Below are 134,969 nucleotides of genomic sequence, written 5' to 3'. Positions count from 1 at the left end.
GTGATACAGGTAAGTGCTGAGTGGGAGTGCTGTGACATTATACAAGGGGCAGCAGTGTAATATTGATGAGGGGAGTCTGTGATATGGGGGGGGGGAAGAGATCTGTGATATGGGGGAGTCTGTTATGGGGGAGTCTGTGATATGGGGGGGGGGGGATCTGCGATGGGGAGATCTGTGATATGGGGGGGGGATCTGCGATGGGGAGATCTGTGATATGGGGGGGGGATCTGCGATGGGGAGATCTGTGATGGGGGGATCTGTGATATGGGGGGGAATCTGCGATGGGGAGATCTGTGATATGGGGGGGGGGATCTGTGATATGGGGGGAGATCTGTGATATGGGGGGGGGATCTGCGATGGGGAGATCTGTGATATGGGGGGAGATCTGTGATATGGGGGGGGGATCTGTGATATGGGGGGGGGATCTGTGATATGGGGGGAGATCTGTGATATGGGGGGAGATCTGTGATATGGGGGGGGATCTGCGATGGGGAGATCTGTGATATGGGGGGGAATCTGCGATGGGGAGATCTGTGATATGGGGGGGGAATCTGTGATATGGGGGGAGATCTGTGATATGGGGGGGGGGGGGATCTGTGATATGGGGGGGGATCTGTGATATGGGGGGGAATCTGTGATATGGGGGGAGATCTGTGATATGGGGGGAGATCTGCGATGGGGAGATCTGTGATATGGGGGAGTCTGTGATGGGGGGAGTTTGTGTTGGGGGGCTTTGTGATGGGGGGGGGTCCGTGATTGGGAGTGGTTCTGTAATGAGGGGAGTCTGTGAAATACTGATAAGTTCATATTGATTACAATTGTTCTTTATTTTAAATATTGTACTGTTTTTTTCCTGTTTTTTTTTTTTGCACTACAAATAAGATGTGTGCATAGGAATTAGTTCATATTTTTTTAAACTATAGTGCGGCCCCCCAACACCCTGAGGGACCATCTAAAAAGTTTGAGGACCCCTGCTATAGAGGTTGGTGTCACTACTGGTAGCATGAGGCCATACCTGGACCCTATAGAGGTTGGTGTCACTACTGGTAGCATGAGGCCATACCTGGACCCTATAGAGGTTGGTGTCACTACTGGTAGCATGAGGCCATACCTGGACCCTATAGAGGTTGGTGTCACTACTGGTAGCATGAGGCCATACCTGGACCCTATAGAGGTTGGTGTCACTACTGGTAGCATGAGGCCATACCTGGACCCTATAGAGGTTGGTGTCACTACTGGTAGCATGAGGCCATACCTGGACCCTATAGAGGTTGGTGTCACTACTGGTAGCATGAGGCCATACCTGGACCCTATAGAGGTTGGTGTCACTACTGGTAGCATGAGGCCATACCTGGACCCTATAGAGGTTGGTGTCACTACTGGTAGCATGAGGTCATACCTGGACCCTATAGAGGTTGGTGTCACTACTGGGACCCTACGCTGGTTTCACCCCAATGAACTTAGTTGTAGAGAGGGGACGGAATCAACACTTATCAGACAGATATAAAACAAGAGAGACTCTAAAGTGTTTTTTTTTTTTTTTCTCTCTCTAAAAAGATGAACAAAAGGGGAAGAGAAGAGTTGCCCCTGTCGGTGATGAGCCATCGGTGCCCACACAGCCATCGCCTTATTCCGCGGATTTGAAACTCCGGCTGTTTTCCCTCTTTCTGCAGCGCTTCCAGGACAGATCAGAGCAAAGCTCAGCGTCGGCGCTGACCAATCAAAATTGCTCGGACCCGTCTACAGAAATAAGGGGGGGGGGGGGTACCGGCAGCTGATCACCCACAGAGGTAAGTATAGCAAGGGGGGGGGGGGGTGTGTACGTTGTTAGTATCATTTTTCTGAAAAGGTGAACTTATCCTTTGATAATTCAGAACAAAAAAAGGGAAGTTCATTAAAGTGAAACTCAACTGTATCCGAGCACCGCAAACTGACAATTGTATTTAATTTGCTTTTAATATTCAAAACAACCCAACCCCCCCGACCCAATCTATTCACCCATGTGTCTCCATGCTTTATTTTGATGAGAAGTCACTTAAAAGAAAAAAAAAATACATAAAAATAAATAAAAATGCAGCATCGGCCAACATTTCTAGCCATGGCCATCTTGAGTAAGGGCAGATAATTCACGTAGCGTTTACTTCCTGCAATCCCATCTGACCTTAGCTCAGGCATACAAGCATGAGGGTCTGTGTGTGTGTATATATAGTGTATATATAATATATATATATATATATATATATATATATATATATATATATATATATATATATATATATATATATATATATATATATATATATATATATATATATATATACATACATATACACACACACACACACACACACACACACACATCACACACACATATATAAATAATTGTGAGCATATGGAGCCTGTTTGATAAACTGAGAAATTGCGCAACATCTCTTCCACATCACGCCGGGGATATGAGGGCGCTCATTAGGCCTCCCGCTCAGCCTTCACCGCAAAGAGAGAAGAGATAGAGAAAAAAAAAAACAAAAAAAAAAGCAGGTCTTCAAGTTTCTCTGCTTACGTGAGAGACAAGGAGACAGATAATGGACAGTCATCCTTTCTTTCTGCATTACAATTAGGCGTGACTGCACTGAATCATTAGGATCAGGGTTTTGTTTTTTTGGCATTCTTTGTTAATTACAAGTTTCCTGATTAACTAAAAAGAGAATTTGATAACATAAAATATTAACCATCTTTATTTCCAGGAGAACCACATATGGGGCACCCCCCCAGATACAGATATTGGGGGGGTAATAGATCAGCTTCTCCCATGAACGGCTCCTCCTGATGAATTCATCTCCCACCTACATAAAAGGGCGAAACTTCCCACTAATACACCGAGGCGTCCAGTTTAACCTCTTCCAGACCAGACCCCATCTACCACTTCTACATGTAACAATCAGGATTTATTGGCTAGGAAATCACATAAAACCCCCAAACATTAGAAACACACTTTATTTTTAGCCCTGGAGAATAAAATGGCTGTTGCAATTTTTTTTTTTTTTTTTTTTAGGTCACATGGTATTCGCACAGCAGTTTTTCAAATGCAATTTTTTTTTGTGGGGGGAAAAAAAAAAAAAAAAAAAAAAAAAAAAAAACCACACCACACACACTTTAATACCGGGCACTTACACCCCCTTCCTGCCCAGGTGCCAATTTTCAGCTTTCAGCGCTCTCACACTTTGAATGACAATTGCGCGGTCATACTACACTGTACACATTTGTATCATTTTCTTCACAAAAAAAGGGAAACTATCTTTTGGTGGAATTTAATCACTTTTTTTTTTTTTTGAATTAAAAAAAAAGACTAAAACAATTTGAAAAGAAAATAAAGTTTTAGTTTGTCAGTAAATGGGCACCGATGAGGCAGCACCAAAGAGGCGGCACCCATGGGCACTGAGGCAGCACCAAAGAGACGGCACCCATGGGCACTGATGAGGCGGCACCAAAGAGGCAGCACCCATGGGCACTGATGAGGCAGCACCAAAGAGGCGGCACCCATGGGCACTGATGAGGCGGTACCAAAGAGGCAGCACCCATGGGCACCGATGAGGCAGCACCAAAGAGGCGGCACCCATGGGCACTGATGAGGCGGGTACCAAAGAGGCGGCACCCATGGGCACTGATGAGGCGGTACCAAAGAGGCGGCACCCATGGGCACTGATGAGGCGGTACCAAAGAGGCGGCACCCATGGGCACTGATGAGGCGGGTACCAAAGAGGCAGCACCCATGGGCACTGATGAGGCGGTACCAAAGAGGCGGCACCCATGGGCACTGATGAGGTGGTACCAAAGAGGCGGCACCCATGGGCACTGAATTGTGGCACTGATGGGGTCTTTATTGTAATACTGACACATAATCACACACATAGGTTGGACTTGAGTCTTTTTTCAACCTCGCTTACTATGCAACTATGTAATCAGAACACTCGAACCCGATTACATATCTAGAAGAACCCTATGAGGAGATGCCGCTGATCGACTCTCCTCACCACACACAGAGACAGAGACAGAGAGATTGCGCCGTGTCCTAGCAACACGGAGCAATTGCGCGAGAGCGGCCGTTCTGGGACACCATCATATGACTTCTGCCATTCTGGGACACCGCATAGAATGCATTAAGGTGAAAAAGGGGGCTTACAACCCCTTTAACGTGTTAAAAAAAAAAAAAAAAAAAAAACACCCTAGCACATAACCCAATGTACATTTGGGAAAATATAAAAGATGTTGTTATACCGGGTAAATAGATACCAAACATGTCTCACTTTAAAAACTGCGCACGTCCATGCAACGGCGACAAATGGCGTAAATTTTTCTATCCATAGGCGACACAAAGGAAATAAACTTCCATGTTTAAAAATTTTACCTGATTATAGGCTTACCCATTAGGTAGCGTAAATATCTCCTAAACGTGCACGCGCTCTGAAGGACCGGCCGCCAGTGCCGTGACCGGTGGCTGCCCATGCGCAGGAGTGACATCGCGTAGTCCACGAACCCGAAAGGAAGACTGGGTGAAGATGGACGCCGTCTTCAGTGATGACATAGCATCACTCCAAGGCTTTGTTTTGAGGTAAGTGTCACATAATGTGCTAGTAGGTGATGCATTCTAGCACATAATGCCTTTGCCTTGCAGGTAAGAGGGGAAAAAAAAAAAAAAATAAAAAGTGCAGCGGTTTACTAAAATCGCTTTAAAATAGACCTCTAGTAAAAGCTTAATGTTTCAAAAGCCTTTACAGCAGGGGTAGGAAACCTAGCTGATGCAGAACTACAAGTCCCATCATGCCTCTGGGAGTCATTGTAAGTGCCAGCCTTGCAATGCCTCATGGGAAATGTAGTTCCACAACAGCTGGAGGGCCGTAGGTTGCCTCCCCCCCTGCTTTACAGATTACCACTTTAGATGTATAGAGGAGGTCTGTGGCTAGAATTATCGCCCCTAATCTGACGTTCATGGAGATACCTCACACGTGTGGGACGATCACAGACTGCGTACACGCGGGACCGATGCATGCATTCATCTTTGTATGCGAGCGAGGGGGACAGAGGGGGGCAGGGGGGGGGGGCGGGCTCTTTTCATTTTTACACTGTTACTTTTAGATAAATTTATCACTGTCAAAAAAAAAGAAAAAAAAAAGAACGTAAACATTGCTTGTTACAGCAATGGGCCATGTGACAGGTACTCTTTATAGAGATATCCGGGGTCTACAAGACCCCCAAATCCCTCCTCTGCCCTTAAAAGCATTCACAACACTTTGGCCTCATGCACACGAGACGCTGTTAAACGCACGTTCAGAGGTTGGACACTTTTTTCAACTGCCCCTGAACCCATTCAATGTTATCCTAGGTGTCCATGTACACAGTCTCGTTTTTAGGCAGTTGCGTTTAACCTCGTTTTTCCAGAAGCAAAAAAGTTGGGTTCAGACGCAAAAGCTTTCCACGTTTCAGACGCCAAACGCGGCTAAACGCTGCTACCACGTTTAGCCGCGTTTGCGTTTTATAAGTGTTTTTAAAGGCACATTTTACAACCCGACTTTGGGGCCCCATATCTCGGGGCTACTTAGTGCTAGGAACCCCAAATTTGGTGTGCTATTACAGTTGGACGAACACTATAACATATCCAAATTTGGGGTTCCTAGTGCCAAGTGGCCCCGAAATACGGGGCCCCAAAGTCGGGTCACAAATTGTCATTCTCTGCTGCAGAAGTGCTTGACATTTTGCAACCCGACTTTGGAGCCCCGTATCTCGGGGCCACTTGGAGCTAGGAACCCTAAATTTGGGGTGCTATTACAGTGAAAATAGCACTACAACATATCCAAATTTGGGGTTCCTAGTGCCAAGTGGCCCCGAAATACGGGGCCCCAAAGGCGGGTCACAAATTGTCTTTCTCTGCTGCAGAAGCGCTTGACATTTTGTGACCCGACTTCGGGACCCCGTATCTCGGGACCACTTGGCGCTAGGAACCCTAAATTTGGGGTGCTATTACAGTGAAAATAGCACTACAACATATCCAAATTTGGGGTTCCTATTTGGATATGTTGTAGTGCTAATTTCACTGTGTTAGCACACCAAATTTGGGATTCCTAGCCCCAAGTGGCCCCAAGATACGGGGCCCCAAAGTTGGGTCGCAAAATGTCATTCTCTGCTGACGCTTCTAGGCACAAAACGCGGTAAAACGCGGCTAAAAATGCAGCAAAACAGGTGTTTGTAAACGCTGGTTTCAGCTTTTAAAAACATGTGTTCAGCAGTTTGCACCGGCGTCTCGTGTGCATGAGGCCTAAGATCTGTGTTTTTTTTGGATATTTTTGATTTTTTTTTTTTTTTTTTTAAATGGCGCTGTTGGCATCCAGGTAAACAGGAAGTGATGTCATCGCTTCCGGGATACCATAGCCAAGAGCCAATCAAAGCTCTATCCAATCCAGTGGATACTTAGCCGGTAGGATTGATTTTTGCTTTTACAAGAGAGCCGACCACCGGCTCTAAACAAGACGGTACCGGGAAGATGCCGGCAGCTGCCACTATAACCATTGTAAAGTTCAGCAATGTATGGGCAAGTCGCTGGTCCAGAAGTGGCGATATATAGGAGAAAATAATAAAATATATATTTATTATAAAAATAATAATAAAAAAAAATTATTTTTATTATTTTTTTTAAATAAAACTAAAAATAATGAAAATAAAAATAATAAAATCAATATATATATTTAATAAGATATTTTCTCATCACCCCATTTACATGCCTTTCATAAGGCATATTAAAAATACTAAAAGACTAAATTAGCCCAAGAGCAGAGAATCTATAGAGTTGTAGGATAGTCGCCGTGTTTTAAAGGTTAATCCCTAAAATGTATTTTATATTTGTTTGGTTTGTACTTTATTTTATTATTATGTGCAGTTAAAAAGAAACCACAGGAAAGGATTATAAATCAGAATGTCTCTCTGTCTTGGCTCTTGATGTGTGGATGGAGTTCCCTGTCTGTCCCCTTTCCTGCTACAGACAAAGGCCCTCCTCCCTTAGCAGCCATGACACACAATGTTAGGTAGCGCTCCATGGTGGCAGAGGGGGGGGGGGAGGGGTGGGGTTCGGCTTGTTTTACAAGCAGATCATCAAATTGCTGGTTCTTCCAGTGTCAAAGGGCAGAAAAAAAAAAAAAAAAAAAAAAAAGAAGGGTTGGAGAAATCCGGGCAGCAGAAAAAAAAACAAACAAAAAACGAAGCCACTTATTCACTACTACGGCTCTAATAATTGTAAATTGGGAAATTGTAAAGGATAAGTACAAGACATGGCGAGCTCATTCACATGCGCGGTGCATTGCATTTTTTTATAACATGTTGGCATGCATTTTACATGCATCAGGTTTGTTTTTAGTTTTTTTTTTTGTCTTATTTATGTTCATTTTGAATGCACTGGTAAAAAATGAATTAAAAAAAAAAAAAAAAAAAAGAAAATAAATAATAAATGTAATTAAATAAATAGTGCATGCCATACTCTTTTTTTCTTCTTCTCAGCACTGGGCGAATGCAACACACTGGTGTGAACTACGACATTCATAGTGAACCATTATTGTTTGGTCGCCATGCGTTGGGAGCTCACCAAAAAAAATAAATAAAAACGTTAAAAACGCATTGCAGCAAACCTGCTGTGAATGAACCCGAAAGCCGCATTCATACGGGGCGTACTAAACGAGTACACCCGAGGAGGGCCATGCTCACCTGTACAGGTACCCTCGTCATCCCCATAAACACAGCTGTACGCTCTAATATGCCACATGCAAATGACCTTCTATGCTTCTTATACCATTATCCTTACCTACACCCCCCCCCCCCCCCCCCCCCCGTACATGCATACTTACCTCAAATCAATGGCCACCGTTTACATACAGCGCCGCAAGTCTTCACTGTCCTGGCCGCACCTGCAGAATACCGTCCCATAGAAGTCTATAGGGCCGTGTCCTGAGGCCAGAGACCCTCCCATAGAAGTCTATAGGGTTGTGTCCTGAGGCTGGGGACGATCCCATAGAAGTCTATAGAGCCGTATCCTGAGGCCGGAGACCCTCCCATAGAAGTCTATAGGGCCCTGTCCTGAGGCCTTCCCATAGAAGTCTATAGGGCCCTGTCCTGAGGCCTTCCCATAGAAGTCTATAGGGTTGTGTCCTGAGGCCAGAGACCCTCCCATAGAAGTCTATAGGGTTATGTCCTGAGGCCTTCCCATAGAAGTCTATAGGGCCGTGTCCTGAGGCCTTCCCATAGAAGTCTATAGGGTTGTGTCCTGAGGCCAGAGACCCTCCCATAGAAGTCTATAGGGTTGTGTCCTGAGGCCAGAGACCCTCCCATAGAAGTCTATAGGGTTGTGTCCTGAGGCCAGAGACCCTCCCATAGAAGTCTATAGGGTTGTGTCCTGAGGCCAGAGACCCTCCCATAGAAGTCTATAGGGTTGTGTCCTGAGGACAGAGACCCTCTCATAGAAGTCTATAGGGTTGTGTCCTGAGGCCGGGGACGATCCCATAGAAGTCTATAGAGCCGTATCCTGAGGCCGGGGACCCTCCCATAGAAGTCTATAGGGCCCTGTCCTGAGGCCTTCCCATAGAAGTCTATAGGGCCCTGTCCTGAGGCCTTCCCATAGAAGTCTATAGGGCCCTGTCCTGAGGCCTTCCCATAGAAGTCTATAGGGCCCTGTCCTGAGGCCTTCCCATAGAAGTCTATAGGGCCCTGTCCTGAGGCCTTCCCATAGAAGTCTATAGGGCTGTGTCCTGAGTCCGGAGACAATCCCATAGAAATCTATGGGGCTGTAATGAATGGGTGCAGCCAGGATGTAAACAGCGGAGCCATCAGATAAAAGTATGCAACTGTTGAGGGGGAGGGTAGGACAGAGACAATGTTGCAAGAAAGACAAATGTAGTTTGTCTCAAAGTGCAATTACCCTTAAAAAAAAAAAAAAAAATAAATATTTTTATTTTACCAAAATTTAATCCTAATAACTTTTTTTTTTTTTTTTAAAAAGGAGAAGAAAAAAAAAAAAGGGCAGAAGAAAAGGCCAGTTCTGATCAGCCATCTTATTAGGAAGTTGTAGTATGTAGTAATAGTACTAGGAAGCTAGGTCACTGAAGGCCCTTCTAATTGAAAAGGCTTATATACTACATCATAAAAAACAACTAAAAATATATATCATATAAAAATAAGAGTTCCAATGGGGACTCTTGTTGCAGTGATTATCATAGTCGCACTATTGCCAGCTATGGAACGGTTCAAAACCAACATTTGCACAGACTTTGAAAAAAAAGGTGCCGCCACTTTTTTGGAGATTTCATGTGCCGCTTGCAATGAGATCTGTGCATGAAGTCGCACAGATGTTGGCAAGCTGCACATGAAGTCGCACAGAAGTAGCACGAGTTTGAAGCTGCATTTAGTGTGAACCAGGGTTTATTGCTAGTTCACATTAGTGATTTTGGGGGGGTAAAAAACTATACCAAATCACGCAATGTGTGTCGCAAAAAAATAAAAATCCGTCAAGCACGGAAGAATCGCACAGCATTTTTTGGTGCCATCGGCATAAATGTCACCTGAACACGCCGATATGCAATTTGGCATTTTAACAGCGCGTATTGAAATCGCGGAGAATCCGCCTGTGAATCAAAACGCCTGTGTGCGAACGGAGCCTTACAGAAAAATTGTTTCCAATCACCTAGCACCGGACCCCCTCCCCCCCTCAACGCCAGCGACCCTGAGCCGTCAGGGCTACACAGGTCACGTGGATGGCACCGACCAATTCGATTTCATCTGGTCCATCTTGGCAGTCACAGCTTTCTAATTTCCCCAGATGAGGATTACCGGCGGTTAAGTACAGTGGGGGGGGTGGGGTTGTAGGTCACCTTTACAGCGAGGCTCTGTTCCCACCAGTGCGACTCCAAAGTTGCCCGCGATTTAGGGTGCGAGTTTGATGCAACGTTACACTCTCTAGCACTCAAGCCGCATCAAAAGTAAGGCAGGAACCTTTCCAAAGTCGCATAGATCGGAACGGGGGGCCCCATTGGGCTGCGACTTGTCATGAGACTATGCATCCAAAGTCGCACTAGTGGGAACAGAGCCAAAAAAAAAAAAAAAATAAATATGAAGGAGCCCTCACTTCCTGTTGAGTGTCAAGGGCAGGACGTGAAAAGGAAATCTCTCCAACTGGCAGGATTCGATCATTCCTTGCTCCATCCAAAATGAAAAACACCAAAACATTCTGGTTGTAGACAGCAGAGAACTAAGAGCACAACAAGCCAATCCAGACGCTTTTAGGCAACTGACTGAGTGGTCTAAAATACTTTTAAACGATTCCTTAGGACAGAAAACTTTACTTACTACAGGCGGGCGGATTTTGCATATTCCCGACTTTTCCGCGATGGGTCTGATCCTGGCTATATAGCCCAGAGGGTCGGCAAACTCTTCCCAAGTCGGCTCGAAAACAGGGCACTCCGGGGGTGGGATGAACTCATCAGACTCCATGTTGGTGGGGGGGTGTGGGTCACCGATTGCAAGCTGAAGAAGGTTCAATCCAAAAAGAAGAGGGCGTGGAAGTGAATCACATAATCCTCAAGCTGAACAAATCCACCAATCTCCTCTGCGGATTGGTCGAACGTCTGGGATGCCACCAATCGATGTCCTCTCCACAGATCACAGCTGTGACTTCTCACCGGGAAGGTTCTTCCTGTTCAAGGGAGGAGAGAGGAAGGACGGTAAACAAGAGGTTGTATTTCCTGCTATTGAAGCAGCTAACTACCTCGGTGCTATTTATACACACACAACCATCACCAGGGGACCTAAGAGGGTCAGTAAACCACTAATAAAAACACTCGCAGATATTATTAATCCTAATCAATACCCATTCTGATGAACCTTTACCCCCCGGGTCCCTATTACCTGCTGATCCTACCAGCAGCTTCAGTTTCCTTTCCTATGACCATAACCAGATCAGGTGACTTCCTGGTTTTCTCTTTGTCAAGCCGTCCCATACACACCTTCTCTTTATCAAGCCGTCCCATACACGCCTTCTCTTTATCAAGCCGTCCCATACACGCCTTCAAAACATTCAGAAGACACGCCTCCCATCCCACTCCTAGCAGGATGGGAGGAGAAGCGTCCAAGTGCCACCCTGAGGCTCCGCCCACAGCCCTTGCAGCTTGAAGTGCAGACGTTGCGGTCACATGATCACTCATAATAAGTCAGTGACTTCCTGGTTTCTCATGGTCAAGCCATTCTGTACACGCCCACAAATATTCAGAAAACACGCCTCCCATCCCACTACTAGCAGGAGATTGGATGTACATACAGAGGAGAATCCAGGCTCCGCCCACAGCCCTTGCAGCTGGAAGCACCGACATAGCGGTCACATGATCACTTCTAATGATCAGGTGACTTCCCGGTTTCTCATTGTCAAGCCAGCCTGTACACGCCTACAAATATTCAGAAGACAGGCCTCCCGTCCCACCCCCTAGCAGGAGGATGGCGGTGCATTCAGAGAAGCATCCAAGTGCCGCTCTGAGGCTCCGCCCACAGCCCCTGCAGCTAGGAGAAAGGCAGACATGAAGGTCATATGATCACTCCTAATGATCAGGTGACTTCTTGGTTTCTCATTGTCAAGCCATCCTGTACAGGCCCACAAATATTCAGAAGACACGCCTCCCATCTCACCCCTAGCAGGATATTGGTGTGTACAGAGGAGAGGCGGCCAAGTGCCGCTCTGAAGCTCCACCCACAGCCGCTGCAGGCAGAAGCGCAGACATGGCGAGGTCACCAGATCGACATAATGATCAGATGACTTCCTGGTTTCTCTTTATTAAGCTGTCCTGTACACGCCCACAAATATTCAGAAGACACGCCTCCTGTCCCACCCCTGGCAGGAGGATGGTGGTGCTTACAGAGAAGCGTCCAAGTGAGGCCCCGCCCACAGCCCTTGCAGCTAGAAGTGCACACATGGCGGTCACATGACCACTCATAACGATCAGGTGACTTCCTGGTTTCTCATTGTCAAGCCATCCTGTACACGCCCACAAATATTCAGAAGACACGACTCCCTGTCCCACCCCTAGCAGGAGGAGATTGGAGGAGTGTACAGTGAAGAGGAATTGATATTTTTGGACCCGTTTGCTATATAGCATGCTGAGTCAATGGGGGTAAAAAGGAGCTCCAAACCCTCACCCCCCCCCCCCCACCCCGTGTGATTTCTAACCCCCCCCCCATTGCTCTGCTGCAATCCGCCCCAACCAATGACATTCACACGCCACATCAGGGGGGCAGCTACAAGAACCAGGAAGGGAGATAGCCAACCCCCTGATGATGCGTATCGGTGCATGCACTGTAAGAGTACCCTTAGGTATCCACGTGACTGGTTGTCAATAGTGGAGGATGGTAAAGCCAGTAAAGATGGGACTGGTTGCCGATGGCGGGTAAGATTTTTATAGAACAGACTGGTTGCCAATAGAGGGAAAGATCGGTGTAGATGAGACTGGTTGCCGACAGTAAAGACGGGACTGGTCATTGATGGAGAACGGTTTGGTCGGTATACACAGGACTAGTTGTCAATGGTAACCCATCTTGATCAGTCTTACTGACTATGCCGGAGGCAACAGAAAGGCTGGTATAGGCAGGACTGGTTATCAATAGGGGGGCGGCAAGGCCGGTTCCGATATAGATGAAACCGGTTACCAAGAGGGGACTGTAAAGTTGGTATAGGAGGAACTTGTAACCCACTCGATAAGGTCAGTGCAGATGGGACTGGCTACCAATAGGCAACGGTAAGACCGGTATAGACAAGACGGTTTGTGAATAAGGGACAGTAACATTGGGAATGGTCGTCGTTAGTCTTGGTAACACAGACTGGATGCCACTTGAGACAGTATGCCAATAATGATGGGAATAGTCACTAATATGAGACGGTAGGCCAGTAATGATGGCACTGGTTACCAATAGAGGACGTGAGAGCCAGAAATACACTGGTTACTGATAAAGATGGTAACAAAAGGAATGGTCACCGATAAGACTGTACACCGATAACGATGGGACTGGCTGGCAACACAGAAGGTAGGCTTGTAACAATAGGACTGATTGCTGAAAGATGGGACTGGTTACCAATAGACGACGACTGGTTGTTAAAGAGACGGTAACAATGGGACTGGATGCTGCTAGAGACTGTGGACTGTTGATGATGGAACTGGTAGCCAATTGAGACAGTAGGCCAAGAACGATGGGAATGATTCCCAATAGAAGCTAGTAACGATGGGACTGGTTTTCAACAGAGGAAATGAAGGTTGGTAATGACGGGATTGGTGGCCGATAGAGATGGTAAGCCAATAACGATGGCACTGGTTACCAATAGAGGACACGAAGACAGGTAATGGTGGGACTAGTTCTCGATGGAGATGGTAGGCCAATAACAATTCCCAATAGACGCCGGTAAATAATGGGCCTGGTCGCTGGTAGATGCTGGTAATGATGGGATTGGTTTCCAACGTAGGACATAAAGGCTGATAATGATGGGGCTGGTCGCCATTAGAGATGGTAAACCAATAAACAATGAGACTGGTTATCAATAGGAGGACAAAAATGCCAGCAATGACGGGACTGGTAATGATAGTTCTAGTCCCTGGTAGACGCCAGTATTGATAGAACTGGTTGACAACAGAGAACACAAAGGCTGGTAGTAATGGAACTGGATGCCGATTGAGACAGTAGGCCAATAACGATGGGAAGGATTCCCAATAGACGCGGTAATGACGGGACTGGTCGCCAGTAGAGGACACAAAGGCCAGTAATGACGGGATTGGTCGCCAGTAGAGGACACAAAGGCCAGTAATGAAACTGGTCGCTGGTAAAATAAAGGGACCGGTAGATGCCGGTAATGATGGGACTGGTCGCCAGTAGAGGACACGAAGGTCGATAATGACGGGACTGGTCACGGTAAAGGACACGAAGGCCAGTAACGACGGGACTGGTCGCCGGTAGGAGGACACGAAGGCCAATAACGACGGGACTGGTCGCCGGTAGGAGGACACGAAGGCCAATAACGACGGGACTGGTCGCCGGTAGGAGGACACGAAGGCCAATAACGACGGGACTGGTCGCCGGTAGGAGGACACGAAGGCCAATAACGACGGGACTGGTCGCCGGTAGGAGGACACGAAGGCCAATAACGACGGGACTGGTCGCCGGTAGGAGGACACGAAGGCCAATAACGACGGGACTGGTCGCCGGTAGGAGGACACGAAGGCCAATAACGACGGGACTGGTCGCCGGTAGGAGGACACGAAGGCCAATAACGACGGGACTGGTCGCCGGTAGGAGGACACGAAGGCCAATAACGACGGGACTGGTCGCCGGTAGGAGGACACGAAGGCCAATAACGACGGGACTGGTCGCCGGTAGGAGGACACGAAGGCCAATAACGACGGGACTGGTCGCCGGTAGGAGGACACGAAGGCCAATAACGACGGGACTGGTCGCCGGTAGGAGGACACGAAGGCCAATAACGACGGGACTGGTCGCCGGTAGGAGGACACGAAGGCCAATAACGACGGGACTGGTCGCCGGTAGGAGGACACGAAGGCCAATAACGACGGGACTGGTCGCCGGTAGGAGGACACGAAGGCCAATAACGACGGGACTGGTCGCCGGTAGGAGGACACGAAGGCCAATAACGACGGGACTGGTCGCCGGTAGGAGGACACGAAGGCCAATAACGACGGGACTGGTCGCCGGTAGGAGGACACGAAGGCCAATAACGACGGGACTGGTCGCCGGTAGGAGGACACGAAGGCCAATAACGACGGGACTGGTCGCCGGTAGGAGGACACGAAGGCCAATAACGACGGGACTGGTCGCCGGTAGGAGGACACGAAGGCCAATAACGACGGGACTGGTCGCCGGTAGGAGGACACGAAGGCCAATAACGACGGGACTGGTCGCCGGTAGGAGGACACGAAGGCCAATAACGACGGGACTGGTCGCCGGTAGGAGGACACGAAGGCCAATAACGACGGGACTGGTCGCCGGTAGGAGGACACGAAGGCCAATAACGACGGGACTGGTCGCCGGTAGGAGGACGCGAAGGCCAATAACGACGGGACTGGTCGCCGGTAGGAGGACGCGAAGGCCAATAACGACGGGACTGGTCGCCGGTAGGAGGACGCGAAGGCCAATAACGACGGGACTGGTCGCCGGTAGGAGGACGCGAAGGCCAATAACAACGGGACTGGTCGCCGGTAGGAGGACGCGAAGGCCAATAACGACGGGACTGGTCGCCGGTAGGAGGACGCGAAGGCCAATAACGACGGGACTGGTCGCCGGTAGGAGGACGCGAAGGCCAATAACGACGGGACTGGTCGCCGGTAGGAGGACGCGAAGGCCAATAACGACGGGACTGGTCGCCGGTAGGAGGACGCGAAGGCCAATAACGACGGGACTGGTCGCCGGTAGGAGGACGCGAAGGCCAATAACGACGGGACTGGTCGCCGGTAGGAGGACGCGAAGGCCAATAACGACGGGACTGGTCGCCGGTAGGAGGACGCGAAGGCCAATAACGACGGGACTGGTCGCCGGTAGGAGGACGCGAAGGCCAATAACGACGGGACTGGTCGCCGGTAGGAGGACGCGAAGGCCAATAACGACGGGACTGGTCGCCGGTAGGAGGACGCGAAGGCCAATAACGACGGGACTGGTCGCCGGTAGGAGGACGCGAAGGCCAATAACGACGGGACTGGTCGCCGGTAGGAGGACGCGAAGGCCAATAACGACGGGACTGGTCGCCGGTAGGAGGACGCGAAGGCCAATAACGAAGGGACTGGTCGCCAGTAGGACACGAAGGCCAATAATGATGGGACTGGTCGCTGGTAGAGGACACGAAGGCCAATAATGATGGGACTGGTCGCCGGTAGAGGACACGAAGGCCAATAATGATGGGACTGGTCGCCGGTAGAGGACACGAAGGCCAATAATGATGGGACTCGACGCTGGTAATGAAGGCACTGGTCGCCAGTAGAAGACACGAAGGTCGGTGGTGATGGGACTGGTTGCCGGTAACGATGGGACTGGTTGCTAATGGTGCCGTAATCTTACCCCGAATCGGTGACCCTATCTGGGGTAAAGCCAATAACAAACAGCCCTCCACCCCCAGATTTGGCCCCTAGGGGCAGTACATGGTCCCTGGCCTGGTGTGGCCCCTCACCCCCCCCCCCCCAGAAGTCAGCTCATCCCTGAGCTCCTCCCCACAGGGGCCCCAGTCAGGACCGGCAAGGACACCCAGGACTCCGGCCCCCCAGTCCCCCTCACCCTCCTCCGGACACACTCCACCTTCTTATTGTTGTTTTCCTCCTTCACAGTCGCTTCTCCCCCTCACTCTCCGCAGCCGCCATCTTGAAGACGCATCACCGGCCTCCTTCCGCGCCCCCTCCGGTGACCCCGCCCTTTATCGGGCCCCCAGCGGCTCCTCGGCACCCGCGGGCCCCACAGCGGGCAGTGAGAGGCGGAAGGGGAACGCCTTCCGCGGGGCTGAGAGGCGGTGAAGCGGCGGGGCGCGCTCCTCCGCGGCGTTCACGTCAATGAGTCCCCTTGGCGGAGGGATCTCTCAGCACACAGCGACCGGCCGGGAAGGGAGCCGGACTTGATATTCCCATCAACTCGCACGTTTAAAGGGCCAGTCTGCGCATGCGCGGCCACACAGGAAGCGGGGGGGGGGGGGGGGGGGGTGGTGGAGGGGAGGGGGGAATACCTCCTGCGTGACGTCGGCGACACCCGGAAGTGTCTGCGCACGTTGGAAAACAATGTTTAAAGGGACAGGGAGATGGGAATGAGTTCAGCTTTATATTCATAAAAGTACAACCAGAATAAAACCTTCAATTCCACCATTTCTTTACTCCAGGGTGATATTTTTTTATTTTTCTGCATTCTGGGGCAATTTTTAATTTGGGACCATTTTTTAAGTTTTTTTTTGCACACCGGGGATTTATTTTAATTTTTTTGCACACCAGGTTTTTTTTTTTCTATTCACACCGAAAAAATTTTTTTTCTTTTTGCAAGAAAGGTCAATGATATTTTTTTCTTTTTTTTTTTGTTTGTAAGTTTTTTTTCTTTTTGCACAACGGGGCGATTTTTTTACATTTTTGTTGCACTCTGGGACATTTTGTTTTAATTTTTTGCACACCAGGACAATTTTGTTTTGCCACCTTGAGGCAATTCTTTATTTTTTCTTGCGCACGAGGGCTTTTTTTTTTTTGGGCACACCGAGGCAATTTTTTATTTTTTTGCACACTGGGTGATTTTTTGCATTTTTTTTTTGCACTCTGGGGGATTTTGCTTTAATTCTTTGCACACCAGGGCAATTTTTTTCTTGGCACCATGAGGCAATGTTTTAATTTTTCTTGCACACCAGGGCATTTTTTTTGGGGGGGGAACGTCAAGGCAATTTTTTAATTTTTTGCACACCAGTGCGATTTTTTACATTTTTTTGCACTCTGGGGCATTTTGTTTTAATTTTTTTCCGCACCAGTGTAATTTTTTTTTGGGACCCTGAGGCAATTTTTTAATTTTTTGCACACCAGGGAAATTTTTAATTTTGTTTTACACTGGGGTATTTTTTTTTTTTTTTTAATTGGGGCATTTTGTTTCAATTTTTGCACACTCAGACATTTTTATTTTCATTTTTTTTGCATACCCAAGCAATTTAATTTGTTTGCACACCAGAACCATTTTTTTTTTTGTTTTGTGGACACTGGGCGGCACCACCTGTCAAACTTGCCTATTAAGATAACTTATAATTCAGTAAAAAAAAAAATATATATATATATCTATAATATATATAATTTTTAACTATATATATATATATATATATATATATATATATATATATATATACACACACACACAGTGGGGGAAATAATGATTTGATCCCCTGCAGATTGTGTAAGTTTTGCCCACTTACAAATAAATGAAGGGTCTATAATGTTTTATCATAGGTGTATTTTATATGATAGAGACTGAATATCAACCAAAAATTCAGAAAAAAACACATGATATAAATGCAGTTCAGTGAGTAAAATAATTATTTGATCCCCAAGCAAAACATGACTTAATAGTTGGTGGAGAAACCCTTGTTGGCAATCACAGAGGTCAGACGTTTCTTGTAGGTGGTGATCAGGTTTGCACACATCTCAGGAGGGGTTTTGGACCACTCTTCTTTACAGATCTTCTCTAAACCCTTAAGGTTTCTTGGCGACTCGAAATTTCAGCTCCCTTCATAAATTTTCTATAGGATTAAGGTCTGGAGACTGGCTAAGCCACACCATGACCTTGAGCCAATCCTTTGTTGGTTTGGCGGTATGTTTTGGGTCATTGTCATGCTGGAAGACCCATCCACAACCCATCTTCAGTGTTCTGGCTGAGGGAAGAAGGTTCTCCTCCAAGATTTTACAATACATGGCCCCCGTCCATTGGCCCCTCAATGCGGCAAAGTCGGCCTGTTCCTTTAGCAGAGAAACAGCCCCAAAGCATCAGGTTTCCACCACCGTGCTTGAATGTAGGGATGGTGTTCTTAGGGTTATAGTCAGCATTTTTCTTCCTCTAAACAGTCCCCCCTCCTGAAGAAGGCACATCTACAGTCTTGCCAATGAACATCTATGATTCAGAGAAGGATTGGGAGAAAGTGCTGAGGTCAGATTAGACCAAGATTGAGCTCTTTGGCATTAACTCGACTCGCCGTGTTTGGAGGAATAAAAAATGTTGACTATGACCCTAAGAACACCATCCCTACAGTCAAGCATGGAGGTGGAAACTTGATGCTTTGGGGCTGTTTCTCTGATAAAGGTACAGGCCAACTTTGCCGCATTATGTTTCCACCTCTTGACTGTAGGGATGGTGTTCTTAGAGTCAAAGTTCTTCCTCCAAACACGGCAAGTCGAGTTAATGCCAAAGAGCTCAATCTTGGTCTAATCTGACCTTCTCTGAATCGTAGATGTTCATTGGCAAGACTGTAGATGTGCCTTCTTCAGGAGGTGGACTGGACGTGTTTGGAGAAAGAAAAATGGTGACTATGACCCTAAAACCTACCTACAGTCAAGCAAGGAGGTGGAAACATGATGCTTTGGGGCTGTTTCTCTGCTAAAGGTACAGGCCGACTTTGCCGCATTGAGGGGCCAATGGGCGGGGCCACATATTGTAAAATCTTGGATGAGAACCTTCTTCCCTCAGCCAGAACACTGAAGATGGGTCGTGGATGGGTCTTCCAGCATGACAATGACCCAGAACATAACTTTAAGTCAACAAAGGAGTGGCTCAAGAGAAAGCACATTCAAGAGGACGTCCAGCTTGTATAAAACATTTTTAAAAGTCAGCAGCTACAAATCCTGTAGCTGCTGACTTTTATATATATGGACACTTACCTGTCAAGGTAGCCCGCAATGTCGGCACCCCAAGCCGATCTGTCCATCTGCTCAGGGTGCAGGCACTGGCATTGCTAGTAAGGGAAACCGGCAGTGAAGCCTTCAGGCTTCACAGCTTGTTTCCTACGGAGCATGCACGAGTCACGCTGCGCTTTCTGGATGGTCCTGCTGTCTTCTGGGACCTGTGTGCGTCTCCCAGAAGGCAGCAGGGGGAAGGCGGAGGGGGCTCAAATGACGTAGGTCGCTGCGGCGCCCTTACACTGAATTAGGAACAAGTACTTTTTTTTATGACAGGTATCCGCTCTCACCAAAAAAGTGCCAAATGCTGCACCGGAGGGGGGGGGGGGGGGGGCAGATAAGCGGAGCTTCCATTTTTCAGTGGAGCTCCGCTTGAAGGTTATGGAGTGGCCTAGTCAGTTTCCTGACCTTAATCCTACAGAAAATGTATGGAGGGAGCTGAATCTTCAGTGGAGCTCCGCTTGAAGGTTATGGAGTGGCCTAGTCAGTTTCCTGACCTTAATCCTACAGAAAATGTATGGAGGAAGCTGAATCTTCGAGTTGCCAAGAGACAGCCAAGAAACCTTAAGGATTTAGAGATGACCTGTCAAGAAGAGTGGAACAAAATCCCTCCTGAGATGTGTGCAAACCTGGTCACCACCTACAAGAAACGTCTGACCTCTGTGCTTGCCACCAAGGGTTTCTCCACCAACTACCAAGTCATGTTTGCTTGGGGATCAAATATTTATTTTACTCACTGAACTCCATTTATAACATTTGTATTGTGTGTTTTTTTCTGGATTTTTGGTTGATATTCTGTCTCTATCATATAAAATACACCTATGATAAAACATTATAGACCCTTCATTTCTTTCTAAGTGGGCAAACTTACACAATTTGCAGGGGATCAAATCATTATTTTCCCCAGTGTATATATACATAATCTAACAAAAGTAAGTACACCCCTCACATTTCTGTAAATCTTTTCTTCTATCTTTTCTTGTGACAACACTGAAGAAATGACACTTTGCTACAATGTAAAGTAGTGAGTGTACAGCTTGTATAACAGTGTAAATTTGCCGTCCCCTCAAAATAACTCAACACACAGCCATTAATGTCTAAACTGCTGGCAACAAAAGTCAGTACACCCCCTAAGTGAAAATGTCCAAATTGGGCCCAAAGTGTCAATATTTTGTGTGGCCTCCATTATTTTCCAGCATTGCCTTAACTCTCTTGGGCATGGAGTTCACCAGAGCTTCACAGGTCGTCACTGGAGTCCTCTTCCCCTCCTCCATGACGACATCACAGAGCTGGTGGATGTTAGAGACCTTGCGCTCCTCCACCTTCCGTTTGAGGATGTCCCACAGATGATCAATAGGGTTTAGGTCTGGAGACATGCTTGGCCAAGTCCATCACCTTTACCCTCAGCTTCTTTAGCAAGGCAGTGGTGGTCTTGGAGGTGTGTTTGGGGTGGTTATCATGTTGGAATACTGCCCTGCGGCCCAGTCTCTGAAGGGAGGGGATCATGCTCTGCTTCAGTATGTCACAGTACATGTTGGCATTCATGGTCCCCTCAATGAGCTGTAGCTCCCCATGTAGCTCCCGCTGCCGGCATGAGGCGTCTTCAAAAAGTTTCCGCAATTTTTTTAACTCTATTAAATATAAAAAAGTGCGGAAACTTTTTGAAGACCCCTCGTGTATATATAAATATATATATATTTTATTTATACTATATATATATATATATATATATATATATATATATATATATATATATATATATATATATATATAAAATTTATATTATATAAATATGTATATTGTATAATGTAATATTATGTAATAGGAGAGAACCATACACCTACCACCTTCTTATTCAGGCGTTAAAACAAAAGCAGAAAGTGCGGTGAAGCGTCACAAGCGATTCTCAATTCTCTTTTTAAAAATAGCTTTAATGTAGCTTTTTGTTTTGCAGATCAAAACATTAAAAAAAAAAAAAACCTCCCTCCAGTCCCACGGGGTCATTGTGTTCTCTCCATCGCAGTGTACTCGGCCCCCACTCACCTATTATAGTCGCTGCGTTAGAAGAAGAAAAAAAAAAATTCCCCAGAAACCCCTCCCGTGTTTTTCCGTCCATTGGGATGCAGAGGCAGGTAAACCAGATTTATTATAATTACCCATCATGCACTTCTTCTAACCAGCAATTAGGGAAAGGTCTCAGGTGACATTTCAGTAGGCTTCTCCATTGTCTCCTGTGTAATTTTTTGGCTGCGGAGAGTGAACAGTGGTGGGGGGGGGGATTTGCTTCCAAGAAGGAAGGGAAAAACTTCAAATGAGTTTCATCAGAGATGGTCGTTGGGGAAGAGGACCAGGAGGTAGTGGTGGTGGTGGAGTTGGTTGTAGTGGTGGTGGGGGTTGGTTGTAGTAGTGGTGGGGGTGGTGGGGGTTGGTTGTAGTAGTGGTGGGGGTGGTGGGGGTTGGATGGACGCTGGGCATTTTCTGACCTACAATTAAAAAAAAATGGGGAGATTCTCCTGGCCAGTTTGGCCTGGCTCTGTATGCTCTGGTAAGAGGCTCTGTATGCTCTGGTAAGAGGCTCTGTATGCTCTGGTAAGAGGCTCTGTATTCTCTGGTAAGAGGCTCTGTATTCTCTGGTAAGAGGCTCTGTATGCTCTGGTAAGAGGCTCGGTGTACTCACAATTGTGTGGGATGGATAACACTCACCTCTGTCTTTTTGGGGCGTTCATTATCTCCTTTTGGACTTTTTGCACTTAAAGTTCTTGTAAAAGGCATAAGGTTTTTTTTTAAAAATCTTAATGCATTCTATGCATTAACCCCTTACCGGCCGCGCTATTACCGAAAGACGGCTAGAGCGTGGGGCTTACAATGGGAGGGGTCCATGGACGCCTCTGGCTGCCCGCAGGCTGCGTGCTTTTCGATCAATGTGTCCTTTTGACTTGGCTGATCACAGATCGGGGTAAAGGGCCAATGATAGCTGATCGAAGAATGTAAACAGAAGCCGGTAATCGGCTTCTGTTACAGGGACATTGGTCCCAACATTGCCGACCAGTGCCACCTATCAGTGCCCACCAGTACTGCTAATCAGTGCCGCCTATCAGTGCCCATCAGTACTACTAATCAGTGCCCACCAGTGCCACCTATCAGTGCTGCCTATCAGTGCCCACCAGTGCTGCCTATCAGTGCCCACCAGTACTACTAATCAGTGCCGCCCATCAGTACTGCTAATCAGTACCCACCAGTGCCGCCTATCAGTGCCCATCAGTACTACTAATCAGTGCCCACCAGTGCCACCTATCAGTGCCCACCAGTGCTACTAATCAGTGTCCAGTGCCCACCAGTGCGGCTAATCAGTGCCCACCAGTCCAGTGTCATCTATCAGTGCCCACCAGTGCCGCCTATCAGTGCCCATCAGTACTACTAATCAGTGCCCACCAGTGCTACTAATCAGCGCCCACCAGTCCCGTGCCCATCAGTACTACTAATCAGTGCCCACCAGTCCAGTTCCACCTATCAGTGCCCACCAGTGTGGCTAATCAGTGCCCACCAGTATTACTACTCAGTGCCCACCAGTCCAGTGCCGTCTATCATTGCCCACCAGTGCCGCCTATCAGTGCCCATCAGTACTACTAATCAGTGCCCACCAGTGCCGCCTATCAGTGTCCATCAGTACTACTAATCAGTGCCCACCAGTGCCGCCTATCAGTGTCCATCAGTACTACTAATCAGTGCCCACCAGTGCTGCCTATCAGTGCCCACCAGTACTACTAATCAGTGCTCACCAGTCCAGTGCCACCTATCAGTGCCCACTTGTGCTGCCTATAAGTGCCCATCAGTGCAGCCTCATTAGCGCACATCAGTGAAGGAGAAAAATGACCTGTTTGCAAAGTTTTATAACAGTTTTTTTTTTTTTTTTTTCTTTTTTTGTTTAGCAAAAAATGAAAAAAAAAAAAAAAAAACCCCCCAGCGGTGATTAAATACCACCAAAAGAAATTTCTATTTGTGTGAAAAAAAAAATTATAAAAATGTCATATGTGTACAGTGTTGTATGACCGCGCGATTGTCATTTAAAGTGTGACGGCGCTGAAAGCTGAAAATTGGTGCCTGGGCAGGAAGGGGGTGAAAGTGCCCGGTAGGCAAGTGGTTAAGATAAAAAGCCTTCTGTGTGCAGCCCCCCCCCCCCCCCCCCCTAACCAATACTTACCTGTGCCCCCATCTCGATCCAGCGATGTTGAACAAGAGACTCGGCTGCCCGGGACTCTCCCTCCTCATTGGCCGAGACAGCAGCAAAGCGCCATTGGCTCCCACTGCTGTCAAACAAAGCCAGAGATTCCAATGAGGAGAGAAAGAAGGGGGCGGAGCAGAGAAGTGGCTCCGTGTCTGAATGGACACACATAACAGAGGCCCGGCTCGGCTCGGGTGCCCCCCCCCCCCCCGGGCAGGCCTGCCAATCTTCCAGCAACCAATCCACAAAAAGATAACCTCTGATTATTTTCACACACCTAGGATTGAGCTCACCACACCAGAACTGTGGTTGGGGGTAAAAGCCTGAAACAAGGGGAAGCGAGGACAGCTGTTGGCATTTAGGATAGTCTAACCACGCCGTATGGGGGGGGGGGGCTCTGACATTATCCCCCACTGACCTCCAATGAATTGGTTTAGCAGGGATTCCCACGAAACCTAAATATAATTTCAAAGGGGTAAAAAAGGTTTAGAAAAGTCTGACATAGTCCATGCAGATAGGAGGAGAGCAACATGAGCAGAAGGATGACTTCATCAATCTGCCGCTGCTCTCTCTCACTAGCATAGAACAGTTTAAATCAGTGGTCTCCAAACTGTGGCCCCTGGGGGGGGGGGCCAGATTCGGCCCTTTGCTTGCTTTTATCCAGGCCCTTTGGGGCACCATTTCATCCAATGATACCAACCATGGGGCATTGTTGGCAATTCTCCCCCACTGGCACCAATTAAGGGGGCACATTTCCTGCCATGACACCAACAATGGGGCAACATTCCTCCAACTGACACCAACAATATGCCACAAATCCTCCCACCGACGCCAACAAAATGCCACAATCCCCACTACCGACACCAACAAAATGCCACAATCCCCCCCTACCGACACCAACAATATGCCACAAATCCTCCCACCGACGCCAACAAAATGCCACAATCCCCACTACCGACACCAACAAAATGCCACAATCCCCACTACCGACACCAACAAAATGCCACAATCCCCACTACCGACACCAACAAAATGCCACAATCCCCCCCTACCGACACCAACAATATGCCACAAATCCCCCCCTACCGACACCAACAAAATGCCACAATCCTCCCCTACCGACACCAACAATATGCCACAATCCTCCCCTACCGACACCAACAAAATGCCACAATCCTCCCCTACCGACACCAACAAAATGCCACAAATCCCCCCCTACCGACACCAACAAAATGCCACAATCCCCCCCTACCGACACCAACAAAATGCCACAATCCCCCCCTACCGACACCAACAAAATGCCACAATCCCCCCCTACCGACACCAACAATATGCCACAATCCCCCCCTACCGACACCAACAATATGCCACAAATCCCCCCTACCGACACCAACAAAATGCCACAATCCTCCCCTACCGACACCAACAAAATGCCACAATCCCCCCCTACCGACACCAACAAAATGCCACAATCCCCCCCTACCGACACCAACAATATGCCACAAATCCCCCCTACCGACACCAACAATATGCCACAAATCCCCCCTACCGACACCAACAAAATGCCACAATCCTCCCCTACCAACACCAACAAAATGCCACAATCCCCCCCTACCGACACCAACAAAATGCCACAATCCCCCCCTACCGACACCAACAATATGCCACAAATCCCCCCTACCGACACCAACAAAATGCCACAATCCTCCCCTACCGACACCAACAAAATGCCACAATCCTCCCCTACCGACACCAACAAAATGCCACAATCCTCCCCTACCGACACCAACAAAATGCCACAATCCCCCCCTACCGACACCAACAAAATGCCACAATCCCCCCCTACCGACACCAACAATATGCCACAAATCCCCCCTACCGACACCAACAAAATGCCACAATCCTCCCCTACCGACACCAACAAAATGCCACAATCCCCCCCTACCGACACCAACAAAATGCCACAATCCCCCCCTACCGACACCAACAAAATGCCACAATCCCCCCCTACCGACACCAACAATATGCCACAATCCCCCCCTACCGACACCAACAATATGCCACAAATCCCCCCTACCGACACCAACAAAATGCCACAATCCTCCCCTACCGACACCAACAAAATGCCACAATCCTCCCCTACCGACACCAACAAAATGCCACAATCCCCCCCTACCGACACCAACAAAATGCCACAATCCCCCCCTACCGACACCAACAATATGCCACAAATCCCCCCTACCGACACCAACAATATGCCACAAATCCCCCCTACCGACACCAACAAAATGCCACAATCCTCCCCTACCGACACCAACAAAATGCCACAATCCCCCCCTACCGACACCAACAAAATGCCACAATCCCCCCCTACCGACACCAACAAAATGCCACAATCCCCCCCTACCGACACCAACAATATGCCACAAATCCCCCCTACCGACACCAACAATATGCCACAAATCCCCCCTACCGACACCAACAATATGCCACAAATCCCCCCTACCGACACCAACAATATGCCACAAATCCCCCCTACCGACACCAACAATATGCCACAAATCCCCCCTACCGACACCAACAAAATGCCACAATCCTCCCCTACCGACACCAACAATATGCCACAAATCCCCCCTACCGACACCAACAATATGCCACAAATCCCCCCCTACCGACACCAACAAAATGCCACAATCCCCCCCTACCGACACCAACAATATGCCACAAATCCCCCCTACCGACACCAACAATATGCCACAAATCCCCCCTACCGACACCAACAATATGCCACAAATCCCCCCTACCGACACCAACAATATGCCACAAATCCCCCCTACCGACACCAACAATATGCCACAAATCCCCCCTACCGACACCAACAATATGCCACAAATCCCCCCTACCGACACCAACAAAATGCCACAATCCCCCCCTACCGACACCAACAATATGGCCGGGACCTTTTCTACTCCCACTGGCCACAATCCGGCCCTCCTAAAGTCTGGTGGACTGTAAACTGGACCTTTTGTTTAGAAAGTTCGGAGATCCCCCTTGGTTTAAATAAAGAAACGGTGTAGATATGTTGCAAGAAAATTTTTATTTTATATAAAAGCTCAAAAAAAAAATTTTTTAAAAAATGAAGATATACGTCTGCAGAGATCCATAACCAGAGTCTATGAGGGTCTGAGAGGGTCGGTCCACCTCCGATTACACCAAGTCTGTCGGTGTGTAGGAACCTTCTCTCTCATTGTCCGGTCTTCATGAATCGGATAACGGCGGCCCGAATCGCTCCATGGTCTTCACCACCAGTGATAGATGTTCCAGGAAGGAGGTCACAGACACACGAAGGATCCGAGCTTCATCCGCCTGCCAACGCCTGCGAGTGGAGGAGAGACAAAGAGAATTGATCCCCTCCCGTACATGTCACATGGGATGTTTACATTCATTATAGACCCCCGATCTCTCCATAAAGAGGACCTGTCACCTCCTATTACTGTCACATGGGATGTTTACATTCATTATAGACCCCAGATCTCTCCATAAAGAGGACCTGTCACCTCCTATTACTGTCACATGGGATGTTTACATTCATTATAGACCCCAGATCTCTCCATAAAGAGGACCTGTCACCTCCTATTACTGTCACATGGGATGTTTACATTCATTATAGACCCCGATCTCTCCATAAAGAGGACCTGTCACCTCCTATTACTGTCACATGGGATGTTTACATTCATTATAGACCCCCGATCTCCCCATAAAGAGGACCTGTCACCTCCTATTACTGTCACATGGGATGTTTACATTCATTATAGACCCCAGATCTCTCCATAAAGAGGACCTGTCACCTCCTATTACTGTCACATGGGATGTTTACATTCATTATAGACCCCAGATCTCTCCATAAAGAGGACCCGTCACCACCTATTACTGTCACATGGGATGTTTACATTCATTATAGATCCCAGATCTCTCCATAAAGAGGACCTGTCACCGTCTATTACTGTCACATGGGATGTTTACATTCATTATAAACCCCAGATCTCTCCATAAAGAGGACCTGTCACCTCCTATTACTGTCACATGGGATGTTTACATTCATTATAGACCCCAGATCTCCCCATAAAGAGGACCTGTCACCTCCTATTACTGTCACATGGGATGTTTACATTCATTATAGACCCCAGATCTCTCCATAAAGAGGACCTGTCACCACCTATTACTGTCACATGGGACGTTTACATTCATTATAGACCCCAGATCTCTCCATAAAGAGGACCTGTCACCGTCTATTACTGTCACATGGGATGTTTACATTCATTATAGACTCCAGATCTCTCCATAAAGAGGACCTGTCACCACCTATTACTGTCACATGGGATGTTTACATTCATTATAGACCCCAGATCTCTCCATAAAGAGGACCTGTCACCTCCTATTACTGTCACATGGGATGTTTACATTCATTATAGACCCCAGATCTCTCCATAAAGAGGACCTGTCACCTCCTATTACTGTCACATGGGATGTTTACATTCATTATAGACCCCAGATCTCTCCATAAAGAGGACTTGTCACCACCTATTACTGTCACATGGGATGTTTACATTTATTATAGACCCCAGATCTCTCCATAAAGAGGACCTGTCACCTCCTATTACTGTCACATGGGATGTTTACATTCATTATAGACCCCAGATCTCTCCATTAAGAGGACCTGTCACCACCTATTACTGTCACATGGGATGTTTACATTCATTATAGACCCCAGAACTCTCCATAAAGAGGACCTGTCACCACCTATTACTGTCACATGGGATGTTTACATTCATTATAGACCCCAGATCTCTCCATAAAGAGGACCTGTCACCTCCTATTACTGTCACGTGGGATGTTTACATTCATTATAGACCTCAGATCTCTCCATAAAGAGGACCTGTCAACTCCTATTACTGTCACATGGGATGTTTACATTCATTATAGACCCCACATCTCTCCATAAAGAGGACCTGTCACCGCCTATTACTGTCACATGGGATGTTTACATTCATTATAGACCCCAGATCTCTCCATAAAGAGGACCTGTCACCTCCTATTACTGTCACATGGGATGTTTACATTCATTATAGACCCCAGATCTCTCCATAAAGAGGACCTGTCACCGCCTATTACTGTCACATGGGACGTTTACATTCCTTGTGGCAGCAATAAAAGTGTTACAAAAAAAGTAAAACAAAAAAAATGTTAAGTGCCCCTGTTCTCCCATGCAAAGGGGAACGTGTGTGTCGGTCCCACACGCATGCAAACAGCGATCGTACCACACATGTGAGTTATCAATGCGAACGTCGGATCATGGGCAGTAATTTCAGCACCAGACCTCCCATGTAAATCTAAAGTGGGATCCTGTAAAGGCTTTTAAAGCGTCGCCTATGGATAGTAAAATTGACATCATCTGACTTTCCCAACTGTGTGTAAGGACGGCTATTATGGAAGTACCAAGCCTCTGATGTCCTTTCTCATGCATAGGAAATCCCCTGTGCAGATGTGCCACAAGGCTTCGGATCCCGAGTGAGCCCTACATCTGTGTAGACATGTGCAGAACGAAAATTTTAAAAAATCATTTCATTTTGTTATTTACATAAATCCATTTAATTCATTTTTGGCAATTCGTTTTGTTTATTCGAATTCAAATCGATTCCAATTGCATTCGAATCGAATTCCATTTGAAATTGAATTTATTCTATTCAAAATTCGAATTTTGGAAGATGGTTATATTCTTTCTATTCTGTTCTTTTATTTTCTGTTCTATTCTATTCAAATTTTTATTCTACTCAACACTTTGAAGAGGTTATATTCTATTCTTTTTTTTATATTCTGTTCTATTTTTTTATTTTCTAGTCAATTCTTTTCTATTGTATTCAAATTTAGTCTATTTAAAATTCGAATTTCAGAAGATGGTCATATTCTTCAATTCTATTTTTTTATTCTATTCCTTTATTTTCTATTCTATTTCATTCTATTCTTTTATTTTCTGTTTTATTTTTTTCTATTCTTTTGTTTTCTATACTGTTCTATACTATTCTATTCTTTTATTTTCTATTCACTTTTCTATTTTCTTTCTATTCTCTTCTTTTCTATTCTACTCCTTTATTTTACATTCTATTTTGTTCTGTTTTACTCTATTCTTTTATTTTATATTCTATTTTTCTATTCTTTTATTTTATATTCTGTTCTGTTTTACTCTATTATATTCTATTCTTTTATTTTATATTCACTTTTCTGTTTTCTTTCTATTCTTTTCTATTCTACTCCTTTCTCTTATATTCTATTTTATTCTGTTATTTTACTCTATTCTTTTATTTTATATTCTATTTTTTCTATTCTTTTATTTTATATTCTACGCCATTATATTCTATTCTATTTTTTTTCTATTCTCCTCTTTTCTATTGTACTCCTTTATTTTATATTCTATTTTATTCTGTTATTTTACATTCTATTTTGTTCTGTTTTACTCTTCTAAACTAAACTATTCTTTTATTTTATATTCTTTTATTTTCTATTCTGTTCTACGCTATTATATTTTATTCTTTTATTTTATATTCTATTTTTTTCTATTCTCTTCTTTTCTATTCTACTCCTTTATTTTATATTCTATTTTGTTCTGTTTTACTCTATTCTTTTATTTTCTATTCTTTTATTGTCTATTCTGTTCTACGCTATTATATTCTATTTTCTTTCTATTCTCTTCTTTTCTATTCTATGCCTTTATTTTCTATTCTATTTCATTCCGTTATTTTACATTCTATTTTGTTCTGTTTTACTCTACTCTTTTATTTTCTATTCTATTTTTTTCTATTCTTTTATTTTCTATTCTGTTCTACTCTATTATATTCTATTCTTTTATTTTCTATTCACTTTTCTATTTTTTCTCTATTCTCTTTATTTTCTATTCTATTTTATTCTCTTTGGAAATTCGAATTTGATTTGAAAACTATTCGAATTTCGGCCCGAAAAATTTGTTTAGTTATTTCGGATTCGTTTAAATGTGTTACCAACGTAATTCGGATGCATCCGAACAACAACAAAATTTGTTTGAATTTCAATTTCAGAATGAAACGAACCGCATCGTGTCTACATCTGTGCACACGCAGGTTTCCCCCCGACCATCCCTGCATGTGTCGGTTTCCTGCGCATGCGCAAAGATGGCCATTATGAAAGTACCAAACCTCCGTCGCCCTTGCGCACGCGTGGAAAATCGCCTGCACAGATGTTAGGAGGGGGGGGGGGGGCGCTGCCAGGAACCAAAGGGCCGGGGCGGAGCCCTTCGGCACATCCGCACCATAATGGTGGCACCGAAAAGGGAAGGGGGTGGAGCCACTAAAGAGGAGACTGAAGTTGCTCTTTAAATGATCTCTTTTTATTGAGCATCAATACATTTTTTTTTTTTTTTTACAAATTTAGGAAAATATCTTCACTCCCATCCCCCCCCCCCATAAAAATGACAACAGTGTCACCAACAACCCCCCACCATGTCTATTACTCCCTATGACCACACATATCGGGGGTGGGGACATTCCCCGGTACTTACACCCGTAGGACGTTGTCTTGGACGCTCAGGGTCTTGCTCACGCCTCCTTTTCTCGGCTCGGCATCGGGGTTCAGGGAATCGTGGGCGATCTGAGCTTCGGAGGAGCGGGGGAAGGGCACGTCCAGCTGACTTCACCTTTGTTATGGAGAATAAAGTTGGGTTTGGCCGATTTGCTGGCATATGGATTACCAGCTTGTATTACCCCCTTTTCTTGGCTGGGCCAGGGGTGAAAGACGATCCCCGCTTACCTTGGGATCTGCTGATCTGGATCTAATGAGCCATTGATTAGTTCTGCCTTTCTCCATTGTAAGAGGAATGAGAGGGGGGTTGGGCTCGCCAATGTAAACAGTACACAAGGTACAGAGCCCATCAGATCAGCTCTATACACGGTGTCTGTGACCAAGCTGTCCTATAAAAGTTTATAAAAAGGCACTGTAGAGGGAAGTGTCCACCACTGACCATAAACAAGTGGCAGCCGGTAAAGCTGGACTAGTCAGAACACGTCATGCATGGTCATTAGAAGGGTCCAAGTCAACAGGGCTTGGGCTTGTGTTGGTGACTTCAGTACGATCGTTCAGAACTTTAGGTGTGAATGCGTGCCTTCTACCCACGCATTCCGTTTCTGACAGCCCATTCGTTTTTAAAAGAGCGAACATGCAAAAAAAAAAAAATAGCGCAAGCAGAACTTCTGCAAATCCCACCGCACCAAACTGCGGTTACCGTGCCATCTGGTGCCCGCAAAAAAAGGGGCAACATTTGCGAGATGCATTTTGGGTGCCATTAGCAATCGCCTAGAAACCGCGGGTATCTCGCGAAAGGGTTAGCCAGTCCATGTGCGGTGCGGGAAACCTTTAGTTCTAAATTGAACCTCTTCCCTCCCCCCCGGGGGGAGTCCTCACCTTGACCCGGGCTCACAGGAGAATACTGGAGGTCACCCCGAGGAGGTCCACGGACCCTGCCACAGGAAGAAGAAGAGGATGCCGCGACAATCGCATGACCGGCCACAAGATGCCATGAAAAAAGGGGACTTGTATATAAAAAAAAAAAAAAAAAAATATCTATAAAATTAACCCCTTCAATACCGGGCATTCCCCTCCCCCTCCCTGCCCAGGCCAATTTTCAGCGCCGTCACACTTTGAATGACAATTACGCGGTCATGTAACACTGTACACAGAGGACATTTTTATCATTTCTTTCACACAAATAGAACTTTCTTTTGGTGGGATTTAATCACAGCTGGGGTTTTTTGCTATATAAAACAAACAAAAAAAAAACATTTTGATTAAAAAAAAAAATTATTTTACATAATTTTAAGTAATTTTGGGCACTAATAGGCACTGATGAGGCTGCACTAATAGGCACTGATGAGGCTGCACTGATGGGCACTAATGAGGCTGCACTGATGGGCACTAATGAGGCTGCACTGATGGGCACTAATGAGGCTGCACTGATGGGCACTAATGAGGCTGCACTGATGGGCACTAATGAGGCTGCACTGATGGGCACTAATGAGGCTGCACTGATGGGCACTAATGAGGCTGCACTGATGGGCACTGATGAGGCTGCACTGATGGGCACTAATGAGGCTGCACTGATGGGCACTAATGAGGCTGCACTGATGGGCACTAATGAGGCTGCACTGATGGGCACTGATGAGGCTGCACTGATGAGGCACTGATTAGCAGTTTGTGCTGTCACAGGATAGCCAGTTATCGGCTTTCCTTCCGCTGTGGAGGGAAGTAAATGCCGATCACCGTCATTTGTTTACATGGAGATCAGCTGTGATTGGACACAGCTGATCACATGGTGAAGGGCTGCTATGATTGTCCCTTTACCTCAATCTTTGATCGCTGTGCCAAAGCACACAGCAATCACAGAGTGCACCCCCCCCCCCCCGGGGGAGGTGCAGGGGGTTCAATAGACGCCCTCCCAGAACCGGACGACCATGCCATAGCCGTCTTTCAGGTATATCACGGTCGGCAAGTGGTTAAAGCAGAACTAAAAAGGTAAATTTTTATTTTGGATAGAGTAAAGAAGGGATAACCCCCCCCCATCTGTGTCCCCCCCAGGGGAGATTTCCCTTCACTTCCTGTCACATAGCCAAAACAGGAAGTGAGGGACTCCCCGGCTGTCACCAGGACTAGTATCCAATTGAAAGATTTCCCCTCTGTTGCTGATCTGGGAACAACTCAAAATTTGGGATTTTCTTTCGCTCACCAGGAATAACGGTGGGGGGGGGCGGCGAATCGGTGCAAAGTGCGCAAGGTGCGTTTGGGTTTCTATTCATTCTAAACAGCACCGCAAACGTAGTGCGATTTCACACGACAAAATCACAGGCGGGGCGGGGACATGCCTTTAAAAAACAAAATTGCGTGAAGCTTGTCGCCCCCCCCCCCCCCCCCCCAAAAAAAAAAAAAAAAAAAAAAAAATCACATGCAGCTTGACACCCACCAAAAAAAAAAAAAAAAATTGCGTGAAGCTTCTCTTGGGCGACGAACGCAGGCGGGGCCGCCTATTCATTCTAAATGGCAGCCCCTCCCCCGGAACTGGGTGCAATCTTGCTGCGATTGCGCGACAAAAAAAAAGCAACTTTCGCCGTTTGGAATGGCGGGCAGAGCCGCCACCGTTCCGCCCAATTAATATGCAAATGGCGATCGCAATGGGGGAGGGGGAGCACGCTCCCGTAACTCGATGCAAACCTGCCAGATTTAAAGGCGCCCCCCCTCCCCCCCCCCACTGCCGCACGTGCGCTTTAGTCCTACACGTCGGTCTACCGCGCCTTCTGCAGGGGGGGGAGGACATAAGTTTTCTTTTGCCGCATTTCAATGAATGAGCTGCCAAACACAACGCGCGGCGTGTGAATGCCGTCGAAAAAAAAGGCGTAAACGTGGCGTAACCATAGGCAACGGCTGGAGTATCTCCTCCACCCCCCCCCCCTTCCCCATAGCAGGCAACCCAGGGCTCTCCGGCTGTTGTGGGAACTACATTTCCCATGAGGCATTGCAAGGCTGGCAGTTACAATGACTCCCAGAGGCATGATGGGACTTGTAGTTCCAGGTTGCCTCCCCCTGATTGTAAACCAACACTGAGCCCTCCATTATAGAGAAATATGAATGAAATGATATCAGAACCTTCTCTCCTCTCTCTCACATTCTCACGATTCCCGTCCAGATAAAAAAAAGGATACAAATACAGAGGAGCAGCCGCCATCTTTCCTGACATCATCACCACTCACCACCATAGAGACGTGATGCTGCTCCGGACCGGCCCGGCTCGTCTATCCCTCGGAGGACTGAGAGAGAAGAGAGCTGTTAGGCGCTCAGGCGCCACCTGCTGGACAGTATGAGGAATAACCATCAGCTGAATGTGTCCATGCTGGCTTCCTGTGCAGCTTATCAGTGAATTGTTGCATTTTTTTTTTTTTTTCATACATGTCTTAAAAAAAAAAAAAAAAAAAAAAAAATAGTTTTCGGTCTGGTAGCTCCAGTTTTTATATTAGTGCAACAATTTACTAAAAATGCAAACTGTCAGCAAAAAAAGACGACCGGGCCATTTTCTGACACTTTTTGTTGACAGGTACAAAAAAAAAAATAAAAAATCTGTATTTTTTGCTAGAAAACTACTTAGAAACCCCAAACATAAAAAAAAAAAAAAAAAAAAAAAAAAATTATATATATATATATAGCAGAGACCCTAGAGAATAAAATGGTGGGTTTTGCAATTTTTTTTTTGCATACATATCTTAAAAAAAAAAATGTTTTAGGTCTGGTAGCTCCAGTTTTTATATTAATACAACAATTTACAAAATGCAAACTGTCAGCAAAAAAAGAGGACCGGGCCATTTTCTGACACTTTTTGTTGACAGGTACAAAATAAAAAATCTGTATTTTTTGCTAGAAAACTACTTAGAAACCCCAAACATTAAATACATTTAAAAAATATAATATTATAATAATAATAATAACAATAAATATATGTATAAATATTTAGCAGAGACCCTAGAGAATAAAATGGTGGGTTTTGCAATTTTTTTTTTTTGCATACATATCTTAAAAAAAAAAAAAAAAATAGTTTTAGGTCTGGTAGCTCCAGTTTTTATATTAATACAACAATTTACAAAATGTAAACTGTCAGCAAAAAAGACAACCGGGCTATTTTCTTACACTTTTTGTTGACAAGTAAAAAAAAAAAAAAAAATCAGTATTTTTTGCTAGAAAACTATTTAGAAACCCCAAACATTAAATAAATAAAAAAAATATATATATATTTTTAGCAGAGACCATAGAGAATAAAATGGTGGGTTTTGCAAGATGACCGGGCGATTTTCTGACGTTTTTTGTTAACAGGTAAAAAAGAAATCTGTATTTTTTGCTAGAAAACTACTTAGAAACACTAAACATTAAATAAATATATATTTTTTTCTTTTTTTTTTTTTTAGCAGAAACCCTAGAGAATAAAATGTTCTCTGCCAGTTGGTTTTTCAAATGCAAATAAAAAAAAAATACACTTTAACCACTTCTGCCCTGGAAGGCTTCCCCCCCCCCCCCCCCCAATGACCAGGCCATTTTTTTTTTATACGACTGCGTCACTTTAACTGACAATTGCGCGGTCGAGCGAGGTTGTACCCAAATAAAATAGAGCTTTCTTTTGGTGGTATTTGATCAACCTCGGCGTTTTTTTTTTTTTGGTTTTTTTTTTTTTGCGCTATAAACCCAAAAAAGAGCGACAATTTTGAAAAAAAATAAACAATATTTTTTACTTTTTGCTATAATAAATATAAAAAAAAAAAAAAAAACAAATAAAAAAAAAAAATCTTCATCAGTTTAGGCCAATATGTATTCTTCTACATATTTTTGGTAGTAAAAAAAAAAAAAAAAAAAAAATCGCAATAAGCGTATATTGATTGGTTTGCGCAAAAGTTATCGCGTCTACAAAATAGGGGATAGATTTATGGACTTTTTATTATAATTTTTTTTTTTTTTTTTTACTAGTAATGGCGGTGATCAGCGATCAGATGTCTGCCTTCATTTTGTTAAGCGCTGTGCAAACTGTTGGCGCAATATAAATCCTGTATAATAATAATAATAATAATAATAATAATAGAATGCATGAAGGTGAAAAACCTTGAGACTTTACAATCCCCTTTAATCGTTTTTGAAGTGCTTTTGTATTAAAAAACAAAAAAAGCGCAAGAGAGGCTCAAGAAAAAAAAAACATCCCTTCAAAATTCTATGCATGTCTTGACTCGGGTCTGTTGTGGTGTGAAAAATCCCGCTTGCCGCATTTTTTTTTTTTTTTGGTTCATATTTGGTCAGTTACAAAAACGCACCTCCCTTTTTTTAAAATGCATTGAAAAGGCGGCAAAAACGCACCTGGGTTGTGTTTTCGATGCGGTTTTTGAGTCACGCGACCTATGAAAAAGCACCGTAAAACGCGGCAAAATCGTGCAGATTTTTTTTTAGAGGCCGTTATCGGCACCTCAGCAACATGGCGATAACCCTATTTTCGATCGTTTTTGGCGGCCGATATATCGGTGCATCCCGGCTGCTTTATAGCGGGGGGGACGGGGGCAAACTCCATCATTTCATTGCGGCCCGCATCAGCATCATGGTTGCCGTCAAAGGGCTAGTTGTATCTGTAAGTCTAGATGCACCCCATCCCCTCATTACATCAGAAGTCAAGAGTCCCCCACCCTCCCTTACAGTGCACCCCACCTCACACCATTTGTGCTGCTGAAGAAGCTTGGTGGCGGAAATGGGAAGCAGAAAGTACAGAGTCTGGAGAAGGACCAGAGGAGGGCTAAAATGCTGAGACCAGGGCAGGTGGAGGTGCTGCAGCTTGCACAGAGAGGCTCAAGATCTGCAGGAGGAGTTCTGTCCTCTGCTTTCGACTGCTGAGATGGGAGGGGGACAGAGGCGATCCTCAGAGAAGAGCAGGATCAGGTGGAGAAGTTCTGTCCTCCTCTCTGCTGCCAACTGCTGAGAAAAGGTGGGGGCAGAGATGGGGGGGGGGGGGGGTCCGCAGCTGCAGGACCAGTGTAAGGGCCACATAAAATGGCCTGGAGGGCCAGATTTTGACCTGTGGGCCTCGTGTTTGACACATGGGCTTTATAGAATACTAAAGAGACAACAACAGAAAATAAAATAGAATGGAATAAAAAACAGAATAGAAACTAAAGGAATAGAAAAGAAAAGAATAAAATAGCAAAAAAATAGAATAAAATAAAAGGAATCTTCCCAAATTCGATTGATTTGAAAAAAAATAATTGTACCAAATGAATCCAAATATATAAAAAAAAAGAAACAAAACATTCTAACATAATGAATCTAATGATGTTAGGCTTCTCCTCCCAACTAACCTGGTCCTCTTTAGATCCGCCTCCTGTCCCGATTGGCTGGGAGGAGAAGCTGGAAACCGATAGCGGATTTTGATTCGCTAGTGTCACAAGTGGGTGGGTTCGGGGCGCAGAGCCCAACCTTTTTCAAGCCAATCAGAGCCTCATAGAAAGCTATAAGTCCAGGGCTCCCGCATGCAAACTAGGGGGGCGGCACTCCTGCACCCATTAAGGACCGGCCGCATATTTCAGACATAGAAGGTTTCATCGTATTTCGCAATATGGGATGATTCCCCCCCAAGGGGTGTTTTTTAGCAGCAAAGTATTAAATCAAAAAAGCAGTGATTTAGTAAAAATCTTTTTATTTCACAAAATAGAATTCAAATTTATGAATGGTTTAAAATATGAGCTCTGGTTACAGACTTAAAAAAAACATGTTCCATCATACATAGCGAAAGTCACACAGTGGAGCAAATGAAACATTACATTACAAAATTGCCATCCACATGAATACTCCAACGCGTTTCGACCCATATAGCCGTGGTGTTCTTCAGGGGGATTTTTGTTCTAAGGAGATACATCAAAAAACTCATAATTCTGACACATCATAATGTACAAGCATCTATATCAGGGATCTTCAAACTACGGCCCTCCAGCTGTTGCGGAACTACACGTCCCATGAGGCGTTGTAAAACTCTGACATTCACAGACATGACTAGGCATGATGGGAATTGTAGTTCCTGAACAACTGGAGGGCCATAGTTTGAAGACCCCTGATCTATATACTTATTAGTGGTATATTTACCGCTCAAAAGATGGAATTGGGGAACTGTATCCTGTAACCAGAATTTAAGAAAAAAGAAGTTCAGCGATCCAAGGGTCTCCATAGGCCGTTCCCACCTCCTCGGGGCGAAATCCTACCTCCAAAGGGATTACAAGAAGCCACACACTTGGACCTCCAAAGAGGTGTGATGTATGCATTTCCCAAATAGTCTCAATGAATAATCAATAGGGAATACGTAAAGAATAATCATATTTTTTATGCTACTATCGGAGAACACCAGGCCAACGCGTTTTGACCCATATAGTCGTGGTCGTCTTCAGGGGGATTTTTAGTGTAAGGAGCCATATCAAAAAACTCATAATTCTGACACATCATAATGTATAAGGATCTATATACTTATTAGTGGTATATTTACTGCTCAAAAGATGGAATTGGGGAACCGTATCCTATAACCAGAATTTAAAAAAAAAAAGAAGTTCAGCGATCCAAGGGTCTCCATAGGCCGTTCCCACCTCCTCGGGGCGAAATCCAGCTCCAAAGGGATTACAGGGAGCCACACACTTGGACCTCCAAAGAGGTGTGATGTATGCATTTCCCAAATAGTCTCAATGAATAATCAATAGGGAATATGTAAAGAATAATCATATTTTTTACGGTACTATGAGAGAACACCAGGCCAACGCGTTTCTACCCATATAGTCATGTTCTTCTTCAGGGGGATTTTTGTTCTAAGGAGCTATATAAAAAAACTCATAATTCTGACACATCATAAGGATCTATATACTTATTAGTGGTATATTTACCGCTGAAAAGATGGAATTGGGGAACTGTATCCTATAACCAGAATTTAAATGCATTTCCCAAATAGTCTCAATGAATAATCAATAGGGAATATGTAAAGAATAATCATATTTTTTACGATACTTTCGGAGAACACCAGGCCAGCCAATCCCTATTTATATAAAATGTTAAATTTAAATTTTTATTTTAACTTTACCCATCGTATTTCTCTGACTGTATTCTGACCACCCTCCCAATGTTATGCCCTCCACCGTTAGTCTGTTATCCCAGAAGGGTACCTGGGTATACCTACCGGGTATAATTCCAATACCTGACTGTTATGACATACACCACCCATCTCAATACACAAACATAGTCCTGGCCAATGGGGAGATGGCACACAAGGGCAACACTATACAGCAAGATCTTCAACTTCAAGCATCGCTCCCCTTAATATACAGAGTTCTCCGACTTCAACATGTCCCCACCGATATAAGTATCATGAGAGCAAAATATTCCCATCCAAGTGCTTGTATAGCAAGACCAAACTTCCTGCATTGCTGCACAAAAAGGAATTTTTTTCCCCCCCTTTAAATTCCTGGAGAGAATTCTCCTATACATGGAGTTCAAGAAAAAGAGGTCCAAGAAATTATATATACATACATATATATATATATATATATATATATATATATATATATATATATATATATATATATATATGTGTCCCAGTATATATCCCATGGAGGGTAATGAAAGTCCCTCCCGGAGGGCCACTGCCGTCCCCTCCAGACCACTAAGGTTTACATTTATCAAAGACTCCACTAAGTTCAGCTCTGATCGGGGTGGAGCGATGTTCCCGATGATTCTTGAAGGGGGGGGGGGGCCACCCACATGTCCTCTTCTCATTGGGCAGGTTCTTCAGGGTTCTTCAGGCTTGGGGTGGAGCGATGTTCCCGATGATTCTTGAAGGGGGGGGACCCACATGTCCTCTTCTCATTGGGCAGGTTCATTCCGGGTTCTTCAGGCTTGGGGTGGAGCAATGTTCCCGATGATTCTTGAAGGGGGGGGGGGTGACCCACACGTCCTCTTCTCATTGGGCAGATTCTTCAGGCTTCTCTCCAGTAGACGGTGAGCTCTGGTGGCCAGTGTACTGTGTAGAACCTCCTCCAGAGACTTCCCAGGGAAGAAGGTCATTAGTGTGGGCGACACCTGCCAGGAAACAAAAACAGGAGATCTGTGTGAGGACAGCGCCCCCCATTTATTACAAGCAGAAAGGCAGCAAGCTGCCATCGCTGGATTGTTTTTTTATATATTCTACCATCTGGAAATGGTACAGGGTGCATCAAATCCAGTGTTCAGTTTAACAATGGCGGAGAGTTATATATGAGTGGGGACCAAAAGAAACATCCGGATATACTGGTATAGAACACAATGGAATCTTCTGAGATCATTAAAGAGGAACTGCAGTCTGCTCACATTTGTCATAAATACATCTTTGCCATTCTGAAGCTTCCCTCCAACCACTTTGCATATTATTTTATATATACTGCGATTTTGTACTTGCCAAATATGCTGCAGGAATCTCCCTCCACTGAGTCTGGCTGCAGCCATTTTAACTGTGGGCAGCTGAAGCTGCTGCCTGTCCACTTCCTGAAATTTACACAGACACACAGAGAGACACACCTCCGTCTCTGCAGCTTTCATTGGCCCTCTTATGACTCACCCCCCTCCCTTCCTGGCAAACTCTCACCAGAGTGAGAGAGAGTGAGCTGTGCATGATGTCATAAGCCTAGACCAGCAATGGCGAACCTTGGCATATACTGGAACTTTTGGAACTACATTTCCCATGATGCTCATGCACTCTGCATTGTAGTTGAGCATCATCGGAAATGTAGTTCCAAAACATCTGGGGGGTGCCAAGGTTCGCCATCACTGGACTAGGCTAATGACCAGACAAGAAACAGGAAGTGGGCTGTATAAGGGATTTACTGGCAGAAAAAAAAAGGGTTTTTGACTTACCGTAAAATCAGTTTCTCTGAGTTCATTGGCAGACACAGCGCTCCATTATTCAGAACCATAGGGTTATATCGCCCCCTACAGGAGTAGGACACTAGGCAGAAAAAAGACTTGGCTACGCCCATGGGCAGTCCTAGGTGATACACACACACACATACACCCCCCCCCCCCCCGCTATAGGCCTTAAGTTTAGTAACAAGCAGTGTTAGAAGCATTAAACACTCCTTAGAGGGGCGGGTGCTGTGTCTGACAATGAACTCAGAGAAACGGATTTTACGGCAAGTCAAAAATCCCATTCGTTCATTGATAGACACAGCACTCTATTATTCAGAACCATATGGACATGTCAGAAACCATGAAATCAGACCGAGACAGAAGTACAGTTAAATCACATGTGTTTAATAATAAAAGTAAAAAAGAACGAACGTAGTCAAAACACAGCCAAAGTTTAGTAACCGCAACGGATAGTCAGCCAAGCCAGAAGTCAGGGATCAAAGTAGTGGTACAGCATCAGGATCCGGAGCCAGAAGGGATGTCAGCAAAGCCAGTCTTAAAACAGGAACGCAGGAGATGTTTCTTGTGATGTTGACCAAGGCGAAGGCAGAGCTCCTCTGGACTGGACCGCTTAAGTAGGCAGGACTGATGAGCAGGATATCATCAACAGGTGAGTAACTGTGGAGAGAGATGGGAGCTGGCAATTAGCGGACAGTTGAGCGGCCAGCTCAGAGAAGGAAGGGCTGAGCCCAGCCCTGACAGGACGTCCCAAAGCAGTGCCAAACATGAGGGGTGGGGACAACGAAAAATCCCAAAGGCTAAACACGAGAGCCAATCAGGTAACAGGAGCTCAACACAGAAACAAACTGGAGCCCAACCTGAACAATACCCCTTCAAGAGGGAATTGACCCTCTAAACAGCAGCCCGCAATACCTTGCAGGCCAAAAGAAGCATCCTCAGATGCCAGCACAGCCACATTGTAGAAATTTGTGAAAGTGTACATCGACGACCAAGTGGCCGCCTTGGAAACCAGCGCAGCTGACGCCTGACGATGGAAGGCCCAAGAAGCAATAAGCAGCCAAGTAGAATGCACCGTAACAGGGAAAGGAGGAACCCAACCCCTGATAGAATAGACCACAGTCATCGTCTGTCTGAGCCATCTAGAAAAGGTCGCAGAAGAAGCAGACAGCCCCCTTTTTGGCCCGTCCGTGATCACAAACAGTGAGTCTGATCTCTGAAAAGGCCCCGTGACTGCCAAATATACCCAGATCGCCCAAACACATCCAGGGCATGCAAGGTAAATTCCTTAGGACATTTTGACCTTGGACACAGGGAAGGCAACACAATGTCCTTCATCAAAAGGAAGGAACCACGGACAAGGGTGAAGAACCACTTCATCTTTGTGGATCACCAGGTAAGGAGTATGACATGGTAATGCTTACAGTTCCGACACTCTGCGAGCAGAGGTGATAACAACCAAAAAAGCCACCTTCTGGAACAGAGCAAGCAGAAGAACCTCCCTCCAGAAGAACCGAACACACCAAGAGTAGATCACACGGTGGTAGAAGTGACTTCACCAGTGGAGGCAGATGTCGAACCCCTTGATTAAGAGTACGCACCAGGAAGTGCGAGACCAGGGGACGCTGAAGAAAACCGCCAAGGCCGACACCTGGCCCTTGATGGTACTCAAGGCCAAGTTCTGCTCAACCCCCCCTGTGAAGGAAGGTCAAATCCAAGCCACCGAAAAAGAACGAGGGTAAATGGCAAGCACCTCACACCAAGATACGTATGCTATCCATGTCCGGTGGTAAATCTTCCCAGAGGAAGGCTTCCTAGCCTTCAGCAGCATCGTAACTTCAGCACCTGGCTCATAACAGTCAGGCCTTCAAAAACCAGCAACTGAAACAGGATGGAAGATCGGCCCTTAGGACAGTAGAACCTCCCTGAGAGGTAGTAACCAAGGGACCTCTGCAACCAGGCGCACCAGGTCGGTGTACCAAGACCGACAAGACCATCCGGGCCCACTAGAATGACCGTAATCCCTTCGGCCTCGATCCTGCGCAAAAGCTGCGGAAGAATCTTGAGAGGAGGAGAGGCGTAGATCCTACTATACTGGCCCCACGGGGCCACCAGAGCGTCTGCAGTGTCCACCAGAGGAGCCCGTGACCTTGCCAAAAACTTCAGTACCGTTCCGTTAAGCCGGGACGCCAACAGGTCTACCTCGGGAGTGCCCCATCTGAGACATATCAGATGAAACATGTCCTGGTGAAGGGACCACCCTGTGGACTAACACTAGCCGACTGAGGTAATTGCCTGCCCTTTTTGCCATTTTTCCACTCCTAGAATGCATACAGTGGAGGGGGCCAGAACAAGGCGTTCTGCCCACTGGAAGATGCTGGCTACTGTCAGGGCTTCCAACACACTCTTCGTTCTGCCCTGGTGATTGACATAGACCACCGCCGTGGCATCTTCCGACTGAAAGACCACCGCCGTGGCATCTTCAGACTGGATCCGTACCCAGAGCCCCCACTGATCGCTCGAAGTCCCAGAATATCGATCAGCAGTCCGGATTCCTCCAGGGTCCAACGACCCGGTCCTAGGACACCTCCCTAACCGGACAGACTGGCATTGGTGGTGACCACTGTCCAATACAAGGGGAGAAAGGATGTGCCTGCCGAATTCCCGGAGAGTGAAGCCACCAGACCAGGGACCCCTGGTTTTCTGGTTCAGCCGAATCTGATAGCTCAGAGACCTCGGGCAATTTATGCCAGGATAATACTGAAGGGGCCTTGTACGTGGGTCTAGGGAGCCCCGCTCTCGGCTCGCCAGACCAGGTCCATTGTGTGCCGAGAAGAAGGACCTCATCTGCTACGAGGCCCTTTTCTCCATTTCAGACTGTGGAAGACATTTATACTTCCCTCCTGTGAGACTCGTAACAATGTCATCCAGGGTAGCCCCAGACAATTGCCTTGAAATGGTAACCCAGTCAGAGTTTTTTTTAGAAGCCCAGCCCGAAGACCAAACACTTAAGCCCCACCAAAAGGGGGTCGCCCACTCAACCATCAGGTGCCAAGGTGTACCCCCCCCCCATAGTGACAACCCTGGGGAAGGAGAGGAGGGGGCCCCTTACTTTCCGCTCCAGCGAGTGCGCGGGTAATGCTTCCAGACAGATCCTCCTCGCCACCGAAGTGGGGGGGCTGTCGGACATGAGGAATGCTGCGGCACACGCCGAGGCACAGTCGTATGCGACCTCGCGAGACGTTTAACTCGCAGGGCCAGCCCCCGTCCAGTGGGGCTATGTCGCGGCCGACCTAGCGTGTCGCTGCATTCTGCACGCGCTCGCTGGCCAGGCTGGGGAGACCACTGGATCTTAGTGTCAAGCCCGTCGCCCAGTCCGGCAGTTGATTGTAGATCTCACAGGAAAAAAATCCAAGAGAAAAAAAAGTAGCTCAAAAAGCAAAAACAAAAAATTGCCAGGACCAGAGATCCCAGTACGGAACTAGGTCCTTACTCCTGACTAGGCAGAAAAAAAACGAAAGGCCTATAGCAGAGAGGGGGGTGTATATCACATAGGACTGCCCATGGGCGTAGCCAAGTCTTTTTTCTGCCTAGTTTCCTACTCCTGTAGGGGGCGATATAACCCTATGATCCTGAATAATGAAGAGCTGTGTCTGTCAATGAACGAATGAGAAAAAAATATTTTACTGTATCGTAAGTTAAAACAGCAACAAGGGCAGAAGATTTAATAGATGGAAAGATGAAAAAAATGACTGAAGGTCCACTTTAAGGTTTTTCACCTTTATGCATTCTGTGCTACAGAATCCCGATCCGATCCAGCAATGTGCACAAGAGCGGTGGCTCTTGCCGCTCTCTTCCTCCTCCCTGGGCAGACTGATAGCAGTGGTAGTCATTGGCTCCCACTGCTGTCAATCAAATGCTGTGCCGAGCTAACGGGCGGCAGTGTCAAGACAAGGCCCTCTAGAGCCCAGGGGGAGCATGCCAAACTGCCCCTCCCCCCCAATGTATATGGGTATTATGGGTCAGCCCACCCCACCCCCCCAAAAAAAAAAAAAAATGTCACCCTCTTCCCAGGACAAATCCATCCTCCTGCTAAACTCCCCCCTTCAGCACAAATCCTTGCCCCCCCCCCCCCCCCCAGCTCAAATACTCTCTCTCCCCTAATTGCCCCAGCACACACATCCCCTACAAAAAAAAAAAATCACTCATCCTAGCACAAATCCTCTACTCCTCAAAATCCCCCCACTCCAAGTTCCCCACTCCCAGTACAAATCTTCCTACTCTCAAATACCCCCATTTATCCCTACTGGCACAAATCCCCCCCCCCAAAAAAAAAACAAAAACATTTCCCCTCCTAGCACAAGTCCCCTCTCCCTTCTACCATATCATCTCTTCTAGCACAAACATCCCATATCCCCCCGTCCTAGCACAAATCCTTTTTTCCCATCCACCCTCCCAACACAAATCCCACCAAATCAGCTTTCCTAGCATACCCCCCCCCCCTCCAAAAAAAAAAAAAATCCCCTCCTAGAACAATTCTTACCCCCAAAATCTGGTGCAGCTCTCCATAGAAACCAATCAGCTTCCAGGATTTATTGTCAACGTTTAAATTGAAGAAGCTGAGGTAGGAAGCTGTATTGGCTCCCATGCACAGCTGCAACAGATTTTGCACTCTCCAGTTTCGGTAAATCAATCACCAAGTGTTTCAGAATTTTGGGACACCCTTGAGGGATCTGGTAAGGTCTTCATAAGTCTGAGATCTTCAATACTGCAGGACCTTTGCTGTATTGGTGGTGGTGGTGGTAGTTGTGGTGGTAGTAGTGGTGATAGTTGTGGTGGTGGTGGTGGTGGTGGTGGTGGTGGTAGTTGTGGTGGTGGTTGTGGTGGTGGTGGTAGCTGTGGTGGTGGTGGTAGTGGTGGTGGTGACGCTTCAACAGTGGTCGGAAGCAACAGAATGACATTGCTGGCTTGTTTTAAAAGCTCAGTTTCCAGTTTGTCAAGCTAATCCTGTCTTAACTACCTAGTGAGTCCTGGCCCTGAAACAAGCATGCGGTCAGTGAGGTCCATGGCATATATTGGCAGGCTGGAGCAGAGTTGGAGGAGATGGGTGGAGGACGGGGTCAAGTGTTGTTTGCACTGCTAACAGTAACATACCTCGTTGCTTTTCGGGTTCAGAAGGATGGAGGTGATGGCGTCTTCTTGGCAATCCGCGTTGTTCTGCAGTTGACGCCTCAGTTGCGCCCGGTGGAGATACAGCTGAGGCAGGAGCGGGTTCTTCTTTATGGCTTCAGAGAAGTGAGACTCAGCCTGCTGGTACTGCCTAGACAGAGGAGAAGAAGCACAGACTGAGTGACTGCAGCCGAAGACTTTCTTAACCTCTTGGCGCTGGCGCCTCCCGGCCCCTTTGAGAGGTTTAGGATGCCAGGAGGCAGGGCGAGCTCTATGACCATGTTGACTGCCGTGTTTGGCTTGTCACAGCGGTCACATGATCGGAAAAGCTCGTAGTGATTGGGAACTTTTCGTTAGCCGCTGGTAACTGTGCTTGGAGCGCGCACTCGGCATAGCTCTCTACACAAATTAAGGCAAATATGCGAAAGCCCACCCGCCGAGAAGGTCGCATATTTGCGCGTGCAGCCGGCGCCAAGGAGTCAAAGGGGAAACTTGAAAGGTTCTGAGCCAATTTTACATGGCGGAGAACTCCTGGAGAATTATGGGTCATCTAAAGAAAGAATGCTGCAGACACTCCTCCTCAGGTTGGGGTGTCCAATAAGAGATACGGCATTGTCCGACTCTTGTGTAAATCTTATTTATTTTCATGATATCAAAATACAAAATAAAAAAAAAAAAAGATGGGTAAAATTGGAGAACACAATTGAGTAATGGACGGTTGGGTGGGATTATATGGATTCCACCACAATGTAGAGCACTAGAGGAGAACACACACGCAATGACGCCAAACGTATTTAGAATTTGGGATTTAACACATAAAACAAGGAAAATGGAAATATAAACTCACCATTAATTCCACTTACAGGAAACGAATTATTTCACACCGGGAAAAGGGAATTTTTTTTGGGAGTGGATAAAAGATGAAAATGCACAATTAAAAGGACATAACGGAAAAGGGAAAAATAGGCAAATTTCAAGAATTAAGGCACAAAACAGATTTGATGGTGATCAAACGCCGCCACTGTGCCATCAAACGAGCCACTGTGCCATCAAACGAGCCACTGTGCCATCAAACGAGCCACTGTGCCCACCAAATTCTGCCACTGTGCCATCAAATGCAGCCACTGTGCCAAATGCAGCCACTGTGCCATCAAATGCAGCCACTGTGCCATCAAACGAGCCACTGTGCCATCAAACGAGCCACTGTGCCCATCAAATGCTGCCACCGTGCCCATCAAATTCAGCCACTGTGCCCATCAAATTCTGCCATGGTGCCCATCAAATGCTGCCACTGTGCCCATCAAACGCAGCCACTGTGCCCATCAAACGCAGCCACTGTGCCCATCAAACGCAGCCACTGTGTCAATTAAATGCTACCAGTGTGCCTATCAAATGCTGCCAGTGTGACCCCCCCCCCCCCCTACCAGCTTGCCGCCTGCCTGGCACTTACCCTGTCTTGGTGGGGTAGCAGGTGACGGTGGCGAGCAGGGTCCTTCAAGCCAGCGTCTCCTGCCGTCCTCATCTCCCGTCCTCTCCTCCTGATAGGCGTCCAACAGGGGCGCCTGTCATTTCAGCCAATCAGGTGACAGGTAACAGACCCGAGCACCTGATTGGCAGAGAGGCGGTTCAGTGTTAGGAAAGCGAATATTCATTTGCTTTCCTAACACAGCTGAGTAAACTGCGAGCGCCAAGCATGGCGCTTGCAGGTCACTGTTTTTGATGCCCATTAGTGCCTATGGCTTTAATCAGGTGCTTCAAAAACACCCCCCCTCCCCCCCGCAGTTGTAATTCAGGCGCCCGAAAAGGGGCCGGACGCCTGAATGGGGGGTGGCCGCAGCGGCCATGGATAGATTGATGCAATGCACGAATCTATCCATAGTGCACAGAGGGGGGTGGCAGGAGAGAGGTCGGGCGGCGCCCGTGCGCCCCTTAATGCAGGGGCCGCCACTGAATGGCGGTATCTCCAATTGAAGCTTTCTGTTACAACTTTGCCACAACCAATAAGATCAGGGGACGATCTAATGCCGAAAGAAAAAAGAAACAGGGGCGCATCAGCCTTGTGCATTAACTTTTAAAACATTTATTGAATAAAAATAGTAAAAAGAAACAACTCACAGGCAATTGGTGGAGGAGGCACAACATAAAAGTGCACCGACAAACAGCCTGCGACTTAGGATGAGCGAAACCTTCCAAAGATCGTGGAGGAACGCACGGGCATCACAATCACAATCTAATGCCCCTGGAGCGGCTGTGTATAGCAATAAACACAAGAAACGGTTTATCCCGGATCTATAGAATCTTAATGGCAATGGAGGGGCTGGAGGTTCAGGCCATTTTTTGCGATACGGCACTGCGTCGCTTTAACTGACAATTTGCGCGGGTCGTGCGACGTTGCACCCAAACAAAATTTACATCCTTTTTTTCCCACAAATAGAGCTTTATTTTGCTGGTATTTGATCACCTCTGCGTTTTTTTTTTTTTTTTTTTTGCGTTATAAACAAAAAAAAAAAAAAGCGTCCATTTTGAAAAAACACAATATCTTTTACTTTTTGCTATAATAAATATCCCAATTAAAAAAAAAAAAAAAAACAAAAAACGTTTTCCTCAGTTTAGGCCGATATTTATTATTCTACATATTTTTGGTAAAAAAAAAAAAAAAAAAAAAAAAACGCAATAAGCGTATATTGATTGGTTTCCGCAAAAGTTATAGTATCTACAAAATAGGTAATAGATTTATGGCATTTTTATTTATTTATTTATTTATTTTTACTAGTAATGGCGGTGATAAGCGATTTTTATCGGGACTGCGATATTGCGGCGGACACATCGGACACTTTTGACACATTTTTGGGACCAGTGGCAATTATATAGCGATCAGTGCTATAAAAATGCGCTGATTACTGTATAAATGTCATAGGCAGGGAAAGGCTTAACACTAGGGGTCGATCAAGGGGTTAACTGTGTTCCATCACTGTGTTACAACTGTGGGGGGGTGGGACTGACTAGGAGAGATGACAGATCGGTGTTCATAATCAGTATGAACACACGATCAGTCTCCTCTCCCCTGAGAGAACCAGGATCTGTGTGTTTACACACACAGATCCTGGTTCTCGCTCTGTCACAAGCGATCGCGGGGGCCCGCCGGTCATCGTACACGCCGGGCACTCGCACTGGCTCAGGCGGCGAGCACGCGTGCGTGCCTCCAGCGGCGCGCGCCCCCTAGTGGAAAAAGGCACAGCGTCGTAAGGCAACGTCGTTTTACTCAGGGGAGCCAACCTGCAGCAGTAAAACTGCGGCGGCTGGTCCGGAAGAGGTTAAAGAACCTTCGCAAGATAAAGGAAAAACCTGCAAACATGGCCTGTTGGGGGTTACTTGGACAGGGTTGAGAACCACTGCTGTTGATAACAGTCTTTTGCAAAAGGTGGTAAGGAGAGACAAGAAAACATGAAAATAGAGCCTAGGAGCGCCATCTGCTGGATACTAGTAGGCTGTGCAGTATTTCATATTTACCTGAAAACTAAAGAAGACAATGTGACATTTTCATTGATTCCATTGACAATTTGTTTGCTAAAGCACCATCTATTATAAACATTTGTGATTTCCTAATAAATAACTTGCTTTCAGCTTTTTTTTTTATCCTTTCTTTAATTTCAGTGCAGCTGATCTCCTGCAACCCTTATGTAGCCTATTCCTGTCTACTTGCACCCCATTGATGGCTGCATAGTATTTCTCAGGATTGGTTTCCTCATGGGGACAACAGTGGACAATCTATGTTGAAAATGGACCCCCCATCAGAAGCCTGGGTGACAACACAGCAACACAGTTGGGAGGCGGAAGTGTTGTCACCCTATAACAGGAAGTGTCTGAATCAACAAGTGTTATTTATTGAAAGCTGCAGATTGAAAATCTATTTTAAATGTATATAACATTTTTTATAGCTTATATGAGATGATGGTGGTCGGGATCACAACTACTTTAACCCGTTGTCGCATACGTAACACATATGTGTGGCGACAAAAGTGTGGGATTTAAGGTCTCACTTGCCACATACATGTGTCACAGGACAACCAAAGTCTCAGTGCTGATTGAACGCTCACTGCACGCTCCCAGCACAGAGACCGAGCTGTCGAAGACAGGACCAGCTCCTGATCATGTGACCACTGGGGGGCGGGCCAATCACAGCGGTCACATGACCACTTATCCCTCTCACCCCAGGCGTTCAGAACATTTTTTAATTTTTTTGTAATTCCTTTATTTTATGTTCAAAATGATGCAATTTAACATTCAAAAAACAGATGACAGGGATTATAATAAAAACAGAAACATCGTTCAGAACATTTTAAAGCAGGGATAGGCAAACTGCGACCCTCCAGCTATTGTGGCAACCTGCGACCCTCCAGCTCTTGTGGCAACCTGCGACCCTCCAGCTATTGTGGCAACCTGCGACCCTCCAGCTATTGTGGCAACCTGTGACCCTCCAGCTATTGTGGCAACCTGCCACCCTCCAGATGTTGTGGCAACCTGCTACCCTCCAGCTATTGTGGCAGCCTGCGACCCTCCAGCTCTTGTGGCAACCTGCAACCCTCCAGCTATTGTGGCAACCTGCGACCCTCCAGCTATTGTGGCAACCTGCGACCCTCCAGCTATTGTGGCAACCTGCGACCCTCCAGCTCTTGTGGCAACCTGCGACCCTCCAGCTCTTGTGGCAACCTGCGACCCTCCAGCTATTGTGGCAACCTGCGACCCTCCAGCTATTGTGGCAACCTGTGACCCTCCAGCTATTGTGGCAACCTGCCACCCTCCAGATGTTGTGGCAACCTGCTACCCTCCAGCTATTGTGGCAGCCTGCGACCCTCCAGCTCTTGTGGCAACCTGCAACCCTCCAGCTATTGTGGCAACCTGCGACCCTCCAGCTATTGTGGCAACCTGCGACCCTCCAGCTATTGTGGCAACCTGCGACCCTCCAGCTCTTGTGGCAACCTGCGACCCTCCAGCTCTTGTGGCAACCTGCGACCCTCCAGCTCTTGTGGCAACCTGCGACCCTCCAGCTATTGTGGCAACCTGCGACCCTCCAGCTATTGTGGCAACCTGCCACCCTCCAGATGTTGTGGCAACCTGCCACCCTCCAGATGTTGTGGCAACCTGCTACCCTCCAGCTATTGTGGCAGCCTGCGACCCTCCAGCTCTTGTGGCAACCTGCAACCCTCCAGCTATTGTGGCAACCTGCGACCCTCCAGCTATTGTGGCAGCCTGCGACCCTCCAGCTATTGTGGCAGCCTGCGACCCTGCAGCTATTGTGGCAACCTGCGACCCTTCAGCTATTGTGGCAACCTGCGACCCTCCAGCTATTGTGGCAACCTGCTACCCTCCAGCTACATGTCCCATGAGGCACTGCAAGACTGACAGGTAAAATCATGACTCCCAGAGGAAGAGGCATGACGGGACGGGTAGTTCTGCAAGTCCTGCAACAGCTGGAAGGCGGGAAGGGCAGGAAGGGGTTAACACTGAAAGTCCTCACGATAATAAGCAAAGAAAGGAGAAAAGTATAAAACTGATATATGGTCTGATTTTAGCTTATACAGTATATAAATTTTATATATATATATATATATATATAATGTACCACCGCCCACCTCATGTGATGAGCCTGCAACCCCAGATCATCCAGGAGATCAGCTATACGCGTCCTCACACCCCAATCTCCATCATCCAACTCAAACGCCTGCTGGTAATCCGCCAGGGCAAAGGTCACCTCCCCCAGCTGAAGAAAGCAATCTGTTGTAAAAAAATGGAAAAACAGAAGTATTAATAAATAATTGATGATAATGATTAAATAATTGGTTTGGATACCTATTAATAATTAATGAAGAAAGGTACAGATGTCTTCCTAAAATGAAAAAAATACACCATCACACCATATTATATAGATATATACAGTGTGATATATAATATATAATATCTCTCTCTTTATATCTATCTATCTATCTATCTATCTATCTATCTATCTATATACACACACATACATATACACACACACACAGTTCCTTGAAAAAGTATTCATACCCCTTGAAATTTCCCACATTTCGTCATGTTACAACCAAAAGCGTAAATGTATTTTATTGGGATTTTATGTGATAGACCAACACAAAGTGGCTCATAATTGTGAAGTGGAAGGAAAATGATAAATGGTTTTCAACATGTATTACAAATAAATATGTGAAAAGTGTGGGGGGGACATTTGTATTCAGCCCCCTTTACTCTGATACCCCCAACTAAAATCTAGAGGAACCAATTGCCTTCAGAAGTCACCTAATTATTAAATAAAGACCACCTGTGTGTAATGTAATCTCAGTATAAATACAGCTGTTCTGTGAAGCCCTCAGAGGTTTGTTAGAGAACCTTAGTGAACAAACAGCATCATGAAGGCCAAGGAACACACCAGACAGGTCAGGGATAAAGTTGTGGAGAAGTATAAAGCAGGGTTAGGTTATAAAAAAAAAATCTCCCAAGCTTTAAACATCTCACGGAGCTCTGTTCAATCCATCATCCTAAAATGGAAAGAGTATGGCACAACTGCAAACCTACCAAGACATGGCCGTCCACCTAAACTGACCGGCCGGGCAAGGAGAGCATTTATCAGAGAAGAGCCAAGAGGTCCATGGTAACTCTGGAGGAGCTGCAGAGATCCACAGCTCAGGTGGGAGAATCTGTCCACAGGACAACTATTAGTCGTGTTCTCCACAAATCTGCCCTTTATGGAAGAGTGACAAGAAGAAAGACATTGGTGAAAGAAAGTCATAAGAAGTCCTGTTTGTAGTTTGTGAGAAGCCATGTGGAGGACACAGCAAACATGTGGAAGAAGGTGATCTGGTCAGAGGAGACCAAAAATGAACTTTTGGCCTAAAAGCGAAACGCTATGTGTGGGGGAAAACTAACACTGCACATCACCCTGAACACACCATCCCCACCGTGAAACATGATGGTGGCAGCTTCATGTGGTGGGGATGCTTTTCTTCAGCAGGGACAGGGAAGCTGGTCAGAGTTGATGGGAAGATGAATGGAGCCAAATACAGGACAATCTTAGAAGAAAACCTGTTAGAGTCTACAAAAGACTTGAGACTGGGGCGGAGGTTCACCTTCCAGCAGGACAACGACCCGAAACATCCAGCCAGAGCTACAATGGAATGGTTTAGATCAAAGCATATTCATGTGTTAGAATGGCCCAGTCACAGTCCAGACCTAAATCCCATTGAGAATCTGTGGCAAGACTTGAAAATTGCTGTTCACAGACGTTCTCCATCCAATCTGACAGAGCTTGAGATATTTTGCAAAGAAGAATGGGCAGAAATGTCCTCTCTAGATGTGCAAAGCTGGTAGAGACATCCCCAAAAAGACTTGTAGAGAAAGGGGGTTCTACAAAGTATTGACACTGGGGGTGCCATACAAATGTCCCCCCAACATTTCCACATATTTATTTGTATTATTTATCATTTTTTTATTCCACTTCACAATTATGTGCCACTTTGTGTTGGTCTATCACATAAAATCCCAATAAAATACATTTACGTTTTGTACTTTGAGCCAAGCCTGCGTGATGATGCACCCCCAGGGGGGTTTATCCATAACAATCTGGGCTTACAGGAAGTAGGGTAAATGAAGAGGTCTGACACAAACCCATAAGACTAAGCATGTTGCGCAGTGGCGTAACATCATGTAGCGACAGAAAAGAATTGCTGTGGGGATCAGCTCTGGATTTAAGGTGTTTTTTATTTCTACAATTACTGGACTATTACTTTTTTTTTAGCTGCAGTTCAGTCTTAAAGTGGACCTCCAACCTCTCTAACTACTTTCGTGTTACTCCTCCCCAGTTCTTCTTTAAAAGAATTTGACATTGAAAAAATTCCCCCACCTCCCAAAATACCATTCTGGATTTTCTCACCTGGGTGAGAATGACGTACCCACTTTCTGAACGACATGCATTCCAGGAGGACTCCTTTACACATGCCCAGTGTCCCTTGCATTGTCACGTCATCAAGGGTCCGGATGCAGGAACCCAGAAGAGACTCCCGGGGCCCAATGATGATGTCAGTATCAAATATGACATCACAAGACCTGATGGACTACTGGTGGAGCAACAGGTCTCACCAGACAATGCTGGATTCAACAAGCACGTAGGAATGTTGTAAGAGTCCAGGGCTTACTAGGCATGCACCAATGGCGCGTTGCCACAAGAGGAAATCTGTGCCAACTGAGCATGCGCCAAAGACCCCTCACTGCGCCAACCTGCGCAGAAGACCTGATGGAAAAAGGCAGGAAAATGCCCAGGAGGCACACAGGAAGTGACCTCAACCTGATCGAAAAAGGCGGGAAAATGCCCAGGAGGCACACAGGAAGTGACCTCAACCTGATGGGAAAAAGGCGGGAAAATGCCCAGAAGGTGCACAGGAAGTGACCTCAAACCTCCCTATATAAGCCCAGCCCAGACACTGCCAAATTGCTGGATCTTCAGTGCCCCCCTTGTTCCTGTGCTAGTGTGTGATCTGTCTGAACTTGTTGTGACCTGGAAACCTGTTTGACTACTCTTGTTCGCTGCTTGCCATTGACCTCGGATTTGTACTTTGACCATTCTACTTCTTTGCCCCTTTTGTACTCAGCTGCCAGATTGGAAACAACCCCGGCTTGGCTCTTGACCATTCTTCTTCTGATTAACCCTTTTATACTTCGTTGCCAACCTGGACTTGACCTCGGCTCGGATCTCGGACTAAGGCTTGCACGGTGCTCCGCACCCCTGGCACCCCTGCCACTCAGTGTCCGCCAAGACTTTGTCTCCATCTCCAGAGGCTTCAAGGACCCGAGGTGCAAGGGAGGCCTCCCCACTACTTCGGTCTCACCTCAGGTACGTGGCCCTCGTGACAAATATTTTTTTGAGGACAACCAGCTGTACAGGTAAGGGGGGGTGGGGGAGTGGAGTTCCACTTTAAGTGGACTATCACTGTTTATCAGTGGTTGTCAACTTATGAACTATAGGGGACCTCAGCTGCGGCCCCTGACCTCACCAAAAGGGCCACAGGTTGGGCACCAGGGCTGTATACTGTGACAGGTCAGGAATCTATTAATGCAATCTTGTAAATTTACTGACAGGTTCACTTTAACTCTGTTATAACCATCAAATGCCGTATATTCCCTGTCAATACCCATAGCACACCCTTACCAACCACACAGATTATTGGTCATAGGAAGGGCATCATTGAAGCACCCAAGGGGGCACATAACTTCAAATGTATCTCTGTAACTATTACCGGTCACTTACCTCCTCGGTTGATGTAAAGTTCTTTCTTATTTTTTTCCCCTTTCAGAGCTTTGTTCAGTAGCAGCACGCCATCCTGGTAGAAGCCTTTCATGTAACAATGGACAGCAAAGTCATTGTAGGTGAGAATTAGTTGGGTCTCGGCCTCTTTATGAAGCTGCAGGTCTTGGAAGTCCGGTTCACTCTCCGTAATACAAAGCTGCATGGCCCGTACAAAGTCATCCACCGCTGGGCTGAAATCCTTCAACTTCCTGTACACTATGCCCCTGATAGGTGGGAATACGGAATGTAAGAAAATAAAAACTATTAGTTTACTATTACCGTTTTATATGTTGTCATTCTCAATTCTAGTAGAATAACTCCTAATAAGGACCTGCACTGTGGAAGCTGTGCACAAGAGTCAAGCAAAGGGCACAGGGCCAGTCACTGGTATTGCCTGTGGTCTTCCTGCAGCTGTTGACTTCATTACTGACTGACTATGCCTTGTTCTGAGGAAGCGGCTATCTTGGTAGACAAAGAGCTTTGCTTCCCCATCTCAGTGCTGCCCCCCTGATGACTGCTGAGGTAATGGTCAAGTACCAGGAACGATGCAGAAATCCCAGATCCACAGAATGAATCAATCAAAAGCAGGGAGATCCTTGCACTGCGGGCCCTCAGGTACAGCTTCCCCTCCAGCAAGGAGAACATTGATTATTACAGATCCACAGAATGGATAAAGTAGAAGCAGGGAGATCCTTGCATTGCAGGTCCTCAGGTACAGCTTCCCCTCCAGCAAGGAGAACACTGATCATTACAGATCCACAGAATGGATAAAGTAGAAGCAGGGAGATCCTTGCACTGCAGGCCCTCAGGGTACAGCTTCCTCTACAGCAACAAAAACAGTGATTATCACAGATCCATATAATGGATAAAGTAGAAGCAGGGAAATCCTTGCACTGCAGGCCCTCAGGTACAGCTTCCTCTCCAGCAAGGAGAACAGTGATTATCACAGATCCATAAAATGGATACAGTAGAAGCAGGGAGATCCTTGCACTGCAGGCCCTCAGGTACAGCTTCCTCTCCAGCAAGGAGAAAAGTGATTATCACAGATCCATAAAATGGATACAGTAGAAGCAGGGAGATCCTTGCACTGCAGGCCCTCAGGTACAGCTTCCTCTCCAGCAAGGAGAAAAGTGATTATTACAGATCCACAGAATGAATCCATCAAAATCAGGGAGATTGTTGCACTGCAGGCCCTCGGGTACAGCTTCCCCTTCAGCAAGGAGAACAGGGAGCAGCACGGCAGTGACATCACCAAATCTCAAATTAGCCCATAGATTATACAATTGTCATTCTTCCACCATGGGTGGAAGGAAAGAAAATTGCTTGATTCCTCCATCAACACAGTCTGTGTTGATGGGGGGAAGCCCTCCCTCAACATTATTGTGTCCTGCCGGCAGGGAGCCTTCCCTGCCAGCAGAAGACAATGATAACTGCTAGTGTCTATAGCCGCCCGCAGTGATCGCATAAAAAAATGTAACAGGCTGGTTGTTTTGAAGTCGATTGATGAACCGACTTCACTGCAACCAGCCTGCCCATAGATGGATCGAATTTTGGCTGCTCCTTGCTGAACCGGCCGAGATTCGATCCATCAAAGGCCAGTTTAAAGTGTTATTAAACCTTTGTTTAAAAAAATAAATAACAAACATGTCATGCCTGCTTTTGCACAGAGCAGCCCTGATCCTCTTCTTCTGTGGCCCCCCTCTCAGGCCCCTCCTCTTCGGCCGGGTTCCCCCATAGAAATCCACTTTCCATGGGGGCACCCGTGCATGTTCGCTCGCTCCCGAGCTGCCCTGTCTGCGTCTATTGACACAGAGTGGGCGGCTTGGCCCTTCCCCCTGCTCCCCTTGTCACAGCATTTGATTGAGAGCAGCGGGAGCCAATGGCTCCCACTGCTCTCAATCTGCCCAATGAAGGAGGGAGACAGCAGCGAGAGCTGTTGCTCTTGTGCACATCGCTGGATCGGATCGGGCTCAGGTAAGAAAAAAGGGGGGAGCTGCAGCACAGAAGGTTTTTCACCTTAATGCATAGAATGCAAACCTTAAGGCTTGAGAACCACTTTAACAGTCAGAGTCTGTGTCAGGGCTGGGCTCAGCCCTTCCTTCTCTGAGCTGACCGCTCAGCTGTCGGCCAATTGCCAGCTCCTATCTCTCCACAGTGACTCAGCTGTTGATGATATCCTGCTCGTCAGTCCTGCCTACTTAAGCCGTCCAGTCCAGAGGATCTCTGCCTTCGCCTTGGTCAACATCACGGAAACTATCTCCTGCGATCCTGTTCAAGACTTACTTTGCTGACATCCCTTCTGGCTCCAGATCCTGCTTGCTGTTCCTCTACATTGATCCCTGACTTCTGGCTTGGCTGACTATCCGTTCCGGTTACTGAACTTTGGCTCCGTTTTGACTACGTTTGTTCTTTTTACTTTTATTATTATACAAGTGTGATTTAACTGTACTTCTGTCTCAGCCTGATTTCATGGTTTCTGACAGTCTGTTAGATGATCTCACACTGCGGATATCTAGCTATGAGGCTGTAGGCACAGGGAGTGTATTGCAAAGACAAAATGAACATTATTCAGGGTACTGCTTAGGAATCATTTGTAGATGTTCCCGAGAAGACAGCAAATCCTCACTTTCCTAATTTGGGCAAAGGCGCAAAATTAGAAAAGTGAGGACTTGCTACCACTGGGAGCCACCACGAATACCGCATACCCAAAGGAAGGAATGGGGCCCGATGCACATGCATAGTATGAATGGTAGCTCTACTCTAGGGTAACAAATCAGATTATGTACACAATATTTTCCTTTTAATGCACTTGGCATTAGGATTTACACTACAGCTCTATAGATGTAAAGAAAGTACCGGAAGATGCGATATCTGGCTGTGGATGGGTTGTTTTCTATGGCATAAGAAATCTTCTTCAGGGCGTCTGGTAGCTGCCCTTGTACAGCCAAATTCACAGCTTTATCCTTGGCCTCTTCTGCTTTTGCCGCCATCTTGTCTTTCATTTTGATGGCTTCCTGGTGCTGTGGGTCCAGTAACAGAGCCCTCTGTGTATCCTGATAGGTCAGCGTGGTCTGGAAGTCACAGGATTTATTTATGTATTAAACAGGAATCGATCAAGCACAGACAATCTTGCGCAATACTTTGCCAAGGTCTCTATCACTGATAGAGCTCAGGTGGGTTCAGACCTGAGTCCAGACCTGCCTGAGCTATCCCGCCAGAAAACCATCCCGGCCAATGTCCTACCATAGGCGGTGGAGGCATTACATGCCCCATACATGCCTCTAATGCATGTGGGGAATACCTCCCCCTGCCTATGATTGGTCCCTGTTTGACATGCAAACACATGCTAGGGCCAATTTAAAGGGGGAGCAAATTAACCAATCAGCTTGTCTTCGGGAGGACATTGGAATCCCCCTAAGAAACCCCCACACAGGCACAGATACAACATGCAAACTCCATGCAGATAGGATCCTGGCTGGGAATAAAACCAAGGAACCCAAGTCTGTAATACGGAAGTGCTATCTACTTACCCACTGTCTAAAGATGCAAACAACTGCAGTATCCACTTAAAGTGACATTAAAGATTCGTTTTTTTTTTAGTAACAAACATGTCATACTTACCTCCACTGTGCAGTTCATTTTGCACAGAGTGGCCTCGACCCTAGTCTTCTGGGGTCCCTCGGCGGCTCCCGCGGCTCCTCCCCGCATCAGATAACCCCCCTGGGAGAAGCGTTCTCCCGGGGGGGGGGGGGGGGGGGGTTACCTTGCGGGCGCGCTCCCGAGTCCAGCATTCGGCGTCCATAGAGGCCAAATGCAGGACTCGGCCCCGCCCCCCGCGTCATTGGATTTGATTGACAGCAGCGGGAGCCAACGGTTGCTCTGCTATCAATCTATCCAACCAAGACGCGAGAACCCCCTGCAGAGAGAGAGAGAGAGAGAGAGGGCGCGTCCCCGTGGGACAAGTTTGAGGGTTCAGGTAAGTAAAACGGGGGGGGGGGGCTGGGGGGCCGGTCACGGACAGGCGTTTTTTTCACCTTAATACATCTTATGATAAAAACATGAACCTTTACAACCCCCATTTATTATACATTCAAATCAGTCCCTGTTTCCAAGTAGCTCACAATCTAAGGTGCCCTAACTCACATTCATGCATACACATACAATTTAGACAGGAGCCAATGGACCTGCCCAGCATGTCTTTGGAGTGTGGGAGGAAACCGGAGTACCCGGGGGAAACCCACGCAGGCACAGGTAGTGTCATGGTTGGGATTCGAACTGACAACCCCAGTGCTTCCGGGGGGGGGATGCTAATCACTTAGCCACGGTGCTGCACCAATTTAGCTTGGGATCAGTCTCTTCCAATCCCTTATACAGCAGCGCTCCGAGTTGGAGATGGGAGGGGCAGCACTGGGAGCCAATCAGGTGTGGTACACACACACACACACACGTGTAGAAGGAGATGGGAGGGGCAGCACTGGGAGCCAATCAGGTGTGGTACACACACGTGTAGAAGGAGAAAATCCTCTCCCATCAGGTCATAGTATTGGGCTCCTCTTTATTAATATACGGTTGTGCTCATAAGTTTACATACCCTGGCAGAATTTATGATTTCTTGGCTACTTTTAACTGCTTGCTGCCAGCCCATCGTCAAATGACGGCAGGGCAGTGCAGCTCTTGTTCTGGGGCGCCGTCATATGACGGCGTCCCAAAACGGGCACGCAGCACGGCAATCGCGGCCTCGCCGTGTTGCTAGGACACGGCGCGACCCCCGATCTGTGTAAAGAGCCGCGTCCGCCGCTCCCTAACCATGCAACCGGCTGTGTCCAATCACAGCCGGTCACATGTAAAACACGGAGATGCCGGTAATCGGCGCTCCTCTCCTCACAATGATAGAGTGTGAGGAGAGGAGAGCCGATCAGCGGCATCTCCTCGCAGGGGAACATGCAGGAATGTAACAACTGATGATCAGTGCCCTGATTACAATAAAGAAATATAGTGTCACAATACAGTGCCCACCAATGCCAGCATACAGTGCCCACCCAATTAGAATTTTCTAAAATTCGGAAATCCGAAATTTCCTGAAATTTTGAATTTTCCAATTTCCAAAATTTCGAATTTCTGAAATTCCGAATTTCGGGAATTTTGAAAATTCGGAAATTCGGAGTTAACGAATTTGACGAAATTAGTTATAAAACGAATTCGGAACTAAGCGAATTGCACATGTCCAGTGTTATTTCCTTAGATAGAGCCGTTGTTTTTTGGAAGAAATACCTTGTTGAGGCGATCGTAGAGCCTGGCCCGCACAATGTACAGATCAGGATTGCCTTGTTCCTCTTCCAGTTGTTTATTGAGAAGGCCGAGGCATTCTGCATATCTTCCCAAAGCAGCCAGGCAGCAGATACTGGCAGGGAGCAAAAAATAAAATACAGGTTATTTGTAATGCAGGCCAGAAGGGGGCGCCACTATATACATCTAACCGTGGCACCCAGGTACACCGACAAACAAGTTAGGTCATATCAGTCACCTCCTTCCCGAAAATGCTGGCTGCCGTGGTAAATACGGTGCCTTCAGAGCTTTCTGAGTCAATGCCTGGAATGCAGATCCAGTGTTGACTTCACTCTGACTTTTTAAGCTTTTTTTTTCCCCCATCTCAGTGACTTGGAAAGCATTGAAGCCAGAGACGGCCAGGCAACTAGTATTCTTAGCATAGCTCCCCAACTGTCCCTGATTTTGAGGGACTGTCCCCGACTTGGAGGGACTTGTCCCCGATTTCGACGGACTGTCCCCGATTTGGAGGGACTGTCCCTGATTTGGAGGGACTGTCCCTGATTTGGAGGGACTGTCCCCAATTTCGACGGACTGTCCCCGATTTCGACGGACTGTCCCCAATTTCGACGGACTGTCCCCAATTTCGACGGACTGTCCCCAATTTCGACGGACTGTCCCCAATTTCGACGGACTGTCCCCAATTTCGACGGACTGTCCCCAATTTCGACGGACTGTCCCCAATTTCGACGGACTGTCCCCAATTTCGACGGACTGTCCCCGATTTGGAGGGACTGTCCCTGATTTGGAGGGACTGTCCCCGATTTGGAGGGACTGTCCCCAATTTCGACAGACTGTCCCCAATTTGGACGGACTGTCCCCAATTTCGACGGACTGTCCCTGATTTGGAGCAATGTCCCTCTGTCCCTCATTCCTCACCATTTGTCCCTCATTTTGGTCTGATCTATATAGATGTATATAAAATTTACTTTTTATCTATCAAAAAGTGTTTCCCGGTGCTAAACATTTCATCTGATTTCTAAATTGCTGCCTTTGTAAAGTCCAAAATCCAATATAAAGGAATAGTAGTGGTAATAAAAAAAAAAAAAAGCATTTGTGAGTTTAACCAATCTTGATTGTTTTTTGTACAATTCTCCTTTAAGGGGGCGTGGCAAGGGGTGTGTCCTATGCCTGCATGCTTTTGCCGATAGGTGTCCCTCATTCCCATCTCAGAAAGTTGGGAGGTATGTTGTTATGTTGTTATACATCGGTACTTTAAAGAGGAGTATCGTTGTTATGGCAGCAGCTAGCTGACATAACCCCGGTATCCTCTTCTTCGGTGAGCGGCTCAGTTTCAGATAAAAGTGGTCTCTGCGGCAATCCGCCGCAAGATCACTTTTAATCGGGGGCAGGAGAGACCCCCCCTCCCTCCCGGTGCCCTCCACCGCTTACCGGAGTCATCGGCAGCAGCAGAGGCGATCGGATCTTCACCCTTGCTGGGCATGGAGACAAGTGAGGGGAAGATGGCCGCCCCACCCGTCTCCATAACAATGCAGGGCGGAAGCCACGTCAAAACGTCACTTCCGCCCACAGCTCTTAAAAGGGACATTTTTTTTTTTTAATGATAAGGGCACGTACAGGCAGAATCAATTTTTTAGCATTGATCGCTGTATTAATGCCAATGGTCCCAAAAATGTGTCAAAAATGTGTCAAAAATGTCCGATGTGTCCGCCATAATGTCGCAGTCACGATAAAAATCGCTGATCGCCACCATTTAAAAAAAAAAAAAAAAAAAAAATATTAATAAAAATGCCATAAAACTATCCCCTATTTTGTAAATGCTATAACTTTTGCGTAAACCGATCAATAATCGCTTATTGCGATTTTTTTTTTTTTTTTACCAAAAATATATAGAAGAACACGTATCGGCCTAAACTGAGGAAAAAAATATTTTTTTATATATTTTTGGGGGATATTTATTATAGCAAAAAGTAAAAAATATTGCGTTTTTTTTTTTTTTTGTTTTATGTAAAAATAAAAAAGGTAAAATAAATAAGAAAAAAAGAAAATTTTTTTTAAACATGCCCCGTCCCGCCGAGCTCGAGCGCAGAAGCGAGCGCATACGTAAATCGCGCCCGCATATGATAACGGTGGTCAAACCACACATGTGAGGTATCGCCACGATCGGTAGAGCGAGAGCAATAATTGTAGCCCTAGACCTCCTCTGTAACTCAAAACATGTAACCTGTAGATTTTTTTTTTAAACGTCACCTATGGAGATTTTTAAGGATAAAAGTTTGTCGCCATTCCACGAGCGGGCGCAATTTTGAAGCGTGACACGTTGGGTATCTATTTACTCGGCGTAACATTATCTTTCACAATATAAAAAAAAAAAATTAGGCTAATTTTACTGTTGTCTTATTTTTTTAATTAATATTATTAAATGTATTATAATATGTATTTTTTCCAAAAAAAAGTGCGCTACTCACGCCGAGCTCGGCGGGACAGGGCGCATTAAAAAACTTTTTTTTTTCTTATTTATTTTACTTTTTATTTTTACAATGTTCTTTAAAAAAAAAAATGATGTCACTTTTATTCCTATTAAGGAATGTAAACAAAGAATGGACCTCTTTAATATGAGATTTGGGGGATCAAAAAGACCTCAGATCTCACATTTACACTACAATGCAATAAAAAAAAATGTCTTTTGAAAAAAAATAAAATAAAAAAAGTAGTTTGAAAAAAAAAATTTGTGTCACTTTTATTCCTATGACAAGGAGTGTAAACAAGGAATGGACCTCTTTAATATGAGATTTGGGGGATCAAAAAGACCTCAGACCTCACATTTACACTAAAATGCAATAATAATAATAAAAAAAATTTCTTTTGAAAAGAATTAAAAAAAAAAAGTTGTTTGAGAAAAAGTGGTGTATAGGAGGGGAGACCTTGGCCGGTGCTACCACCAGGCAAACTAGGCAGCCGCCTAGGGCGCCCGACCACTGGGGTTCCTACTCTCTTCTCTCTGCAGCAAGTAACTAAGTCCCAGCCATCAGCAGGCAGCCACCGCTCCGTTCGTGCCAAGTGTCTGAGGCGCAGTGGCGGAAGAATGTGTCTTTGTCCCGACTCCCGAATGAATGGAAGCAAACAAACATTCATTGATGGGCGCTGGTGAGGCTGCATTTGATGGGCGCTGGTGAGGCTGCATTTGATGGGCGCTGGTGAGGCTGCATTTGATGGGCGCTGGTGAGGCTGCATTTAATGGGCGCTGGTAGGGTAAATTTTATGGGCGCTGGTGAGGCTTCATTTGATGGGCACTGGTGAGGCCGCATTTGATGGGCACTGGTGAGGCCACATTTGATGGGCACTGGTGAGGCCACATTTGATGGGCGCTGGTGAGGCCGCATTTGATGGGCGCTGGTGAGGCCACATTTGATAGGCGCTGGTGAGGCCACATTTGATGGGCGCTGGTGAGGCCACATTTGATGGGCGCTGGTGAGGCTGCATTGATGGGCGCTGGTGAGGCCACATTTGATGGGCGCTGGTGAGGCCACATTTGATGGGCGCTGGTGAGGCCACATTTGATGGGCGCTGGTGAGGCTGCATTTGATGGGCGCTGGTGAGGCTGCATTTGATGGGCGCTGGTGAGGCTGCATTTGATGGGCGCTGGTGAGGCTGCATTTAATGGGCGCTGGTAGGGTAAATTTTATGGGCGCTGGTGAGGCTTCATTTGATGGGCACTGGTGAGGCCGCATTTGATGGGCACTGGTGAGGCCACATTTGATGGGCACTGGTGAGGCCGCATTTGATGGGCGCTGGTGAGGCCGCATTTGATGGGCGCTGGTGAGGCCACATTTGATGGGCGCTGGTGAGGCCACATTTGATGGGCGCTGGTGAGGCCACATTTGATGGGCGCTGGTGAGGCCACATTTGATGGGCGCTGGTGAGGCTGCATTGATGGGCGCTGGTGAGGCCACATTTGATGGGCGCTGGTGAGGCTGCATTTGATGGGCGCTGGTGAGGCCGCATTTGATGGGCGCTGGTGAGGCCACATTTGATGGGCGCTGGTGAGGCCACATTTGATGGGCGCTGGTGAGGTGGCATTTAAAGGGTGCTAGTGAGGCAGCATTTTATGGGTGCTTCATTTAAAAGGTGGGGCATACATGGGCAGGGATAAGGGGGTGGAGTCAGGGGTGAAATCAATGGGGAAGAGGCAAAAAGAGGTTTCGCCTAGGGTGTCAAAAATCCTTGCACCAGCCCTGGGTGGAACTGAACCCTTTTCAGTAAAAAAAAAAAAAAAAAAAAAGAAGGAGCGATATTGATGTTGTGGAGAGGAGGAAATTTTGATTGGAGGGTGAAGATGCACTTTAAATAACCTTTCCGTGTACACATAATGCACATTGTCTCACCTGTACATGTGATAATGTCTGTTTTGTGGCTGGAGCTCCGCGGCTCGGGTGAAGCACTCCATGGCTTCCATAGGGCACATCTGCTCCAACAGGCTCTGTCCCTGCAGAGTGACGGCCACACCAGATCAGGGAGGACATATAAAAACCATTAAATACAATAATGCCACTACAAGTACCAGGAACACCACTGAAGGCGCGTTATACAGATATACAATCTATATGTGACATGAGAGCATGCAAGTGATGGTGCGGAAAGTTTACGTAGAAAAGCTACAAAGTAAATGGAAAGAAGAGAAATTTCGACTTGGAGATCCTTAACAAGTCCAGGGTCAGGCCAGGATCCTCAATCCAGGACAGTTGCCATGTAGGACCTCCTAAAATCCTAAATGGTAATACAAAGAATTTGCACAAGTCACATATAAACAATTACAAGAGACATTAATTTCTGTTGTTTTGGAACACCTTCTCACCTTCACCGTGACCTAGACTTGGCTTTATAGAATATTAGAAGACTAACTGTCTCTCTACAGACTACACCAAGAAGATTCCAGGAGAGAAACATTTGTTCTAATAATATATCATCTGCAAAGTCATTCTAGAAAGTAAGCTTGCTATATCTTGAGCCTAACATTAGCATATAAGCACTTATCATGGCAATTTTAAGGCTCATTTCCAACTTTAGTTTACAGATGGTTTGTTTGAGTCAGCTTGGCCCAAACAGTTTCCCTCGCTAACACGTGCACCTGCTGGGTGTGCTGTATAGACTGTATATAGCTGAGGCTACATACAGTATACAGCTCTGTGTTCTGCGTGTGAGATGAGACCTCCCTGCCTCGCACCCGAGAAAAAAAAAATAGCATTGGGTATGAACGGCGCTCAAGACATTCATAGGCAGCTTTGTATTCTATTAATGAATACAAAGATTCCTTTGATTGGCTGAGTTAAGCCAAACCCAAACACTTTAGCGGCGCACAGAATTTTATATATATATATATTTTACACAGGGCCGTCTTTAATATTGATTGGACCCTGGGCAAAACTTTTCTTGGGCCCCCTCTTCCATGCAGCTTCGCTCTCCACCTGCTCTGAGACATACAATAAATAGCAGCTAGACTCAAAATCAGTTTGCCGAATCAGATCAGGCAGCGATTGCGATTGGTTGCCAGAGGCTATAGTGTATCATTACCGCTCACTGACTGGTTGCTAGAGGTTACAGCACACATTACGGCTCACTGATTAGTTGCTACAGGTTACAGCACATGATTTCTGCTTGTGGATTGGCTGCTAGAGATTACTGTGGATATGACCTCAGGGGTCATATCCACCTCAAGGGACGAGGGAATTTAAACCAGGATAGTTGGCAAGTATGAGGCAGCTGCTTTGGGTCCCACAACAATGACAGGACCCAGGGCAGCTGCCCCTTTTGCCCTGCCTTAAAAACGGCCCTGACACTACAGGATTATAACAGACCTGGGACACCTTTGGGCGCTCCAAAGATAATAGCAATGCGGTGCACATAGTGCCCCTCACCCTCCGGTCAGGCCCTGTTCTGGGCCACATTCCTGTTTCAATAATGTTTCAGTCAGTCTGTAACCTGGACACATGATGCAAAACCCGGACTGTCTGGGTGGTTCCCGGGCAGGAGGCAACCCTACTTGGAGATGCAGGCTGATGATGTCACAATCTCCGACTCAGCCGATTAGAGGAAGCTTTGTATTTGATAGAATACAAAGCTGCCTATGAATGGCTGAATGCCGCTTAGACCGATTAGCTATTTTGTTCTGAATGTGAGACAGGAAGGTCTCATCTCACACCTGGACACACAGAGCTGTATACTGTATACAGAGCCTCAGCTATAAACAGTTTATACAGCACACCCAGCGGCTGCACGTTAGTAAGACAAATAGTTCATTTGGGCCAGCTTGGCCCGCACAAATTATTTAAACTGAAACTAAAGCTGGAGATCAGAGTTAACCATTGTTAGTAAATTATACTGAATAACAATTACTTTTTTTGTCAAGAGCCTCTCATAAATGGTGCAGGAAGGATATACCATATACAAAGACACAGTTTTCATGGCGTTTAAGGCCTCATATGCACACAGGACGTTTAAAAAAAACGCCATCGCTGCTGCCAGGAAAAAAAGCAGCATTAAAACCCGCGCTTTTAGCTGCGTTTTTGAATAGCTTTTACAGGCGTTTAGCCACGTTAGCGGTTTTTACCTTTTTTTTTTTTTTTTTTTTACAGTAAAAACACTCCCTTTAATGTAAAAAAAACACCAAAACGCGGCTAAAAGCTCAGCGGCATTTTGACAGCCAACAGCTTCTGCTCCTGGACGCACTGGCAGTCGGTTGTTTTACTGCCCCTAAACGCTTATGCCTCCAAACTCCTCTGAAAGCCTATCTGTGTATGGACACATAGGCTAACATGGAGGAGAGTCCACAGGTAGTTAAAAAAAAAAAACGCCAGATGCCCCTAAAAGCAGCTTTAAAAACGTCCTGTGTGCATGAGGCCTTATGCTCACCCTGTGTTTGCATGGGTTCCTTCTAAATACTTATGTATTACTCCACATTTTGAAAACATGCTGCTTAAACTGTTTGCTAACCAAAAGGAAAAAATGGATCCTGCTCCTTTAAGGCATGTTATATGACACAGTGCTTGTCCTGTGTCATTTGGCCCCCTGTAACACCTAAAAAAAAAACCCTGGCTGATCCTGCCAGTTTCTCCCCTCTGTAAACTGACCACGGTGTATGATGATTGCTGAGCCCTGACACCGTGGTCAGTTTATGTTCCTCCGTCATTCGCAGCCTCCTATCTGTCTCCTCTCTGCTCCACTCCTCTCTGTGTCCTCCTCCTCCCCCCTCCACTCTCTGCTCGTGACAGTGCCACCCCTCCCCCCCACCCCTTGCTGCTCTCATAACACTAACCTGTATACACCATCATAGTTACATAGTTAGTCAGGTTGAAAAAAGACCATTTAGTTCAACCATTACAAAAAACAATCCCATATACCCAATCCTATACCCACAGTTGATCCAGAGGAAGGCGAAAAAACCCCCAGAAAAGCAGGACTTTTGGGGACCATCAGCACTGCCTCCTATTGCATGCAGTGTCCCCCTCTGTGTGTGATTTATAAATATAAATGCTGCAAATACCTCATTTCCTCATTGCGATCACATGACCAGCCAGCCCTCTCCACCTCTCCTCCAGACTGACGTCAGCAGGGGAATCTCAGCCCCGCCCCCTGTATCTCTCACAGCAGGAAAGCTGGCCAGTCATGTGATCGCAATCTGGGCTGTGAAATTAGGTATTTGCAAAATTTATTTTTTATAAATCAAAGGGGGGGGGGGGGCACTGCAATAGGAGGCAGTGCTGATGGTGTATACAGTTTAGTGTGGCTTAACAAACACTTTAAGTTAAAGAGCCCCTGTCATCTTGTTCATATAGGGAAAAGTAACAAAAAAAAGTGGGGGAGCAGCACATGGATACTCACTGTGCCAGTGTCCCCCCCCCACACTGATCCATCCGCCATCACAGTAGAAGCTCCTTCTGGGTAGGCATAGCTCCCAACTGTCCCTGATTTCGAGGGACTGTCCCTCTGTCCCTCATTCCTCCTCATTTGTCCCTGAATTTGGTCTGATCTATATAGTTGTATATAAAATGCACTTTTTATCTATCAAAAAGTGTTTTCCAGGTCTAAACCTTTCATCCAATTTTTAAATGGCTGCATTTGTAAATTGCAAAAGCCAATATAAAGGAATAGTAGTGGTAAAAAAAAGCACTTGTGGGTTTAACTAATCTTGTTTTTTTTAATTACCTGATTTCGAGGGACTGTCCCTGATTTGGAGCAATGTCCCTCCATCCCTCTTTCCTCCTCATTTGTCCCTAATTTTGGTCTAATCTATATAGATGTATATAAAATTTACTTTTTATCTATCAAAAAGTGTTTCCTGGCGCTAAACCTTTCATCTGAGTTCTAAATTGCTGCATTTGTAAATTCCAAAAGCCAATATAAAGGAATAGTAGTGGTAAAAAAAAATAAAAGCACTTGTGGGTTTAACCAATCTTGTTTTTTTTAAAACAATTCTCCTTTAAGGGGCGTGGCAAGGGGTGTGTCCTACGCCCTGCATAATTTTGCTGATAGGTGTCCCTCATTCCCATCTCAAAAAGTTGGGAGGTGTGGGTATGGAGGGGCATGTGACTTCCTCCCATGTGACAGCAATGGGCTGTAGCAGCCAATCAATAGGCCTGAGCACTGTCACAGGACATAGTGACAAATAGTGTCAAAAGTGTCCGATGTGTCCGCCATAATGTCACAGTCCCGATAAAAATCGCAGATCGCCGCCATTGCTAATAAAAAAAAAAAAAATTAATAATAAAAATGCCATAAAACTATCCCCCCCATTTTGTAGGCGCTATAACTTTTGCGCAAACCAATCAATATACGCTTATTGCGATTTTTTGTTTTGTTTCTAGAATAATGTAGAAGAATACATATCGGTCTAAACTGAGGGGAAAAAAAAAATGTATATATATATTTTTGGGGGATATTTTTTATAGCAAAAAAAAAGTAAAAAAATATTGTGTTTTTTTTCAAAATTGCCGCTCTTTTTTTGTTTATAGCGCAAAAAAAACCGCAGAGGTGATCAAATACCACCAAAAGAAAGCTCTATTTGTGGGGGGAAAAAAAAAAGGGCGTCAATTTTGTGTGGGTGCAACGCCGCAACGACCGCGCAAAGTGTCAGTTAAAGCGACGCAGTGCCGAATCGCAAAAAAAGTGCTCTGGTCTTTGGCCAGCAAAATGGTCCGGGGCTTAAGTGGTTAAAGTGACGCAGTGCCGAAACGCAAAAAGTGCTCTGGTCAGGAAGAGGGGGGGGTAAAATCTTCCGGGGCTTAAGTGGTTAAAGTGACGCAGTGCCGAATCGCAAAAAGTGCTCTGGTCAGGAAGAGGGGGGGGGGTAAAATCTTCCGGGGCTGAAGCGGTTAATGAATGCGGTGAAGCTTCACTTTGTAAACAATACCCAATCAGGTGCAAGGAAAAAAAAAAAAAAAACAGCATTTTTGCTTGCAAATGATTGGGTTATGGGAATCAGCAAAGCCTCAGCACATCCACTAAGCTCCGGGAAAAATGAGTGCAACTGCACTTGCAAAGTCCACAGTCTATTTGCCTTTAGTAAATCCGCCTCCTACGGATATAGCGCCAACCAGGGCCTGGACCGGGCTCCTGCCCCTCGGGTCCAGGGCCGGGCTGGACCCAGGGGCAGGAGGGGCAGTAGCCCCCGGCGCAATGGTTTATTGCAGGGATGGGGGGCGCTCTAACCCTAAGGGAAAAAGGGGGGGGGGGCGCGGTTTGGCATTTTTTTGCCCAGGGCGCTGGATGACCTTGTCCCGGCACTGGAGCCCCAACAATTTGCACAGCGGTTTGCAACATGAGGGCAGACAGTTGCAATACAATGCAGGAGGAATCAGAGGGCCCCGGCTCGTTAGATGGGAGTGTTAAGAGATACAAAAAGGTAAAACAACTATGGGGGGGGGGGGGCAGATGGAGAAAGTGAAAATACAGTTGTTAGGTGGAGGTGGGATAGACTTCTCCGAACAGAAGGGTTTTCAGGGATCGCCTAAAAGTGGACAGAGTAGGAGATAGTTGGACGGATTGCGGTAGGGAGTTACATAGAATGGGAGAGGCTCGGGGGGAGTCCTGGAGACGAAGTGACAAGGGAGCAGGAGGTCTATCGCCTGCTGAGATCGTACCACACAGATTTCTAATCCAATCCACGTGGCCGGGAGGATTCGTTCGCTCTCACCTGCAGGTAGTATGTGGTTGCCAGCAGTTCGACGTGCTCTCCTGGAGGGTCGGATCCAGAACAGGCTTTCTGAAGGTTGACGGCTGCAGACTGGAAGTCACCGAGCTGAAGAAACGCGTCGGCTCTCTTGACATAGAGCTCCATCTGCGACACAAGTGTGTGTGTTATCACAAGGGGGCCATTATGGAAGAATACATTTATGGAGGGAAGTGACATGCTGTTGATGTGAACCCCTCCCCCCCCCCCAGTGATATTGGTGGTGGTGCAAACTTTTTCCCTCTGTGGGCATCCAAAAAAAAAAAAAAAAAAGCCTTTAACCACTTCCCATCTGGGCCAATTCTGGCACTTCGCTCCTACATCAAAAATTTTTTGTTTCCTAGAAAATTACTTAGGACCACCAAACATTATATAGGGGTTTTTTTTTTTTAGCAGAGACCCTCTGGAATAAAATGGTGGTCGTTGCAACTATTTTATGTCACACAGTATTTTTGCAACGATTTTTCAAACGCGTTTTTTTTTTTTTGGAAAAAAAAAAAAACAGTTTCATGAATTAAGCGCTTGCGGACCAGCCGCCGCAGTTTCACTCCGCTGCGGAAATCACGTTATTGTACGTGATCTCGCGAGGTCCGGATAGCAGGCACGCGTGCGTGCCCGCCGCGAGCTCCACGAGTCCGACCGCGGGATGTAAACAAGCATCTCCCCATTCTGCCTAATGACACTGACCACAGCTCCCTGTAATTCGGAGCGGTGATCAGTGTCGTGTCACACGTAGCCCCTCCCCCCCACACAGTTAGAATCACTCCCTAGGACACACTTAAACCCTTCAGCTCCCCCTCCTGGTTAACCCCTATACTGCCAGTCACATTTACACAGTAATCAATGCATTTTTAATTGCACTGATCGCTGTATAAATGTGAATGGTCCCAAAATAGCGCCAAAAGTGGCCGATCTGTCCGCCATAATGTCACAGTCATGATAAAAATCGCAGATCGCCGCCATAACTAGTAAAAAAAAAAAAAAAATAATTAATAAAAATGCCATAAATCTATCCCCTATTTTGTAGACGCTATAACTTTTGCGCAAACCAATGTATAAACGCTTATTGCGATTTTTTTTAACAAAAATATGTAGAAGAATACGTATCGGTCTAAACTGAGGAAAAAAAAATGTTTTTTTATATATTTTTTTGGAGGATATTTATTATAGCAAAAAGTAAAAAATATTGATTTTTTTTCAAAATTGTCGCTATTTTTTGTTTATAGCGCAAAAAAAAAAAAAACGCAGGAGGCGATCAAACACCACCAAAAGAAAGCTCTATTCGTGGGGAAAAAAGGACGTCAATTTTGTTTGGGAGCAACATCACATGACCTCACAATTGTCAGTTAAAGCGACGCAGCGCCGAATTGCAAAAAGTGCTCTGGTCTTTAGCCAGCCAAATGGTCCGGGGCTGAAGTGGTTAAAAAGAAAACAAAAAACAGTAAAGTTAGCCCGATTTTTTTTGTATAATGTGAAAGACGATGTTACGCCGAGTAAATAGATCCCTCACATGTCACGCTTTAAAATTGCGAACGCTCGTGGAATGGCGCCAAACTTCCGTACTTATAAAAATCTCCATAAGCGTTGCATTAAAACTTTTTACAGGTTACATGTTTAGAGTTACAGAGGAGGTCTTGGGCTAGAATTGTTGCTTTTGCTCTAACGCACGCGGCGATACCTCACATGTGTGGTCTGAACGGGGCTTACATATGTGGGGGCGCGACTTACGTATGCGTTCGCTTCTGTGCGCGAGCATGCGGACGCTTTGAACTTTTTTTTATTCTTTTTTTTTTTTTTTTTTTTACACTTTCTCTTTATAAAAAAAAAATTTGATCACTTTTATTCCTATTACAAGGAGTGTAAACACCCCTTGTAATAGGAATAGTGCTTGACAGGTCCTCTTTATGGAAAGATCTGAGGTCTATATGACCCCCACATTTCGCCTTCAGGCTGGAAAGGCCGAGATCAAAAAAAAATTTAAATAAACTCTCTCGGCCCGCGTCCCAGGCTTTGTTTACTTCCCCCGGCCCGGGCGTGACGTCATAATGTCGCGCCCTGCAACTTCACTTGCCTTTAGTAAATAAACCCCCGGCTGAGTTAAGCCATGCAAAGAACTGGGGGCATCTTGTGGCAAAGAAGTGGTACTGCAGTGGACAACCCTGGATTGAAGGTGAATTTTGCAGCCATAACTGCTTTGATTTTTTTCTTTAAACATTCATAGGTACATAAAAACAAAAACTATAGCCCAGAGGTAGGGCATTAACAGTACACATGGAGGTTTATTATTTGGGTTTACATATATTTTATTCTGATCATAAATATATATTCTGTATGACAAAAACCCATCTTAATGTACTTTATACTGATCAGCCATAACGTTCTGACCACTGCAAGGCGAAGTGAAGAACACTGATTATCTCATTACAATGGCACCTGAAAGTGGGTGAGATATATTAGGCAGTGAAGTGAACATGTTGTCCCTGAAGTTGATGTTTTGAAAGCAGAAAAAAAAAATGGACAAGTGTAAGGATTGGAGGGACTTTTACAAGGGGCAAATCGTAAGACGACGGGGACAGAGCAACTCCAAAAATGCAGCTCTTGTGGGACGTTCCTCTTCTGCAGTGGTCAGGACCGACCAGAAGTGGTCCAAGGAAGAAAAACTGGCCAACTGGTGATAGGGTGATGGGCAGCCAAGGTTCATTGATGGAGGTGGAGAGGGAAGGTTCATTGATGGAGGTGGGGAGGGAAGGTTCATTGATGGAGGTGGGGAGGGAAGGTTCATTGATGGAGGTGGGGAGGGAAGGTTCATTGATGGAGGTGGGGAGGGAAGGTTCATTGATGGAGGTGGGGAGGGAAGGTTCATTGATGGAGGTGGAGAGGGAAGGCTTATTGATGGAGGTGGGGGAGGGAAGGCTCATTGATGGAGGTGGGGGAGGGAAGGCTCATTGATGGAGGTGGGGAGGGAAGGTTCATTGATGGAGGTGGGGAGGGAAGGTTCATTGATGGAGGTGGAGAGGGAAGGCTTATTGATGGAGGTGGGGGAGGGAAGGCTCATTGATGGAGGTGGGGGAGGGAAGGCTCATTGATGGAGGTGGGGAGGGAAGGTTCATTGATGGAGGTGGGGAGGGAAGGTTCATTGATGGAGGTGGGGAGGGAAGGTTCATTGATGGAGGTGGAGAGGGAAGGTTCATTGATGGAGGTGGGGAGGGAAGGTTCATTGATGGAGGTGGAGAGGGAAGGCTTATTGATGGAGGTGGGGGAGGGAAGGCTCATTGATGGAGGTGGGGAGGGAAGGTTCAATAATGGAGGCTCAATGATGGAGGTGGGGAGGGAAGGTTCATTGATGGAGGTGGGGGAGGGAAGGCTCATTGATGGAGGTGGGGGGGAAGGTTCATTGATGGAGGTGGGGGAGGGGAGGCTGAATGATGGAGGTTGGGAGGGAAGGCTCAATGATGGAGGTGGGGGAGGGGAGGCTCAATGATGGAGGTGGGGGAGGGGAGGCTCAATGATGGAGGTGGGGAGGGAAGGCTGAATGGTGGAGGTGGGGAGGGAAGGCTGAATGGTGGAGGTGGGGAGGGAAGGCTCATTGATGGAGGTGGGGGAGGGAAGGCTCATTGATGGAGGTGGGAGGGAAGGTTCGTTGATGGAGGTGGGGGAGATAAGGCTCAATGATGGGGGTGGGGAGGAAAGGCTGAATGATGGAGGTTGGGAGGGAAGGTTCATTGATGGAGGTGGGGAGGGAAGGTTTATTGATGGAGGTGGGGAGGGAAGGCTCATTGATGGAGGTGGGGAGGGAAGGCTCATTGATGGAGGTGGGGAGGGAAGGTTTATTGATGGAGGTGGGGAGGGAAGGCTCATTGATGGAGGTGGGGGAGGGAAGGTTTATTGATGGAGGTGGGGAGGGAAGGCTCATTGATGGAGGTGGGGAGGGAAGGCTCATTGATGGAGGTGGGGAGGGAAGGCTCATTAACGGAGGTGGGGGAGGGAAGGTTTATTGATGGAGGTGGGGAGGGAAGGCTCATTGACGGAGGTGGGGAGGGAAGGCTCATTGACGGAGGTGGGAGAGGGAAGGCTCATTGACGGAGGTGGGAGAGGGAAGGCTCATTGACGGAGGTGGGAGAGGGAAGGCTCATTGATGGAGGTGGGGAGGGAAGGCTCATTGATGGAGGTGGGGGAGGGAAGGCTCATTGACGGAGGTGAGGAGGGAAGGCTCATTGATGGAGGTGGGGGAGGGAAGGCTCATTGATGGAGGTGGGGGAGGGAAGGCTCATTGATGGAGGTGGGGAGGGAAGGCTCATTGATGGAGGTGGGGGAGGGAAGGCTCATTGACGGAGGTGAGGAGGGAAGGCTCATTGATGGAGGTGGGGGAGGGAAGGCTCATTGATGGAGGTTGGGGGGCTCATTTATGAAGGTGGGGAGGGGGGAGAGGCTGGCCCATGTAGTCCGATCCAATAGAAGAGCTCCTGGAGCTCAAATTGCTGGAAAGCTTAATGCTGGTTCTGATAGAAAGAACACACAGAGCATCACAGTTTGTTGTGTATAGGATTGTGTAGTCGCAGATCGGTAAGGGTGCCCATGCTGACCCGTGTTCACAGCCAAAAGTGCCTACAATGGGTATGTGAGCCTCATAACTGGACCCCAAAACAATGGAAGAAGGTGGCCTGGTCTGATAAATCACGTTTTCTTTTCCATCATGTGGATGGCCGGGTGCGTCACTTACCTGGGGAAGAGATGGCAGCAGGGTGCAGTATGGGAAGAAGACCATCCGGTGGAGACAGTGTGACGCTTTGGGCAATGTTCTGCTGGGAAAACCTTGGCTCCTGCCATTCATGTAGATGTTACTTTGACACGTACCACCTACCTTAACATTGTTGGTACACCATGGAAACGGTATTCCCTGATGGAAGTGGGATAATGGGTCCTGCCACACTGCAAGAATGGTTTGAAGAAGACAACGATGAGTTGGAGATATTGACTTGGCCTTCAAGTTCTCCAGATCTCATATCCAAATCGAGCATATGTGGGATGTGCTTGGAAAAACAAATCTGATCCATGGAGGCCCCACATTCCAACTTACAGGACTTAAAGGATCTGCTAGTGACGGCTTGATGTTCAGATATCACAGCGTACCTTCAGAGGTCTAGTGGAGTCCATGTCTGGAAGGGTCAGGAAAGGGAGACCTACTCAGTGTTAGGTGGGTGGTCAAAAAGTCATGGCTGATGGGTATAGATTCCATACATAATATACACACACCTCATAAAACATCTACAATGCCATAATAAAGCTTCAGAGCCATTTGTACCTTTTCCGGACACAGATTTATAGCCTTGGTGAATGAGATGACGGCTTTCTCCCATCCCCCCTGTGACAGGAAGTGCCGGCCTCGCTCAGAGCTGCAAGAATGCGATTAGAAATGTCAGGATAACAGCCAGGCGTCCGGAATTGTAGAAGAACAGCAATGGCAGACTCCCATGTTTTCTTACAGGTGACCTTTCAGATCATCTTATTGGTTAGTTCCAAAGAAGTTTAATTATAAGTATAGGTAGAACTTTTTTTTTTTTTTTATTAAATATTGAATAGAGTGGAGAGGGATAAGAATCCCTGTCAGGTTTTTTTTTTTAGTGCTGTCTGTGTCCCCGTTAGGGAAATTCACCCTCCTCTATTTCACCATTATCACTAAAAGTGAAAGAAAACTCTAAACTTTTGGTTGCCACCAGAGCAGAAATCATTCAACGGGGACACTAGTTCTGGTGACAGTCACTTTGGGAGGGATTTTCTCTCACTTCCTGTTACATCTGTGGGACAGGAAGTGAAGAGAAATCTCCCCAATGGGGACAAAAACCGACAGGGGTTATAACCCTCCCTTACTTTATCCAAATTGAAAAAAAATGTTCTCTCAGTTCTAATATTTCTACTTATTATGTACATCTCTGTATTACAATCCCCCCCCATGTTTTGTCTCTTTAGTACGGGAAAAATACCTGTTTAGATAAACATCCAATGAGCTCTTTACTTCTTGTCTGATGCTGACAACACAATCAGGTTGGTTTACTAAAGGAAAATATTCTGTGCACTGCAAGTGCAGTTGCTCTAAATCAATGGTCCCCAAACTGCAGCCCTTTGTTTGCTTTTATATGGCCCTTGGGGCACTATTTAATTCACTGACACCAAGTATGGGGCACAATTCCTCCCAATGACACCAATGATGGGGCACTATTCCTCCCACTGATACTAATGATGGGGCACTATTTAATTCACTGACAAGTATGGGGCACATATCCTCCCAATGACACCAACGATGGGGCACATATCCTCCCAATGACACCAACGATGGGGCACATATCCTCCCAATGACACCAACGATGGGGCACATATCCTCCCAATGACACCAACGATGGGGCACAATTCCTCCCAATGACACCAACGATGGGGCACAATTCCTCCCAATGACACCAATGATGGGGCACAATTCCTCCCAATGACACCAACGATGGGGCACAATTCCTCCCAATGACACCAATGATGGGGCACAATTCCTCCCAATGACACCAACGATGGGGCACAATTCCTACCAACGAGACCAACAATGGGGCACAAGTACTCCCAATGACACCAATGATGGAGCACTATTCCTCCCAATGATGGGGCACAATTCCTCCCAATGACTCCAATAGGACACAATTCCTCCCAATGACACCAACAATAGGGCACAAGTACTCCCAATGACACCAATGATGGGGCACAATTCCTCCCAATGACACCAATGATGGGGCACAATTCCTCCCAATGACACCAATGATGGGGCACTATTCCTCCCAATGACACCAATGATGGGGCACTATTCCTACCAACAAGACCAAGGATAGGGCATTGTTTTTCTCCAACTGATGTTGGGACATTTCCTATTCCCGATGGCCACAGTAAAGTCTGAAGAACAGTAACACGGCCCTTTGTTTAGAAAGTTCCCGGCTCTAGATCCTAGTAAATGGGGGGATTTCTATCATCCAATCATTGGCAATCTAAAATGCTGTTTTTTTTAATATTTTCCTTGCATGTGATTGGGTATTCTTTGCAAAGTGAAGCTTTACCCCATTTACTAAGCTCTGGAGCAACTGCACTTGCAGAGCGCACCGTCTATTCGCCTTTAGTAAATCAACCAACCCTGCCTGTCCTGAAACCCCAAGTGTTGTTTTCAGGCCTCATCTGCTGGACTACAGAACACCTCCGCCACTTCTCAACCCCATAACATAAAGGAGGGGTTTTTCTGTAGTCCAGCAGGTGAGAACAGACAGGGCGGACGATCCTGGTCGGAATTGGAAGACGGGGACGAGTTAGAAGCCCTGTTTGGTTTTACGGCTATCGGGGGGGGCTCCTTTAGACAACACAGACTGTAATAAAGTTTGTGTGGAATAAAAAAAAAAAAAAACAAAAAAAAAAAAACAAAAAAAAAAAAAAAAACACACCTGAAAAGCAATGATTCTTCCCCAGAAATACTTTTATTATCATCTATAGAAACTTACTGCTCCTCCATCCTCCTCTGTACAATCTCCTGGTAGGGATGGGACTGATGGGACTGATGGGGTTGGACATCCAAGGCCAGAAACGCTCGGCTGGAGCCGAATATCCTTCTCTGCGATTTCTGACGCGCTTCTTGCAGCTTCTCCTCGCTGACCGCTGTGCAGAAGAGATGACCGGACACCTGCGGGAAGACGATGAGACCTGAGTGGGTGGAGCTCAGAGGTCACCAATCACAATGAGACTGTAGCGTGGTCGCCCCTTAGCTGTGATACGACCAGGGGGGCGGGCTCTGGGGAGGGGTTATGCAAATACAAAAAAAATGTCTTGACGGGTGGATGTCAGTCTGGAGGAGAGGGTGTGCCTAGGCAGGCTGTATTTGCATCGTAATGCCCACATGTGGTGCTGAGCCTCTTTGATTGGAAGAGCTGATATCCAATAAATGGAAGGGGTGGGGCCAGGGACAGTCCGATGGGGAGGAAAAGGGCTAGATCAGCCCTCAAAATTTCCACTCGCCCGATCGCAAGTGGAAATAAGCTGAGTGTGGAGCAGGGGCAGACTGAGCCGGGTGTGTGTGTGTGTGTGGGGGGGGAGGGGGGGGAGGTAATAGCTCCCCTGATGCCCTGTGAAAAAGGCCGCACCGCCGAAGCGATCAGCCAGGAGACTATCAGGAGGAGAGCCGAGAGGATCACACAGACAAAGAATCTCCCGCTGTGACTTGGATCTGAAACGCCGGCCGCTGTCAAAGTCCCGCCTCCTAAACCGGCTCCTGTGATAGATAGCACACTGGTCCAATGCCGGAAAATTGAACCATTGTGCCGTCTATCATAGGAGCCAGTCCAGGAGGCGGGACCTTGTTTGACAGCGGCCGGCGTTTCAGATCCAAGCTGTGTCACAACAGGAGATCTGCTCCTCCCGATTCCTCCCTATGATCCCCATGCAGTGATAGGCTGCACTGATGGGCATTGATGAGAGGGCACTGATGGCCACTAATGAGGCGGCATTGATGGGCAACGATGAGGGTGCACTTATGGGACAGGATGAGGCAGCATTGATGGGCACTCATGAGGCTGCATTGATGGCCACTGATGAGGCTGCATTGATGGCCACTGATGAGGCTGCATTGACGGGCACTGATGAGGCTGCATTGACGGGCACTGATGAGGCTGCATTGACGGGCACTGATGAGGCTGCATTGACGGGCACTGATGAGGCTGCATTGACGGGCACTGATGAGGCTGCATTGACGGGCACTGATGAGGCTGCATTGACGGGCACTGATGAGGCTGCATTGACGGGCACTGATGAGGCTATATTGAGGGGTACTGATGAGGCTGCATTGATGGGCACTGAGAATGCTGCATTGATGGGCACTGAGAATGCTGCATTGATGGGCACTGAGAATGCTGCATTGATGGGCACTGAGAATGCTGCATTGATGGGCACTGAGAATGCTGCATTGATGGGCACTGAGAATGCTGCATTGATGGGCACTCATGAGGCGGCATTGATGGGCACTTATTATTATTATTATACGAGATTTATATAGCGCCAACAGTTTACGCAGCGCTTTACAATGTATAAGAGGGACAACACAATTACAGTACAGTTCAATACAAAAAGGTACAGGAGGGCCCGGCTCGTAGAGCTTACATTCTAAAAGGGAGGGGGTGGTGGTACAAAAGGTAATAGCTGCAAAGAATGATTTGATGGGGGTGGCTCAGGGACAGTTAGGTGGGTGTGGGATAGGCTTCCCTGAATAAATGAGTTTTCAGGGATCTCCTAAAGGTGGACAGGGTAGGGGCTGATCGGATATACTGGGGCTATATACTGGAGGATATACACTCATGAGGCGGCATTGATGGGCACTCATGAGGCGGCATTGATGGGCACTCATGAGGCGGCATTGATGGGCACTCATGAGGCGGCATTGATGGGCACTCATGAGGCGGCATTGATGGGCACTCATGAGGCGGCATTGATGGGCACTCATGAGGCGGCATTGATGGGCACTGATGAGACTGCATTGATAAGCACTGATAAGGCTGCAGTGATAAGCACTGATTAAGCAGCATTAATGGCCACTGATAAGGCAGCACTAATAAGCTGCACTGATAGGACACTGGTGAGGCTAATGGCCACTGTTGAAGCGGCACTGCTGGCCACTGATAAGGCAGCACTGATAGGACACTGATGAGGCGGCACTGATGAATACCGATATGCTTTATGCTAATATTGTTAAAGTTGTTGTTAATATTTCTTTTTGTAACTTAATTCTGCATAAAACATTTAACGGTGTCATTTCATGAGATAATTTATGAGGGCGTGTTTAGAGGTGGAATTAGGGGCGGGGCAGGGTAGAGGTCGGGTGGGGCAACCGGTGGTGAGTAACTCTTAAGGCCTGACTAGTAACTCAGGACTTGAAATTTTGAGCTCTAGGCTAGATGATGCTGGACGTCCTTCAGCCAGGAAACGAGGCGGGCCTCTCGCTGACTTGCTGGAGCTTCTAATGCACATGGTGAGAGGCTCACAGTGTGCAGGGAAATCAGAGGAAGCCGTTTCAGTCCAGAAGAGGAACCGCTACAACCTGTGCAAGACTGAAGAGGGTCACTAAACAAACTCCTGGACACAAATACTTACCTCCCCCACCACCAGGAGCTGCACTGCCAAGTCTTCTATTGAACTTTTCTGACCTTGAACCTTTACATTTTAAACACACAAGGTTTCCAATAACAAGAAACTGTTTACAGCGGTATTTAAGTGTAACTAAAAAGGCAAAAAAAATTTTTTTTTTTAAATTTTGGACAGGGTAAAGATAAGAGTCATCCTCTCTATTTGTCCCGTTGACAAAAATTAAAAACTTTGGGTTGTCACCAGAACAGGAGTAGAGGGGAAATCCTCCAATAGGGACACTGGTTCTGGGATTCCCTCACTTTTAGAGGGATTTCCTCCTACTTCCTGTTTTGGCTATGGGACAGGAAATGAAGGGAAATCTCACCATCGGGGACACAGATAGCAAAAGGAGCCTGATTACCCAGATCAGAGGGTGACAACACTGAACAAGGAGCAATCGTGGGATGACTGAATAAAAAAAAACATCTAAATCTTCCATCTGACTGTGACAAGTGACACTTACCTCTTCTGTTGCTGGAGAACGCTCTGCTGTCACCTCCTCCATTGCTGGAGAGTTCTCTGCTGTCACCTCCTCTGTTGCTGGGGATCCTCTCTGCTGTCACCTCCTCTGTTGCTGGGGATCCTCTCTGCTGTCACCTTTTCTGTTGCTGGGGATCCTCTCTGCTGTCACCTCCTCTGTTGCTGGGGATCCTCTCTGCTGTCACCTTTTCTGTTGCTGGGGATCCTCTCTGCTGTCACCTCTTCAGTTGCTGGGGATCCTCTCTGCTGTCGCCTCCTCTGTTGCTGGGGATCCTCTCTGCTGTCGCCTCCTCTGTTGCTGGGGATCCTCTCTGCTGTCACCTTTTCTGTTGCTGGGGATCCTCTCTGCTGTCACCTCCTCTGTTGCTGGGGATCCTCTCTGCTGTCACCTCCTCTGTTGCTGGGGATCCTCTCTGCTGTCACCTCTTCAGTTGCTGGGGATCCTCTCTGCTGTCGCCTCCTCTGTTGCTGGGGATCCTCTGTGCTGTCACCTCCTCTGTTGCTGGGGATCCTCTCTGCGGTCACCTCCTCTCTGTTGCTGGGGATCCTCTCTGCTGTCACCTCTTCTGTTGCTGGGGATCCTCTCTGCTGTCACCTCCTCTCTGTTGCTGGGGATCCTCTCTGCTGTCACCTCTTCTGTTGCTGGGGATCCTCTCTGCTGTCACCTCTTCTGTTGCTGGGGATCCTCTCTGCTGTCACATCATCTGTCACCTGTAGAAAGTGATATCCTTATTCACTTATATTATTTGTAGCAATTGAGGAATATATTTAAACGAACATTTTTTGTGCCCGGATTTCAGCTTTATTGGTTAGCGTGGAACTAAACCCATCGATTTAACATTTTCCCAAAACAGTTGCATGCTGTGAATGATGATAATCACAGTTGCTTGTGCTCTCATCTGAACTGTTGTGCCAACAAAGGGCTGGTGTTGTAACTGATCACATTTGCAGCACCATGGCAAGGGCAGATCAGACAGAGACCAAGATGGCGGCTCCTTGGCTGTAAAGGAGAAGGGGGAGGGGGGGGATTGCACTGCCACTGGAGATATGGGTCTGAAAACTTCACTGCACTGCCACTGGGGGGGGGACTGGAAGTTGCACTGCCACTTGGGCGGGGCTGGAAACCGCACTCCCACTTGGGCGGAGCTGGAAACTGCACTCTCACTTGGGCGGGGCTGGAAACCGCACTCCCACTTGGGCGGAGCTGGAAAACGCACTCCCACTTGGGCGGGGCTGGAAAACGCACTCCCACTTGGGCGGGGCTGGAAACAGCCATCACACCTGGGCGGGGCTGGAAACCGCACTCACACCTGGGCGGGGCTGGAAACCGCACTCACACCTGGGCGGGGCTGGAAACCGCAATCACACCTGGGCGGGGCTGGAAACCGCACTGCCACTTGGGCGGAGCTGGAAACCGCACTCCCACTTGGGCGGAGCTGGAAACCGCACTCCCACTTGGGCGGAGCTGGAAACCGCACTCCCACTTGGGCGGAGCTGGAAACCGCACTCCCACTTGGGCGGAGCTGGAAACCGCACTCCCACTTGGGCGGGACTGGAAACAGCACTCACACTTGGGCGGGACTGGAAACCGCACTGCCACTTGGGCGGCGCTGGAAACTGCACTCCCACTTGGGCGGAGCTGGAAACCGCACTGCCACTTGGGCGGGGCTGGAAAACGCACTCCCACTTGGGCGGGGCTGGAAACCGCACTCCCACTTGGGCGGGGCTGGAAACCGCACTGCCATCTAGATAAAGGAAGGCCCGTAGACGTGGTGTATGTGGATTTTGAAGCATTTGACACAGTTCCCCATAAACGTTTACTGTACAAAATAAGGTGCGTTGGCATGGACCATAGGGTGAGTACATGGATTGAAAACTGGCTACAAGGGCGAGTTCAGAGGGTGGTGATAAATGGGGAGTACTCGGAATGGTCAGGGGTGGGTAGTGGGGTTCCCCAGGGTTCTGTGCTGGGACCAATCCTATTTAATTTGTTTATAAACGATCTGGAGGATGGGATAAACAGTTCAATCTCTGTATTTGCAGACGATACTAAGCTAAGCAGGGCAATAACTTCTCCGCAGGATGTGGAAACCTTGCAAAAAGATCTGAACAAATTAATGGGGGAGGGGCGACTACATGGCAAATGAGGTTCAATGTAGAAAAATGTAAAATAATGCATTTGGGTGGTAAAAATCTGAATGCAATCTATAGACTGGGGGGAGAACCTCTGGGGGAATCTAGGATGGAAAAGGACCTGGGGGTCCTAGTGGATGATAGGCTCAGCAATGGCATGCAATGCCAAGCTGCTGCTAACAAAGCAAACAGAATATTGGCATTAAAAAGGGGATCAACTCCAGAGATAAAAACGATAATTCTCCCGCTCTACAAGACTCTGGTCCGGCCGCACCTGGAGTATGCTGTCCAGTTCTGGGCACCAGTCCTCAGGAAGGATGTACTGGAAATGGAGCGAGTACAAAGAAGGGCAACAAAGCTAATAAAGGGTCTGGAGGATCTTAGTTATGAGGAAAGGTTGTGAGCTCTGAACTTATTCTCTCTGGAGAAGAGACGCTTGAGAGGGGATATGATTTCAATATACAAATACCGTACTGGTGACCCCACAATATATAAATACCGGACTGGTGACCCCACAATATACAAATACCGGACTGGTGACCCCACAATATACAAATACCGGACTGGTGACCCCACAATATACAAATACCGGACTGCTGACCCCACAATATACAAATACCGGACTGCTGACCCCACAATATACAAATACCGGACTGCTGACCCCACAATATACAAATACCGGACTGGTGACCCCACAATATATAAATACCGGACTGGTGACCCCACAATATATAAATACCGGACTGGTGACCCCACAATATACAAATACCGGACTGGTGACCCCACAATATACAAATACCGGACTGGTGACCCCACAATATACAAATACCGGACTGCTGACCCCACAATATACAAATACCGGACTGGTGACCCCACAATAGGAAGGAAAGTTTTCCGCAGAAGAGAGTTTAACAAGACTCGTGGCCACTCATTAAAATTAGAAGTAAAGAGGTTTAACCTTAACCACTTCCGGACCGCCGCACGCCGAACACAGTATCCCCGTGTTCGGCTGGCAGCCTGCTTTGAGATAAAAGTGGTCTCTGCAGCGGATTCGCCGCAAGATCACTTTTATTGGCGGCGGGAGAGGGCACCCCACCCGCCGCGCTCCGGTGCCCTCCGCTGCTTACTGGAGCGGCGGAGGCGATCGGACGTTCTTCCTTCTTTGGCATGGAGACGAGTGAGAGGGAAGACCCATCTCCATATCACTGCAGGGTCGGAAGCGACGTCATAACGTCACTTCCACCCATAGCTCTTAAAGGGACAATTAAAAAAAAAAAAAAAAAAATTTTAAATAACAATTTTTTTTTAAATTGCATTTTAGTGTAAATATGAGATGCGACGTCTTTTTGACCCCCCAGATCTCAAATTAAAGGGGTGTTCCGGTCGAAATGATACTTTTTAAATAAAAATACCCCTATAATACACAAGCTTCATGTATTCTAGTAAAGTTAGTCTGTAAACTAAGGTCTGTTTTGTTATTTTATAAACTTCCAGCAGGCCGCAGCCATCTTAAGTGTGGGCATCTGAAGCCAGACTTGTATTTCTTCCTGGATCTCATCCTTGCAGATCTCGCACATGCTCAGTGCAGCACAAGCAGTGGAATAGGTTTCAGGTCAGGTTTCCATAGCAACGGCAGTGTCAGAGGAAGTTGCCACCCCTTCCCAGAAGGTATTGCAAACAGGAAATGATGCGATGGGCCGCGGCCAGGGAGGAGGAAGTGAAAAATGAATACAGCAGATATACAGGAGGTGCTGAGAAAAAAAAAAAATATATATATATATATATATCCAATTCGTTTACAGTGCACAGTTTAGTGAGGGATGCTGAAGAGTTGTAAAAGTGGGTGGAGCTCCACTTTAAAGAGGACCTGTCATGCTTTTTTTTTCCTATTACAAGGGATGTTTACATTTCTTGTAATAGGAATAAAAGTGACACAATTTAAAAAAAAAAAGTGTAAAAATAAAAAATAAAAGGTCCCGCCGAGCTTGCGTGCAGAAGCGAACGCCTACGTGAGCAGCGCCCGCATATGAAAACGGTGGTCAAACCACACATGTGAGGTATCGCCGCGATCGGTAGAGCGAGAGCAATAATTCCAGCCCTAGACCTCCTCTGTAACTCAAAACATGTAACCTGTAGAAATTTTTTTAAAACGTCGCCTATGGAGATTTTTAAAGGTAAAAGTTTGTCGCCATTCCACGAGCGGGGCGCAATTCTGAAGCGTGACATGTTGGGTATCAATTTACTCGGCGTAACATTATCTTTCACAATACTAAAAAAAAAAAAAAAAAAAAAAATGGGGCTAACTTTACTGTTGTCTTATTTTTTAATTCAAAAAAAGTGTATTTGTTTCCAAAAAAAGTGCGCTTGTAAGACGGCTGCGCAAATACGGTGTGACAGAAAGTATTGCAACGACCGCCATTTTATCCTCTAGGGTGTTAGGGAAAAAAAATGTATAATGTTTGGAGGTTCTAAGTAATTTTCTAGCAAAAAAAAAAAAAACTTAAGTCCTTAAGTGGTTAAACTACGTAGAGGGTTCTTTACTGTAAGAGCGGCAAGGATGTGGAATTCCCTTCCACAGGCGGTGGTCTCAGTGAGGAGCATCGATAGTTTTTCAAGAAACTTTTAGATAATCCCCTGAACGACCACAACATACAGGGATATACAATGTAATACTGACACATAATCACACACAATGGATGGACTTGTGTCTTTTTTCAGCCTCACCTACTATGTATAACTGGAGATATGGGGCTGGGAAGTGAACTGCCACACTATAGTGACATGGGGGGAGGGGAGATCACTATACACATCCCCAGTGTCTGTCCTTCGCTCTGCCTGTCTCCACACATCACATGACATCACACATCACATGACATCACATATCACATGACATCACACATCACATGACATCACATAACATCACATCTCACTCACACGATATCTGGAGGCTCCTCTAATGTGTCCAACTTCATCTCACTATCTCCATGTTGGTGAGAAAGTTACATTGTTGTCATGGAAACCAGTCCTGACTGTAAGGACCCTTAGTGGCTGTCCTTTAATGTGCCTGTTTACACAGAAACCATGGAAGGACCCCTAGGAGCTGCCTATCACTGTGCCTGTTTACAGAAACCCTGGAAAGACCCCTAGGAGCTGTCTATCACTGTGCCTGTGTACACATAAACCAATGGAAGGACCCCTAGGAGCCGCCTATCACTGTGCCTGTGTACACATAAACCATGGAAGGACCCCTAGGAGCTGTCTATCACTGTGCCTGTGTACACATAAACCATGGAAGGACCCCTAGGAGCTGTCTATCACTGTGCCTGTTTACACGGACACCCTGGAAGGACCCCTAGGAGCTGTCTATCACTGTGTCTGTGTACACATAAACCATGGAAGGACCCCTAGGAGCTGCCTATCACTGTGCCTGTGTACACATAAACCATGGAAGGACCCCTAGGAGCTGCCTATCACTGTGCCTGTTTACACGGACACCCTGGAAGGACCCCTAGGAGCTGTCTATCACTGTGCCTGTTTACACAAATACCCTGGAAGGACCAGTAGGAGCTGTCTTTGACTGTGCCTGTTTACACTGACACCCTGGAAGGACCCCTAGGAGCTGTCTATCACTGTGCCTGTTTAGATGGACACCCTGGAAGGACCCCTAGGAGCTGTCTATCACTGTGCCTGTTTACACTGACACCCTGGAAGGACCCCTAGGAGCTGTCTATCACTGTGCCTGTTTACACTGACACCCTGGAAGGACCCCTAGGAGCTGTCTATCACTGTGCCTGTTTAGATGGACACCCTGGAAGGACCCCTAGGAGCTGTCTATCACTGTGCCTGTTTAGATGGACACCCTGGAAGGACCCCTAGGAGCTGTCTATCACTGTGCCTGTTTACACTGACACCCTGGAAGGACCCCTAGGAGCTGTCTATCACTGTGCCTGTTTACACGGACACCCTGGAAGGACCCCTAGGAGCTGTCTATCACTGTGCCTGTTTAGATGGACACCCTGGAAGGACCCCTAGGAGCTGTCTATCACTGTGCCTGTTTAGATGGACACCCTGGAAGGACCCCTAGGAGCTGTCTATCACTGTGCCTGTTTAGATGGACACCCTGGAAGGACCCCTAGGAGCTGTCTATCACTGTGCCTGTTTATATGGACACCCAGGAAGGACCCCTAGGAGCTGTCTATCACTGTGCCTGTTTAGATGGACACCCTGGAAGGACCCCTAGGAGCTGTCTATCACTGTGCCTGTTTAGATGGACACCCTGGAAGGACCCCTAGGAGCTGTCTATCACTGTGCCTGTTTAGATGGACACCCTGGAAGGACCCCTAGGAGCTGTCTATCACTGTGCCTGTTCCCACACATCAGACTTCCTCCTCTCATTCAGCCATCTATTGTATCACACAGCTCAGTATACGATGTAAGGTGATCCGACTACAAAGGCGTGTCTACAGAGCCGCATGGATGACGTCTGCCCGTAGCTCCTCCCCCTTTTACCGGACTCTTCCATTCCTGACACACAGGGGTGTCCAACTTTACATTAGCGACGTTTTCCCTTCTTAGAGCGCCGTGTGCCTTTTTATTCCGCACAGCAGAGCTTTGTATGATGATAATAAAGGAGAAAACTCACATCTGACATGACCTTTACTTATAGAACTATGACAAATAAAGATAAAAGACAGGCCACTCCCCCCCCCCCTTCTTGTATAAGGAGTCCGGGAATGGTTGAGTCCGTCTCCATGGTGACCAGTTGTTGTGTCCAGGACAGCAGAGGAATTGCAGGTTAGTGATCAGATCTTCATGATTTATAATATAGAATAATAGAGGATGATAGAGATTGTACACTCTGTGATCTCCACCATCTCACATAGAGACACTAAAGGCAGAACTTTTCTTTCTGGATAGAATAATGGAGGGTTAGAGCCTGGTCTGTGTCCCCATTGGGGAGATTTACCTTCACTTCCTGTCCCACAGACACAACAGGAAGTGAGGAGAGAGCCCTCCAAAGCAGTTGTCCCCACAACGTAGAACTATAGGCAAAAGTTTATTTATTTTTTGGCATCTGTGTCCCCATTGGGGAGATTTTCCTTCACTTCCTGTCCCATAGACACAACAGGAAGTGAGGAGAGAGCCCTCCAAAGCAGTTGTCACCAGAAAGTAGAACAACAGGCAATAGTCTATTTTTTTGCCATCTGTGTCCCCATTGGGGAGATTTACCATCACTTCCTGTCCCATAGACACAACAGGAAGTAAGAGGAAAACTCTGCAAAGTGAAGGAATCCCAGAACCAGTGTCCCCATTGGAAGATTTCCCTTCGCCTTCTGTCCCAGGAAGTGAGGGGTAATCCATCCAAAGCAGTTGTCCCCACAACGTAGAACTATAGGCAAAAGTTTATTTTTTGGCATCTGTGTCCCCATTGGGGAGATTTTCCTTCACTTCCTGTCCCATAGACACAACAGGAAGTGAGGGGAGATCCATCCAAAGCAGTTATACAGGGAAACGTTTATTTTTTTGTCATCTGTGTCCCCATTGGGGAGATTATCCTTTCACTTCCTGTCCCACAGTCACAACAGGAAGTGAGGAGAAATTCCTCTAAAGCGGTTGTCACCAGAAAATAGAACTATAGGCAAAAGTTTAAATTTTTTTGGCATCTGTGTCCCCATTGGGGAGATTATCTCTTCACTTCCTGTCCCATAGACACAACAGGAAGGGTGATGAGATCCATCTAAAGTGGTTGTCACCAGAAAGTAGAACAATAGGCAAAAGTTTATTCTTTTTGGCATCTGTGTCCCCATTGGGGAGCTTTTCCTGTCACTTCCTGTCCCATAGCCAAAACAGGAAGTGAGGGGAAATCCATCCAAAGCAGTTATACAGGGAAACGTTTATTTTTTTTTGTCATCTGTGTCCCCATTGGGGAGATTTTCCATCACTTCCTGTCCCATATTCACAACAGTGAGTGAGAGGGAAAACGCTGCAAAGTGAAGGAATCCCAGAACCAGTGTCCCCATTGGAAGATTTCCCTTCACTTCCTGTCCCACAGTCACAACAGGAAGTGAGGGAAGATCCCTCCGAAGCCTTTGCCACCAGAAAGTAGAACTATAGGAAAAAGTAAAATTTTTTTTGCCATCTGTGTCCCCATTGGGGAGATTTTTCTGTCACTTCCTGTCCCACAGTCACAACAGGAAGTGAGGGGAAATCCCTCCAAAGCAGTTGTCACCAGAACATAGAACTATAGGCAAATGTTTATTTGTTACCATTGGTGTCCCCCCCATTGGGGAGATTTCCCTGTCACATCCTGTCCCATAGTCACAACAGGAAGTGAGAGGAAATCCCTCCAAAGCAGTTGTCACCAGAAAGTAGAACTATAGGCAAAAGTTCAAAAGTTTTTTGTTTTTTTTTTTGCCATCTGTGTCCCTATTGGGGAGATTTTTTTCCTTTCACTTCCTGTCCCATAGACACAACAGGAAGTGAGGGGTAATCCATCTGTGTCCCCATTGGGTGATTTCCCTGTCGCTTCCTGTCCCATAGTCACAACAGGAAGTGAGAGGAAAACTCTGCAAAGTGAAGGAATCCCAGAACCAGTGTCCCCATTGGAAGATTTCTCTTCACTTCCTGTCCCACAGTCACAACAGGAAGTGAGGTGAGATCCCTCCAAAGCGGTTGTCACCATTGTCACCAGAACATAGAACTATAGGCAAATGTTTATTTGTTGCCATTGGTGTCCCCCCCCCCCATTGGGGAGATTTCCCTGTCACATCCTGTCCCATAGTCACAACAGGAAGTGAGAGGAAATCTCTGCAAATTAATGGAATCCCTTGGGACCCTCCCCCCCCCCTCCCATGGTCACCAGAACTAGTGTCCTCATTGGAAGATTTCCCCTTCTATTCCTGTTACGGTGACAACCCAAAATTTGGGATTATATTTTACTTTCTGTGTCCCTCTTCAAGAGGTCTTCCAGTGGGGACACCATTTCTGGGGACACCTATCCCCCCCCCTCTCACTTTGGGAGATTTCATTTAATTTCCTGTTTTGTCTTAGGTAGAGGAAGTGAAGGGGAAATATCTCTAATGGGACTCAGAGATATATTTAAAACAAATAATAACCTGGCAGAGGTTTTAACTCTTAACTTTCTGGTGGCAACTGCTTTGGGGGGGGGGGGGGGGATTTTCCCTCACTTCCTGTTGTGACTTTGGGACAGGAAGTGAAGGGAAATCTCCCCCAAGGCCAAAAGAGGAAGTGAGAGAAAATCAGAGGGAATACCAGAACTAGTGTCCCCATTGGAAGATTTCCCCCTCTATTCTTGTTCTGGTGACAACCCGAAAATCCCTTCATTCCTCGTGTTTCGCATTCTGGGGAGATTTCCCAATACTTCCTGTCCCAAAGGCCAAAACAGGAAGTGTAAGGAAAAGTGAGGTTGTCACCAGAACCAGTGTCCCCCATTGGAAGATCCCTCCTCTGTTCCTGTTCTGGTGACATATGGTGACCCTCCCCCTCACTTTGGTAGATTCCATCCCACTTCCTGTTGTGTCTCAGGAAACAGAAAATATATATACGTCATGTGACCTGTTGATTGGACGTTTCTATGAATATCCCCCTCAGGGCTCCGCCTCTCTTCCTGCAGCCATGTATAAGCTGGACCTCCCCGCAGATCCCAAAGAAACAGCAGCCATAGAAAGGAGACGAAATATGGAACAGCAAAGGCAAAGCCGGATCTTCAACGCAAAAGTCCGGACGATTGGGGTAGGTTGGCTCCTCCTCCTCCTGAATTATGGCCCCTCCCCCCCCTACCATCTGATCCTTTTTCTACCCGCTGTGCCCTGTGTAGGTGGACGTTCCCACGCTGGAGAGACAGATGGAAGAACGGAAGGCGATGGAGGGACTGGAGAGAGCCCGGGACCAAGCTTTCGGTGAGCCTTCCATGTTCATACGCTCAGCGGGCCAATCAGCAGCTTTCCTCTAACACTGAGGGGGGGGTTTGTTTATAAACATTCGTCGGGACGAACGTCAGAAACATTCGGGCAAGCTGGTTTAAACGTCCCCGTAATTTTTCCAATAGATGAATTCCTATGTAGTCAGCTCCATCTAGTGGCCAAATGCAGTATGTTCAGTATTTCCGAACGCTATGCCGAGTTTTGGCCACTAGATGGAGCTGACAATGTAGGAATTACTCTATTAAAAAAATTACGGGGGGAAAACTTCATCCAGCTGGCAGGAAATGTTTGCGACGCTCGACCAACGAATGTTTTTTATAAATCGGCCTCTTGTAGGAGTCGCTCTGCCGCCGCTCTTCTGCCCGCACCCAGAATGTAGCATTGTGCGGCTTTCAAGGCTGCGGCCATATTGGAGGAGGTTGGCAAGTTATCACAGGAACAGCTCTTACCTGTTCTGAAAAGCAATCCGCTGTGAATCACTTTTCAGAGAATGTTGGTCAGGTTGACGTCGCCCTCCCTTTGGCTCCATTCACACCAGGCTGTTTTTTTCCGAAATCGCGGGGCGGAATCAGAAATTCAGAATCGCTGCAAAAAACGTGCGACGCGTTTTGCGATGTCATATTTCTTCGATAGCATCGTAAAACGCGTATTTTTGCTGCGATTCTGAATCGCGGGGGGGACGTGTGTCGCCCCCCCCCCCAAAAGAAGTTCTGGAACTTTTGCGTGACTTGCGTCCTACTATTTTGTTTGCGCAATTTTTTGCGCCAACTTTGTCGCGAGGCAATCGCAGCAAAATCGGATGCCATTGAGAAACAGTGGCGTCGGAAAACGCGTCACGCATTTTTGCTGCAATTCTGAATCGTGGGGGGACGTGTGTCGCCCAAAAGAAGTTTCCAGAACTTTTGTGGGACGTGCGTCCCACAATAGTGTTTGTGCCATTTTTGCGCCAATTTGATGTGTCAAAAATTGCGGCAAAAAAAAAAAAGTCGCACCGTGACAAGGAGTTTCCAGAACTTTTGTGGGACATGCGTCCCACGATTTTGTTTGCGCCAATTTGACGTGCGAGAGTCGCGGCAAAAAAATAATCGCGTCGCAAAACGCGTCACACAGTTTTGCCGTTTTATTCTGAATCGCTAGTGTTTGCGATGCCATATTTCTTGATGGCACCCCAAAACGCAGTGCGATTTATTTATTTATTTATTTATTTATTTTGCCAAGACAGCTTGTGGCGGAATCGCGCAAAACAAAATAGCAAGACACGCGTTCCCCCCCCCCCCCAAAGACATTCCAGAACTTTTGCGTGGCATGCGTCCTACGATTTTGTTTGCACAATTTTTGCGGCCATTTGTCCTGCGAAAATTGCGGCAAAAATCGCACCGTGTTTGGGGGTGCCATTGAGAAATAATGTAAGGGGGTGTTAGTAACGGCCCCCCCAAACACAGAGCCCTCTCCCAGCACCTGATTGCTTGCAGTGCATTTCTAGTATTGGTGCATCCACAACTTTAGTGCGATGTCAGCCCATCCCCCACTGAAACGCATGTGAATTACACAAGAATGAGGTGCACTTCATAGTGTGAACCTGGGAGCAAAGAAATGCCAATAAATGTGAGCCATACAGGGTCCCCATCAGATTCCCCCCTTACATCAGAGTCCCCATCAGAGTTCCCCCTTACATCAGGGTCCCCATCAGAGTTCCCCCTTACATCAGTGTCCCCCTTACATCAGTGTCCCCATCAGAGTTCCCCCTTACATCAGAGTCCCCATCAGAGTTCCCCCTTACATCAGGGTCCCCATCAGAGTTCCCCCTTACATCAGGGTCCCCATCAGAGTTCCCCCTTACATCCGTGTCCCCATCAGAGTTCCCCCTTACATCCGTGTCCCCATCAGAGTTCCCCCCTTACATCCGTGTCCCCATCAGAGTTCCCCCTTACATCCGTGTCCCCATCAGAGTTCCCCCTTACATCCGTGTCCCCATCAGAGTCCCCCCTTACATCGGTGTCCCCATCAGAGTTCCCCCTTACATCAGTGTCCCCATCAGAGTTCCCCCTTACATCAGTGTCCCCATCAGAGTTCCCCCTTACATCAGTGTCCCCATCAGAGCTCCCCCTTACATCAGTGTCCCCATCAGAGTTCCCCCTTACATCAGTGTCCCCATCAGAGTTCCCCCTTACATCAGTGTCCCCATCAGAGTTCCCCCTTACATCAGTGTCCCCATCAGAGCTCCCCCTTACATCAGTGTCCCCATCAGAGTTCCCCCTTACATCAGTGTCCCCATCAGAGCTCCCCCTTACATCAGTGTCCCCATCAGAGTTCCCCCTTACATCCGTGTCCCCATCAGAGTTCCCCCTTACATCAGTGTCCCCATCAGAGTTCCCCCTTACATCGGTGTCCCCATCAGAGTTCCCCCTTACATCAGTGTCCCCATCAGAGTTCCCCCCTTACATCCGTGTCCCCATCAGAGTTCCCCCTTACATCAGTGTCCCCATCAGAGTTCCCCCCTTACATCCGTGTCCCCATCAGAGTTCCCCCCTTACATCAGTGTCCCCATCAGAGTTCCCCCTTACATCAGTGTCCCCATCAGAGTTCCCCCTTACATCAGTGTCCCCATCAGAGTTCCCCCTTACATCCGTGTCCCCATCAGAGTTCCCCCTTACATCCGTGTCCCCATCAGAGCCCCCCCTACATCAGTGTCCCCATCAGAGTTCCCCCTTACATCCGTGTCCCCATCAGAGCCCCCCCTACATCAGTGTCCCCATCAGAGTTCCCCCTTACATCAGTGTCCCCATCAGAGTTCCCCCTTACATCCGTGTCCCCATCAGAGTTCCCCCTTACTAGGAGGAGGGAAAATATGTGGGGGGACATGTGCTAGGATAGGGGATTGGGGGAGGGGAATTTGTGTTGGAAGAGGGGATTTGTGCTTGGAGGGGGAATTTGAGGGGTTTTTCTATGAAAGTAATATGGTAGTGGGAAAATATATATTTTCTTTGGGGGGGGGGGGTTATATGTGTAGGAGGGGAAATTGGGGAGTGGGGGGGTATGTGTTAGGATGGTGGATTGGGAGAGGGGATTTTGTGTTGGAAGGGGGTCTTTGGAATGGGGGGGGGGGGGGGGATTTGTGTTAGAGGGGGAATTTGAGGGGTATGGCTATGAAAGTAATATGGTAGTGGGAAAATATATATTTTCTTTGGGGGGTGTACGTGCTAGGATGGTGCATTGGGAGAGGGGAATTTGTGTTGGAGGGGACATTTTTTTTTTTTGTACACAGAGAGAGGATTTGAGCTCCCCCAGGTGGTGGGGGGGGGGGAGATTTGTGCTTGGAAGGGGGATTTGGAATGGGGGGGTGATTTGTGCTTGGAGGGGACATTTTTTTTTGTACACAGAGGATTTGAGCTCCCCCAGGTGGGGGGGGGGGGAGATTTGTGCTGGGAGGGGGGATTTGGAATGGGGGGGTGATTTGTGCTTGGAGGGGACATTTTTTTTTGTACACAGAGGATTTGAGCTCCCCCAGGTGGGGGGGGGAGATTTGTGCTGGAGGGGGGATTTGGAATGGGGGGGTGATTTGTGCTTGGAGGGGACATTTTTTTTTTTGTACACAGAGAGAGGATTTGAGCTCCCCCAGGTGGTGGGGGGGGGGGAGATTTGTGCTTGGAAGGGGGATTTGGAATGGGGGGGGTGATTTGTGCTTGGAGGGGACATTTTTTTTTTGTACACAGAGGATTTGAGCTCCCCCAGGTGGGGGGGGGAGATTTGTGCTGGAGGGGGGATTTGGAATGGGGGGGTGATTTGTGCTTGGAGGGGACATTTTTTTTTTTGTACACAGAGAGAGGATTTGAGCTCCCCCAGGTGGGGGGGGGGGGATTTGTGCTGGGAGGGGGGATTTCAGCAGGGGACAGATTTCTACTGGGAGGAGGGGGAATTGTTAGGGGATGAGCATGCAGATTAGCGCTCAATTTTTTTTTTTTTGGGGGGGGGGGGGGATTTGGCACGTTGGCTCCGGTCCCTAAATGACCTTGTCCCGGCACTGCCCCCGATCTTTTGGATCTGACATTTGTATTAATGGATGTATGAACCTTGTATTGCAGACGCGGACAGACAGCGGTGCGATAAGATCGCCATGATGCTGGAACAAAGGGAGAGTCAGATCGCCCGGGATCTGGATAAAGCCGTGCTGCAATTCAGAGAGCAGCACCAGCAGCCCGAGACCAGGAGGGAATATGACCTGTACGACCCGGACGCCCTGAAGAAGGAGCGGCCCGCCCGAGTCGGCGACCACGATCCCCGCTGTGGGCCCGCCAGCCTACAGAAGCTTGCTGGAGAAGACCTGAGTGAGAAGGAGAGAAAGAAGCTGCAGACGGAGCTTTCTAGGAAGTGGTTGTCAGAGCAGAAAGAAGAGAGGAAGAGGAGCGAGGCGCAGAAAAAATACGCCGGTCAGTTGGAATGAGGCGTGGAAACATTTAGTCCCCGGTTCACACCGATGCGATGCAGGATTCGCTGCGTTTCCACCGCATTGCACTGCAAGGCAATCACACGGCGTCCATGCGATCTGCTACGGGTGTCAATGTTAGATTGACGACGCCCCCTGAAAAACAGATCGCAAAACGCAGTGCCAGAATCGCGTAGGTGTGATGCAATTTAGGCTGGGTCCACACTGATGAGGGAACCACCACGATTCTTGTGCTGGTTCCCGCATCGCATCGGACTCGCAGGCAGTTCACACTCACTGCGGGTGTCAATGTAAATGTTAATGACATCCCCCTCCAAATCGGAAGGGAATCGAATCGCATGAGTCTGAACACCCATACAAACTGTATGGCTGAATTTGCATTGCACAGACATCACATGCGATGTGCACAGCAATCTAATGTGAACCATTTGAACCCAGCCTCAGGTGCAGGAAAAAAAAAAAGTGTCCTGCACCATTATGGTGCGGACGCGATGCGATGCAGTTTGAGCAATACAAAATGTATGGATCAAATTGCACCGCACAGACACCGCATGTGATGTGCATAGGAATGCGGTGCGATTCCTGTGCGAATGACATGCAGCATCCCGCACCGCACAAGTGTGAACCCAGGCTTAAAGCCTAACTACACATTTTAATGTCCCTTTAAATAATTTGAGCAATGCCCAAACCCAGGTGCGCTTGCTGGGGGCGCTGTATTCCCCCTAACAGCCATTCACAGGGAGCTTTGTATTCTATGAATGAATACAAAGTCTCCTCTGATTGGCTGAGGTGAAGAACAGGATATCATTCGCTCACCTTTCCACCTCAGCCATATACAGTATACAGCTCTGTGTTCCGGCTGTAGGAGAAGAACTTTCTGTCCCCCTCCCTGAACAAAATATTGTCGGGCTGAGTGCTGCTCAGCCATTCACAGACAGCTTTGTATTCTATGAATGAATACAAAGCCTCCTCTGACTGGCTGAGGAGGAGAATGTGATATAATTTGCTCACCTTTTCCAACTCAGCCATATACAGTATACAGCTCTGTGTTCCAACAGTAGGAGGAGAACTTTCTGTTCCACCTCCCGGAGCAAAATAGAATTGGGCTGAGTGCTGCTCAGCCATTGACAGACAGCTTTGTATTCTATGAATGAATACAAAGCCTCCTCTGACTGGCTGAGGAGGAGAACGTGATATCATTTGCTCCCCTTTCCACCTCAGCCATATACTGTATACAGCTCTGTGTTCCAACAGTAGGAGGAGAACTTTCTGTCCCCCTCCCAGAGCAAAATAGAATTGGGTTGAGTGCTGATCAGCCATTCACAGACAGCTTTGTATTCTATGAATGAATACAAAGCCTCCTCTGACTGGCTGAGGAGGAGAATGTGATATAATTTGCTCACCTTTTCCAACTCAGCCATATACAGTATACAGCTCTGTGTTCCAACAGTAGGAGGAGAACTTTCTGTTCCACCTCCCGGAGCAAAATAGAATTGGGCTGAGTGCTGCTCAGCCATTGACAGACAGCTTTGTATTCTATGAATGAATACAAAGCCTCCTCTGACTGGCTGAGGAGGAGAACGTGATATCATTTGCTCCCCTTTCCACCTCAGCCATATACTGTATACAGCTCTGTGTTCCAACAGTAGGAGGAGAACTTTCTGTCCCCCTCCCAGAGCAAAATAGAATTGGGTTGAGTGCTGATCAGCCATTCACAGACAGCTTTGTATTCTATGAATGAATACAAAGCCTCCTCTGACTGGCTGAGGAGGAGAATGTGATATAATTTGCTCACCTTTTCCAACTCAGCCATATACAGTATACAGCTCTGTGTTCCAACAGTAGGAGGAGAACTTTCTGTTCCACCTCCCGGAGCAAAATAGAATTGGGCTGAGTGCTGCTCAGCCATTTACAGACAGCTTTGTATTCTATGAATGAATACAAAGCCTCCTTTGACTGGCTGAGGAGGAGAATGTGATATCATTTACTCCCCTTTCCACCAATCGGAGGAAGTTTTGTATTCATTCATAGATTACAAAGCTTACCGTGAACTGCTAAGCAGCATTTAGCTTGACTCTATTTTGTTCCGGGAGGGAAAGTTCTCATCCCAATGCCGAAACACAGCGCTGTACACTGTATAGCTAAGGCTACATACAGGTAAAGCAGAGCGCACAACAAGTTCACCTATCAGTGCAGCAAATAGTTTATGTGGACCTCCTTGGCCTTAGTTTGGGCCTCCTTGGCCTTCATTTTGGGCTTCCTTGGCCTTTGTTTGGGCTTCCTTGGCCTTTGTTTGGGCTTCCTTGGCCTTAGTTTGGGCCTCCTTGGCCTTCATTTTGGGCTTCCTTGGCCTTTGTTTGGGCTTCCTTGGCCTTAGTTTGGGCCTCCTTGGCCTTTGTTTTGGGCTTCCTTGGCCTTTGTTTTGGGCTTCCTTGGCCTTTGTTTGGGTCTCCTTGGCCTTTGTTTGGGCCTCCTTGGCCTTAGTTTGGGCCTCCTTGGCCTTAGTTTGGGCCTCCTTGGCTTTAGTTTGGGTCTCCTTGGCCTTAGTTTGGGCCTCCTTGGCCTTTGGGCTTCCTTGGTCTTTGTTTGGGTCTCCTTGGCCTTAGTTTGGGCAAACAAGTGGCAACCACCCCAACCTATAACTGGCCTTTGCAGCAAGGTGCACATAGAAGAGCAACACATGTAACAAACAAAAAGTTTTACCAGCACATTTACCAGCCAGCCTGCAAAACAACCGAATTAGTCCTGCCTAACAGTCGTTAAAACAGATGGTTTTGTTTGCTTATGAATGATCTTGGACTATGTGCACTTCCCAGATGAATTATATGATAAGAAGAGGGTGGAGCTGGATGAGAGAGCGCTGCATCTGACCAAGATGGAGGAGGAATGCCGAAAGGCTGTGAATATGGCCGTCACTAACATCAACCAAGCGCTGGTAAGTCGCACAGACCGCAGAATCCTGATCAGGGTTTTTTTTTTTTTAAATAACAAACATGCTATAGCTGAATGGTTTGCACAGAGTGGCCCTGAACCTCCTCTTCCAGGGTCCCTCACTGGCACTCTAAGCTCCTCTTCTCAGTGCACCACCATATGAAGCTGCTTCCTATGGGGTGCACCTGCAGGCTTGCTCCCATGCCAGGCTGTGCGTGTCTATAGACACAGAAAGTGCGGTTCAGCCCCCACCCCTCGCTTCCTCCTCACAGGATTTGTTTGACAGAAGCAAAAGTAGATGGCTTCCGCTGCTGCCTCTGTCCTGTGAGGGGAAAGAGAGACCAGCGCCGCTGGAGACAGGGCACAGTGCTGGGGACAGGCACAAGGCTGGGGATGGGCACAAGGCTGGAGATGGGCACAAGGCTGGAGATGGGCACAGGGCTGGGGACGGGCACAGTGCTGGGGATGAGCACAGTGCTGGGGACGGGCACAGGGCTGAGGACGGGCACAGGGCTGGGGATGGGCACAGCGCTGGGGATGGGCACAGCGCTGGGGACGGGCACATCGCTGGGGATGGGCACAGCGCTGGAGATGGGCACAGGGCTGAAGACGGGCACAGCGCTGGGGACGGGCACAGGGCTGGCGATGGGCACAGGGCTGGCGATGGGCACAGGGCTGGAGACGGGCACAGCGCTGGAGACGGGCACAGCGCAGGATCGAGTGAGGACTCAGGTAAGTATAAAGGGGTGAGGGGGTGATACTTCCACTGGAACATTTTTTTACTTTAATTCAGGGATTGCATTGAAGTGATATTAAAGCCCTTTCTATTTTTTCTTTTTAAATAACAAACACATCATACTTACCTGCTCTGTGTAATGGTTTTGCACAGAGCAGCCCCGATCCTCCTCTTCTGGGGTCCCTCGCTGGCGCTCTTGGCCTCTCCCTCCTGTCCCCAGAGCAAGCAGCTTGCAATAGGGGCACCCAAGAAGGCTCGTTCACGACCCGCAGCTCTGCATGTCCATTCACACATAGAGCCGTGGCTTGGCCCTGCCCCCTCTTTCTCCTCATTGGCTGCGATTGACAGCAGCGGGAGCCAATGACTCCTGCTGCTGTTTCAGCCAATGAGGAGGGAGAATGCTTGGAGAGCTGATAAGGCTGTATTGATGTGCCCTGATAAAGCTGCACTGATGAGGCTGCACTGATGAGGTGGCACCGATGGGCACTGACAGGTAGCACCGATGGGCACTAAAAGGCTGCACTGATAAGATGACACTGATAGGAGGTAATGACAGGCAGCACTGATGGGCAATGACAGGCAGATCAGGGCTGGTGGGTGGGGCCAGCAGGTTGCCCCCACCCACCAGCCCTGATCTGCCCGTCATTGCCCATCAGTGCTGCCTGTCATTGCCCCCTATCAGTGCTGTCTTATCAGTGCAGCCTTTTAGTGCCTCAGTACTCACGGTCCTGATACAGGTAGTGGGGGGAGTTATGCAAATATCAAACCACCTTGATGGGTGGATATCAGTCTGGAGAAGTGGGTGTTCCTAGGCAGACTAAATTTGCATACAGAGCACCCTAGGTCAGGGGGAAGCAACCAGCAGCCCTCCAGCTGCTGTGGAACTACGTTTCCCATGAGGCATTGCAAGGCTGGCAATTCCAGAGGCATGATGGGGCTTGTAGTTCTGCAACAGCTGGAGGGGCCCCAGGTTGCCTCCCTCTGCTCTAGGTAATGCTGAGCCTCCATGAACAAACTGAAATCCAATGAATGAAAGGGGGTTAGCCAGGGAATGGTCAGGCTGGGGAGGAAAGGGCTGGATGAAGTCAAATCAATGTGTATATGGGCACCAGGCAGGTCTCTACATTATAATGCAGAATTTCATACAACACAACATTCATCAATTGCATGGATTGGATAATACAGTTTTAGCAATTTAGCATGGCGGGAGACGGGTTCCTTTATTACCGACCTCTGTCTGTATCGCCTACCTAGGCCATGGAGTCGTCGGAGCGCAGGAAGCTGGAGAAGCAACAGGAAGAAGAAAATAATTTTGCGGAGATCTACAACCACCTGACCGGCGACATACTGACGGAGAACCCAGCCATGGCCGCTAGCAGCTACGGGCCGCACCGCGTTGTACCGGATCGCTGGAAAGGCATGAGCCCCGAGCAACTCAAATCCATCCTGGAAATCCAGGAGCAGCAACAGCAGGAGAAACAGGTGGAGTGACCAATCACTGTCATGTTTACTGCTAAACAAAAAACCAATCACATCGCGGCTTTTGCTAAAATTGTTTCGCCGATTTGGGCTCGGTTCACACGGCCACAACTTGGTATGCGACTTGGAAGGTTCAAAGTCCCATGACAAGTCGCACCCCATTAACATATAAAGTACATCCAGAAAGTATTCACAGCGCTTCACTTTATCCACATTTTGTTATGTTACAGCTTTATTCCAAAATGGATTCAATTATTTTCCTCAAAATTCTACAAACAATCCCCCATAATGACAACGTGAGAGAAGTTTGTTTGAAATCTTTCCAAATTTACTAAAAATTAAAAATTAAAAAACTCCCATGTACATAAGTATCGCAGGCTCCTCCCATCTACATAAGTATCGCAGGCTCCTCCCATGTACATAAGTATCACAGGCTCCTCCCATGTACATAAGTATCACAGGCTCCTCCCATGAACATAAGTATCACAGGCTCCTCCCATGAACATAAGTATCACAGGCTCCTCCCATGTACATAAGTATCACAGGCTCCTCCCATGTACATAACTATCACAGGCTCCTCCCATGTACATAAGTATCACAGGCTCCTCCCATGTACATAACTATCACAGGCTCCTCCCATGTACATAAGTATCACAGGCTCCTCCCATGAACATAAGTATCACAGGCTCCTCCCATGAACATAAGTATCACAGGCTCCTCCCATGTACATAAGTATCACAGGCTCCTCCCATGTACATAAGTATCACAGGCTCCTCCCATGTACATAAGTATCACAGGCTCCTCCCATGTACATAACTATCACAGGCTCCTCCCATGTACATAACTATCACAGGCTCCTCTCATGTACATAAGTATCACAGGCTCCTCCCATGTACATAAGTATCACAGGCTCCTCCCATGTACATAAGTATCGCAGGCTCCTCCCATGTACATAAGTATCATAGGCTCCTCCCATGAACATAAGTATCACAGGCTCCTCCCATGAACATAAGTATCACAGGCTCCTCCCATGAACATAAGTATCACAGGCTCCTCCCCTGTACATAAGTATCACAGGCTCCTCCCATGAACATAAGTATCACAGGCTCCTCCCATGTACATAAGTATCACAGACTCCTCCCATGTACATAAGTATCACAGACTCCTATTGCCATTTTAATAGGGTCTCTACCTAAAGAAAAAAAAAAAAAATATATATATATATCACACATACAGTATCTCACAAAAGTAAGTACACCCCTCAGTCACATTTTTATAAATCTTTTCTTCTATCTTTTCATGTGACAACACTGAAGAAATGACACTTGTCTACAATGTAAAGTAGTGAGTGTACAGCTTGTATAACAGTGTAAATTTGCTGTCCCCTCAAAATAACTCAACACACAGCCATTAATGTCTAAACCGCTGGCAACAAAAGTCAGTACACCCCTAAGGGAAAATGTCCAAATTGGGCCCAAAGTGTCAATATTTTGTGTGGTCACCATTATTTTCCAGCACTGCCTTAACCCTCTTGGACATGGAGGTCACCAGAGCTTCACAGGTTGTCACTGGAGTCCTCTTCCCCTCCTCCATGATGACATCACAGAGCTGGTGGATGTTAGAGACCTTGCGCTCCTCCACCTTCTGTTTGAGGATGTCCCACAGATGATCAATAGGGTTTAGGTCTGGAGACATGCTTGGCCAGTCCATCACCTTTACTCTCAGCTTCTTTAGCAAGGCAGTGGTTGTCTTGGAGGTGCGTTTGGGGTGGTTATCATGTTGGAATACTGCCCTGCGGCCCAGTCTCTGAAGGGAGGGGATCATGCTCTGCTTCAGTAGGTCACAGTACATGTTGGCATTCATGGTTCCCTCAATGATCTGTAGCCCCCCAGTGCCGGCAGCACTCATGCAGCCCCAGACCATGACACCCCCACCACCATGCTTGACTGTAGACAAGACACACTTGTCTTTGTCCTCCTCACCTGGTTGCCCCCACACACGCTTGTCACCATCTGAACCAAATCAGTTTATGTCTCAGTGCAAGGAACATGTTGACAAGAGGAGAGAGCAGAGTGACAGAGATGAAGTTATCAGTGTGCTGCTTCTCCTTCCACAAAGCACCCCAAGTTTCCAGTAATAATACACACGACCTTTGCATGTGGACTATATTGGATCATCCTGGAGTTCAGCTTTATAGGATAACAGATACAATTTTCTCATTCTGTTCTCAGAGGCTGAAGGAGGAAGAGAAGCGGGAAGAAGCGGAGTGGGACAGGCAGAGGATGCTGGCGGCTCGTGCTGCAATGACATTGGAGCAGCAGGAAGAGGAGCTGAACCGAGAGATCAGGAAGAGAATGGATCAGTACAACCAGCAGCTGAGCAGAGAGCAGAGGGCACAGTAAGTGGCTGTCACCGAGTCGGGTCTGGGTCAGCATACAGGGGGCTCCACACTAAGCAGGAGGAAGGTTAATGAGGATTTTAGGCTTGAATGTCCACACAATTGCAGCAGGGTAGAGGTGCTCAATAACAATCAATGAGGAATCAATGATACAAATGAAACTTGCAAAACATATTGGGGGAGGGGCGTGGCTGAGGCCACATTCATCTACATAATAATGCACTGGGTTCACCCCGCTCACCAAGGTCACAGACACAGGGCGAAACATGTCGGGGGAGGCGTGGCTGAGGCCACATTCATCTACATACTAATGCACTGGGTTGGTGAGCGTCGCCTTTCTGTCTCTTTGATAATGCGCTGAATGGTACACTGACGCCAACTCCCTTCACTGCAACCGGCGGAGAAATCTCTGTCTCGGCTTAGAGCGGAATCCATCATCCCAAATGAAACTTGCAGTACCGCTCTAAGTTGAGACAGAGATTTCTCCGCCGGTTGCAGTGAAGGGAATTGGCATCAGTGCACCATCCAGAGCCTTATCAAAGAGAAGGAAAGGCACCGCTCACCAACCCAGTGCATTAGTATGTAGATGAATATGGCCTCAGCCAGTGCAGCTCCAGCCAGCCCGCCCCCCCCCCCCCACCATCATGACATGTTTCACCCCGCTCACCAGGGCTTGGTCACAGACACAGGGCGAAACATGTCAGGGAGGTGGGGCTCCCGCTGCTGTCAATCACAGTAAGTGAGCTAATAAGTAGAAAGTAGGGGCGGGTCCAAGCCCTGTCTCTGTGAATGAACAAGCAGAGCAGCGGCTCGGGAGCAAGCCAATAAGGAAAAAGTAGGGGGGGGGTCCAAGCCCCATCTCTGTGAATGAACACGCAGAGCAGCGGCTCGGGAGCGAGCTGCTTGCTCTGGGGGCACCCGGCAGGAAGGAGGAGCCAGGAGCGCCAGCGGGGGGACCAGAGAAGAGGAGGATCGGGGCTACTCTGTACAAAACTAATACAGAGCAGGTAAGTATAAAAAAAAACTGCCTTTAATATCAGGTTAATCTTCCTGCTCTCAGGTAAGTGTCTGTATAGGAGGTGTGGGAAGACAGCTATCCTGAGAGTCTGCAGGAGCCGGACATTGCACCCGCCATCATTACACCCGGGTGCAATGCTCTGCGGGATCCTTAGAAAATAAATAATAAATGCACTTTTTTTTAATCTACAAAAGAAATGTGCATTTTATTTTATTTTTTAATTCAAAAGGTAAAAACTTATCCTTTAGGTATTTACTGTATCGGGGGTGGGGTGTCACAGACAGACATGTATCGGGGGTGGGGTGTCACAGACAGACATGTATCGGGGGTGGGGTGTCGTAGACATGTAACGGGGGTGGGGTGTCATAGACAGACATGTATCGGGGTTGGAGTGTCATAGACGGACATGTATCGGAGGTGGGGTGTCATAGACGGACATGTATCGGAGGTGGGGTGTCATAGACGGACATGTATCGGGGTTGGAGTGTCATAGACGGACATGTATCGGGGTTGGAGTGTCATAGACGGACATGTATCGGGGTTGGAGTGTCATAGACGGACATGTATCGGAGGTGGGGTGTCATAGACAGACATGTATCGGAGGTGGGGTGTCACAGACGTGTATCGGAGGTGGGGTGCCACAGACAGACATGTATCGGAGGTGGGGAGTCGTAGACAGACATGTATCGGGGGTGGGGTGTCGTAGACAGACATGTATCGGGGGTGGGGTGTCGTAGACAGACATGTATCGGGGGTGGGGTGTCGTAGACAGACATGTATCGGGGGTGGGGTGTCGTAAACAGACATGTATCGGGGGTGGTGTGTCATAGACAGACATGTATCGGAGGTGGGGTGTCATAGACAGACATGTATCGGAGGTGGGGTGTCATAGACAGACATGTATCGGAGGTGGGGTGTCATAGACAGACATGTATCGGAGGTGGGGTGTCATAGACAGACATGTATCGGGGGTGGGGTGTCGTAGACAGACATGTATCGGAGGTGGGGTGTCGTAGACAGACATGTATCGGGGGTGGGGTGTCGTAGACAGACATGTATCGGAGGTGGGGTGTCGTAGACAGTCATGTAACGGGGGTGGGGTGTCGTAGACAGACATGTATCGGGGGTGGGGTGTCGTAGACAGACATGTATCGGAGGTGGGGTGTCGTAGACAGACATGTATCGGGGGTGGGGTGTCGTAGACAGACATGTATCGGAGGTGGGTGTCGTAGACAGTCATGTAACGGGGGTGGGGTGTCACAGACGTGTATCGGAGGTGGGGTGCCACAGACGTGTATCGGGGGTGGGGTGTCGTAGACAGATATGTATCGGGGGTGGGGTGTCACAGACGTGTATCGGAGGTGGGATGTCATAGACAGGCATGTATCGGAGGTGGGTGTCGTAGACATTCATGTATCGGGGTGGGGTGTCGTAGACAGACATGTATCGGGGGTGGGGTGTCGTAGACAGACGTGTATCGGAGGTGGGATGTCATAGACAGACATGTATCGGAGGTGGGGTGTCACAGACGTGTATCGGAGGTGGGGTGGCACAGACAGACATGTATCGGGGGTGGGGTGTCACAGACGTGTATCGGAGGTGGGATGTCATAGACAGGCATGTATCGGAGGTGGGGTGTCGTAGACATTCATGTATCGGGGTGGGGTGTCGTAGACAGACATGTATCGGAGGTGGGGTGTCACAGATGTGTATCGGAGGTGGGGTGGCACAGACAGACATGTATCGGGGGTGGGGTGTCACAGACGTGTATCGGGGGTGGGGTGTCATAGACAGACATGTATTGGAGGTGGGGTGTCACAGACGTGTATCGGAGGTGGGGTGCCACAGACAGACATGTATCGGGGGGTGGGGTGTCACAGACGTGTATCGGGGGTGGGGTGTCGTAGACAGATATGTATCGGGGGTGGGGTGTCACAGACGTGTATCGGGGGTGGGGTGTCGTAGACAGACATGTATCGGGGGTGGGGTGTCACAGACGTGTATCGAGGGTGGGGTGTCGTAGACAGACATGTATCGGAGGTGGGATGTCATAGACAGACATGTATCGGAGGTGGGGTGTCACAGACGTGTATCGGGGGTGGGGTGTCGTAGACAGACGTGTATTCAGGAGATCACACTAAGAAATGATAAATGTATTTATTCGGCATATTTAGTGATGTCTTTGCTCTTTGTTATAAAAACAATAGACGGGGATCTTCTCTCAATATCATTATTTGTATCTTTTCCAGCCTGGAGTACCTGGAGAAAGTGATTTACACCAACAACCCCACCGCACATTATCACCGCCAGTTCAACACCACCAGCCGCTGAATAGGACCTCCTCCCCCTCCCCCGACGGGACGGCACCACTCCTGTGAAGGAATATAATAAGAGATTATATTAAAGATGTTATATCATCAGAAACATCCAATTCCTTTTATTTATTCTGTGATTTAGTGAGATCTAAGAACACGTTACAATCTGATTGTACAATTTATATTTGTACTGTGCGGTTGGCAGATGTAAAATGTAAAGTCCTGATTGGCTAAGAGTGTGAATGGAGGCGGGAGGCGGGATGACGTCACTGTGTACCACACAGGACTCGGCACCGGCTGCCTGGAAAGTAAATATCTCCTAAAGATTTATATATATATATCACATATTCCCTATAGATATACAAACTGGACGGCTGAAATTGCATCGCATTCCCACCACTATGGTGAAGGAACCCCTTTTTCTTTCTTTTCCTGGTCCGCACCGGAATCGGACAACACCTATAACATGCGGTTCCTCTACCATTTGGCAGTTGGCACTGCGATCCAATCCGGTTGGCAGAGGGCGGTGTGACCCGCCTGCGAATGACGGGCGCTGCGGGAACTCACACAGGAATCGCACTGGTTCCCGCATCGCATGTGTATGAGCCGAGCCTTATTAATAAAATCAGTGATGTCCCGGTGTAGATTCCAGCCAATAGGAGAGCTTCACATCCACCTCGTCCGACACAGGATCTCTATTATTATCACTTCTTCATGTATTCCACAATCCTTCCATCAGTATAAATGTACATTACATATCGATCCATCGTCATCAACATACAACACACGGGACACGTCATCAACATACAACACACGGGACACGTCATCAACATACAACACACGGGACACGTCATCAACATACAACACACGGGACACGTCATCAACATACAACACACGGGGACACGTCATCAACATACAACACAGGGGACACGTCATCAACATACAACACACGGGACACGTCATCAACATACAACACACGGGACACGTCATCAACATACAACACACGGACACGTCATCAACATGCAACACACGGACACGTCATCAACATGCAACACACGGACACGTCATCAACATGCAACACACGGGACACGTCATCAACATGCAACACACGGGACACGTCATCAACATACTACACACGGGACACATCATCAACATACAACACACAGGACACGTCATCAACATACTACACACGGGACACGTCATCAACATACAACACACAGGACACGTCATCAACATACAACACACGGGACACGTCATCAACATACTACACATGGGACACGTCATCAACACACGGGACACGTCATCAACATACATCACACGGGACACATCATCAACATACAACACAGGGGACACGTCATCAACATACTACACATGGGACACGTCATCAACATACAACACAACACACGGGACAACGTCATCAACACACGGGACACGTCATCAACATACTACACACGGGACACGTCATCAACATACTACACACAGGACACGTCATCAACATACAACACGGGACACGTCATCAACACACGGGACACGTCATCAACACACGGGACACGTCGTCAACACACGGGACACGTCATCAACATACCACACAACACACGGGACACGTCATCAACATACAACACACGAGACAACGTCATCAACACACGGGACACGTCATCAACATACCACACGGGACACGTCATCAACACACGAGACATGTCATCAACATACAACACATGATACACTAGCTGATGGGAATTAGCACTTTTTACTTTCTAAACTTCTACAATTGGGTCACATTGTTGTGTCATCTGCTGAACATTTATAATACTTTGTGGGAAGAGCAGACATATTTTTGCTATTATCACTTCCTCTCCCCTCCCCCATCATATCTGTATATACAATGTTCTCTCTATATTGGGGTGTCATACATACAGTGGTGTCACTAGGGTTGGTGTCACACGGTGCGGAAAATAGACCCCCCCTCCATCAGTGCAGACCCCCCCAATCAGTGCAGACACCCCAATCAGGGCAGACCCCCCCACCAGTGCAGATCCCCCCAATCAGTGTAGACCCCCCCATCAGTGCAGACCCCCCCAATCAGTGCAGATCCCCCCATCAGTGTAGACCCCCCCATCAGTGTAGACCCCCCCATGAATCAGTGCAGACCCCCCCAATCAGTGTAGACCCCCCCATCAGTGCAGACCCCCCCAATCAGTGTAGACCCCCCCATCAGTGCAGACCCCCCCATCAGTGCAGACCCCCCCCAATCAGTGTAGACCCCCCCATCAGTGTAGACCCCCCCATCAGTGTAGACCCCCCATGAATCAGTGCAGACCCCCCCCAATCAGTGTAGACCCCCCTATCAGTGCAGACCCCCCCAATCAGTGTAGACCCCCCCATCAGTGCAGAGCCCCCCCAATCAGTGCAGACCCCCCATGAATCAGTGCAGACCCCCCATGAATCAGTGCAGACCCCAATCAATCAGTGCAGACCCCCCCATCAGTGCAGACCCCCCCATCAGTGCAGACCCCCCCATCAGTGCAGACCCCCCAATCAGTGTAGACCCCCATGAATCAGTGCAGACCCCCCATGAATCAGTGCAGACCCCCCCAATCAGTGTAGACCCCCCCAATCAGTGTAGACCCCCCCATCAGTGCAGAGCCCCCCCAATCAGTGCAGACCCCCCCCCCCCAATCAGTGCAGACCCCCCATGAATCAGTGCAGACCCCCCATGAATCAGTGTAGACCCCCCCCCATCAGTGCAGACCCCCCAATCAGTGCAGACCCCCCCAATCAGTGCAGACTCCCCAATCAGTGTAGACCCCCCCCATCAGTGCAGACCCCCCCAATCAGTGCAGACCCCCCAATCAGTGCAGACACCCCCAATCAGTGCAGACACCCCCAATCAGTGCAGACCCCCCCAATCAGATGTCTATTTGCATTACATTATTAGAGGCCTCAGACCAGAGCGGTAACACAGCACTGTCCCCGCCCCCTCAGTAGATGTGGGAGGGGCTTCGCTCCTCTGTGTGACACACGGAGACATCCGGTGTCAGAGTCCGGGGTGAGGACCGTGCGCCCCCCTAGTGACGTACACACGTACATACGTCACACACACACAGCCTTCCCCTTGTCTCCCCCAGCCGGGTACTGCAGTGTAGGGGGAGACAGAGAGCACTGCGATCACTTCCCGTGTAATCCGAGTGATGAGGATCGGGGATCTCCTCCTATGGAGGCAGCACGAGGCTCCGGTCACCATGGAGACCTCTGGGACCGCCCCCCCTCCTATACTTCCGCCTATCACTCCCTTCCTACAGACAGACTCCGCCCCCTGCAGAATGACCTTCATTTGCCCCGCCCCCACACTGACAGTGGCCCCTCCCCCCAGCCTGGAAATTACCTGTCTTCCCCTCCCCTTCTGAGCGTTACAATCCGCTCTGTAAAATCATTTTCACACGTCCGGCTGAATTCCGCAATAATCTGATAATAACGATCTACATCAATTCTCTCTGATGTCTCCTCTTTATTTTATTTAGCCCAATTCTTCTAATTCTTCTTCTTCTCCTAAATTCTATCCAATAGGAAACCTTTCACGTTTCTCGATGTTTAGTATGGAGCTCTATGGGACTTCCTTATAAGGAAGTCACATGCACGCTCTCTATGACGTCACCCTTGGTCACGTGTCCTCCCCCGCAGGCTATGAACAGCCGTTGAAGCCGCACAGCCGTGTCATTTGACTCGCATCTCTAAAGAGACAAGTTCTACTTAGAGAAGCTCCTCAGATTTCTGTGTGTTTCATTGGAACTCCAGTGATTTGAATTTAGTGTCAGTCGGTTCTTATTGATTGATAGCGATCGGCAAGAGCAGATTTATTTATAGATTTACTGTAGAAATTGATTTTTTAGTGTCAATTACAATTCATATAAGAATGAGGAGTCCAACCCTCACCTCACAATCAATTGAGGACCTCACCTCACCATCAATTGAGGACCTCACCCCACCATCAATTGAGGACCTCACCCCACCATCAATTGAGGACCTCACCTCACCATCAATTGAGGACCTCACCTCACCATCAATTGAGGACCTCACCCCACCATCAATTGAGGACCTCACCCCACCATCAGTTGAGGACCTCACCTCACCATCAATTGAGGACCTCACCCCACCATCAATTGAGGACCTCACCCCACCATCAATTGAGGACCTCACCCCACCATCAATTGAGGACCTCACCTCACCATCAATTGAGGACCTCACCCCACCATCAATTGAGGACCTCACCCCACCATCAATTGAGGACCTCACCCCACCATCAGTTGAGGACCTCACCTCACCATCAATTGAGGACCTCACCCCACCATCAATTGAGGACCTCACCCCACCATCAATTGAGGACCTCACCTCACCATCAATTGAGGACCTCACCCCACCATCAATTGAGGACCTCACCCCACCATCAATTGAGGTCCTCACCCCACCATCAAATGCTTCACCCCAGATAATTAATCTCAAGAAAAACAACAGCCTCAGACGACCCAGTGCGGTTCCCCGTCCTATCACCCCACTAAGGACGGATGGCATCGCCCCACCATGTGGTAACAACTCTCCACCATTACGCGTTTTGCCGCGGGTGATTGAGCTCAAGAAAAACAGCAGGCGACCCAGTGCTATTCCACGTCTTAACACCCCGCGAAAGACTGAAGACGTCACCACACAGATTGGCAGCGGCACCCCACTTGCTTCACCCCAGATAATTAAGCTCAAGAAAAACAACAGCCTCAAACGTCCCAGTGCTGTTCCCCGTTCTGTCACCCCAGGAAAGACGGATGGCGTCGCCCCACCACATTGGAACAGCTCTCCACCATTACGTGTTTTGCCGCGGGTGATTGGGTTCCAGAAGAACAGCAGGCGACCCAGTGCTATTTCCCATCTTATCACCCCACGAAAGACTGAAGACATCACCACACAGATTGGCAGCGGCACCCCACCATCACGTGCTGAAGCACCCCAGATAATTGAGCTCAGGAAAAACAGCAGCCTCAGGCAACCCAGTGCTATTATAAGTCCTATTACTGCACAAGAGATGGAAGACAAGACCCCACCATGTGATAACAGCAATCCACCATCAGTGGATGGTGTCACGGGGGCACTGGACGGTGTCACGGGGGCACTGGACGATGTCACTAGAACAGTAGATGATGTCAATGGAGCAGAGGACGGTGTCTATAGAGCAGTGGGTGTTGTGAGTAGGGCAGTGGATGGTGTCAGTATGGCAGAGTTCGATGTCCTCAGATCAATGGTCAGTGTCAGGAAAGCAGAGGATGGTATCAGTACAGAAGCGGACGGTGTGTGGACAGAGGACACTGTCTGTAGAGCAGTGGATGCTATGCTTGGGGCAATGGACGGTGCCAGTATGGCAGATGACGATGTCATCAGATCAATGGTCAGTGTCAGGAAAGCAATGGACGTTATCAGTACAGAAGCGGACGGTGGGTGGACAGAGGACACTGTCTGTAGAGCAGGGGACATGGTCAGTAGAGCACTGCATTCTATGATTTGGGCAATGGACAGTGCCAGTATGGCAGAGGTCAGTGTCAGCAAATCAATGGTCAGTGTCAGGAAAGCAGTGGATGGCATCACCACACCAGCGGACAGTGTGTGGACAGAGGACAGTGTCAGTAGAGCAGTGGAGAGTGTCAGCAGAGCACTGGATGCTATGCTTAGGGCAATGGGCGGTGCCAGTATGGCAGATGACGATGTCATCAGATCAATGGTCAGTGTCAGGAAGGCAGTGGCCGTTATCAGTACAGAAGCGGACGGTGTGTGGACAGAGGACACTGTCTCTGGAGCAGGGGACATGGTCAGTGGAGCATTGGAAGTTATGAATTGGGCAATGGACAGTGCCAGTATGGCAGAGGTCAGTGTCAGCAAATCAATGGCCATTGTCAGGAAAGCAGTGGATGGCATCACTACACCAGCGGACAGTATGTGGACTGAGGACAGTGTCAGTAGAGCAGTGGAGAGTGTCAGTAGAGCACTGGATGCTATGCTTAGAGCAATGGATGGTGCCAGTATGGTAGAGGACGGTGTCAGCACAGCAGAGGACAGTGTCAGCAGAGCACTGGGTGTTGTGAGTAGGGCAGCAGATGGTGTCAGTATGTCAGAGGTCAGTATCATCAGATCAATGGTCAGTGTCAGGAAAGCAATGGCCATTATCAGTACAGAAGCTGACGGTGTGTGGACTGAGGACACTGTCTGTAGAGCAGGGGACATGGTCAGTAGAGCACTGGAAGTTATGATTTGGGCAATGGACAGTGCCAGTATGGCAGAGGTCACTGTCAGCAAATCAATGATCAGTGTCCAGAAAGCAGTGGGTGGCATCACTACACCAGTGGACGGTGTGTGGACAGCGGACAGTGTCAGTAGAGCAGTGGACAGTGTCAGTAGAGCACTGGATGCTATGCTTAGAGCAATGGACGGTGCCAGTATGGAAGACGACGATGACATACCCTCACTATCAATTGTTTCACCCCGGATAATTGAGCTCAGGAAAAACAGCAGGCTCAGGTGAGCCAGCGCTATTCCCCGTCCTATCACCTCCCGAAAGACGGATGGCAGCACCCCTAACAACAGCAATCTACCATCAAGTCCTTCACCCCAGATGATTGAGCGGGGTAGAGTGGACGATGTCAATAGGGCAGTAGATGATCTCAGTGGGGCAGAGGTCAGTGTCAGTACAGCGGCGGACGATGTGTGGACAGTGGACACTGTCGGTAGAGCAGTGGACAGTGTCAGTAGCACGCTGGTTTTTAATGGTTTGGGCAATGAACTGTACCAGTATGGTAGAGGACAGAGATTCGACAGAGCACTGGACATGGTCAGGAAAGCAAGACGGTGTCAGTAGAGCAGTGGTTGGTGTCAGTAGGGCAGAGGACACCGTGCAACTCAAAATAATCATAAAGGAGTCGCGCCACCTAAAAAATGACAGTTCTAAACAACTCACTGTGGGGGGTTGAAAGGCAGAGGCGGCTCTTTTAATTAGGCAGATTGGGCGGTTGCTTCCAGGGGCCTCACGGCTGGAAAGCCCCTGGAGAGAGGGATAGAAAAAAGAGGGGGTAGAAAGAGAGAGGGAGGGGGTAGAAATAGAGAGAGATGGGGAGGGGGGGAGAGAGATAGAAAAAGAGGGGGAGAGGGAGGGGGTAGGAAGAGAGAGAGAGGGATAGAAAAGAGAGAGAGAGGGGGGATAGAGAGAGGGATAGAAAAAGAGGGTAGAAAGAGAGAGAGGGATAGAAAAAGGGGGTAGAAAGAGAGAGAGAGGGGTAGGAAGAGAGGGGGGTAGGAAAAGAGGGGGGGAGAGATAGAAAAAGAGGGGGGGAGAGAGGGGGGTAGAAAGAGAGTTAACGATCTTGGCCTGTTCTCGACTGACCCTTGGCGTGTTCTATGTTTATTCTTGTCCGCTAGTCGCCCTGACCTTTGGCTTTTCCCCTTACTATCCTTGTTGTTCCAGCCTGCTGCTTCCTTCCTCTTTCTCCTGTAGTCTACCGGGAGCGTGAGCTGTGAGACCCTGGGGGGGGCGCGACCTGGAGCCAGACTGCAGCGCAGTCCATCCTCACCACTAGAGGCTCTGGTGAACACCTGCTGGCTCTTGGGCTCTGCGCCCTGGGGAATCTATGCTCTAGCTCCCACTGGGATCTGTGTTGGTGATCTAGTAGACCTGCTTCCTGAACCTCCCAGGGTTCAAGCCGCAGCAGTCAGTCCTAGGGTCCACTACCTTAGCGGTGCACTCCTGACTCCTACGGAGTGCATCTGTCGCCTGGTCTCAGGTGACCTGACAGTGGGGAGAAAGAGAGTGGGGGGGGTTGAAAAAGAGAGAGGGGGGATAGAAAGAGAGAGAGAGATAGAAAGAGAGAGAGGGGGGATAGAAAAAAAGAGAGGGAGCGATGGATGGAGAGAGAGGGGGATGGATAGAGGAATGGAGGGATAGAGAGAGAGAAAAAGGGAGCGGTGGATGGGGAGAGGGAGCGATTCAGGAGGGCATACACTGATACACTGGGGGGGGGGGGGGGGATTCAGGAGGGCATACACTGGGGGGGGGGGTCAGGAGGGCATACACCAGGGGGCAGTCATAATCTTTTAATGAGTTCAATTTCTCACTTGTCATGAAAAGAAGAAGATCTCATTTGTCATCTCACAGCACCTCTATGATAAGCTGCAGTAACTCAGCATAGAGGCCTATGCCTATTACCTGCAGTACTGAGCGAGGGAAAATATACCAACAGGGCGGCCGAAGTCTTTTATTCAACCACAGTGGCCACACATAGTCCCTGCTGAACCAGCTAAATTTTGATCCATGTATGGTCAGCATAACCTCCAATGGACATCACTGGTTTATCCTGCTCAGCAGGGGCGGGCCTTAGGGAACAGAGATCACATATGGGCAGCACAGAGGCTTATTGGTGAGCCTTGCAGAACTGGGGTCCTTGGTTCAAATCCTGACCAGGACACCACACCTGCATGGAGTTTGCATGTTCTCCCTGTGCTTGCGTGGGTTTCCTCCGGGTACTCCGGTTTCCTCCCACACTCCAAAGACTTGCTATATCGCGTTGGTGGTGCAGTGGTGAGCATAGCTGCCTTCCCAGCAGATGACCCGGGTTCAAATCCCGGCCAACGCAATTGCCGAGATGGCTGCCTTGCTTGCTAAGTGCTTTGAGTCCCCAGGGAGAAGAGTGCTATACAAATTAAATGCTGAGTATTTATTAGCGATGGAATAAATTTTTAACCAAAACGAATGAAGTGAATGTGTTGTATGTTTGCATGTATTTTCTTAAACACTTTTGAATAACATTCTGTATTTCTTGCAGGGGGATCTGATTACATTGTATTCTCATTTTCAGACAGTAGGTGGAGCACTCGGCTCATTTTCATGTATTTTCTAGGCTATCCTTAGCAGCTTGGCTGAAAAAAAATGTTGGCTGTTTACTATATAGCTCAATAGCTCTCAGGCGCTTCAGATCTGAATGAGTCTGAGCACTGATTCCGCCCCCTCCCTGCCGGTGCAGTGTGGGTGGTTCTACCTGGAGTTTCAATCAGACGCGGTCTGACAATACGATCATAAAACAGAGATAACATTTTATATAAAATACTTATAAATGTTACAAATATCGGTTTGATCAGCCGCTGTCACAGGCTGGTAACGGCTTGTTTACATCGGAATGAAATACTCGTTGCTTCTGGTTTCTTAGACCATAGAGATGATTGGGGATGTTTCAGGTCCTCCATCATCTCTATGGTCAGCGGAAGGAACCGCCAGCTTCAGTCCCAGACTCCCCAGTGGGAAGGGAAAGCCCCGGAAGACGGGGGGGGGGGGTTTGCCCCCTTTCCGACACGTGTAAAAGGGATCCAGCGGCTATTTGTTCGCTCAGGTTCGCTTTTACTTTATTCAGCATCGCCGGCTGAAAAAAAATAAACAATACCAGGGTCATGACTGCAGCTGCATTCATGGCCCCAGGAGAACAGCTTCACCCCGAGGACGTACGGGTACCTCCTTATTAGGAAGTGGTTAAAATCGCGCTGCACCAAATCGTATCATACTGCAGTACCAAAAAAAGTAAAAAATACAAAAAATACAAAAAATGAAAGTTACACCCAAGTTCCCCTCCGAAAACATTTTTGAGCCCCCCCCAAACAACAATAAATGCACGCTACGCACAAAAACGTTGATTACACTACACGTCATATATTGCGGAGTGACAGCTGATAACCTGTAGGGGGCTTTTGAAGCGTCACCTATGGAAAATATGGAGCCCTGAATAACCAAAAATTATTGGCCAAAAATGGGGTTGACAGCGTTTTGCCAATAGAGAAAAACGCGCCGATAACGGCTCTAAAAATGTACGTGATTTTGCCGTGATTTTGACACATTTTTACCGCACTTATGGTGTGTTTTCCATAGGTCATGAGATTCAAAGCTTACCCAGTTATGTAGTTAAGTTAAGTTAATACCCAGCTCATAGTCCATAGTCTATAGTACCCAGCCCATAGTCTATAGTCTATAGTACCCAGCCCATAGTCCATAGTCTATAGTACCCAGCCCATAGTCCATAGTCTATAGAACCCAGCTCATAGTCCATAGTCTGTAGTACCCAGCCCATAGTCCATAGTCCATAGTACCCAGTTCATAGTCCCTAGTCTATAGTACCCAGCTTATAGTCCATAGTCTATAGTACCCAGCTCATAGTCTCATAGTCTATAGTACCCAGCCCATAGTCTATAGTACCCAGCTCAAAGTCCATAGTCTATAGTACCCAGCTCAAAGTCCATAGTCTATAGTACCCAGCTCATAGTCCATAGTCTATAGTACCCAGCCCATAGTCCATAGTCTATAGTACCCAGCCCATAATTCCTAGTCTATAGTACCCAGCCCATAGTCCATAGTCTATAGTACCCAGCCCATAGTCCATAGTCTATAGTACCCAGCCCATAGTCCCTAGTCTATAGTACCCAGCCAATAGTCTATAGTATATAGTCCATAGTCTATAGTACCCAGCTCATAGTCTATAGTACCCAGCCCATAGTCCATAGTCTATAGTACCCAGCCCATAATTCCTAGTCTATAGTACCCAGCTCATAGTCCCTAGTCTATAGTACCCAGCTCAAAGTCTATAGTCTATAGTACCCAGCCCATAGTCCATAGTCTATAGTACCCAGCCCATAGTCTATAGTACCCAGCTCATAGTCCATAGTCTATAGTACCCAGCCCATAGTCTATAGTACCCAGCCCATAGTCCCTAGTCTATAGTACCCAGCTCATAGTTCATAGTCTATAGTACCCATCTCATAGTCCATAGTCTATAGTACACAGCCCATAGTCCCTAGTCTATAGTACCCAGCCCATAGTCCATAGTCTATAGTACCCAGCCCATAGTTCCTAGTCTATAGCACCCAGCCCATAATCTGTAGTATAAAGCCCATAGTTCCTAGGCTATAGTACCCAGCTCATAGTCTGTAGTACCAAGCCCATAGTCCCTAGTCTATAGTACCCAGCTCATAGTCCATAGTTTATAGTACCCAGCCCATAGTCTATAGTACCCAGCTCATAGTCCATAGTCTATAGTACCCAGCTCAAAGTCCATAGTCTATAGTACCCAGCCCATAGTCCATAGTCTATAGTACCCAGCCCATAATTCCTAGTCTATAGTGCCCAGCCCATAGTCCATAGTCTATAGTACGCAGCCCATAGTCCATTGTCTATAGTACCCAGCCCATAGTCCCTAGTCTATAGTACCCAGCTCAAAGTCCATAGTCTATAGTACCCAGCCCATAGTCCATAGTCTATAGTACCCAGCCCATAGTGCCTAGTCTATAGTACCCAGCTTATAGCCCATAGTCTATAGTACCCAGCCCATAGTCCATAGTCTATAGTACCCAGCTCATAGTCCCTAGTCTATAGTACCCGGCCCATAGTCCATTGTCTATAGTACCCAGCCCATAGTCCATAGTCTATAGTACCCAGCCCATAGTCCACAGTCTATAGTACCCAACCCATAGTCCATGGTCTAAAGTACCCAGCCCATAGTCCTTAGTCTATAATACCCAGCTCATAGTCTGTAGTACCCAGACCATAGTCCATAGTCTATAGTACCCAGCTTATAGTCCATAGTCTATAGTACCCAGCTTATAGTCCATAGTCTATAGTACCCAGCTCATAGTATCTAGTCCATAGTAAGTAGACCAGTGTTTCTCAACCATTTCACAGTTAGGGCGAGCTTGAAAATAATTTTTAGTGCAGAGGCAACCCAGTCCAAGGCATGGTTCCCATTACTGTGTGTCACGGAACGCCCGCAAAATCGCACTTGTTCCTGACACACAGACAAGGCTCTGCTCTTTAGGGTTGCCATTAATTCTTAATTTATAATCTCCCTGTGCAGGAGATGCAAAGCCTGGAATGGGGAAGTGTTGCTGTGTGATGTCAGTGATGTTGGAGAGGAAAGGAGGGGAGGCAGACTGCAGGGGCAATGTGATGTAAAGGAGGCAGTGATTGCTAGGGGGCACTCTAATATAAAGGGGGCTGCACTGTAAAGGGGCACTGTAATGTAAACAATATATATAATAATAAATATAAATAATATAATACACAATAAAAATATACCAAAATATTATAATAATAAAAATATAACAAAATATAGGGAGCGAACCTGCATGTGTACCACCATAGGAAGCGGCTTTCTATAGTGACACATGGAGAAGTAGAGGAGAAGATCGCCAGAGTGGGACCCCAGAAGAGGAGATATTGGAGCTGCTCTGTAAACAAAAACAATCCAATAATTATGAAAAAAAAAGTTTTTCTTTGTTTCTGTAATAAAATTTTGGAAACAGTGATTTTTATTCTTCACTGATGTGCACTGATGAGCTGTGACCCCAACACCAACCCACCCTGTGACCCCAACACTAACCCTTCCTGTGACCCCAACACTAACCCACCCTGTGACCCCAACACTAACCCTTCCTGTGACCCCAACACCAACCCACCCTGTGAACCCCAACACTAACTCTCCCTGTGACCCCCAACACTAACCCTTCCTGTGACCCCCAACACTAACCCATCCTGTGACCCCCAACACCAACCCACCCTGTGACCCCAACACTAACCCTTCCTGTGACCCCAACACCAACCCTCCCTTTGACCCCAACACCAACCCACCCTGTGACCCCAACACTAACCCTCCCTGTGACCCCAAAACTAACCCTCCCCGTGACCCCAACACTTACCCTTCCTGTGACCCCAACACTTTTTAGAACCCCCCTCCCCCTCTCTGTAATCTTTGCACTCCTCATGCCATGGCTGACCTCGTGCTCTGCTTGTTGCCTGGCTGTTATCTTTGTCCTCTGGCTTCCATACCTTTTCAGGTCTGGAGCTTGCTCTCAGCTGATAGTGGCTTGCATGTGGATTGTGTGAACATAAGTGGAATTTTGAACTAAAGTGGGGAGTTAATAACCAGGAGTTGAAAACAGGAGTTAAAACAAGAGTTCTAAACTGTAAGTAATTTCCTTTAAGTAATTGTATTGTAACTGGGAAATGAGTGCTAGCAGAGGTGAAGGTTTTGCTCAATGCACAGTGTGCCACATGTATGCAAAATTGGTGCAACAGCTCCAGGATGGATACCGCTGTGGCAGATGTGAGCAGGTTGCCCTTCTGGAAGCTCATATTAGCGATATGGAGGAGCAAGTTGCAACACTGGGCAGAAAGGACAACCTTGAAAGGGGCCCTCTGCTCACTGAGCAGGTGGTCAGTAGGGTTGATGTGGAGGGTGGAGGGGCAAGTCAGGATTATCAGATAGGAAGATGGGTTAATGTGGTTAGAGGAAGTGGAAGGGGCTCGCAGAAAAGGAAGGCCAGTCCTGTGTTTGTGCATCAAAACAAATTTGCCAAGTTGGGTGAAGATGTGGAGGTGGCAAACACAGAGGTGGCAGCCCTAGATGTCACTGCTACCCCTAACTTTCGGGAAAGCAGCCCATCTAGTAGAGGTGGTGAGGGGAGTTCAGGTAGGCCTAGACAGTTGGTGATAATAGGGGAATTCTTTAATCAGAAGGACTGATAGAATAATTTGTCGCCAGGATCGCCTCAACCGAATGGTTTGATGTCTCCCTGGTGCTAGGGTTCGGCATGTGGTGGACCGGGTGGATAAATTACTGGGAGGGGCTGGGCATGACCCAGCTGTCTTGGTCCACGTTGGAACCAATGACAGTATACATGGAAGGTGGAAGCTCCTTAAGAATCAATTTAAAGAACTAAGCTGCAAGTTGAAGGGAAGGACCTCCAAGGCGATATCCTCTGAAATATTGCCTGTGCCATGCGCAACACAGGAAAGGCAGGGGGTGATTACAGAGCTGAATGCATGGCTAAAGACCTAGTGTAGGGAGGAGGGATTTGGGTTTCTAGATCACTGGGCTGACTTTTCATTGGGGTGCAACCTATATGCTAAAGACAGTTTGCACTTGAATGGAAGGGGGTCTGCTGTGCTGGGGGAGAGGTTTATGGGAAGGCTGGAGGAGTATTTAAACTAGGATTGAGGGGGGAGGGTGGACTAGAATTACATCGGGAAGACAGGTCAGTTAGGGATCAGACATTAATGGAGGGTGGAATGGGGATAGATGGGGGAGGGTTATGGCAGGTGACAAGAAAGTTCCCATGTTGCAAACAGCCATTGGAAACCATAGTGCCATTTGTACTACTAAAAATGATATGAAAAACACCAAAGCAAAATGTAATAATGCATTAAAGTGTTTGTTCACCAATGCCAGAAGTCTGCCAAGCAAAATAGGTGCGTTGGAAGCTCTGGTGCATGAGGAGAGCTATGATGCAATCGGTATTGCTGAAACTTGGCTTCAATCCTCACATGACTGGGCTAACTATATTCCTGGCTATGCACTCTTTCGGAGAGACAGGGTAGAAAGGAAAGGTGGCGGGGTCTGTCTCTATGTGAGAAGTCATCTCAAAGCAAATGTGAAGGAGGACCTGGTTGATGGAGAGTGTGATGAGTCTGAAGCATTATGGGTGGAACTGCATATAGATGGGCGTAGTTCAAAATTAATCTTTGGAGTTTGTTATAGACCACCCAATGTTAACGAGGAATTGGAGACTCAGCTCCTTGCACAGATGGAAAGGGCTGCAAGGGCTGGGACGGTGATAATAAAGGGGGATTTTAACTACCCAGAAATTGACTGGAGTAATGGCACTGCTGGGACAGTTAAAGGGCAAAAATTTATAAACCTATTACAGGACAATTTTATGGTCCAGTTTATTGAGGCCCCAACTAGGAATGATGCTCTGTTGGACCTGGTGATCTCAAACCATACAGAGCTTATTACTAATGTTCTGATAAAGGAACACCTGGGTAGTAGTGATCATAACATGATTTCATTTGATGTTAGCTGTAAACAAGAAATACATACGGGAAAGATAAAAACACAACTTCAAGAGAGCAAATTTTCCAAGGATGAGGGCTGCCCTCCAGGATTTAGACCGGGAGGGAATATTGGCATAGATAAACACAGAACAGAAATGGGAATTATTCTAAAAGAATGTTTGGGACCTCACTGCAAAGTATATTTCCATAGGCAATAAGTTTAAAAGGCTAAAATTAAAACCTTGGCGGCTCACTGTCAAAGTTAAAAAAGCTATAAACAATAAGAAAAGAGCTTTTAAAAAAATATGAAAATGAAGGAACACTAGCGTCGTTTAAATGTTACAAAGAATTTAACAGAATATGTAAAAAGGAAATCAAGGATGCAAAAATTCAAAAAGAACGACAGATTGCAAAAAATAGTAGGACAAACCCCCCAAAAAATCTTCAAATATATTAATAGTAAAAAGGCCAGGTCTGAGCATGTAGGCCCTTAACAAAATAATCTAGAGTGGGTGACTGGGGACAAGGAGAAGGCTAATTTATTAAATACGTTCTTCAGCTCTGTGTATACAAAAGAGCATGAGGGGAGCTCATATCCATAATGGGGGTGGTATTGACACAGCCCCGAATGATCCACAATGGCTCAAAAGTGATATGGTCCAGAAATATTTAAACAAAATAAAGGTGGATAAAGCACCTGGACCTGATGGCATCCACCCATGGATCCTAAAAGAATTGAGCTCTGTCATTTCAAAGCCATTGTATCTAACTTTTAGGGACTCATTAATGACGGGAATAGTACCACTGGAATGGCGCAGGGCGAACATGGTGCCTATATTTAAAAAGGGATCAAAGTCTTTACCAAGTAACTATAGACCTGTTAGTTTAACTTATATAGTCGGGAAGATATTGGAGCATTTAATAAAACACCACATAGAGGAGTTCTTGCTGTGAAAAAAAAAACATTTTAAGCAACAGACAGCATGGATTCATGAAAGACAGAAGTTGTCAGACAAACCTGATTTCTTTTTATGAAGAGGTAAGTAAAATCTTGGACAAAGGGGTGGCTCTGGACGTGGTATACTTGGACAGAGGGGTGGCTGTGGACGTGGTATACTTGGACAGAGGGGTGGCTGTGGACGTGGTATACTTGGACAGAGGGGTGGCTGTGGACGTGGTATACTTGGACAGAGGGGTGGCTGTGGACGTGGTATACTTGGACAGAGGGGTGACCCTGGATGTGGTATACCTGGATTTTGCGAAAGCATTCGATACAGTTCCGCACACACGGCTCATGTGTAAGGTAAAGTCTACAGGCTTGGAAATATCAGTTTGTAAATGGATAGAAAACTGGCTAAAAGACAGAATTCAGAGAGTAGTGGTTAATGATTCTTACTCTGAATGGTCTAAGGTTATCAGTGGTGTACCCCAAGGTTCAGTGCTGGGACCCTTACTTTTTAATACCTTTATAAATGATATCGGGTCTGGGATCAAAAGTAACATTTCTGTCTTTGCAGATGACACCAAGCTATGCAGTGGAATAACGTCCTTACAGGTTGTCTCCAATTTACAAGCCGACCTCAATGCACTGTCTAATTGGGCGACTATGTGGCAGATGAGGTTTAATGTTGAGAAATGTAAAGTTCTACACTTGGGGGCTAAGAATATGCATCATACATGCTAGGGGGAGTACAACTGGGGGAGTCCATAGTGGAGAAGGATCTGGGGGTTTTGGTAGATCATAAGCTCAATAATAGCATGCAATGCCAAGCTGCGGTTTCCAAAGCGAGCAAAGTCCTTTCTTGTATTAAGAGAGGTATGGACTCCAGAGAGAGAGATATAATTTTGCCCCTGTTCAAATCATTAGTAAGAGCTCATCTGGAATATGCAGTTCAGTTTTGGGCACCTGTTCCCAAAAAGGATATCGGTGAAGTGGAGAAAGTGCAGAGAAGGACAACCAAACTGATAAAGAGGCATGGAGGAGCTCAGCTATGAGGAAAGATTAGAGGAACTGAATTTATTCTCTCTTGAGAAGAGGAGAATAAGGGGGATATGATGAACTTGTTCAAATATATAAGGGGTCCATATAGTGAACTTGGTGTTGAGTTATTCTCTTTACGGTCAACCCAGAGGACACGGGGCCTCTCTTTACGTCTAGAGGAAAAGAGATTTTATCTCCAAATAAGCAAAGGTTTCTTCACAGTAAGAGCTGTGAAAATGTGGAATAGACTCCCTCCAGAGGTGGTTCTGGCCAGCCCAGTAGATTGCTTTAAGAAAGGCCTGGATTCTTTCCCAAATGTACATAATATAACTGGGTACTGACGTTTATAGGTAAAGTTAATCCAGGGAAAATCCGATTGCCTCTTGGGGGACCGGGAAGGAATTTTTTCCCCTGCTGTAGCAAATTGGAGCATGCTCTGCTGGGGTTTTTTTGCCTTCCTCTGGATAAACTGAGGGTATAAAATTGGGTATATTGGATTGTACGATATTTTTTATTTTATTTATTTATTGTTTTTAAGGTTGAACTGGATGGACTTGAGTCTTTTTTTCAACTTGACTAACTATGTAACTATGTATAGTTTGATTCCGCATACTTTCACCAACTGGCTGCAGGCGTTTGCCATTATAGCGAGTGTCATTGGGCAAAATAATCCGGAACATTGTTCAGCGCTCTTCTGCTACATGGACGCCATCGGCGAGGCTCATAGGGTCTATTGGGGATGGGGGATCCGCATGGCTACGGTATGATGAGTAGTTCCGGCAGCGGAGGGCCATCTGTCCGTCCAAGCAGACCACAAGGACATTAGCCTCTGGATTCTACTGATGTTCTCGGCGCGGGCCCCGAACCAGTTTTTTTCTGGGGGGGGGGGCTGCCCCTGGAAAACCGGCCACAAGAAGTGGGGTTTCTGCTGGCAGTACAACGAGGGATCATGTAAGTTTAGAGGGACTTGCCGATTTAAACATGAATGCTCCGGCTGCGGAGGTTCGCATCCCATGTCCCGCTGTTTCAAAAAAGGTAAGGGCCGTTCCAGAGAGTTTTCTAACAAGAGGGATGACGCCAGTGAGGGTGGAAAGGATGCAACCTTTCCTAAGTAGCTTTCCTAAGTAGCTATTCCTATGGCGCGGAATTTGTGCTCGGCCTTGCAGCATCCTAGGGTGGTTTCTGACAAACTGGGGAAGGAAGTGGCCCTGGGTCACGTGGCTGGTCCTTTCCCGGTGAAGCCTTTGCCAGATTTGGTGGTGCCCAAGAAGGAGCCTCATAATTTTACGCCTTATTTACCACCTTTCTTTCCCGAAGGGTGGGTCAGTCAATGACGCAATAGATTTGGAGGCGTGTATGGTGTCTTACACTTCCTTCGATGCAACTGTTGGCTGGGTTCGCCGATATGGGACAGGTGCTCTGATGGCTAAATCCGAAAATGATTCTGCTTTTCGTTCGCTTCCGGACCATCCGGACAGCTTCCGTCTGCTTGGTTGCTGCTGGCAAGAAGCACATTACGTGGATCGTTGCCTCCCCATAGGCTACTCCATTTCCTGCTCCTTTGTCGAATGGGTTGTTCAGGACATCTGGGGACTGAATTCCATCATTCATTATTTGGATGATTTCCTCTGCGTGGGGCCACCTTCCTCTAGCAGATGTGCAGTTCTCCTATCCACGCTGCAGCACATCGCGGGTCAATTGGCCGCGGATAAAACGGAGGGCCTGACTACCACTCTTAGTTTCCTAGATATAGTTCTGGACTCCTGTGCCATGGAATGTCGCCTGCCGGAGGATAAGCTGATGGCCCTCAAGACGGAGATTCATGGGTGGGATCCTTGGACTTCACAAGATTCAGCTTTGAAAGCTACAATCTTTGTTAGGTAAGTTGAATTTTGCGTGTCGCATTATTCCCATGGGTAGGGTGTTTTTTCGATGGCTGTCGGCTGCCACCGCTGGTGTACGTTCTCCCACTCATTTTATCCATCTCACGAGGGAACATCGAGAGTAACATGAGGGTGTGGCACACATTTTTGGAAATCTATAATGGAAAGTCAGTTTGCATGTCGGGGCCGGTGAGCAGCTTTGACTTGGAACTGTTCACGGACACGGCCGGTTCGACTGGTTACGGGGCCTTTTACCAGGGTCATTGGAGTGTGGGGCCTTGGCCGCATTTGTGGTCAGATGCGGGCCTTCTCCGTAACCTGGTGCTCCTGGAACTTTTTGCGGTGGTGCTGGCTATAGAAATATGGGGTGAGTGATTTCGGAATTCGAAAGTACGGCTTTATTGTGACAACCTGGGGGTGGTTTAAGTTATTAACAGCGTTTCGGCGTCATCACAACTTGTGGTATGGCTTCTACGATACATGGTTCTGTGTTGCCTTCAGGCAGATGAGCCTCGTCTGGATAATGGGCCACTCATATGTGTTTTGGGGGGCCAGGTGAGCTGATGTTTGGCCTAATGGCAGGCAGCTGGGCATTTCTAGGTGGGAGGCTTGTATCCGCTGGTTGGGGGTACCGGGTATGATGTGGAGCAGGGTTGTGCCTGAAGTGCATCGTTTTGCACGCCTGGACCGTCCTCCTGATATTCTGGTGCTCCATGTCGGTTGGAATGATCTGGGAGTTAGGTCTATCAGGGAGCTCATTATGGATATCAAGTTTGATTTCCTGCAGCTCCGCGCGGCTTTTCCCGACATGCTTGTCTTGTGGTCCGACATCGTTGCCCAGACAACTTGGCGCATGGTGAGGTCAGTGGAGAGGTTCAACAAGGCCCGCAAAAAAGTAAACAAGGTTGTGAGCAGATCCATTGTTTGTAATGGGGGCCTTGTCGTCCGACTTATGGAAGTTGAAAAAGAAACATGGCTGTACCTCCCAGGGGGACAGGGTTCACCTGTCTGCGGTGGGTATTGATTTATGGCCCCTCAAACTGCAGGATGGGAGTCAGCGTGCTTTGAGGGTGTGGCGGGGCACTCAAGGATAAGGGTTTACCCTTGTGTGCTGTGGTGGTTGTTGGTCTTTGATGGTGGTACGGAAAACTAAGATAAGGAAGGGTTTGGGACTCATCTGTGGTATGTGTCCCTCTGGTGTATTCCAGTTAACACGGTTTAGCTGGAATATGGTAATGGGTGCACTGTGGGTAGTGTGTTGTCTCTGAGCTGGTGTGTTACAGCTCCCCAGCAAGGATCCCTGCACCTGGGAGACAGTACTAGAGACATCTCGTCCCAGCAGCCAAATGAGGGTAAGGGAGATGAAGCAGCTGGCTTCCCTTCCCAGCAACAGATGGCACCCCAGAATGATGCCAGCAACCCAGCAGAAGGGCTGGCAACAGTGCAGAGTGCTGCTGGCCTCTGCCCTCAACTAACAGAAGATGGAGTTCCTGTGAAAGTGGATGGGACTTCTGTCTCCACTGACACAACCCCAGAAAATGGTCCAGCACTGAGACAGGAAGATGTCAGCCATGCTTTGCAAACACTGGGGGATTTTCATCCAGAAAAAGTGGATGGAACTACAGTCTCCACCTGTATACCCCAGGGATGCTGGGCAGTCGGCCCAGATCCCCAATAGCATGATGGAGTGAGCCCAGTCACCAGTGGCGTCCATAGGGGTGCCCAGGCGCCGCCCCCCCCCGGCAGCCACAAAAAAATACATAAAAACAATTTTTTTTTAAACAAGGCCCTTTAAAAAAAAAAAAAAGTCCTTAAGTGCACTGTGATTGGGTGCAGCAAACAGTGCACTATGGGAAGCACCACGTCTATGCAATCACGAGATTGCAGACACGGCGCTTCATTGGCGGGGTTTGGAGCTGCTTTGCGGTGCAATCCATCGCGCCGAGCAGCTTCCGCCCGGCCAGGTGCTTTGTTCTCAGTGTGAGAACAAAGTCACTTCCGAGGGCTACAAAAAGATGGCCGCCGTGAAAACTAATCTCCCTGTGTTCAGTGGAGAGGGGAGGCCCCTCCCCTCTCCACTGAACACACGGAGAAAGCCAGGAACTAGCTGGGGAGAGACAGACGCAGCTTGAAGGAGAGCTGTGCTGCCGGGGACACAGATGTGAGGAAGACCCTGCTGTTCTGCTGATGGGGACACAGATGTAAGAAGGGGCTCCGCTGACGGGGACACAGATGTAAGGAGGGGCTCCGCTGACAGGGACACAGATGTGAGGAGAGGCTCCGCTGACGGGGATACAGATGTAAGGAGGGGCTCCGCTGACGGGGACACAGATGTAAGGAGGGGTTTCGCTGACTGGGACACAGATGTAAGGAGGGACTCTCCTGGGGGCACCGGATGTAAGGAGGGACTCCGCTGGGGCCACCTGATGTAAGGACGGACTCCACTGGGGGCACCTGATGTAAGGGCGGACTCCGCTGGGGGCACCTGATGTAAGGACGGACTCCACTGGGGCACCTGATGTAAGGACGGACTCCGCTGGGGGCCCCCGATGTAATGACAACTCCGCTCGGGGCACCTGATGTAAGGAGGGACTCCACTGGGGGCAACTGATGTAAGGAGGGACTCCGCTGGGGGCACCTGATGTAATGAGGGACTCTGCTGTGGGCACCTGATGTAAGGAGGGACTACGCTGGGGCCACCTGATGTAAGTACGGACTCCGCTGGGGGCACCTGATGTAAGGACGGACTCTGCTGGGGGCACCTGATGTAAGGACGGACTCCGCTGGGGCCTGGGGGCACCTGATGTAAGGACGGACTCCGCTGGGGGCACCTGATGTAAGGACGGACTCTGGGGGCACCTGATGTAAGGACAGACTCCGCTGGGGGCACCTGATGTAAAGACGGACTCCGCTGGGGGCACCTGATTTAAGGACAGACTTTGCTGGGGACACCTGATGGCATCTGGTTGCAGGCAACATGGCAGGTGACACGCTCAGGGCTCCCACCGATTCTGCATTATGGTGAGTTGAATTATTTAATTTTATATTACAATGTATTCATAGAAATAATGCACTTAAATCATCCTGACACCATAACAACCATGGTGCCAGGATGATTGAAGTGCTAACACCAGGTGTTTGGAGTATCTTTATCTTCTGATTGTTAAACTTTCTAGAATACACATTTCTATTGTTGTGCAGGATCTGGGCCTGCTGTCCCTCTATCCCTCTCTCCCTCTCCCTCTATCCCTTGATTATCTCAAACGCTAACCCCACCACCTTAGAGCCACACCCACTATTTCACTAAAACCACGCCATTTTCACCAGGAGGAAGGGGTCAAAAGGAAGAGCGGGGTCTGGCACCCCCATCCTTAAACTTCACCAGCTGCCACTGCCAGTCACCCTGTCTTCTCTCCAGTGGCTGAAAGGACTCCAGGAAGAAGGGCCAGTCCATGCTTCTCCCCAGCGTTGGGTGTGTTCTACGAGAGTCAGAGGTTGGCTGGCTGAGTAATGCTCTGTTCAGGTCTAGGTACTATGGACTGGGTACTATGGACTGGGTACTATGGTCTAGGTACGATGGACTATGGTCTAGGTACTATGGACTGGGTACTATGGTCTAGGTACTATGGACTGGGTACTATGGTCTAGTGACTATGGACTGGGTACTATGGTCTAGGGACTATGGACTGGGTACTATGCTCTAGGGACTATGGACTGGGTACTATGATCTAGGTACTATGGACTGAGTACTATGGTCTAGGTACTATGGACTGCGGAATGGGTACTATGGTCTAGGCATTATGGACTGTAGACTGGTAACTGTGGTCTAGGTACTATGGACTGGGTACTAAGGTCTAAGTACTAAGGACTGCGGACTGGGTACTGTGGACTGTGGGCTGGGTACTATGGTCTAGGTACTATGGACTGTAGACTGGGTACTATGGTCTAGGTACTATGGACTGGGTACTATGGTCTAGGTACTATGGACTGGGAACTATGGTCTAGGTACTATGGACTGGGTACTATGGTCTAGTGACTATGGACTGGGTACTATGGTCTAGGTACTATGGACTGGGTACTATGGTCTAGGGACTATTGTCTGGGTACTATGGTCTAGGGACTATGGACTGGGTACTATGGTCTAGGTACTATGGACTGGGTACTATGGTCTAGGTACTATGGACTGCGGAATGGGTACTATGGTCTAGGCATTATGGACTGTAGACTGGTAACTGTGGTCTAGGTACTATGGACTGGGTACTAAGGTCTAGGTACTAAGGACTGCAGACTGGGTACTGTGGACTGTGGGCTGGGTACTATGGTCTAGGTACTATGGACTGTAGACTGGGTACTATAGTCTAGGTACTATGGACTGGGTACTATGGTCTAGGTATTATGGACTGTAGACCTTGTACTATGGTCTAGGTACTATGGACTGGGTACTAAGGTCTAGGTACTATGGACTGCGGACTGGGTACTGTGGACTGTGGGCTGGGTACTATGGTCTAGGTACTATGGACTGTAGACTGGGTACTATGGTTTAGGTACTATGGACTGGGTACTATGGTCTAGGTACTATGGACTGTAGACTGGGTACTATGGTCTAGGTACTATGTACTGAGTCCTATGGTCTAGGTACTATGGACTGTAGACTGCGGACTGGGTACTGTGGACTGTGGGCTGGGTACTATGGTCTAGGTACTATGGACTGTAGACTGGGTACTATGGTCTAGGTACAATGGTCTGGGTACTATGGTCTAGGTACTATGGTCTGGGTACTATGGTCTAGTGACTATGGACTGGGTACTATGGTCTAGGGACTATGGACTGGGTACTATGGTCTAGGGACTATGGACTGGGTACTATGGTCTAGGGACCATGGACTGGGTACTATGGTCTAGGTACTATGGACTGGGTACTATGGTCTTAGTACTATGGACTACGGACTGGGTACTATGGTCTAGGTACTATGGACTGCGGAATGGGTACTATGGTCTAGGCATTATGGACTGTAGACTGGTAACTATGGTCTAGGTATTATGGACTGGGTACTAAGGTCTAGGTACTATGGACTGCGGACTGGGTACTGTGGACTGTGGGCTGGGTACTATGGTCTAGGTACTATGGACTGTAGACTGGGTACTATGGACTGGGTACTATGGTCTAGGTACTATGGACTGGGTACTATGGTCTAGGTACTATGGACTGTAGACTGGGTACTATGGTCTAGGTACTATGGACTGGGTACTATGGTCTAGGTACTATGGACTGTAGACTGGGTACTATGGTCTAGGTACTATGGATTGCGGACTGGGTACTGTGGACTGGGTACTATGGTCTAGGTACTATGGACTGGGCACTATGGTCTAGGTACTATGGACTATAAACATCGCCCTTGATGTTAACCCCTTCCCAGCCAGTGTCCTTAGTATAGTGACAGTGCATATTTTTAGCCCTGATCACTGTATTAGTGTCACTGATCCCCAAAAAGTGTCAGTTGGTGTTCAATTTGTCCACCGCAATATCGCAGTCCCGCTATAAGTCACTGGTCGACGCCATTACTAGTAAAAACATTTTTTTGTTATTCTCATAGTTTGTAGGCTCGATAATTTTTGCGCAAAACAATCCACATACGCCTATTGGGATTTTTTGACCAAAAATATGTAACAGAACCCATATTGTCCTAAATTGATGAAAAGTTTTTTTTTTTTTATTGGATATGTTTTATAGCAGAAAGTAAAAAATATTGTTGTTTTCTGTTTTCAAAATTGTTGCTCTTTTTTTGTTTAAAGCGCAAAAAATAAAAACCGCCGAGGTAATCAAATACCGCCAAAAGAAAGCTCTATTGAAAAAAAAGAACATCAATTATTTTTGTGTACAGCGTCGCACGACCGCGCAATTGTCAGTTAAAGTAACGCAGTGCCGCATCGCAAAAATTGGCCTGGTCAGGAAGGGGGGTAAATCTTTTGGGGTGGAAGTGCTCATCAAACGAAAACTGGCCCAAAATACTAAAAAAAAAAAATGTAGCTGTATATTTCTTGCTACTACTATAGCCTTCCACCAAAGAACAACCCAAAATAAATTCTCCTGCTCCGGATGATCGCAGTGATACCACATCTGTGTGTGTTAGTTGTTGTTTGTAGCCGTAGTACAGCCCAGAAATAATAGTGCACATTTGCTTTTTTTTTTTTTTTAATTTGACCCTTTGACCCTAAAATTTTAAAAATTTGACCCTTTGACCCTTACTTGGCTCAAACACAAACCCTGACACTGACCTCGATCAAACCTTGATCTAGATATTTTTTTCTTTATTTTTTTATTTTATTTTTGATAAATATTTTTATTGTTTTCAAGAAAGAAGAGCAGTAGAAATCATATACATAAAAAATGTAGTATAATTAAATACATTTTCTTTTATTTTTAATTTTTTAATTTTTTTATTTGCTCACACTTTTTGTTTTTCTCTCTGCAAGCAGAGAGAGAGAGAGAGAGAGAGAGAGAGAGAGAGAGAGAGAGAGAGAGAGATACAATATATCTTTCCTCTCTATTCACAGAGAGAGAAAATCAGGGGGCGGGCTTCAAAGTGATTGATCACGATGGTAGCCAATCAGAGGCTACCACAGCGATCAGGTGACCCGGAATCGAGAGTTCTGAGTCCTGAACGTTAGTACGGGGCCCGGGGGGCTCTCGGTGAGCACAAAGGCAGATTCTTCCCTACAGCAGTTCAAAGTCCAGAATTTATACAGCTTCTCTGAGCGGTCAGAAAACAGGGGGTGGGGGTGGAGAGAGTATAAGATGTCACATGTTACATAAAGTGAACTTACCCTTTAAAAAAAATCATTCCCTCCTCACTGGCTGTAAATGACAGCAGCGGGTGCCAATGAGGAGGCAAAGAGGATCAGTTGCTCTCGTGCACATCGCTGGATTGAGATCGGGCTCAGGTAAGTATTAGGGGGGGCAGGGCTGGGGGGTGGATCTTCATACTAAAGGTATCATGCGGTTTGGTGCAGCACAATCTTGATCACTTCCTGCAAAAGGGCTTACCTGTACATCCTCTGGTTGCAGCTGCTGTCATGACCCCGGTATCATTTTTTAATTTTTTTTTAGCCAGTGATACTGAAAAAAGTAAAAAGCGATCTAAGTGGATAAATAGCCGCTGGATCACTTTTATATGTGGCAGAAAGGGGTCCGCCCCCTCCTCCCGCTGCCTTCCTGGTCTTTCCTGTTCGGGATTGAAGCCATCGGTTCTGTCGGCTGACCTTAGAGATGGCCGAGGACCGGAACGTCCCCGATCATCTTTATGGTCCGATAAACTGGAAACGGCGAGTATTTGGTCACTTTCGGTTTCAGTCCGATGTAAACAAGCCGTTACCAGCCTGTGACAGCGTCTGATCAAACCGATATTTGTAACATTTATAAGTATTTTATAGAAAATGTTATCTCTGTTTTATCAGTTTATGGTCAGACCGCGTCTGATTGAGGCTCCAGATGGAACCGCCGAAAACGGAACCGGCAGGGAGGGGGCGGAGTCTGTGCTCAGACTCATTCAGATCTGAAGCGCCTGCGAGCTATTGAGCTATATAGTAAACAGTCGACATTTTTTACAGCCAAGCTGCTAAGGATAGCCTAGAAAATACATGAAAAGGAGCCGAGTTCTCCACCTACTGGCTGAAAATGAAATACAATGTAATCAGATCCCCCTGCAAGAAATACAGTATATTATTCAAAAGCGTTTAAGAAAATTCATGCAAACATACAACACATTTAATTCATTTGTTTTGGTTAAAATTTTATTCCATCGCTAATAAATACTCAGAGTTTAATTTGTATAGCGCTCTTCTCCCTGGGGACTCAAAGCACTTAGCAGGCGAGGCAGCCATCTTGGCAATTGCGTTGGCCGGGAGTCGAACCCGGGTCAGCTGCTGGGAAGGCAGCTATGCTCACCACTGCACCACCAACGCGAAGTAGCATGTCTTTGGAGTGTGGGAGGAAACCGGAGTAGCCGGAGGAAACCCACGCAAGCACAGGGAGAACATGCAAACTCCATGCAGGTGTGGTGTCCTGGTCAGGATTTGAACCAAGGACCCCAGTGCTGCAAGGCTCACCACTAAGCCTCTGTGCTGCCCATTTGTGGCCTTTGTTCTCTAAGGCCCGCCCCTGCTGAGCAGGATACATCAGTTATGTCCAATAGAGCTTAGAGATGGTGCCTTCAGCTCTAGATTGTCACATGGACGGGTTAGGTGACATCGTCCATCTTATGTCCCTCCTGAGTGTCCTGTCTGTGAAGATGAGGGGAACTCTTCTTTTGTAATGTTTGTCTGTGCAATGTAAAAAAATGTGATCTCTATTCTCTAAGGCCCGACCCCCGCTGAGCAGGATAAACCAGTGCTGTCTCTTGGGGGTTATGCTGACCATACATGGATCAAAATTTAGCCGGTTCAGCAGGGACTATGTGTGGCCACTGCGGTTAAATATAAGACTTTGGCGGCCCTGTTGTCATATTTTCATTTGCTCAGTACTGCAGGTAATAGGCTGCAGTGCTGATCTGTGTATTCTGAAATTAGTCTCCTAATCAGGGGCGGACTGACCCATAGGGCTCTCGGGCCCGCGAGAGGCTCCGCAATACATGTCTAGTAGCAAGGGATTCAGGAAGCGGCTCACAGCGCACTGCTCCCCGCCGGCCCCTCCTTTCCTCCGGTCCACCCCAGGTGCTTGTACTGTACATGACATCACCTGGGACGGACAAGAAGAGGAGGGGCCGGCTGTGAGCAGTATTGCAAGCATCAGGTGAGGCGCTGTTTTTTTTAATGTGTGTGTGTTGGTGTCTCCGCACTGACTAGCAATCCTTCATTCTGCTGCTGCTGATCTGCTGACCCGAGGAGTTCCCGACAATGCACCAGCAGTAGGACTGTTTCCGGGTGT

At 47.5% G+C, this 134,969-nt stretch overlaps 4 protein-coding genes across 9 annotated transcripts in view; 1 reads left to right on the top strand and 3 right to left on the bottom strand.

The window, feature by feature from the left end:
• LOC141108794 (lysine-specific demethylase 5C-like) overlaps positions 1 to 16,701 on the bottom strand; it is a gene marked incomplete in the record, with an annotated part of 93,363 nt that extends 76,662 nt beyond the window's left edge. Inside the window, 2 exon segments of the mRNA XM_073600729.1 lie at positions 10,378 to 10,723; positions 16,360 to 16,701. Coding sequence (XP_073456830.1) covers positions 10,378 to 10,521 — 144 coding nt within the window.
• Positions 16,702 to 26,760: 10,059 nt separating this feature from the next.
• On the bottom strand, positions 26,761 to 34,596 carry LOC141108792 (EKC/KEOPS complex subunit LAGE3-like). Its single transcript, XM_073600727.1, has 3 exons — positions 34,458 to 34,596; positions 31,271 to 31,399; positions 26,761 to 27,058 (listed from the first exon to the last, which is right to left on the bottom strand). Exons 1-3 carry the CDS (start codon positions 34,493 to 34,495, stop codon positions 26,941 to 26,943), a joined length of 285 nt encoding a protein of 94 aa, XP_073456828.1. The 5' UTR covers positions 34,496 to 34,596; the 3' UTR covers positions 26,761 to 26,940.
• Positions 34,597 to 37,952: 3,356 nt separating this feature from the next.
• TTC16 (tetratricopeptide repeat domain 16) lies at positions 37,953 to 87,343 on the bottom strand. 5 transcript variants are annotated; one of them, XM_073600722.1, is made up of 13 exons: positions 86,964 to 87,343; positions 82,422 to 82,607; positions 81,880 to 82,387; positions 78,749 to 78,927; positions 76,531 to 76,621; positions 71,193 to 71,336; positions 65,389 to 65,489; positions 60,989 to 61,118; positions 58,574 to 58,788; positions 55,679 to 55,941; positions 52,002 to 52,143; positions 46,354 to 46,519; positions 37,953 to 40,380 (listed from the first exon to the last, which is right to left on the bottom strand). In XM_073600722.1, exons 3-13 carry the CDS (start codon positions 81,919 to 81,921, stop codon positions 40,192 to 40,194), a joined length of 1,662 nt encoding a protein of 553 aa, XP_073456823.1. In that variant the 5' UTR covers positions 81,922 to 82,387; positions 82,422 to 82,607; positions 86,964 to 87,343; the 3' UTR covers positions 37,953 to 40,191. The 5 variants fall into 5 exon arrangements, with proteins under 5 accessions (XP_073456823.1, XP_073456824.1, XP_073456825.1 ...); XM_073600723.1 differs by having other exon boundaries at positions 82,492 to 82,607; XM_073600724.1 differs by having other exon boundaries at positions 81,880 to 82,319; positions 82,492 to 82,607.
• A 1,205-nt stretch (positions 87,344 to 88,548) lies between these two features.
• LOC141108790 (RIB43A-like with coiled-coils protein 2) lies at positions 88,549 to 107,409 on the top strand. Of its 2 annotated transcripts, none has more exons than XM_073600719.1 (8): positions 88,549 to 88,823; positions 91,663 to 91,781; positions 91,867 to 91,948; positions 96,055 to 96,399; positions 99,233 to 99,351; positions 101,338 to 101,565; positions 103,794 to 103,960; positions 107,228 to 107,409. In XM_073600719.1, exons 1-8 carry the CDS (start codon positions 88,679 to 88,681, stop codon positions 107,307 to 107,309), a joined length of 1,287 nt encoding a protein of 428 aa, XP_073456820.1. In that variant the 5' UTR covers positions 88,549 to 88,678; the 3' UTR covers positions 107,310 to 107,409. The 2 variants fall into 2 exon arrangements, with proteins under 2 accessions (XP_073456820.1, XP_073456822.1); XM_073600721.1 differs by having other exon boundaries at positions 88,552 to 88,823; positions 91,641 to 91,781.
• Positions 107,410 to 134,969: the final 27,560 nt, after the last annotated feature.

The sequence above is a fragment of the Aquarana catesbeiana genome, linkage group LG09, assembly GCF_042186555.1.
Source record: "Aquarana catesbeiana isolate 2022-GZ linkage group LG09, ASM4218655v1, whole genome shotgun sequence".
In the NCBI taxonomy this organism is placed as follows: domain Eukaryota; kingdom Metazoa; phylum Chordata; class Amphibia; order Anura; family Ranidae; genus Aquarana; species Aquarana catesbeiana.
This window is presented reverse-complemented; position numbering and strand designations above follow the sequence as displayed.

What these genes read in the sequence shown, in the direction of transcription:
- TTC16 (XM_073600722.1), bottom strand. Translation starts at nt 81,921, where the DNA reads ATGGAGGAGGTGACAGCAGAGCGTTCTCCAGCAACAGAAGAG. An exon ending in GTTCTCCAGCAACAGAAGAG is followed by an intron (nt 78,928 to 81,879) that starts GTAAGTGTCACT and finishes GTCTTCCCGCAG; the next exon opens with GTGTCCGGTCATCTCTTCTG. An exon ending in ACTTTACATCAACCGAGGAG is followed by an intron (nt 52,144 to 55,678) that starts GTAAGTGACCGG and finishes TTTTTACAACAG; the next exon opens with ATTGCTTTCTTCAGCTGGGG.
- LOC141108790 (XM_073600719.1), top strand. Translation starts at nt 88,679, where the DNA reads ATGACCTTTACTTATAGAACTATGACAAATAAAGATAAAAGACAGGCC. An exon ending in CAAAAGTCCGGACGATTGGG is followed by an intron (nt 91,782 to 91,866) that starts GTAGGTTGGCTC and finishes TGCCCTGTGTAG; the next exon opens with GTGGACGTTCCCACGCTGGA. An exon ending in GGCGCAGAAAAAATACGCCG is followed by an intron (nt 96,400 to 99,232) that starts GTCAGTTGGAAT and finishes TGCACTTCCCAG; the next exon opens with ATGAATTATATGATAAGAAG.
- LOC141108792 (XM_073600727.1), bottom strand. Translation starts at nt 34,495, where the DNA reads ATGATGTCAGGAAAGATGGCGGCTGCTCCTCTGTATTT. An exon ending in GCGGCTGCTCCTCTGTATTT is followed by an intron (nt 31,400 to 34,457) that starts GTATCCTTTTTT and finishes ACAAAGGTGAAG; the next exon opens with TCAGCTGGACGTGCCCTTCC. An exon ending in CAAGACAACGTCCTACGGGT is followed by an intron (nt 27,059 to 31,270) that starts GTAAGTACCGGG and finishes CTCCACTCGCAG; the next exon opens with GCGTTGGCAGGCGGATGAAG.